The sequence below is a fragment of the Mangifera indica genome, chromosome 17, assembly GCF_011075055.1.
Source record: "Mangifera indica cultivar Alphonso chromosome 17, CATAS_Mindica_2.1, whole genome shotgun sequence".
In the NCBI taxonomy this organism is placed as follows: Eukaryota; Viridiplantae; Streptophyta; class Magnoliopsida; order Sapindales; family Anacardiaceae; genus Mangifera; species Mangifera indica.
This window is the reverse complement of record NC_058153.1, coordinates 12,803,527-12,925,422: the sequence shown is the minus strand read 5'-3', so window position 1 is coordinate 12,925,422 and position 121,896 is coordinate 12,803,527. Positions and strand designations below refer to the sequence as shown.

Here is a 121,896-nt window from a genome sequence, read left to right as displayed (position 1 = left end):
GTTATAAAATTTAAATGTAAAAAAAGATACAAAATGGATACATACGTGTTTAATATTGTATATCTTTAATAATACGTTTTTAAAAATACGATAATATTAATAATAATTTTAATATTTTTTATAGACTTTCTGATTAACAATTCAAATGTAAAATCTCAAATTGACTATTAAATCTAACATAATATAATATATAATTAAGTTTCAGTTATTACAAAAAATTATTGAGAGAGGTTAAAAATTTAGATAACAAAAAATTGACTTTTTATTTTATATAGTTATGGTATTATAGTAATTAATTGAAAATGTTAGAGACATTTTCGTACTTTAAAAATTAAAAAAAACGACAAAAATACACATTTAATATATGAAACATATAAAATATGCGTTTAACATATTATAGATTAAAAAATTTAGAACGATGTGTTTAAAATGTGAATTAAAGATCCCGTTTTACTGACTAGGTTTAGAACATTGATTTACTACTTCTGCAAGTTATTACAGATCTGGGACTGTCAAGACTCAACACAAACTTCTAGCAACATTGATTTTTTGTTCGTCTTAAATCTGCGTAGTACTCATCTATCCACTTCTGAATGATCTCAAATTCTTGTCTTCTAAGGTTTATAAGCCAATCTGGATCATCTTTTGTCTCGAATCGAAAATCAACATGGTGAGCTCCTGATCAGGAAGACACATCCAGAATTTAGGGCACAAGCTAGATTAATGGAGTATTGTATTGAATTGATGATGCACATACCTTTCTTTGTGACAAGAGCTATAATACTAGAAGATATACTCTTCAGCACACTGTGAAAAATTCATACAAACAAATTATATGATTATGACCTTACAATGTAAAACCCCAAAGCAAATCTCAAATAAATAAAACATAAGAGATATCAGATATATACTGACATCCTTCATTATTTAAGGATGATAAGACAAAACTAGTTAAATTGTTCTCCTAAAATGTCGAGCTGCGTTTTAGGTTATAAAACCCAAAAATAAAATTGTGATAAATTGCATATCCAACACAAATAGTATTAGAGTCACTTCATGTTTACTCTCGAGCAATGGTGGGTAAACCTTAATGAGCATGCTAAATTCCGCAAGCTTGTAAGCTCTTAAACTAGCAAAATGTGTTTTGGCTAGCAAAACTCAAAAGCAAAATTATAATGAATTGTAAGTCTAAAGTGAACTCTATTTTGACTAGCAAGATGCAATTTGATTTGCAAAACCTAGAAGTAAAACTATGATGGAATATGTATTCAAAGAGAAACTAATAAATATATTTTGGGTTGCAAAATCTAAAATCAAAACTGTTATGGAATAATATCTTGACAGTGAATTGGATTATTGAATCAATATGTCACAAACAAATGAAATAATCAAAGAAGTATTGAAAAAAGATCAACTAACCCTCCTCCACTCCATGGATCCTGCATCCCATTGGAAAATATTATGTTGATTCCGAATCTCTTCAACACAAGCTCAATCCTCTGCACAGGAAACAAAGCCAGTGAGAAACAACACAAATAAACATGTCCATGATAACACTCTATCTTTCACATTCATTGAATAGTTAGACATGAGAAATATGCGCTCACATTGCCACCAAATTCTGTAGTGATCCAATGCGGTCGAGGCATAACTCCAAAATTTTTCCTGCAGTCTTCTTCAAAATCTCTATAATTGAAGCCGAACGGAGGAAACATACTCTTGTTAGAGCTAGTCATCGGCATTATCATCTCTGTACACGCCTGCAACATCGTCACACAAATTGTTCAATCGAGCAGCATTCCCCTTAATGTTAGATGCATTTTAATAAAAATTGTATTCCAGTTTTTACCTGCCAGTTCCAACCATCAAAGCTATGAGCATCAGCTCCATGTTCTATGTCAAAACATTTTTCAGTCTGTGAATAGTTGTAAAACAAGCTTGCAGCTGCAATTGCACTGCGAAGCTTGGTAGACTCTGGTGCCATTCCATCAATGATTTTGCACATCTACATTGAAAACAAGGATTAAAATAAAGTTGATGTCTAATTTTTTTGTCACGTGTAATCTTTTACTACTACCATATGTGAAAGTGTCACCTGCTGCACAGGATAGGCAGGTAAAGGCATCAGGAAATTGGCTTCTGTTGGATAATTCACCATTGTCGTGCAAACAAAAGCATCCCACAACCAATTTTTAGCAGAATCTGCAGAATGCAGGTCCCTGGACTTAAAAGAAAAAACTGAATCAATCTTTTAGAACCAAAATGCAATTCAAGTCACATTCCTAGCACTGTCAAAATTGCAGACTAAAAATATTAACTCCTACTCATGAATGTCAGGATTGGTAAATTTAAGTACATTTCTACGCTAGTGCATTGATGAAATTGATTTTGATTTTGACAATTTGAAACAAGGCATGATAAAAAGAGAAAGTTGGCTCTTCATGACCATATTTTGGTCCCAAACCAACAATGATTCAATTACATAAAGAACTTTTTATACTGGATACTGGGCCTCCCTTCTCAATTTTTCTTGTCCTGGCAATGTCACAACCCAGAAAAATAGTCTCCAGAGACCCTCATGAAAAGGCTTTATCATGTGGGAACATACATGCGCGTGCACACACACACATGTACTTTTCCTCATCAGAGAATTAATGGCAAAATCTCAATATTCATTTCAACCAAAATGGTCCAGAAATTATTCATAATATTTCCCACTGAAGTTGCATACAGAAAGAAGACTTACTTGCAAGTCCTGAATATTTTGCTTAGTTCAGCCAGGCCTTCATTCTGGGCTGACAGTGCATCCAATTCTGCCCAGCTTCCCTTTATTGCCTCATAGCAATTCATGCTTGCATCCTACTCACATCAATCATGTATAAATATATATATTTTTCTCTAGAGCAGACATTCTGTTATGTTTAATCTGCAATATACATTGATTTTTATTTATCAACTGAGAGGGATACAGACCTTGAAATCCTGGGAAACAGTATCATAAAAGCTTGACCAAGGAGTAATCTTATCAAACTGCAAAATGGGGGCTGAAGAGGCCAGAGCACCAATGGCTATGTGGGGATATTTCAGTCTAAACCAGCTGGCCAGCACTGAAATAGGAAAAGTAATTTTATTTTGGCATGGAAAAACAAGCAAACATACATATAAAAGTAACAACTAAGGAATTGATAGATAACATTTAGTCTACTGCAACTATTAGTCACTGAAAGTGCAGTCAAAGCTGCTCCATTTATGTCTCTATAACATTCCTTCACATTTATTAAAAAAAATCCAATCTTATAAATTGAAAAGATACATGAACTTACTTCCCCCATAAGAACCACCAAAGACCACAACTGGGGATGATTCAGAGGATAGGTTTTGCTTCAAACTTCTTATCAAAACTGCATAGTCAGCCAAAGCTTGCTGTGAATTCAAGTACCCTAATGTCTCTGCAGACTTGTATGAGTCCTTCCCAAATGGCATTGACTCCCCATAAAACCTATGCTGCAAATCATAACAACCACAAAATGATTCTCCATTAAAAAACAACCCAGTGCTATTTTGTAACAGTTAAATGTACAAGAGGTTGCTCGGAGTGTGACTTACCTCGATGAAAACGAGGAGAGCCTTGAACTTGGGAGCAATGTCAAGAAGGAAGCCAGTGTTTGCAGCAAACCATTCAATGTCACCTTCATTACCAGTGTAGACAAAGATGGGAGCTCCTTTGTGCCAGTAATGGCTGTTGATGAGGTACTTCTGGTGGAATGTTTTTGAGCTCTTTGGCTGAAAAGTGAAGTGGTCTAACACTTGAGGGAAGTAATGAGCAGTGTATGGAATCTTTGGCTTTGGAGCCTTGACTTTCTTGACTGAAGACTGGGCATAAAAAGCTCCGGGAAGCTGAAATGTTGGCTTGGACTCTAATAATGCTGCTAATGTTGCAAGAATGGTGAAAAGTAAAAGAACATGAAGAGATAATGAAGAAGAAGAAGCCATCAATTCAAGCAAATGAACTACAAAGTAGTTCTAGGCTGTCAACTTCCCTCTACTATGTTTCTCATAGCAATAAACTGACAATACACTGTTACAGTGCAGATATTTTATTATGATTTCCTTAATGATTAAGACGTATTAAGGAAAGAAGAAAGTTCAGTTTAGGAGGAGATATTAAAGAAGTCGGGAGAGTTCTGCAAAAGTCAGAGTGAAAAGTCCTATTTGTAATTTTACCGGGTCATGTTTATAAGAAATAAAGCATGTAGCGTCATTGGGTTATTCTCTAAAAATTGTGACCGGAACATTTAAGTCACACTTTACTTTCTGGGTTTTCATTAGCTCCTGTTGCATATGAAAGTGCCAAAATATCTTGTAATTCATTTGTAGCCACAGGATTATTTCCCACTCAAGTTTTAGTTTAATCTTAAAAGCATACATGCAGTAAATAAAAAACTTAAATACCCACTCATGGGTTAATTGCTATCAAAATTTTTAGTTAGAGGTTGAGGTAAAATTTACCCCTAAATCCTAAAACTTTATAAATTTTTATCATTTTTTCTTTCAAATTTTAAAAACTAACACTTTACCCCTATTCTCAAAGTTTGAAAAATCACATGGCTTGTTTTCCCTTCTCCGACCACCACCAATCTAGCCAACAATAGACGCTTTCCACCTATCTTCTAGATCCGCCCAAGAAGGATGACGAAAGACGACCACCCACTACCATGAAGGACAACAAAGCGTTGTCTTTCATCATTTATTCCCAATCTAGACAACGAAGGGTCGTCCTTTGTTAAAAAAAATCTTTGGTCGAATTTTAGAAGATCATCGACTGAAGATGAAACCTAGAAGGTGGGAAAGTGAATTTTTCAAAGTGTAATTGTGAGAAAAATTGTTAGTTTTTTAAACTAAGAAAAAGGAATGATATAAATTTTTTAAGTTTTAGGATTTATGAATAAAATAATGATTTTACCCATGTCTCTAACTAAAAATTTTAATAGTAGTTAGCCCATGGACAGGTATTTAGATTTTTCATCTATTGTGGGTGTGCTTTTGAGATTGAGCTAAAACTTGGATAGGAAATTATCCTTTGGCCTTCATTTATTATTTAAATGAAATCTCTCTTTCTTGATTTATCCAAAAGCTCTCTCTCTTCTTCTCTTTCTTTTCATTTTGTAAATTTAGGGTTTTCTGTTAATGAAGCTTTTTTTAGATTCAAAGATTTTGGTGTTTTAGATCTGAGTCTTACTATATAGAAATATCATTCTCTCAATCCATTTTCTCTATATTTTTGTAATACTATATTAGAGACTCTTATGAAAGTTTGTAACATAGTATTAGAGACCTCTATGTAGGTTTAGTTATTCTTTCAATCTATTTTCTTTCTTCTCGTTTTGTAGATTTAGGGTTTCTCTTAATAAAACCCTTCTTAGATTCAAAGATTTTGGTGTTTTAAATCAAGTCTTACCATATAGAAATATCATTCGCTTAATCCATTTTCTCTATATATTTGTAACATAGTATTAGAGTCTACTATAAAGGTTTAGTGATTTTTTTTTCAATAACATTTTGTTGCTACCCAAGTATTATGTGTCTTCTTTAATATCATATTGCATTATTGCACATAGTCGTTCTCATTCTCTATTGTCAGAAGTAATGTCACACCAGATCAAACATTATCTCTCATTATGATGAGGTCAATGTTAGTGATTATGCCCTCACACACCATTAGAAGAAATTATGTTTCCTTCAATGTGTCACTTAGACCTTCCTCTTCGATCAATGCATTGTTACACTTTTGCACCAGATCAACACTCTACCAACCAGTGTGTGCCACACTTTGATTGCACCATAGATGAGTCACTTTCAATTCTCTCCCACTTCTAATCATTGACCAACTAGTTTTTTCTTTGGTCGACTGGTTCATGGGGTTTTTGATATGTTTTCTACTTTGCTTGACTAGTTCATCAAGTTTTTTACTATAACATCTTTAGACAAATCTCACATCGACAAAACATGAGAGAATTGTTAGGTTTGTTTGTACATCTCACATTGTTTGGGAATGAGAAGATTAAACTAAGTAAATAGCCTATGAGTTGCTTAAGTTGCAAAACCTATAAGTAAAACCATAATAAACTGTATGTCTAAAGTGAAAAATATCCAAAGTGAAAAATATCTTGACATCAACAAAACATGAGAGAGATGTTAGGTTTGTTTGTACATCTCACATTGTTTAGGAATGAGAAGATTAAACTGGCTAAATAGTCTATGAGTTGCTTAAGTTGCAAAACCTATAAGTAAAACCATGATGAACTGTATATCCAAAGTGAAAAATATCTTGACATTGGGTTGGACTATTGGGTTAGAGATGTTACAAATGGTTTCAGAACCACTTTGTGTGTCCTCTTGAGTGATGGTAGGGCAAACCTTAGTAAGGATGTTAAGTCTTATAAGGTGGGTGGATGTGACATCCTTAGGCAAATGGCAAACCTAACCAAGAATGTTGAGTCCTGTAAGAGTGGATATATATGACATCCTTAGACAAATCTCATATCCTTAAATGTGGGTGTATGTGACATCCTTAGGCAAATATCACATCCCCAGATGTTGGGTTTGTCAGGATAAGAAGATTAAGCCGATTAAATATTCTGTGAGCTCATTAAGTTATCAACGACAATAACTTAATAGTTGGCTCGGCTATTGGACCAAAGATGCTATATTGACCCTTTCAAATCCATTTTTGAGTTCAGAATTTTTCAATTTTTCCTCTAAAAGTCAGTTTGAAGGTTCATTATCTTATTCTGTTACTCAAGATGTCTATCATCCTGTCATCTTCGACGGTTCAAACTATAATTCATGGTCTCAAAATATGCATAGTTTTCTCAAAGGATGCCTTTTTTGATTACATGTGACTCGTGAAATAAAAAAATTTGCTAAGAAGATGAATCTGACAATAAATATGAAATATGGGAATAGAAAAGCATCAAATCTTGACCTGGTTTTGCAACACTTTGCATATATAAAACTGGAATTTTGTGTTAAATAAAACATGTTTACAAGCTTGTGGTATTTATAGTAGAAATAAGAAAATGCAATTTTGGAAGGAAAATCAATTAAGAATATAATCAGTAAAATTAGGGATACAATTAATATTCAATAAAATTAGAAAGTAAATAATTAAGCAAATTATCTAGGAGATCATAATAAGATATTTGCTACAATGGTGAGATATTCCGCTATAATTATGAGATTTGGTTAGACATTCTGCTATCAGACTACTTTGTTTGCCTGTAATTTGCTTACTTTCTTATCCTGAAACTTTTAAAATAACATTTTCTTACGTATCTTATAATTTAGCAGATATGAAATTTTTTAACCGAATGTAAGGTTTGATTCAAACTGAGTTTGTTTAAATTCGAATTTCACTCAAATGAGCTCAAAATGAGGTCAGCTCACACAAGCTCAAGCTTAAACACAAGTCTATGAGTTCAATATTTTCGAACTTAAACTTTAGAGATGTTTAACTCAAAAGTTCATGAACATAAAAAATTTGATATGACTTGACACAAATGATATCGATTTGACTAATAGTACAAAAATAATCTTATTCATAGTTCAAAGCTCAAAACTTGAACTCGAACCAAACTTAAACACTTTTAAAACAAACTCGGTGAGCTCGAGCTTGACTCTTTTAAAGTGAGTCAAACTCAAGCTTAGACAAGTTTGAGTTCAGTTCGGTTCGAATCTAACCTTAATCGAATGGACAAAACAAAAGGTGAAATTTTTTTTGTTTTTAAAGTTTGAGGGTGAAAAATATCACTTACAAAAAGCAGAGGGAAGAGATCAAAATAGAGTGTTTAGAGCATTTGTGTAGATTTGTAGCCCTTAACCGAGAAGTGAGAACATTGATTGTGTGAGAGAATCTTTTTCATTTCAGTTGTACATGAAGTGCTGGGTGCCAAATTGCCAACTGAGCTGTTAGCAGCAGATGATGATGGCAAAATTCTCAGAATTTAACATGTATTCTGAGTCCTCTGATTGCATTGTTTCAATCTATGAAATGGAACTCTGGCGCCAAAGTCCTAGTATTAAACTTCTATACAGGAAGCCATGAAAGCATCTAGTGTTTACCTCTTTGTTCCTACTCTAATTAACAGCATTAGATAATTGATTTCCAAGCTATCTAAGACACTTGAAGGCAGTTTAAGAAGATTAATCTATCACATAAATAATAAAACATGTTGGGTTATACGTATCTCAATTAGGGTTGGATTCAAACAAGCCAATTTCCAACCAAGGATTGAGCCAATTTTTGTAAATGAGTTAAGTTCAAATCGATAAAAATATTTGAATTCAAATCAATCTTTAGTTCACAATTTTGGATTTAAGTCAATCTTAAATTAATTATTATTCAAACTTAACTTAGATTGAATCTAACATTAATCATGTGTGGCGATTTTTAAGTTGTAGACTTTTTTCCCCTCTTGATAAAGCAATTGACATGATAGAAAAGGTCCTAGTGCTCAAGTTGAGGGGCATGAAACTTTGATTTTTCATTGTTGTTGCTTGTAATGTGCATTATGGAGGTGAAGAAATTATTGAGAGGATGAAGACAAAGAAAAGGGTTAGAGAAATTATTGGATGAACAATTTCAGCACATTTTTGTCAATTATGACATCAATTTCAAAATCATCATTTTGCAAATCCTTTGCATTCATCAAAATCCTGTGTGCTTGAGATTTTTTTTAGTTCAATATAATCTTATTACTAATGATGATCTAATAGATAATATAGATGGTAATCTAATTATCACATTCACCTTAAGTATTAAAAGATTATCAAGATAATCTTGATTTTATTATAATTATATTTTTATTTATTATTTTTTTTGGATAAAAATAACCTTATTTTCAATTAATATAACAAGTAATATAAAAATATTTTATAATAATTATACTTAAAGGTATTTAAGTAAAATAATTTACTAGTATTCTTTTATTATCTCTAACCAAATATAATAATTATTTATATCTATCAAATGTTATCAAACAAAGTAATCATTTAAGCTCGATAATCTTTTAAGTAATTTATCTTCAAAAAAATCTTTCAATTTTAATAATAAAATATTCTTTAGACTAAATACACCTTTGTACATTTTTCTTCCCAATCTTTCTCTCTCCCTCTCTCTCTCTCTTTTTAATTACAAATTATATAAAACAAAAAGGCATAGTACAAAGATACAAAAACATACCCCAAGTAATGCCATAAAAGATTTGAAGTTGAGACAAGATAAAAGTATGCACACTCTAAATAAACTAACAAAAATATGGTAGGCATACCCCCAAACTAATGTCATAAAAATTTTGAAATAAAGAAAAATAGAAACAAATAAGCTCTAACAAAACTAACTAGGTAGTTGATAGATAACACAAAGTTACAATGAAATCTTAAACCTTGGCTCTAAGTTTACAACCGTGGACTCGAACTAGATCAAAGATTCTTCCCCATCTCATTCACGCTGTAGATTAGGATTGACACATTTGCTATCTTGTGATTAACTTTCTTTCCTCCATCGCCAAGTTTTACTACATTTTCAATCAAAATCCCTTTTCATTACTCACAAATTCACATGCAACATGCCTCTGGTTTGTCTTGGCTCCATCCAACAAAATAAGCCTAGAAACTCCCTAATCCATCTTTCATACTTCACACATGTAAGGCTCTAAGCCCTCCACGTCTGCCAACAGAACCTTTTTTTCAACCAAGCACTTCTCATGTACCGGACCCACCTTATCAATAACAAGCATTATCAAAATCTCTCTTAAACCCATCTTCAATCCTCAAAAAAGTTAATATCTTTGAGCAAAAGCTTGAATTATTCACCCCAAAATATGGCCAAGAAGGAAATGGAAGTGGTGAAAGGCCTTGATTTAAAGCGGTACATGGGGAGATGGTATGAGATTGCTTCATTCCCTTCAAGGTTTCAGCCCAAGAATGGAGTGGATACAAGAGCCACTTACACTTTGAATGACGATGGGACTGTGCATGTCTTGAATGAGACATGGGTAGATGGCAAAAGAAGCTCCATAGAAGGCAGTGCATACAAGGCTAATGCTAATAGTGATGAGGCCAAACTTAAAGTTAAGTTTTATGTGCCTCCTTTCTTGCCTATCATCCCTGTTGTTGGAGACTACTGGGTTCTGTTCATTGATGATGAGTATCAATTTGCTCTGATTGGTGAGCCTAGCAGGAGGAATCTCTGGGTATGTATATCCGACAGTGAGTTGTTTCTCTTCTCATTCATGGTTTATCTCTCTTTGTTTTCCTAAAATTCTACCATATTGATATCACAACGACACTCACTGAGTCACGAAACTCCATAAAAAGGTTATACATGGAACTTATCTCCACTAGTACAAATTGTTAAAAGTGAGAAGGTTAGAGAGAGACACTTCAAGCACTCAATTAGCATTTCACCTCTGTAATATAACTTCATGTTTACATTATCATAGTTATACCACTATCCTGAAGACCAACTACCCATTTTCCCTCGTGTCTTTCAAATTTTTGCACTGAATTTCACAACTATTCGGTGTACATTGCATTAGTGCAAATAATCACACAAACAATCGACATAGATATTACAAGTGTATACACGTACATATATTGAAGAATATTACAAGTTAACCGACTCTTACTAATGAGATTGTCAGTTGTCTAACTTCCGTTCATCAGCTTCAAATTTCTATTTATGATCAATTCATGGTACCAACATATGGTGTTGTTATGATTGCAGATACTATGCAGAAGGACTCATCTAGATGAAGAGATCTACAACCACCTGGTGGAAAAGGCCAAGAGTGAAGGGTATGATGTGAGCAAACTGCACAAGACACCACAGAGTGATCCACCCCCAGAGGGCGATGATGGAGGCCCCAAGGACACCAAAGGCATATGGTGGATCAAATCCATCTTCGGAAAATGAAAATGAAGAAAACATAAAATTGGGTAATCTCAAGTCATAAATAAAGGGTCAAAAACCCTGTTTGCGTTTGTACAAATGTATTTATACAATTTGGCTTTGTGGTTTTGTATGTAAAAAGCGTCTTTGTGTGTGTGAATTATGAGTGTCTTGTTCATGGTGTTTGTTTGTCACGTGTCCTTTGATGTGAAATGGTGATGGATAAACTTCACCGGTACTGATCATGATAGGCTTGGAATCTTAAGGATGACTATGGAGAAAAAGGGTCCCTTTTGGACCTTATCTTAGTTGTGAACTTTGTTCATTGTATATTTTGATTTTAAATTTATTCACCAGCTATGAATAAAAACAAGGCCAAAGGACTTATTCTCATCCAAACATTAGTGTTTTTCAATATTCTTATTTATTAATTTCAAAAATTTTAAACATTCATCCTTCTGTTAATTTTTATAATAAATGTTGAGGTAAAATTATTATTTAGTAAAAATATTTTAAAAAATTAAAAATTTATTGTATTTTCCTTTAAGTTTAAAAATCTAATAATTCTCCTCCCCCCCACCCCCTTCATCCAAGGTTTGAAAAATCATCATTTCATTTCCCCTCTAGGGTTTCGATCTCTTCTCTCTAACGACAATCTCTTCTCCTACTGTCAGTTTTTTCTCTCCCTTCTAGCTTATCTTTCTCTCCCGATCTCTTCCGACAGTCTCCTTGCCATCTTCATTGAAGATGAAGACAAAATCATCTTTGTCAGAAATGAAAATGAAATCATCTTCGTTTCAGACAAAGATGTTTCATCTTCCTTGATTTTCTCTGCATCAGAGATGAAGGTGTCCAAGGGAGGGCAATAAAGAGACCAAGAGGGAGAGATTAGTAGACCGAGAAAGAGAGATAAGCCGACCCGAAGAGAGAACACCGATGGTTGAAGAAGAGATTATCGTTAGATAGAGATCGAAACCCTAAGGGAAATATAGTGATTTTTCAAACCTTGGATTGTAGAGGATTATTAAATTTTTAAACTTGGGGAGAAATATAATAACTTTTTAGTTTTTTAAATTTTTTATTAAATGATAATTTTACACCTAACATAACTACATAAATTAATAGATGAATAGGTATTTAAGATTTTCAAATTAATAGATAAAAATTTGAAAAAGTACTAATCTTTGGGCAGAAATAAGTCCTTCGGCCTAAAAACAATAGTATATGACGATAATTTTTTTAACCAGTTATCATGTTGTGATTATCAATACAATTCATGGCCACCCGCATCGAATCCAATCTAGTTTAACACTAAAATCCGTTTTAATTATTAAACAAAATAAACTTGAGGTTAAATCATGTAAATAAGGTTAAATTGTGCTTCAAATATCCTATTAGACCGGTCTAATTGTCATACTAATATTATATAACTAAGTTCCCTTTAAAATTTTAATTTTGCGCCTGAGTTTGAAGCTATTGACTTCTTTTGTAACTAAAAAGATGTGACAAAAATTAATACATGGTATCTCTCTGAAATAGGTAAGATGTTGATCCCAAGTTGATTATTATTTAAGATAATAAATAAATTTGGTATGAGCAATACTAATATACAATTTGGGTATATAAATAATGTGTTATTATATGATTGAATATTACTTTATCTTTAATTCAAACTCATTCAATCACATAATGATATATCATTTATATATTTCAATTGTATACAAAAACTATGTACATAAAATTTTATTGATTTGATATGCATGAATGTTTTTAGATCCAAACCAAACCTTGGTTGGTCGGTCAATTTATCCTACCAGCTAGATAGACTGATAACACAAACATAAACATAACTAAAATTTTAAGTGAGACTTATTGAATATATTTATTAAAAAATATCGAACAATAAAAATATGTTTCTTACCGTTATTTTCTAATTAAAACCAGGACACTCCAATTCTCAACACAAAATCCAACAACTAATATGAAATATTTTTTTAGAGATCTCCCATGAAAATATTTATAACTTTTAAAATCAAATCTCATGCACAACAAAATTATAAAAAAAAAAAATTATTTTTGTAGTTTCAATGAAAAAAATATATAGAAATAAAAAATTAGATACAAATACATAGTACAGAAAATGTAGACGTATCCTGTATAATCAGAGCGAGAGAAACACATAAACAAGCTATGCTTGTGAATTGGAAGAGCATTAAGTACCAGGATACTAGATTTTTGCCAACAACGTTTCTTTACTTCTGATTATCAAGAACACAAAGACCACCCAGAAGATGAAAACCACAAAACTTCCAATCAAACAATTGATAAATGATATAAACATATTATAATCACCTTTATATCATCCATCAGCTTCAACACTGTAATAAGTGAATGATGCCATTACAGGATATATGCGCCTTGCCATGGGATGCTTACAGTATGGTACAACATTGATTAGTTTTCTTCGCCTGCTTGTAGAACATCTATTTCAAAAATCATAAAGTTCTTGCATTAGCCACAAGTTAAATTTGTTCTCAAAGCAACGTAAATGACTTCTCATCCCAACAATCTCCTACTGAGATATTGACATGGATGTGATGTAATAAACTAATAAACTCAAAAATTTCATAAGGCCTTTGAATTATACTGGTCTAGAGGCAACTAAGCAACCAAACAGCAAAAACCAATAGGGTAGAATAAGTACATGTAAACAGGTAGCATGAAAGACTATGCACATATGAGTTACAAATGTTCAGTTGTTACTAACAAAAGAGTGAAAAAAAAATACAAACTTCTGGTTGGATTACCTGTGATGCTGCGCTGAGATCTGAACTCTTTTCAACTAAACTGTCCAGCTTCTCACCTCGTGCAAGCACACTATCAATAGTTTTATGCTGAAATAGATAATTAAACATTAGAAAACTTGAAAGAAAGAGAAGCCAATATTATAAACAGATAAGATAACGATTACAAAGCATAAATTATTAATCATCAAAAGCCCAGCCCCAAAACTTAAAATAAAAAAAATTCACATACAGCATATGCCATGAGAACAACCTGGGAATAAAAGAAATTCACATATAGCAAATTTAGTATCCCAATTGTAATTTTTTTAATTCAGAAATTCCATAACTTGCCGCTTGCATTTAGAATGAACAAAACTATCCAAATCATTTATATCCCATACAGCTTTGAGGCTGAGGCTGAGGCTGTATCAGAAGAGCAAGACTTTGGTTGAATTGGGGCACTTCAATAACTATGTTCAACTAAAAAAGACTCATATGCATCTAATTAAAGACCCGATGTCTGATGTAGCTCATACCAAAACATTTTGAATAAGAATTACCTATCAATTAGAAAATGAAAACTAAAGGTTGTGTGACAGTAATTGAGGATTGAGAAAGCAAAATACTCACAAGAATAATCTTGGTTTCATCCAATTCCCTTTGAATTTTCAACAATTTATCAGCCTCTGCAGGGTCCTGAAATGTTGTCAATTGGAAACAATGAAAGCACAAGATGATGAGATCTAAATCGTCAATTGTGAATTTGAACAAGTTGAAAAAGAAATTTAAGGTACCTGAAATTTAATCAAAGCTTCATTCAGATAAGGCCACAGTTGAGAGCTGTCTGCCTGAGAAGTTTTCCATGAATCACCAAAACTTTTCTGATACTCATCTATCACCTGCCAGACACCCTTAATTTATCAACTATCCAAGAAAAAAACAGACAGCATCAAGCATCCACACAAGGTTTCATCATCACAAAAAAATTCCAAAATGAAGAAAACTCAACCCATATAAAATTATATTTTCAAAGAAACTTTTCATTCTCACACTTCAAACTTTTGAGTGAGATAATTTCACCAGCTGTTAACTCGCTGAACGTACAAGAGATTTAAGATCTAACCGAGAAACACAATAGTGGGAATTCTCCAAAAGAAAAAGTAAAATAGATCAATAAATAACCATGGGGACAAAACTATTCCAAATTTCCAACTAAATTTTCTTCTTTTGTTACTATCAACCAACTTTGAAATTTTCATTTCCTTTATGTTTTATAAGATATTAAATCTAAAATGCAAGAAGTTTTACAATATATAATAAACTTTAATGTTTTGACAGTTAAAGATTAAAATGTTTTTAGAAAAAGTAAAACATACAGAGAGCATCTTATCTGCCCATCAATTTTGGGAAAAGCACTCTCATAGAAAAAACTTCCTAAGAACCATTAAGCATAACCAAATTAAAATTAAAATTGATATGGGTCGAGTATAATATACCTGGTTCAGAAGTGAAAATGCGCTTCGAACTGGATAGTGATCATCCATAAATCCTACTGCGCATAGTCCATTTCTATTATAAGCATGCACCTTGTACTCTACACAATCAATTAAAACCCAACAAAATTAAAAACAATTAACACAATCAACTCGTTCATTTACTTCTTCTCAGACTATCAGCTTTACACTCAAAACTCGACAAACTTGAGAAATCATGAATACCAAACGAATCAAGCTCACAATGATCACAAATTTACTCAATTCTTAAAAATTAAGAAAAAAAAAACGCTGATACACTCCTAAATACAAAGCAGGGGAATTTTATTTTATTTATTCAAAGCACCATAAAGCATAATACATCATAAGGAATTAAAGATAACTGAGAAATCATAAGCCTGAAACAATTTGAGATCACAAAAATTACAAATTTGTACCCAAAAACAAAGAAAACCGCTACACAAAGAAAACATAATATGTTGTTCCAATGTATCTCAAAAGTACAATTAATACATCACTAAATAGTTTGATATAGTTGAGAATCATAAATCTTAAACCCTTCGAGCTCACAAAAATTACAAATTTACTTCAAAAACAAAGAAAAACTTTAACCTCACTCCTAACTCCATACAATAACAAAAAACATCTGTTGAATGTAATTCAGTAAAGCATAATTCTAAAGGATCATTATTTTACTAGTTTCAATATATCTTAAAGTGTAATTTTCAACACAATAGATTAAAAAAGAATTCCAGATAACTTGAAGCTCACAACAATTACATGGTCACTTATTCTAAAATGGCCTCCAATTGCAGAACAAAATACAACTCGATAAAGCGTTAAAAAAAACCACAAAATATAATTTTTCTATTATACACAGAATAAATAGATCACATGATAATAATTATAAAAGCTACAAAATAAACTCAAAACGACAAGATTCTAGCTGAAACGTAAACCGACAGAAAGCGATGTAATTATCAGTTAAAAGGAAAAGATGAAATCGGACCTTCCTGTTGAACCGACTGACGCTGCGACGGAGGAGTGCGCTTGGCGACGGTGCGACCGACGAAGACGATGAACTCTTTGATGCTGGAGCGTTGAAAGTAACCGAAATGGCTAACATCAGATGCGTTGGCCAAGATCACCGGATCGGCTCCCTCGGGGACGCATTTCAACACCAGCAACGCCGTGATTTTCATTTCTATCTCTCTCCTGTGGCGAATTTTACAGTGTCCTACGGTGCCTCCGCTTTGAATTTGTCTTTGTATCTGCTTTCGATTAACGGGATTCGAGCAAGGTGATGAAGAAGAGAAAGCAGATTCGTTTTTAATAGGGAGAGAAGAATTCAGTGTTGTTACGTGTAGAGTAATATTTTTCAAACGGCTTAGCTGGCAACAGTGGGCCATGTGGTGCTCTACTGAGTATTTTGTGCACGGTAAGAATCGTTTGGTTTAAAGAATAGTTTGATTACTCTAATAATTTATTTTTTATTATTTGTATTATTTTATTTATTTAATAGATAATAAAAATATTTAAATATTTTTTTATTATTAATAATAATAATATAAGAGATAATCTTTTTATTTTATTATAATTATTTATTATTTATTAATTATTTAGGATAAAAATAATCTTATTTTCAATTAATATAATAAATAACATAAAAAATATTTTAGAATAATTAAATACAAAGACTTTTAAATAAAATAATATATTAGTATTTTTTTATTACCTTTAACTAAATATAATAATTATTTATATCTATTTATTTTTATAGAATTTTATGGAATATAATAATAAATTATATCTTATAATGTTGGAGAAAATCTTTTAATTTTTATAATAAAATATTTTTTAAATCAAATGTCTCGTTAACATGCTAAGCCAAACCGAGCCAAACACAAATGTCAGTTGGCTCATGTTTGGCTCTAATGGGTAAAGAGATGGCTCAGGTTCATTAAGCTTAGATCCAAGCTATAAATGAGATATTACTTTTGATAAGCTAAAACTCTAACCTTGTGACAACACTTTCGAGCCAAGGTATAATCATTTAAATTCAAGGCTTAAATTTGTTGATAATTATTAAAATTACATCATTTTAGTAAATAGAAAAATAACTTAACAATTAACTAAAATTATATCATTTTAATATTAACAAAAATAATGTTAATCTTTCAATCATTCAGTTCAATTTGACTTAAGACAAGACCAAACTCAAATTAAATTAAATTGAACAGTTTACCCATGAATTGAATCGAAGTTTACCCATGAATTGAATCGAACAGAACTCCATTTAAATCAAATTCGCTTTGATTTCTAGTCAAGCAAAGAACCCTAACTCGAGATTGATAAATATGAACTCAAATAGGGTTACTTTTTAAAACTAAACCAGCTCAAAGTCCAACCCTAATTTGAGGATCAAGGACATTCTAATTGCAAATAATTTTGATTTGGATACTTACATTTCCCTCTCAATTAGAGCATACATGATTCAGTTTGAACAAATAATCAAAACAGTTTCATCAGGTGAAAAAAATTGACAATCCAATCAAACAGAAGAAGATATTTACATGACTAATTTCAGGATTAATCACATGTATTCAATGGAGAATTTCGAATATCCACGGTTGAAGGAAAGTAAAACCCTCAGGTGTTTTCTCTATCCTTTCCTGTTTAACCTCTTCTATCAGACAAATTTCTTTCTCTTCTGCTAATTGCTCTCAGTATGACACATTCTTTTCTGGACAACACAATCTTCAGAAGTCTACTGGAATTGGGGGCATAAAATACTTATAATCCCCTGAGATTGTTTCTCTGAAAGCCATTGGAGAGGAGGTGAACAAGGCAGGAACAAAGCTTGTTTTAGTGTTCCTCAACCCAAAAACCCGAATGAAGTTGAACCAACAATCAATCAAGCATACAGTGAATCTTCCTGCAATCAAAATCTTTTGCTCCTAGCATAGATATCCTGAAAAATCTCATATTGCCCGTTCACAATAAAACAGGATATTTGTACCCTTCAACTACTCTTGTGACTGATGCTCATAAAGGACTACAAGTATATGCTTATGGTTTTGCAAACAATGTTTAATTAAGCTGTAATCACAGCTATGATCCATCAAATGAGACCTTGAAATTTCTTGATAATTTGCAGTTCGATGTTGACAAATTTATCACAGATTTTCCTCCTACAGCTTCAGAAACCATACGTTTGCAATTTCATGAGAGAAATTTGGCTGCAATTCTCTTGCTGCTGGCAGCATGAACAGTATTGCCCATGAACAATACAGTTCACCTGATGAATAACAAATTGATCTCGATTTGAACTGTCGAACTGAAATTCCAACTCAAGATCCACTCGATCTACCAGTGGATCCAATCAAAGCTACTCATTACATTTGACTTAATTTTTAGGTCTAATCTAACAACATTTCACATTTCACATTTCAAGTGCCTGTACATATGTAGTAACAACGCCCACAACCACAATGCAATTAAAGATAAAATACAGAATCCAGAAAACAAACGCCCTGGGCTCAGGTTCAAGTTTTCAAAATATTTCCTCAATATGTTGGAAAGATTGGATTTTGATCTAGAAAACTTGATAAGTTTATTCCTTTCCAACTTAAGTTTTAGAATTTAATTTCCCAAACAAATTAAAAACAAATCAAAATTTAAAGAATAAAAACATAAAAACGAGGTAGTGGAAGCAGAAATGGAGACTCAGATTCAGCTTTGAGTGGACACAACTTGAAAGTTAAAGTTCAATGGCTGCAACATGGACATACATCCGGGTTGCCACGCCAAGAAACGGGTCTCCAAGAAAGAGTCCAACTCAGAGCCTGAAAGCTTCATCACAGCCCCATTGCATTCACCATTGAAGAAAGAGAGAAAGAGAGAGAGAGAAAGAAAGATAAGTCTTTTGGCCATATTTCAACAGCCTCAATGTGGAAAGTGTTTTTATTTTGCCAAACCTTGGATGAAGAAGAGGCTCAGATTCGCCTTTTATCAGACAAAGATCGAAACTTCACCACCATGGCTGCAACAACAAGGAGTTTTAAACAATACCCAGAAGCCGCCTCGCCATGATGTGCAAAGATCCCCACCGTCTGATCATTTCACTTAGATAAAACCATCATCATCACAGCCTCCTCAAAGAGACAGAGAGAGAGAGAAAGAGAAAGATTAGAGTGAGTAAATTACATTTTCCCAAGGTTTGAACTTGAAACATTGCGTCGCCATGATCTACAAAGAACCCCGCCATCTGATCACAGAGACACAGCCTGCTCTGTTTGTTTTTATTGGAAGCTGAGAATAGTAACGTTGCTGTTAATGAAAGTGATGTGGGTAACCTTACCGGTGAAATCACCGGCTTCACTGACAATCAAAGGGAAGGAACAGCGACCCATCTTTGAGAGCAAAGCCTCATTCTTAAACTAATGAGATTGGAAACCCTAACGCTTGAAAATGAATGGTTTGATGTATTTATATACACTAAACTTGGTTCTTGTTTGTTATAAGCAATGTATCCTTGTGTCGATTCTTTTTTACCAATTTACCCCTTTGCAATTCTGCATATCTGCACAACTAGAATTAGATTCGAACACAGCTGCAATTCGAATATGCGTAAAACAAGTTTTATTTAAATGATTTTGAACTCAAATTCAAACATAAAAGTTAAATATTTTTTAACTTACGATAGAGAGATATTTAATTCATTAAGTTTGTAAATTTAAAAAAATTTGATATATATAAACTAAAACAATATTATTTTAATCAAAACTATATCATTTTATTTATTTTTTGTTTAGTTATAACACCAAATCAAAATTAAGCTTGACTTCTCTAAAACAAGTTAAACTCGAACAATACCAAGTTAAACACAAACTTGGACGAACTCAAATTCAACCCTACAGTAAGCTTGTTATCTGATTTTTTTTTCTTTTTGGTTCCCCATACTCATGGGTTCCTAAAGCATCGACTAGCTGTTTCATTCATGGATTGCAAAGTTCACACTGGCCAAAATATTTATGGTAGCTTCTCACAAAAAAATATATATATATATTTCTAATGAGATAAAATAAATATTATTACCGATGAGATACGATAAATAATATCTTTAAAAAGAGATTCAAACCAAATTATCAAACTGAAATTTTAATTCGAATTCATTTCAAATCAAGTCAAACACCGTACCAAGCCAAAATGCCCCATTCACATTGCAATAATGAAAACAGTATCTCAAAAGTAAAATTGTCAAAAGTTCGAGAGGTCAACGGTGGTACTTTGTTCTATTCCTTTCATCTTGTCACTATAACTCAAATTAACTTGATATCATGAATACAAAAACAAATACTAACATTACCATTCTTGTGTTTTTGCCTTCTCAAAAAAGAACATGTGGTAACATGGTAATTTCTAGTCAAGCTAAAGAATACAGATAGTGGCAGAATCATTCATCATCTAAATCTATTTTGATGATGCTTCATCTCTATGCATTACCTGACAAAGTTTCCTCTTCTTCAAATCTCACAATTTTAAGTCGCCGGGCGCCTTCGAATTCATGCTAGTACCTCGGCTCTGTACTGTTAGCAGAATTTTGCAGGTTCGGACACAGTTCATGACTGAGCCTCCAAAAACCCAGACTGAATCTGAGCAATACAATTCATATAGACTCCAAAATGTGACACCTTTAGTGACCAGCTCAGTGTTACATTCACTAGTGTATATACACATAATATAAAAATGTATAGGGTGACCGGCATCCTTACAAGAATATAAATCTATGGCTGAGGTACATGGAAATGGGTCCCAAATACCCTACAGAACCCATTTTATGATATTAAGGTCTGATTGGACCTTCAGGGTTAAATAACATGAAATCAGGAAAGCAACAAAGCCAGTTAACATACATTACTTGCTTTCACATTTAGTTACTGATCCACCTTCGTTTTCGAGCTGGGCGCTCTGCTTTAATTTCTAAATCAGCAGGAGTCTGAGTCTCAGTTTTCGCAGATGGTAGTGGCTCACTCTCCATCTTCTTTATTGCCACAGCATCCTTCTCACTTGGCATTGGGAGTTTGAATCGCTCACTTCGCTTCTTCAGCTTCTCAACTGTATCAAGGTGCCGATCATCCAATGGTTTTGAGTTGACACCCTTGGTCTCTGGATCAGCAACATCTTTTTTATCAGCCAAGGAATGTTGCTGATTGACAGGCTCAATCACTGTAGCAGAATCCTCCATGCGTTTGCTGGCTTCTAAAGATACACCATTTTTATTCCCATCTATGTCATTAAACTTCAAAGAAGTTGCCGACTTGTTGTTGATACTGAAATCCCTCTCCTTATGGCTGGTCCATCGTTCCAATTTTGAGCGCCCTCTCCTTGAATCTTGCTGTTCATCGTCCGAGGAAGCATCTTCCTTCTGTTTTCTGGAAGAGTTACGATGACCTGTTTTCTCATTCTCAGCATTTCCTTGCTTAAAGCCGCCCTTCAAACCCTAAACAGAAATACAACCAATCACGAACAGACAAGAATTCTAAAAGGGAAATTCCCAGCATTAATTAAGGGTTCAATCAAGGAACCACCTACATTAAGCAGCAATTCGCAGAGAAGCAACTTACCAGTGGTTTTCCAAAACTGTCAAAGAAGATTATTGAAAAACATTATTTTCCTAAAAGAAAAGTGGAAACCCCTAATCTTCGGCTACATGCATTGTCAAAACCCAAGGGGAAAAAGTGCATGGATAAGTCAAATTCCATACCACAAAATAACTGTACATACACTAAATCATCTGAAAATAGAATTTGATATATTATCTGAGATCAACCTGGCAACTGGTATAGCTAATGCATGAGGCATATCTTTATTCAAATTAAAAAAAAAAAAAAAGAGCCCATAAATTTGCCTTCCAAGCCAGCAGGCATCAAAGAGGTGCTCTATTACCATCATTTATGAGGTATCATAAAAGGATTACATGAGACATTCAACCACTTTACACAAACCAAATATGTTTTTATAGAGATAAGAGGTATCTCACATCAAACAAAATCAGTAAATGATAAATGTGACATCAAAAACAAATTTTTAAACTTGTGGACCAAAGGCTAACGACTAATTGTTGACTTCTTAAGTTTTGTATTTTGTGAAGCCAACAACTTTGATCCTCACATTAAAGCTTCAAGATGTCCAGAACAAAAACTACCATGCAATCATACATACAAATCTCTCTCTCTCTCTCTCTCTCTCTCTCTCTCTCTCTATCTATATATATATATATATATATATATATATATATATATATAGATATTCTCGAGTCTGAACATCCTGATAAAAATTTGGTCAAGACCATACATATTTGCCTTTGGATAAATTAAATAGGACTAAAATGATAGTTATGATCTTGATACAATGGCGTATGTGTATGGTCCTAATAAATTATATCATGACGTACTAACTAGACAATTATTACATTTATATATAAAACAGCCAAGCCATACTACAAAGGAACCCTAATAATTCCGCCACAAACAACAACAATGATAACAAAAATCAATAGACAGATATATATTGCCTAAGAAATCGGCACACTCCTTACAGAGTAAGAAGTCCTTAAAGAACTTTCTCTGCATATCACTTCTTATCTTTCTTCTTTATAACTGATTTAAAATACCAATATTAGTATTCATTTTTTTCCATTCATCTATTACATTGCTACTTATCTTTCTTTTTTTTTTTTCTCCCCTACTCGAGCTCAAGTGTTAAGCCATGAGTTCAAGCGCTAAACCAAAGCTTAGCTCAAACCAACCTATTTGACAGACCAAAATAACCGGCCTAGTGGGCTCAGCAGAGATTTCATAGTATTTAGTATTGCACAATAATAGAGTAACCAAAGGGTCATATTCAATATAACCTAAGCAGTTACCAAGTATAAAATTTGAAGGCATGAAACTACTAAAACACGGTCTGTCAACTTAGCCTTGATGAATCATAGAAATTGACTCAAAAAGTTCTCAATTTCTAACAATATTATGTAGACACAAAGCTACATGTTAGGGTTTCAAACTTATCCCGGTCCTTCCATCTGTGAATGCTGGCTGCCTCACTGAAAATTGCTTCATCCCAACAAAACATTGACAGACAAAAAATACGAACATTTCTTGGTTTCAACAATTTTTCAAAGGCATCAAAATTTCAGTTTGAAAATTCTTTCTTATTTTATTCATTTATTTATATTAGCCCATTTTTCTAATTCAACTTCTATGAGTAGATTTCTCATTTCTAACTTTATACTCTAGTGTCTATGGAACATACCATCTCACTACTATGACCACTTTGATTTTCTTGATTTCTCCTGGAAGCAACAGAACTGTTGTGATCCCCGCCATCAGATTCCTTACTTTTCCTAGTGTTTTCTTTATGTTTTTTCTCAGTCACCCTTGAGTTATCAGAAGCATTAACAGCACGATCACTACGAGAAGCTGATCTTTCCTGCCTTGATTTTTTCTCCTCATTGTTAAATTGATTTCCTCGCACATAATTATCGTCACGTCCTCGATGGTTTGAAAAACTTTCATCCCCTATTCGCTCCTTTCTCTTCAGTTCACTCTGACGGGTGGAGTCTTTGAGTTGGTACTCTTTATCAGAGCCCTTATAGTCATCCTTCATTCTAACATGACCAGCCCGTGCTTTGTCTTCTGAACTACGCCCAGTCCTTACAGTACCTCGTCCATCTTCTCTTTTGCTCTTTGGTAGAACTTCTTCATGAGGTTTTACCCTATGCCATTCCTCCCTTTCTTTCTCCCTCTGCCTCTCCCCCCTTTCTCTCTGCAACCACACCTCATCTTTGAGTCTAACAGGATGGTGGTCATCGAAATTTTCTCTAATTCGTTGTTGGTCATCTCTCTTCCGCATCTCCAAAACATCATCTCTTTCTCGCTTTCGACGACTAGTGGAATCTCGTGGACCATGCAAGATTTCATCTCTGTCAGTATAGTCCCTCCTTAAATAGTCATCATCTTTTCTTCTCTTGCTACTATAATCTTCCAACATTTCATTCCTACCCTTCAAATTATCATCTCTTTCCCTGTGTCGTGAACTAGGATCCTTGTCGTGATGAACCCTATAGCTTTCATTATCTAATTGTTTTCTTGAATACAGATCATCTCTATTGCTTCTCTCACTTTCCCAAGCCTTACCCCTATGCCTTGGTCCCATGTCATCACCATGTTCACGCTCCCTCTTCCTTGAGTCTTCAGTTCTATTTTTTCTGCTGCAAGGATCATCATCTCTCCTTTGCCAAACTGCATCAGGATTTTCCCGCTCCTTTCGCCGATCAAAACCCTCAGTTTTCATATGCACATGATGAACCATGCTGGGATCCAAGTCTCTATTAGGATAAGAACCCTCCCTCCCCTTTGCAGCCATGTGATTTCTTTCAAAGTCTTTTCTCCCCTCACGATCTTTTCTTCGGAAACTCTGTTCATTTTCCTCAAGGTGCTTTTTCACACTACCCATGCGTGTAGAACGACTATCTTGCATAACTTCCTCCTCAACACCATCACGACCCTTCTTATAATCTCGGCTGCTGCCAGATCTTGCTTTACTGTTTTCACTACTTCTTGCAGCCCTCGAATCCTCCTCATCAAATTCTAGATCTGGTTTCCCGACTTGGGAGCCTACTTTTTGTTTCTTCATTGTACGAAGTGAATTCCCATCTTTACGGGTATCACTTTTGGTTATCGTATTTGTGTCCTCTTTATCCATCACAGAGCTTCCATCACCTGGCCGAAGCTCATCATGCACATGATCTTTATTCTCAACACTCAATTCCACAGCACCACTAGCCGAAACAGGAGAAGATGATGGACTATGTTTACCCTGCAAGCTTGCAAATGAGTCTTCATCTTGATTATCATGGAAATTCTTACTCTGTGGGCTTCGACTGGGACTCAGATGAGATCTGTCACTTCCCTGTATCCGCCTGTACTCAACAAAAGCAAGTTAAAAAGTGTTAATTAAGTACAGAGCAAGCTTACAAGTTTAAGTCAACAGCATATTTAGATAAATATATAATAAAAAAATATAGAAATCAAACAACAAAAAAAGAATCAATTATTTCACAATGTTCATCACATATCTTCAACCAAGTTTACCCCTTAACTTTTGAAGACCAGAAAAAAATATTTCATAGACAAACTGTCCTGTAGACTAAAATACAAGATGGTGCAAGTGAAATAGAAAATTGAATGTAGACGAATATCAACCCAGTAATGTTTACTGACACAGACTGCTACTATGACACTTATTGCTAGAGCACCTGTAGCATAAACAAGTTCCGTACAAATCAAACTAATAAATAGGACACGAACATTACATCCATCAAAGATTATTGTATACCTGTCTTCATGAGAAGTCCCAACGTTTTCACCAGGGTACTTTGAAGTCTGGCCCCTGGAACCAGGATGAAAATGATGTGATACTTCAGGAGGGAAGGGCACTGTCCCATCTCCTTCAGGCATATTATCTTGAACAGAATTCATAAAAGGTGCCCTATGTCCAACTGGCTCCCTCTTTCTATTATCAAAAGCCTCTGGAGGACCATCAAAGAATTCATTGTCTACTGGTCCAATCTCATCTTCAGCTGTATGGCTTCCTCCTCTAAGATCCTCTCTTGGAAGATCATTGTCTCGGTCGCCATTACCTACAGATGACTCATCATCCAGAGAGTCCTGGCAAATAATCTGTTTATCCAAGCACTTTCAGTTAATTTAAAATTGCATATGCAGCATATATACATTCACTCGAAGTGATCAAGATCAGTGCAATTTAACAGGAGATAGATAACTAACCTCAATGATTGCATCTGAATCACGGATTCGAGGAGGACGAGTGTCAATAGAGGGGAGGCGTTCACCATAACCACCTTCCACCTGTATTGCTCTCCCAGTTGGCTGGAAGAAAATAGATAAAACCACTGAGTCTGGTTACTGATGTAGAATATAAACACTACCATCTATGGCATAAAACATGTTTGTAACTCTCCAATAATAATACACATGTAAAAATCTCCATTAACAGAATTAATTTAAATATTTTTAAGCAAAAACAAAATCAAGAAATTCATTCAGAAACAAAATATAAATTCAATAAGCAGATATATCACAAAAAAAAAAAAAGGAACATGTAAATAAAAAATAGAACCAGAAGCTGAGGCATACTAGTGGAGGTCGCACACGAGAATGTCCTTTTGCTAAATCACTTTGTCCAACATCTGATTTTCCAACATTTGCACTGTCAGCTGCAACATCTAACACACCCGTTGCTGCTGCTAATTCTGGGGGCAAATCTGGATCATACTCCTAAAATGAAAACCATAATAGAATTAATAATATTCCTTTTCCTTCAAGTATAAACTCAGAAGTCACATCATCTATCTGTCTCTTTCTGTATATATCGTACACATGCAGGGGAAAGAGAGGCATACACAACAACTGCAAATCTGCCAGAGACACATATGCTATGCACCTCATTACCTGATCTGTTCTTCCACTTTCATAAACACGAATTTTGCTCTGCATGGTAGTCTCTAGGCGGTGTTGTTCCTGACAATTATTGAAACAGGGCCTTCTTAGTCTTGTTTTACCAAGTAAAAGATATCATTAAAGGTCAGTAGTTACCAGCTGTTTGCAATAATCCTTCCAGCTCTCCTCGGTCAAACCAAAATTGAAGAAGTCTGATACATCAACACCAGGGTATTTCCATGGTTTCTCTTCAAAACCATCAATGTCAACATCAAATATAGTCCTAAAAATAACAAAGAAGACATAACACCTTAATGAGACAACGCAAACATTGAATTGGATAATTTTACCAATGATACTCGTGTATTGAACCATGTTTGGCATAAGCACTAAAAATAAGACATTAAACATCCTGCAAGAAGCAATTTGCTCCTTTTTTCAGACTGCAGCAGCAAAATCAGACTGAATTCATGTAACATTCAAATGACACCACTATCGATACTAGACTTCATAGATAGTTAATTAGAGGAGAAACTATAAATATGATCAGTCATAAAACTGAGTAACAATCACTAGGATAACAACTAAGTAAAAGATGAAAAGTGTGCCGCAGAGTGAAAATCAATTTCTTGATGAAACAAGAAACTATTTAGGGTTTTTTCAATAAAAAAGAACCATACAAAATGAACAAGCAGTCTACTGAACTTGAACAACATGCCTGATGAAACAAGAAAAAGCTAACATAATGTAATATCAAAATCAAGGATTCAGCAAAAATTTATAGCTAATAAAAATATACTTGTGAGAAGGAAGTGTGAATTCCAGTCCAACTCCGAAACCACGTCCTGCCATATTGTTACCAGGACCAGGCATTCCAGGAAAACCTCTCTGCATGGGAATAGCATTTTTCAATCCAGTTGGTCGCCAGTCCCCTCTACCACGACCAGGAGTTGGACCCATGTTGACAAGAGGACGAACTTGACCTGGGGCTCCAACAGGACCAACAGCAGTTGATCCAGGTATTGGGGCAGCACCTGGTCTAACATACTGCATGCAGCACAAATCAATCACATGGTTAGCAAGAAAAACAAGAGAACAAGAAGAGGCATAAAGCCAAATATAATAATTTGATTAAATTTATCTTTTCACTAGTAAACACTTAAACGAAAACACTCATAAACCCAAAGATCGAAGGGAAGAAAGAATTTTCTTTCAAGAAAAAAAAATTTGAACATTGCATGATACTACATAACACTATAAAGAACATAAAGAGCACTAAAGATAAGCATGCCAACATATAGAGAAAACTATGAATTGGAAGACAAACTGCTGAAGGTTGCTGCAAACTAACAACAAGCTGAAAATTATCTATGCGTGGTTAAGATTCTGTAATAAGGTGCTCAGGTTGAAAAGCTCGAAGGTTCAATCACTTAAGGTGACAGGCACCAAAAAGGCATAAAGTAGAATATTTGGGTCATAGTTATCTCATCATAATGTGACACATGGTTAAGCAGACAGGGCTAAGGAATGATCTATGAATTCAAAACAATTTTGTCAGAGAAAATTTGGCCCAAGGTGACTGCCAAAGTTATTATACATCTACAACAGAGAGATTGATGTGCTTCACTGCAAAAAAGTATGTGAATGATTTTATTATACTGTTCAAAAATAAAGCAAGATATACCATAAGTAACAGATTGTTGTTTATGCTTGTATAAAGCGTACAATATACTTTGATATTACAGTGTGCACTAAATAAAGTTCTTTAGAACTTAAATAAATACCGTGCCACTAAAGGTTATTCATCTACAGTCTTGTGTGAGTATTGTGTGTACTGTAGAGTACAATAGGCTGAAAAAGCTTTAATTCTAAAAGTACAAAATCTGAATTTGTCCTTGGTCAAAAACCAAATGAAGCAAACATCCACAAAAGCTTCTCTGACTTCAGATGTCCCTTCTAAAGCACAACACCAAAAATCACTACTGTAAATATACACAACAGACAATGATTAACTCACATGAATGTTATAATGGCGTGAACAAAACCCTAAGAATTTTTCATGAGATATTAGTGGCACAAAAATGATGCTCTAAGTAGCATTTCTGCACATCATCAACTTTATTATACTCGTTATTTTCCCTATGATCTGCTGCATCTCTCAAAGTTTGTTTAATACAAAACATTAAAGTACCTAAAGGGCAAAATTATTGACTGTAACACACGGTATGTGAAAAAAACTACCACACTGTAAAAATGGCTCACATCGAAGATGAGACAAATTGCTTGGGATGGCCATTACAAAGTAAACATTTAAAATTTTTTTATTACCGAACACATTTGAGGTGATCTAAATACCATCACATATCCACTCATCTATTGCAAATCTCCTTGCATTTGTGAAACCATCATCAAACAGCTAGGCAAATCTGCTATCTAAGTGCAAGTTTATAACTTGGTTACACTTATCACACACCTAAACTATTTTCCTTCTTTTAGATCGGCAGCCCCAAAGCATTTTAAAAAAGCTGATGCAACATCATCAAAAAGTTAATAAGGACAATCAGTTAACACGCATCGGAAAGGTGAGACTAGTTAGCTTCGAGAAGCTCCGATTAGAAGATACTACACCTACATTTTTATCCATTTTGCATCCGCCACAGATTAGACATCCCTATCTCAGTCCACATCAGTCATAAATATGAAACAAAAGATGTTCAACTCAAATCAACAGATACACAAGAAAGAGTAACACTTTTATTTCATTAACATATAAAAAGTTTTACAAAAACTCTACAATCCAATTCATTCTTATTATTGTCTTCAAACCAAGGGTTAAAACACATAACCCCCTTAACAATAAATACAAACACATTCACATATATATATACACAAAAAAAGCACTAACTAACTAACAAACTAACCTTAAACTGAGAATGATATGGATTATGATACCCATAATGATTGCTATACCCAATCTTCACCGTAGCTGCCGCCACAGTCCCTGCCGCACCACCGTTCACTCTATCCCCAGCCTCCTTCTTCTCCACTCCTCCCTCCGCAACGCCCACCCCCACAGCCGCTTCATCTCCTCCTGCTCCCCCTCCTCCCCAATCCTGCTCCTCCATCAACAAACCCTGATTATTCGTGTCCATGTCAGCAACTATCACCAGTGGGTCTCCATCCTCGTCCTCATCGTCATCATCATCACCAGCACCTTCATCGATCAGCATCGGCCGGTGATTCTCATCATTCAAAACTATCTGCAAATCGTCTTCACTGTCACTATCCCAATCTTCTTCCTCTCCTGCCGCCACGTCACCGTTTCTCTTCCCACTCTCGTTCTTCTCCGCTCTCACACCCACCTCGCTCCCAAGCCCGGGGATCACCTCCACGTCATCATTCAAAACCCCAACCCCGTTAGTCCCCTCCTCGATATCGAATTTCACATCGTTCTCCGCCAACTCATCACCTCCACCAGCAACGTTCACATCCCCAGCGCGTGCCGGCGCGTGAACTTCCTTGAGCTGCGCCCTGGCCACGGATGAATCGTTAGGAGCGGAATTAGGGTAAGATGAATATGGGTTAAGATCAGATTTGAGGTTAAGGTCGATCGGAGCGGGGAGAGAGGAGGAAGGCGCGGGCACAGGGGAATTACCGCGGGTCTGCGGAACGGAGAACTTCTGGAGGACGTCGGTGTAGAGATCTCCGAACTCGTCGTCGTCTTCCATTATTAAAGATGAAAGAAAGAAAGAGGAGAGATGAGTTGGAGTACAATAGGAGAGTAGAAGGGTTTTGAGCCTTTTTGCGAAATGAAATGGTGTTGTATTTATAATTTGTTTTAGTTTTTCAAGTTTTCGAGTTTTATGAGGTTTTATAACGAGACGGGTGTGACATGGATTTTTCAAACTTATAGGGTGGAAAGTGTTCAAAGTTTGGGTGGGTATTTAATTTACAACTAGGTCTAGGTAAGGGTTCTCTACGTTGGAACTCCTTAAGTTTTGGTCATCTACAATAGCCCTCATATGTTTTGAAATGAGGATTGTATACCATATTTGATTAAAATAATATTATACTGTATACTTTTAAATACACAAATTAGTATACAGATGATACGTTATTATAAGATTGAGTGTTATCATATTCTTATTTTAAAATTACTTAATCATATAATAACATATCATCTATATATTTATTTATAAATTAATATATATATATATAATTTTATTAATTTGATTAAAATAAAGATCATCTCCCACATTCGATCATTTCACTTGTCAAGAAACACTCTCAGATAATTGTAAAACACAAAAATGAACTATTTATACTCAAATAAGAACCTAAATTCATTCATCCTTTATGTCTTTTTGAACAAAAATAAAATACAACGAAATGGTATTATTTTCTCTTCACATCTATTTTATTGAACAAAACACAATATGAAAATCGAAATTAATAATAAACAAGCTATAGTAATATTTGATAACTATAATTTCCTTGTACAAGTTATTGCTCAAATTGACACTCTAGTACCTAACTAGAAACTTTTACTGCTTAATAATTTTGTGTCTAACTCAATGCGATTAAACTTAAGACCCTCACATGGTTGCAATAGGAGCAAAAATCAAGTTGAGTTCACCTCAGTTACTATTCAGTCAAATTCAAACTCGCTATTTGAATAAAATATCAATACATTTTTAAAAGTTTTTAATTTTACACCTAATATCTTAAAATTTTATTTTTCAACCTTGATTATGAGAGATAATTGATAAATATATAAAATTGTATGGTTTAAAAAGTTATCTAAAAATTAAGAAGTTTAAATTATTTTTCGAGCTAAGCTTGAGTAAGTTAATCCTTTCTTAAACTCAAGTTTAATTATATTTTTATATAATCGAGTAATTATCAAATCAGTTATAGAATGAGTTATTATATAAGGCTTTAAAGCCCTTAAATAACATATGGAGGTTTCAAAATCAAAGGTTTTACATTTGATTTGGGTTTCCAAATTTTATTTTTATTGTTTTTATGCTCATAATTGAAAAAGACAATAATACCCTTTTGAACATTAATTCTAACAAATGGGGTTAACATTTTATTTTATAAAACACTTGGGGTCCCTAAATTTCCAAAATATTGGGGTTATAGAGGTAATCGGCTGGACCGGGTTCTGTAGTGGTGCATTGCAAACAAAACCCGACCCGACGCAGTTCTACAAAAGTTTATCTCTTCGGTTCGATTCGTATACTCAGAGAAAGTGAGCGAGAAAGTGGGAGAAAACGAAAGAAAATCACAGAGGAAAACATGATCGGAGTAGGTAAGATCAAGCAGTATTCTAACATTCTCGACAAACCTCTCAGCAAAGGCAAGCAAGAGGTACTCTTTCTCGCTCAGGATTTTGATTCCTCTTTTACTTTATTTGTAATTCAGATCTTAACCGCATTTCACATGGTTTTATGGAACTATTTACTTTGATCTTCTGGTACTTAGATATTTGATTTTGCCATATTTGAATTGATGATTAGGCAAATTGAGGGGTAACATGTGCTAAACATTTAAATTTTGGGGTTAAATTTCGATTTTTTTTTTAATTTGTTCAAAATTCTGATGGTCGCTAGGTAAGTTTGAGTGCATATGCATTTTTGTTCTCGGAGCTTGTTCAGTACAATCAAACCCAAGTCGACAATATTGCAGAGTTAGAGCGAAGGTAAGTTTTGATCTTACTCGGAAATTATAGATTCCTTGGTTCGACTTGGAGTCAATATGTGCAAGTTGATTCATCAGTCGTTGTTTGTGGTTTTACTGTTTCAGTTATCAGATTTATCCAATGTTGCAGGTTGGAGGATGCAGGTTATGCTGTTGGAGCTCGAGTTCTAGAACTTCTCTGCCACAGGGAGAAGGTGTGAATATGTGTGACATTACATTTCTGTTTTCAATGTCCACATAATTCCAAGCATCATAAAAATGTTGTTGAAAGTTTTCCATTCTTTGTTGCATATTGCCGTTGCTTTGATGTTGATTTGCTAAATGAGCCAATGATGAAATTAGCTTATGATGGACCTTTTAATTTCTTTCTTTACCTGTAAGGTTGTAATGGTTCCATTGATTGTGTAATGAACATTGAGGACTAATTTTTATCACATACTATGATTGGAAAGTTTATTTATGAGTGAAGCTTAGATTTAGTGGCATTATATGAAAAAGGCATTTATGCTATTCACAACCATTGTAACTTCAATGCGATATATGTTTAAACTTGTAGAATCTTTTTGCTGGTGAGGTTTTTAAATATTTATTTTATTTGTGGTTGACTGCCACTCTGAAGATTCTTTCTGAGGTTAAAGTTACCTTGATTTGTTGTCTTGTGTTCTAGTTGTATTCTTTTGGGTTCCATTCTCTGGTGCCTGAATATATCTTGTGATTCTTGAATTTCACATAAATGGATGGGGTCTCTGGGTTTCTTGTAAGAAATTGGCAAGGAATTTTAATATCCTCATGATATATTCCATGGAAATATCAGTCTGTTATGCTATAACTTGTGACTTGCATTGGTTGCTAGCTTTCTATGTTTTGAGAGTTTTTTCAATGTACAATTATTATGATAATGTGTAGAACATCTGAAACCTTGCACTAATACATTTTCTCAAATTATAAGCCTAGTGTTTTTAAATCATAGAAGTTTATTTTTGTTTGTTTTTTGCCAATGTATCTATGCATGTGAGTTTTTTTCGGTGAATTTAACAATTCATGGCATTAACCAAAGTGCTATAGTTATTGCTGTTTGTTTATTTATATTTTTATGCCACAGGGAAACAGAAGGGAGACTCGGTTGTTGGGTATTTTGTCTTTTGTACACAGCACTGTGTGGAAGGTCTTATTTGGAAAGGTAAGCAATTTTACAAGCCATCAGTGTTTGTGGGACGTAATAGCTGACAGTTCAGTAAGTTCTGTAAATACTTGGAATTGCTTATCCTATGAAAGATAATTAAAATCTGGGGTGTTTTTCTTACTAATTCTTACCTTAATAGGTGGCTGACTCACTTGAGAAAGGTACTGAACATGAAGACGAATATATGATCAGTGAGAAGGAACTTCTTGTGAACAGGTCTTCATATGCTTATTTCTTTTGATCATTATACTAATTTTACAACTTACTGTATCTTTTTGCCTTTAAAGTCTGATGGATGATCTATTATTGTTCTTCGATTGTTGTAGGTTTATTTCAATCCCAAAAGATATGGGTACATTTAATTGTGGAGCATTTGTTGCTGGAATAGTAAGGGTAAGCAGGCATATTGATCATATATATTGTCCAGTCAACCGGTAGATGAAAGCTCTTATGGGTATTTTTTTATTTTATTATTATTGAAGGGTGTTTTGGATGGTGCTGGCTTTCCTGCTGTAGTAACAGCACACTTTGTACCTGTGGAGGGACAACAACGGCCGCGGACAACCATCTTGATAAAGTTTGCTGAAGAGGTACTTCCTACTTTTTCCCCTTTCATTTTGCAATTTGCATTTGATCTTAGGTTCATCTCTGCCCAAGGCATCATGCATTCCCTATGATACATGAGCTATATGTTTGTTGTTTTATATCAAGATTTCATGTATGGTCCAAAAATTGTAACATTGCAGAAGCCTGGATTTAACCTCTGGTTTCTATGAGCCCAAGTTGAGACTCTGCCTAAATAATTCTTGTATCTATTGGGATTCATTTATTTTTTTCCTTGGAGGAGCCAAGCAGGTGCTTATAATCATTGAGAGTGTCAGTAAATTAAGTAAATATCTCATGAGACATGCTTAAGCATGCATGAGCACATACTCAAAAACGTTGTCTATCCATCTTCATAGCTAATGAACAATAATTAGTTAACAAATCACGACTACGGATGCTTAATTTTAAATGAGAGACATGAAATACATTCATCCAACTTTCTGTCAGAGGCTTTGTGTACTAGCCTTCGAAATGCTTGTTGTCTCCCTACATATGATGTTTTTTATATTTGTCTTCCTCGAATCAGGTACTACGTAGAGAAGCAAGGTTGGGTTGATGTTGGCATCAAGACTATCCAATCCAATTCTTTTGATGTTTAACCATGGCATGCCAAGGAATGCTTAATATTGTCTTTCTAGTTTTTCATACAAATCAGTAGTTGTATCTGGCAATATGAAGAACTTGTCTTTGATTAACTGAATTTTGTGCCATACTTGGATTGGCATGGTGGCTATAATGGTGTGTTAGCAGCGATTCTTGCCCCTTGGATTGATGCAATGTAAATGTTATTGTTAAAATTAATTTTGATGTTTGTATTAACTTGAACCGATTGTTTAATTCGAGATATGTTAATCTATGAATTTGCAGTCAATAAAGGCTTTATTTGTGTGCTTATTCATCAAAATGCTGCATCCAGGTAGCTAAAAGGAAGATGAAAGCTCTGTAAAACAACAGCTGTTGCTCAATATGCCTATAATTCTATTAAGTTTCATGTAAGGGCAGTGTTTTAAAACTTGAACGAGTCTGATTGAAAACTGCTGATAAATCCAGTTTGGTAATGGTTAAAACCTCATTTAGCCCACCTAAAGTTCAATTGGGTGAATGTGAATCAAGACAGATTAGGATTCATATGTCAGGTTAGACTGATCCAACAATTATGTTAACATTATCATGGTTAACAACTCATTTTAATTATATCATGTTGACAACATGCTGATATCACCAATCCATCAGGCCGATTAGATCAGTTAACTCGTCGACCAACCTTTGGCTAGGTCAAGACCCAATTAAGGTATAAAAACATTGTATAAAAGATGGCAAACGGATTTAGTACCGATCAGACAGAATATAGGCATGCAGAGGGAGATAAATTAAGATACAGGAAAAAATTATAGAAAATCAGGTTGAAGGTGTTAAAGGCTTATCCTGATTGCACAAATGCAGCAACAAAGTTTAGGAAACAACTAGATTTCACCCCATATCTTATGGCAGATACTTTCTTTGCCACATTCAAAAGATCTAAACATAAGTTACATAACTATAAAAAGGAGTTCTGCAGTAAATCATAATCGGATGGCATAACATACATCATTTGAACCAAACCAAATAATTTTCCGACATAGTTGAATAGTACTGAATTATGATTTTGATGAGCCATTTGCAATATATTCTTAATCGAATCTTAAAACTTAGTAGCAAATCATGGAAATGAGTAAAACAGCATCAAAGAATTTTGTTGAGAATGCAATGTTATGAAGTCTTGCAAATTATCAAGACAAATTGACAAAATGAATAGCAAACCAATGTGCCACAAGGAAAGAACCATGTACAAGCAATGAAGTTGGGAATAGAGATGGATTTGATCCAAGCTGCTAGAGCTCAAATCGATGTTCAGCTTAGCTCAAACCCTCTCGCCGCACCAAAGCTTGCCTCTCTGACGATTCTTGTTTTTTACTAGTGATTCAAACGAGCCCAGTTTTATCTCAAGCATGCCCTTATTCGGATTTGGCTCAATTCTAATCCACCCCTAGTTGAGAACTGTTTGAAAGGTAGGAGGAGAAACTTGGAGATTCCACAATACAGTTAAGGAACAATCTATAGACCAGATTAAGTTGAGCTAGACAGCTAATCCAGACTAAAACATGTTTGCCTAAACTACTTGACACAAAAAATATAATAGCAAAAGGAAAACTACTAACAAGGAGATCAATCTGATCATGCCTATAACTTCCCCATAGGAAAAATAGAATCTCATCAGCACAATCAAGGAAATTTAAAACAACAATCTACAAGAAAATGAAAAACAAAGCTAATGACATCTGCATAAAATCAGATGAAAGCCATTGCATACCTTTTAAGCCTTTGTCAGAACCTACTGCAGCCAGCTTTCGGCTTTCTGTAGCACCTTAGTTCTTCAACTAAATAGCAAACTGTTAAATATAACTACTATAAGAGCAGCCCAACAAGACAAAATTGGCAATGTATAGAAACCAAAGATTTGTCATGTCCAGTTCTCAGACAAATAATTATACTCTGGTCTGCAATAAAACACTAACTGGTCATATCTTCAATAAAATGAAAAGCATGTCAAGAGAAATGATATTAAAGCTTAGAGATAGGGTAAATTGACAAGCAAGTAGTCTACAAATGCTTCTATAATTTTCATTTTATTTCTTTTCCTTTCTTTCAATGAGTAATCTGTGCATTCTCAACTCCAAGACCATACAAAACACCAGCATATTTCTCAGGTGAACCTTTAAAGAAATTGTCTTTCAGTTTCATAAATGTACAACAAGTAAGCAAACTATCTGAACCGGCTTGGTGACAAATCCCAATTCTCTCCACTTCCAACAGCTCCGCAAGCTTGTTCAACCCACCGTAAAGGCTATTGCAAAACTTCATCAGATGCTTGATATCATAAAGAATAGGGAAATACATCTTGATCAACTCAAAAAACCCTGCCTGTGTGTCCGGCAAATCCTTGCGAGTCAATAGCTTAAGCAAGTACCCAAAATCATATCCACTATGAAATGTAACCCAATGCACACAATCGTTCAAAACAATCCCAGACGACATCAAGAGTTCACTAAATCTATATGCATCAACACCCTTTTCACAGTTCATCTTCAGATCAATGCCACTTTGGCACAACAATTGAATAGAATCATAAGCATACACATCTTCATCAGGGTTGAACTCACGAAAATTGAATTGCCACACACAGTACTTATCAGTCCCACACTTTGGTAAATTCCCTTTCTCATCAGCAAACGTGAGACCTAATTGGATTAACTTCAAGAGATCAACATTAGCTTTCAAGTTTTGGTAATTATAATCAGAACTGTTCTTGAAATTCCCTATTACACGTAGAACGATTCCCGGAAACTCTGTATCCATTGCAATGTAAGGAAAATCATCAATGATATCCCGGATTAAAGTAAACTCATGCTCAAGATTATCGTTCCATACATCACGAATGTGAATTGATTCGCTTGTAGGCAAAACTGACATTTTCTCCTCTGCTCTCGCCAAAACACAAGCAATACATAAAGAACCTAATGAATACCAATATCTGCAACCAAGGAAAAAAAAAAACAATAAACAAACTTTACACTAAACTAAATGCCAGCAGAAACCCACATGTTAAATAACTCTACAATTCATTATCAAATTAAAAAAAAGACTACAAAAGAAAGCTGTTAAACCCTAAAGGATTAGACAAATAAAACATATGAACACTAGCATTATATCAACAGAACCCTACAAAACGAGTACGCCCATATCAAGAAAACCCCACAAAAACCCAAGAATCCATTAAACAATAGAAATGAACACCAAAAACAAATCAATATAACAAGAACTCAAATCTTAAAAACCCCAATAAAAAACCCTAAAAATCTAATTAATAAACAACAAATTGGAAGGGAAAAAAAAAGACAGGCAATGCAATCTAACCTCGGTCTGTAGCAACGGTTGAAGAAGAGAGTAGTTTTTTAATTTTTTATTTTTTCAACATAGGGTGGTATCTCACAGAAGTTTTAGAAAAAAATTTAAAAAATTGGGATTTTGACAAGAGACAAATGAGGTTTAAGGGGAAATGAGATTAAAAAGATGAAATTTTTAAAAGGAGGTTTTGGACAAGAAAGAACAGGTGATAAGGCTCGAGCCTTGATATGCTTTCATTGTAAAATTCAAGAGAGAGAGAGAGATGAAACAGAGGTACAGTCGCTTATTGTTGTTTATATAGGTGTGGCTATTATTTTATTTTATTTTTTATTTTACCTTATAAATGACTCGTTAAAGATTTTATCATAATTAAGAGGCCAAAGGACCATTTCCCACCCAAGGTATGCCTCCCCTGCAAATTCTCATATGTTAACTTTGAAAAGCTTATTTACCTACCCATAGGCTGTTAAAAAAAAGTCAGGTTGACGGATTTAAGGATAAAGTCATTATTTTATTTATACTATTAAAAATAAACTTAAATTTAATTTCTTTTTTACCCCCAAACCCTAACAACTAATAGTTTTCCCCCAACCCAAGTTTTTAAAAACAATATTTTCCCCTCTAGGGTTTCCAAACTTTTGAATTAAATTTTCCAACAACGACCGACGATCTCCAAGCAACATTTGTTCCTCCTCGGCATCTCCTTTTTTCGATCGTGCGACGTCTTCCCCTCCTAGATGTCATTTTTGTCAACGACGATGTCATACAGCGTCGAAAGTATGCGACTGGAAGAAGGGGTCATCAAAGAGAGAGAGTAGGTGCTTGAAGATCGTCGATCGTTATCGAAAAAATTGGATCTGAAGTTTGAAAACCCTAGTAGAAAAATACAATTTTTGAAAATTTAGGTTGAGGGGAAAGTGTTAGTTTTTAGGGTTTAGAAAAAAAATAATATGACCAACAGACTCAGTTAAGTTTAACGCTCTATGAATGGGTAAATGAGATTTTCAAAATTAACAGAAGAAACTTTGAAAATTTAGCATAGTTTGGGTGGGAAATAGTGCTTTGGCCTAGTTAAGAACAAAAACTTCCCTTTCCCTAAGATGTTAAATTATAAGGAAATTTTAGCGGAGTGATAACATGAGATTATATTGATTAAGTTATCCTGTTAAAAAATAAAAAATAAAAGGATTGACACTTTGAGAAGGTTAAGAAAACAAATCAAAACTATCAAAATCACACTTTATTATTCATATTTACTCAAATTTAAATTTATTTATTTTTGAATCAAATTGAATTTAACTCAATTCAATTTCACCTTGCTTATTTTTGTTAAAAAGTCTAAAAATTCATAATAATAAAGCAATGATTAAGATGTGAAATGAAGACATTTTGAAGCAATAAAGAAATGTCTCTCGATCCAAAGTCCCCCAATAATGTCTAAATTGAAAAATTCAAACAAAGAAACCAATCATCTAAACGATGAAGATGTCGTCCCAAATAATGACAATGTTTATCGTCCAGATAAAGGGCTCATTCGTTTGAATTTTTTGATCTAGATAAAGGGCTTCTTTGTTTAGATTTTTTGATCCAGATAAAAGACTTCTTTGTCTTGATTTTTTGATCTAAACAAAGAACGTCTAAATTTCGTCTAGGAGAAGAGAGCTTTAAATTGAGAGGCATTATCAGAGGAAGAGACATCACCAGGGGGAAGAAAAACTGATAGTCATTTATCAAAGATGGTAGTTGGAGTGAAGAGGAAGAAAACCCTAAGTTTAAAGGGGGGGGGGGGGGGGGGGGGGGGCCAGAGACAAGAGATACTACTTTTTAAAGTTTGAAAACTTTAAATAGAAGTGAAATTGTTAGTTTTTAAAATTTATGTGGAAAAATATAATAAATTTTATGTTTGTTGAATTTTTTATTAAATAATGATTTTATTATTAACTTTAATTGAATTTTTAATAAAATTTTGTTTATAAATAATAATTTGAGCTTTTAATAAAATTTTGTTTATAAGTAATTGATTGAGGGTTTGAAAATGAGAAGAAATCATTTTAGATTTTCACTATATAAGTTTGGTGGGAATAAGACATTTTGATGACCCCCACATGGTGGCTTAGAATTGTGTGAATTTTCTTTCCCATGATTTAATAGTGTCTGTCAATAGCATGGTTTCAAAGTTTTATCTTATAAGTTGCTTCATCCTCATATCTACATTTTTCTCCATAATCTCCATAATATTATGGAGAAATAAGTTGGCAATTCAGTTATATAAAATTTGCATTATATTTGATTGTATTGTGGAGAGACTATCATCATGGGGTTAAACTGGTGAATCGGGTTAAATGGTAATTCAATTATTGAGCCAAATTATTTGATAGGGAAATTATAAAAAATAGGCAAAAGTAAGGGGGTTTAAGCGAAATTGCCCAAAAAATTCAGATTAAAGCAAAAATGTCCAACTTTTATGAAATGTCGAAACTGCTCATATATAAACCCAACAAATTTCCACTGTCCCCACTATGAAATCACTGTTTAAAAACAGGGGAAAATTCGAAATTTTCCTCTGTCCCACTGTCATCGCATTGTTGGCCAGATTTTTGACGATTTTTGTGGTTTCCGGCAACTGAAAACAGCACAACACGTTAGAATATCTTCCGTCATCTCATTTGAATCAAGTTATTGTTCATATTATTGAAATTTGAGTGAGATTTTATGGTTTAGAGTTTCGATTTTAAACAATGCTTGAAATGTTTTGATTCTTGGTTGATTTCGTTGAATTGGTTGAGGGGTTTTGTGTTATAGCCTATGTAGATTTGATTTGTGTTGAAATTGTAGGCCGAAATGACGAATTTTGGACGGAAATCCCTTCCGAAATGTTCAGCAGTCTGACAGTGGGAACAGTGTTTCCCACTGTCGAACGATTACTTAGTGTTTCAAAATATTAGGGAGCTGTGTGAGAGTCCTCATTTCACTGTAGACTTTTTTTTAAATTTGCCACGTGACAATAGGCTGTTGGGTGGAAATTAACTTTTTTAAAACTATAGGGTTTATATGAGACAGACTTTGAACAACCATAACTTTTGATCCAGGAGGAGTTACAGGGCCTATAATATATCAACGCGAAGCTCATTTCGAGATCTATAATGGCAACCTGATTTGCCAGTTGCACTGAATTTGGAGGCCAAAATAAAACTGTTTCAATATGTATTATACAGTTTTATTATTTTATCAAATTTAGGATTTTCGGTTTTTATGATTTTGAGTTTGTTTGTGATCGGACTAGACTTTTTTCATATATAATTTTTAATTTTGATATTTATAATTATGATGTGCTTTTTTAGACACATTTTATGATGTAATTATGAAATTTTTGATCGATTTTTTGGTTTTCTCGTTCATAAGTTATTTGAACATGTAGTTTTATAAATTTAGATCTGTTTTTTAGATTTTTAAGTAATTTTTTTATTATTGAAATTCTAGGGTATTTCAATATATCTATTTATTCATAACATGTTATTCGAGTCTATATATCCTAAAACGGTAAAATTCGAAAAACAAAACTGAAATTCGAATTCTAAAAATTGAAATACCCTAGAATGGCAACAATCGAAAAATTCTTTGGAAATTTAGAAAATACGAATCAATATATCATAAAACAATAAAATTCGAAAAAACGGAACTGAAATTCGAATTCTAAAAGTTGAAATACCCTAGAATGGTAACAATCGAAAAATTCTTTAGAAATTTGGAAAATACGAATCGATATATCATGAAACGGTAAAATTTGAAAAAACGGAACTGAAATTCGAATTCTAAAAGTTGAAATACCCTAGAATGGCAACAATAGAAAAATTATTCGAAAATCTGAAAAATACGAGTCGATATATCGTACAATGATGAAATTCGAAAAAACGGATTTGAAATTTGAATTCTAAAAGTTGAAATACCCTATAATGCTCTTATAATGTTTAATATCAAAATACCCCCTAATTTTAATGAAATTTCATTTAACCCCTCATAATGAATGAGGAGGGTTTATATAAATGAGGGGAAGGGTAATTTTGATATTTTAGAAAAAGTCATGGCCATTTTTGCTTAGAAATAGTGAATTTGGACATTTTTGCTTGAAAATAGTGATTTTGGGCATTTTTGTTTAGTAGAAGGGTATTTTGGTCATTTTTTATAATTTCCCTATTTGATAATCATGATGATATCATATTAATATTGTATGATTAAAATTTTAATTGTTATTAATATTAAAGGTATGTATAATTTAGTTCAAATCATAAAATCAGATTGAATCACTTAAAAATTATGGTTTAATTTGATTTATTTTGTGTTGATAATTTTTTTTAAAAACAATTTTCAGTTTTAGTTATACTTTACACGATTTTCAAACCAAACAAAATTTAATAGTAAATTATATTTTAAAATATATATATATAAAGACTATATTTGATAAGATTTTTTAATAAACAATTAGGTGTATAATTTGTTTTTACTTCCATATTTATCTTGTCATTTTTTATTTATTATTTTACATATTTATATTATTAGCTAAAAAATTATAATTCAATTAACTTTATTAAATAATATATATTTAGAAGTAAATGATTTCAATAAGTTAAAAATATAATTTAAACTAGAGAAAACAATATTTTTTCAGTTTTTTTGTTTGAAATTTAAAATGGTATAATTTAGTTAAAAAAAAATTTTAACTAATTTTTTAATTTAGGTTAACTATTTTTCTAATTTAGGTTAAAAGAGCTCTTAAATTACAACAAACTGGATTGTACACCCACTGGTTAATATCAGCAGTTCAACCAATTGACTCAACCAATCTTTTAATTAGGTCAATGCCCAATATGGGTCCGGTCAGACCCAATCCGGTTTAAAAACAACGATGGTTTATGCAAACTGCTTGACTTGGATGATAATTATGTAATATAATAAATAATCAAACAAAATTACCACATTAACAGAGGGCTTTCGTAGCTCAGTTGGTTAGAGCACCCGTTTAGTAAGCGGGAGGTCTTGAGTTCGACTCTCAACGAAAGCAGTGTTCTTTTTGCCATTCCCATTTTTATGTTAACAGAGTGTCCTTGGACTGTTAAGCCTTGCTAGCAAGGAGAATAGCATGCCTCATCGTGTTCTTGCATCAAAGTTACGATAGCCAGGGTGGATTTCAAGCCCATCCAAAGTCAAGTTTGAACTGAACCAAAATTAGCAATAAGATTGCCGAAAACACTTGCAAAGAAAAAGACGGTTGGCTTGAGTTTTGATCGAATACAAAAATCAAATTCAAAGTTATTTTTCTTGAAAAAGAAAAATGATTATTGAAGAAAATGAAAGGAAGAATTACTGCAGAAAAAAAAAATTAGAGAACAAGAACAGTAATAAAAAAGGAAAAAAACCATAAAAAAAAGATAAATATACCAATGATTCATTAGATTCGCATTGGTTCAATTCAAATTCAAGTTGGAATAGTTTAGCTTGTTTTGAGCCCAACATTAAGTTAAGAGCAAGCTCGCGTCTAACTGTATATATAGGTCAACTAAAATTCTGAAATATGTAAATTAAAACAAAGAATCAAAGTTTTCCAGAGGAACAAAGAGGTTGACATTAAATATGAATGAATGATAGTTCAAGACATTTATAATAAGTTTAGAAGCCCTCAATTACCAAGCGGAAGAAGAGATTCATACAACCACAAGAGGAAACTTCAGCAGTGATTCATACAAGTTACAACTACCAGAATAAAAACTTTAGGCCTTAGCCTCCTGTATCTAATTGTAAATGAAAAGTTTAGACCCTATGTCCCATGGTAATAGTTTTCTTTCTAATATCATCCTACATTTCAACAACAATTATCTTTGGGAGATAATTTTACCAGGCAACCATATGAAGCCTTAGTAATTTGACTATATCAAAAGAAGAAAATCTCTTGCCAACAGGTAGGCTGGATCCGAGCTGATCTGACTTGGTGTTTGGTTTAAAACAAGTTGAATTAAAGTTGAGATAGTCCCAATTCAAGTTCGAATTGAGTCAAGCTGGCACAAATCCCATGAGTCTCCAGAAAGTCCTTGGTAAAACCATCTTCTCTAACGACTTTTCTAACGATTCTTCTTTTTTTAAATCATTTCTAACGATCCACCAACTTCATTGCTAGTTCAAGTTGCACTTTATGGATTCAAACCATGCTCAAACTGACCCCTATTATGACTCAACTTGGCTCAAAAACCACCCCTAACGACAAGAACATGTGACTAAGGATATTGGAAAATAAAAATTGAGGTCTTATTACTTGGGCGGGTGGTCTATAGATACAAGAAGAGACTCGGAAAAATAAGAAGTTGCCTATGAAATAGTAACAAATTCACATATCTTAGGATGTTTAACGGGAGCAACAGATGAGACAAGCATTGATATTCATCCCTATAAACCTCCAAGCTCCATTAATATATTTAAACAATATGAGAATGCCAGAAAGAGTGTTGCCATATGACGGGTAGTGGCTGCCAAATTCTTGAACAATCCCCCTTGCAAAGCTATTATAAGAAAGAACAATCAGGCTAAAGCAACATCAAATAAATTAACAAATATCATAAGCTGTCAATTATAAACATAAACATACCTTTCTCATAAGAGAACATAAACATACACAAAAAATAAACTGGATATTCAAATATCCAACTCCAAAGAATGACTTCACAAAAGGTCTGTCAACTAGGAACAAATTATACAAATTATGTTATTCAAGTTAATATAATGTTGGACATTGATAACATTCCCACCCCAAAACACCAATATTCTGTATTCATAATAAATTGAAATTACAATAGATATAGGCAAAACATTGACTTACAATAAATGCCCTTTGCCATTTTAAACCATCAACAATCAGTTCCTACCAAGTGGAAGAGATCTGCATGAATAAGTCTCCTTAAAATCTGACTTCCTCGATGAAGTAAATATTGAGGCATACACTTCTTTATTAGCATGTGCTGGCGCCATATCAACTGCCTTAAATTTCTTGACTGCACCATTACCAGTCACACCCTTCTCATTCTGGACCAGGCCATTACCCTCCACTCTACTGGAAGCCTTCTCCAAACCCTTACTTTCAACAACTCCTCGCTTCTTCCCACTAACTTTTACTGAATCCAAACCCTCCTCTTTATCTGCAGCGACTTCGCCATTCCTCACTTTTTTTGCTTTCTTTTCCTTCACTTTCAAATTCTCTATCTCCATCCTCTCTCTCAACACTGCAACTTCCTCTTCATTGCCATTAAGCACAATCTTATCCAACTCACTAGACTCCTCATGGCAAACCAAACATGAAGACGATTTTACCTCCTTCAATGCTTTGAGACTCAACACATGCCCACAACTCCTCAATGCTAAAAACCTATACTTCCCATTGAATTCAAGCCCTGTAATCGGACACTGAAACCTCGCATTGTCACCCAACTCCTCTACTCCCGGAACCCTAGAAAGCTTCACATTAATGATATCCTTCAAACCCCTTATATAACTAAACTCTTTAGGCAAATTTTTGCTCAACAAAGCATGAACAATCGCTTCTTTATTAAAAATATTACCCAATTTATCGATGACACAAGGCTCCTTCAACGGCTCAAACGATAACGCGCAATTCAACCACTTGGAGAGTCTCTGTTCATTTGGATCGATTTTATCCGGCTTCTTCTCGGCATACATGTTGAGATAACAGTCGCGTGACTCGGCTCCGGTTGCGCCACCATCACCACCGCCACCAAGAACGCGTTGCTGCAGATAAAGAGTCGAAAGAGGGGCAATTTGGGGGAGTTGAAAAAGTGGGATTGACTCGTCGAGAGTTTTGCCATTGAGAGTGAAGTAAAACGAGGAGAAAAATTGATCGTTCGACAGGAGAGAGCCTTTGAGCTGGGTTAGGGTTAGGGTTTCAGATTGGTTGTGATCTAGAGTTAGGGTTTTGTCGGAATTTGTTGGAGTTTTGATGAAGATTTGGGTTTTGGAATGCATATTTTTCTTTTGGGTTCTTAAAATTTGGGAAATTTGAGATAATGGTGTCGAAATATCGCTAATTTGGTTATGAAGTTAGGGTTTCAGAGAGACCAATGGAAATTTAGGGTCGATGACAAACAATTGTCATCGATGACGGATCGAAGGGAAATTAGCGGAACTAAACCGAATTAAAAGGTCTTGCCGGTTTAAGTACACAGAAGACGGCTCAGAGTGGATGAATTTGTCAGTTTCTTTTACCTTTGGGTCTATTGTAATAATCACGAGATTAAGTGATTATTAAATTAACGCTATTCGAATTAAGAGAGGCTAGTTATGATTAAGCTAATCTACATTTAAAAATCATTGTTGTAAAACTCTTATCAAACTAAAGACTCCATTATCAATCTTATTTGAACTGATATTTAAACACAATTTAATTATGCAACCAAATCGATAGAAATTAAATAAAATAAATTATATCTAATTAATTTGATTAAATTTATATATGATTGAATAATTTAAAAATAATAAAAATATAAATAATAATACCACTTAATCATGTACCCAGGAAGCATACAGGAGGAAAACCTTAAGGGAGATTTATGGTTGCCCATGGCTATGAGCATATGCTAAAACTCTTGGTCCACAAAAGCCAACAGAAACTCTATAAGACCCACCAAACAAAATCTAAATTGAAATTGTCTCAAATTCAAGTTAAGGCAGCTCAAGAATGACTTGAAACAGACAGGAAATAAACTTAAATTTTAATTTAAGTTCAACTCGTTCAATTCAAACTTGTGCATCTCGGATTGAATCTCACCCTAAGTGAAGCTAATACTTTGGATGTGACCAAATAAAGGGTAAAAGGTTTGTCATCTTGGCACAATATTTAATGTGAAGGATAAGAAATTTTGGACTCTAAGCTCTAACTGGGATGCGCCCATAGCCATGAAAAAGGAAGGATAAAGGATAAAGCTTTAAAGTTTAAATAGATTTCAGGAATGTCATGGAGCTTGCTACAATTTGTTTTATCTTTATTGATTTTGCATAAGTTTTCACTTCACAGGGAGACACAAAGAATTTTTATTGTTTTATAATAAAATTATGCAAAGTTTCCATTTTTGGGAAGATGCTATTGTAACATAAATATATGACTAAATAAGTATAAATGTTTTTAGACTTAAATAGATCTTTAATCTAGTCAAAAAGAAAGTCAATGAGTTAATCTGACAGACCACTAGTGTCACATGTCATAATTAAAAAATTAAAATGAGTTTTTATCATGTTAAGGTTAACATGACGGTTAAAATGGTTTAACTAATAGTTAAACTGAGATCTAACACAATTCACTTAATTTAACCTTGAATTAATTCAGTCTAATATGGGTTTTAATATATTGATAAGTACATTGAGTCTACGACATTGTGATCTCTAACATTCATGTTTGGTATCATTTTAAATGGATTAACATTTTTCAATATTCAATCGGAAATACCAACCTTTTAGGTGGAGTGTTCTCTTTATAGAATTAGAAAAAAAAAGTATTCTCAAGAATGCTTAGATTCAAGTTTCTATCTTTGGAATGACTTAAAAAGAAAATATAATCTTGTTCATGCCTAAACAATTATGGCAGCAACTTAGACATGGCTTTGTTTGTAATTTTCCTCCCTCTCAATAAAAATTAAAAACTTCATGGTTTATTCATATGCAACACTAACTATACATGTTTGAATTTATTATTATTGATCTTTCAAATCTTGTTACTCATTTCCATGTTATATTTATTACAGGTTTATATATATTATATATCCAAAGAAATACTTGGGAAGATCTCAATGAATAAAGCAAAGGTTGTAAGAATTTCATACTTCTAAAAAATCCAATGACAAATTGATTGATTAATAGTAAGATGCTTGTAGCATCTCAACAAATTGATACTTTCAAGAATATATGTGTGTGTTATATGGTACTACTTAGCCAGTAAAATTTCTATTTGAGAAGAGTTTCTTTAAAGAATTCTATTTAAGTAACTATGATTAACAATCACACATTAAACTAGCTTCTTTTTATCTACTAGCCAACAAAGGATGTGGGTAGACTTTTGAGCTCTAAGCAAAGAGAAGACATCCTTTTAGCAAAATATTTGTTCATAATATATTATAAGGATTTTCTTATTTTTCATATGTGATTTTCAAGGGAACTATCTTCCACTTCGCAATTAGGGTATTTATGATATTATAAATATTTTTTTTAGGTCAATTAGAATATAAATAAATCCCTAAAATCATAATTGAATTAATACCCAAAAGAAATTAAGTGTTATCTATAAAAACACTAGAATATATATTCATTGCATTCATTCTCTATACAATACATTTATGCTTATACTTACACTGTAGATATAGACATTCCGACTATCAGATTAAACTACATTAAAAACCCTATGTCTGATATTTTGTTATTTTATATTCTCTTATTTTGTATTTTTACTATATAGTAGTAGATGTTAAAATCTTATTAGATTATAATCACTACTACTAATGTCTAACTTGTATAAATTTATTGATTGTGTACATCAATTGGTAGTGACAAAAAATCGCATCTACAATAATATAATATACCTATAAAATGTTAAAAAGATTATTTAAAAAAAAAAAAAAAAGGTTGCTCGCTTCGGACTGCTTTGAACCGCCTAACAACTACCTTTGTCAGCTGGACCACACTATAGCATATAGCTCAAAATCTTTCTGTAATCAGCATTTCAAGACCAAACTCAAACCATACACTTCCTTTCACTTCACTTCTTACAAGAAGAAGAAGAAGGTCAAAAACATCAAGAGGGCGTTTGAGATTTGATTTGTTTGTTGTGTTGGTGTGGTTTTTGTTTAAGGATCAATGGCTGGAAGTGGAGCTTTTGGTGAGAAATTTGATGGAGAAGTGTTCAAATACTATGCTGATGGAGAGTGAAAGAAGTCCTCTTCTGGGAAAAGTGTTGCCATTATCAATCCCACCACAAGAGAAACTCAGTACAAAGTTCAAGGTCTGCTAAATTCTAAATTTTCCTCTTCTTTTAGTAGTTGATATGTTCTGTTATGGCTTTGCAACAGCTTGTACACAGGAGGAGGTGAACAAAGTAATGGAGGCTGTGAAAACTGCACAGAAATCGGGGTGAAAACACCACTTTGGAAGAGAGCTAAGCTGCTTCACAAGACTGCTGCAATTCTCAAGCAGCTCAAAGCTCCAATTGCTGAGTGCCTGGTGAATGAAATTGCAAAACTAGCCAAGGATGCTGTCACTGAGGTACTTATGTATCAGGCTTAGTGATTTTTATCGGTCATATAGCCAAAATTTTGATGTAAATTTGTTGATCCTGTGAAGGTTGTGAGGTCTGGAGATTTGGTTTCTTACCGTGCTGAAGAAGGCGTCAGGATTTTGGGAGAAGGGAACTTCTTGGTTTCGGATAGTTTTCCAGGGAATGACAGGACTATGTAGTGCCTCACTTCTAAGGTAATATTTGAAGCTCCCCAAAGATCATTTTTATGAGGGTATAACAATATCTGGAACATACTGAACTTTTTAATTTTTTTATAAAAGAGATTATGCTTCTAGTCTTTTCTATTGAAGCTATCGGACAGGTGACCTCAATTCCAAAACACCAAGACAAAATCTGGAAGTTTAGTAATCATCTTTCAGTATTTTCCTATAGTATTGTTTGTATTATTTTGTTTTTGAAGCAATGTGATTAGTTTTGAAACTCCATAAAAAAAAAATGAATGTTTAGTTATTTCAATAAAAAAATTTTAAAATTTAATTTCTTTAATAAAAAAAATTTGAAAGTTTGATCCCTTCTATATAAAAGAACCAAGTTCATCCCTTCCAATAAGAAAATTAATAAAACTATATATACTCAGAGTTTAATATCCAATTGGGTATTTAATAATTGATTGATTTTGAATTACAAATAAAGTAAACTTGAAGAAATAAGAGGGTTGGTTTGAGTTTTGAATTCAAGTCCAAAAATCAAGTTTGAAGTTATTTAAATTACTAATGAGATTGTTGAAAAAAAAAAAAATTATTAGAGACAACAAAAAGAAGAATCAACAGAGGAAAAAAAATATTAAAAAACAAAAGTAGTCACAAAAAAAAGATAAAAAGTCATCCAAGAAAATGAATATACTAATGACTTGCTAGATTCCAATTGGTTTAATTCAAACTCAAGTTGAGATAGTTCGGCTCAAAACAATTCAGCTTGTTTTGAGCCGAACGCTGAGCTGAGAGCGAGCCAGAATCCAACTGTACATATAGCTCAACAAAAATTCTTAGATACATAAATTAAGACAAAGAAACCAAGATTTTTAGAGGTACAAAGAGGTTGCTATTAAATATGAATGAATGAATGAATGAAAGTTCAAGACATTTATAATAAGTTTATAAGCAGTCAAGTACCAAGCGGAAGAAGAGATTCATACAACCATGAGAAGAAACTTCAACAGTGATTCATAAAAGTTACAACTATCAGAATAAAACTTTAGGCCTCTCCCTCCTGTATCTCATTGTAAATGAGAAGTTTAGATCCTAAGTCCCATAGCAATAGTTTTCTTTCTAATATCATCCTACATTTCAACAACAATTATCTTTTGGGAGATAATTTTGCCAGGCAACCATATGAAGTCTTGGTAATTTGACTATATCAAAAGAAGAAACTCTTGCCAACAGGTAGAATGTATACGAGCTGATCTGGCTTGATGTTTAGTTTGAAACAAGTCACATTCGAACGGGAGATAGTTCCACCTCAAGTTCAAATTAAGTCAAGCTGGCTCAAATCTAGTGAGTCACAAGAACATCTTTCACAAAATCATCTTCTCTAATGACCTCTCTAACGATTCTTATTTTTCTTCATCACCTCAATCGACACTATTTCTTTTTCTCCTACAACTTCATTGCTAATTCAAGTTGGACTTCATGGATTCAAACCATGCTAAAATAGATCCCTATTCTAATGCAACTTGACTCAAATCTACCCCTACCAACAAGAAAATGAGACTAAGGATATCAGAAAAAAAATTGAAGTCTTATTACTTGCGAGGGTGGTCTATAGATACAAGAAGAGATTTGGGAAAATAAGAGGTTGCCTAGGAAATGGTAACAAATTCATGTATCTTACAATGTTTAACAGGGACGACAGATGGGGCAGGCATTAATATTCATCCCAATATACCTCAAAGTTCCATTAATATATTTAAACAATATGAGAATGCCAAAAAGAGTGTTGCAATATGAAGGGTAGTGGCTGCCAAATCCTTGAACAATCCCCCTTGCAAAGCTATTATAAGAAAGAACAATCAGGCTAAAGCAATATCAAATAAATTAACAAATATCCTAAGCTGTCAATTATGAACATAAACATACACAAAAAATGAACTGGATATTCCGATATCCAACTCCAAAGAATGACTTCACAAAAGATCTTTCAACTAGGAACAAATTACACATACTATGTTATTCAAGTTAACATAATGTTTGACAATGATAACATTCCCACCCCAAAACACCAATATTCTGTATTCATAATAAACTGAAATTACAATAGAAATAGGCAAAACATTGACTTACAATAAATGCCCTTTGCCATTTAAAACCTTAAACAGTCAGTTCCTACCAAGTGGAAGAGATCTGCATGAATAAGTCTCCTTAAAATCTGACTTCCTCGATGAAGTAAATATTGAGGCATACACTTCTTTATTAGCATGTGCTGGCGCCATATCAATTGCCTTAAATTTCTTGACTGCACCATTAGCATTCACACCCTTCCCATTCTGGACCAAGCCATTGCCATCCACTCTACCGGAAGCCTTCTCCAAACCCTTACTCTCAACAATTCCTCGCTTCTTCCCACTAACTTTTACTGAATCTAAACCCTCTTTATCTGCAGCCACTTCACCATTCTTCCCTTTCTTTGCCTTATTTTCCTTAACTTTCATCTTCTCTACCTCCATCCTCTCTCTCAACACTGCAACCTCCTCTTCATTGCCATTAAGCACAATCTTATCCAACTCGCTAAACTCCTCATGACAAACCAAACATGAAGACGATTTTACCTCCTTCAATGCTTTGAGACTCAACACGTGTCCACAACTCCTCAATGCTAAAAACCTATACTTTCCATTGAATTCAAGCCCTGTTATCGGACACTGAAACCTCACATTATCACCCAACTCCTCCGCTCCAGGAACCCTAGAAAGCTTCACATTAATAATATCCTTCAAACCCCTTATATGGCTAAACTCTTTAGGCAAATTTTTACTCAACAGAGCATGAACAAGCGCTTCTTTATTAAAAATATTACCCAATTTATCGATGACACAAGGCTCCTTCAACGGCTCAAACGATAACGCGCAATTCAACCACTTGGAGAGCCTCTGTTCATTTGGATCGATTTTATCCGGCTTCTTCTCAGCATACATGTTGAGATAACAGTCGCGCGACTCGGCTCCGGTTGCGCCACCATCGCCACCGCCACCAAGAACGCGTTGTTGCAGATAGAGAGTTGAAAGAGGAGCAATTTGGGGGTTTTGAAAAAGTGGGATAGACTCGTCGAGCGTTTTGCCATTGAGAGTGAAGTAAAACGAGGAGAGAAATTGATCGTTCGACAGGAGAGAGCTTTTGAGCTGGGTTAGGGTTAGGGTTTCAGATTGGTTGGGATCTAGGGTTAGGGTTTTGTCGCAATTTATTGGAGTTTTAATGAAGATTTGGATTTTGGAATGCATATTTCTTTTGGGTTCTTGAAATTTGGCGAAAATTGAGAAAAGGGTATCGAAAATACCGTCGATTTGGCTAGCAAATTTGGGTTTCGGAGAGACAGATGAACATTTTGGGAGATGAACTGAATCACGGTTTAAGTACGAAGAAAACGGATCCGAGTGGATGAATTTGTTATTTTCTTTTACTTTTGGGTCTATTTGAATGATCAAGATCAAGTTGTCTTGATTCTATTTAATTAAGCTAATCAGCTTTAGAAATAAGAATTAAAAAAAAAAATGTCTCATGTACTAACTTTTTAATACATAATTTATATATACAGATAATATTTTATGATATAATTTGATATTATTTTATTTTTAATTTAAAATTATCTAATCACACAATAATATATTATTTATTATATAAATTATATATAAAAAATATGTATACATAATTTTATTAATTTTAAAACTAGGTAAAGATTAATTAGTCAAATGCGTTTGACCAAGACTTGATAATCAATCTAATCTAAGTCAATATTTAAACATATTTTAGCCATAAGATAGATATGATATTGAATTGGGTAAATCATTTCGAGTCAATTTAGTCAAACTATAACACCGATGTTTGCATGTTATTTCACAATAGATGAAACTTGTTGAGTCTCAACACTTGGGAGGATTCACAACATACCACCCAACCATAATTCAATAAGAAAAAAAATTCTTGTTGACAGAATTCAAACCGAATCCATTGAATAACATGCCACAAGGATACAAATATAAAAGTAATTAATAGTTGAAATTGAAGGTTTAATTTATAGAGCTCTTATTAAACATAGAGTTAAGTTTTATCTAAATATAACTGATTTGAACTCAAACCGAATGATTTTCAATTTAATTTGACTTAATTGTAACCCTACCGAAGACCTTATTAAGAAAACAATTAGTTAATTCAAACTTTTTCAACCATTTATTGAACTAATACAAGCCTTTGGTTTTGAATACATTTTTCTTTGGATTTTACATTTCATTCTTGTTATATTGTCAAAGGTCTTATTGACCTTCTTTTATATCAATTCAAAACTATTATCAAACTGTTATAATTCTTAGATTTTAAGCTGCAACAATTAGATTTTTCTACAAAAAAGAAAACTAGAATCTCTCAAAGAGCTTGATAAGGGATCAAATTTGTATGTTCACTAATACAATCCCTAATAAAACTGCATGAACCCAAAAAAAAAAAATTAATGACGTGATAATAGATAATAAAATGAATTTAAAATGAAAAAAATTATAGTTAAATTGTGTATCATATCATATATTAAAAACTTAGTTTTTCGTATTGTGTATCGAGTATCGTATGATATAGATTCTAAAACATAAAATAATAAAAAATTTAATTAATACATCATCGTTTTGAAAAATATAATGATACCTTAAAAATTAAAAAAATTTTATATATACTTCTATTATATAATTATTTTTTTTTTAAAGTATATCAATTTGTATTAGTAATATATATCATATCGTAGGATACGTATCATATCATATGACATATTTATTGTATCGTATTAATTTGATATACCTTATAATATTTATTATTTTTACACTTATATTATATCATATCATAAAATATATTTTATACCATCTAATACTAATAATTATAAATTATATCATTCAATCACGTATTTACAGTGCACATTGAAGGAATGAAATGCATAACAATTTATGGGTCTCAAGAAGATTAGTGGTTGCCCATGGCCATATTGAAACTCTTGGTTGAACTTAAACCACAAAAGCCCAGATAAATTCTATCAAACCCACGAAACTTCTAAGAGCTCTACCTTTTTGTGACTTAGGCCCAAGACTACTCCACTTTGACTTGAAGTTCTGGGTAAATCTTATGTTGGACAACTTTGATCTCTCTTTATATTCCTTTTTTTCTGCTCTCAGAAATTAATGGACTATTTGGCTATGATCCGTGAGATCTAATCAAGACTCTTTAGTAAGATTAAGATTATATTCAATTCAAATTGAGTTCAAATAAACCAAAATCAAGATCGTTTTAAATTCAAATAAATCAATTTAAAAACGATTTAAAATTGACAAGTTAAGAAAATGAACTTAATTCTTTTGATTTAAACTTATGTCTTGCTGATCAAGCGAAGCTAATATGTGGATGTGACCAAATAAAGGATTAAAGCTTTATCATCTTGGCACAATTTTTGATGTAAAGGATGAGAAATTTTGGGCTCCAGCTCTCAATGGGATGCTCATACTATAACTAGAGTTAGATTTGAATTGAATCTATTCGAGTTTAAGTTCAAACTTGATTCAAACGAGTCAGTCTTAAGTAAGCTCGAGTTTGCTCATCAAAGTTTGTGAGTTAAAAATTTTAATATAAAACGATATCGTATTGATTAATATGTACTAAAACGATGTTATTTTAATAACGAATTAATTAAAAACTTAAACTCGAAATGAGCCAAGTCGAACTAGAGCCAAGTTTGAGCTCAAGCGTAATGAGCTCGAGCTCGGTTTGACTCAAATCCAACTCTAACCATAGCCATAAATAAGGATAAATTGTTTATAATAAAATTATGCAAAAGTTCCCTTCTTTAGGAAGATGCTATGGAAATGCAAAGATATAAAAATTATTAAATTTAAAAAAAAAACTCTTCAAAACAATAATTTTAAGCTGGATCTCATAAGAGATATCGATATGTATTATGCACTAATGTTTTCAGACCCAAATAGGACTTGAGTCAAATAAAAGTTTGTAGATTGATCGGTCCGACTAATCTAACATAACAATAGTTTAAACATGAAATAATTAAAATTTCAAACATGTTTTTGTCGTAATGATTTGACCTAATGGTTAAAGTGTAGTCTAACACAATTTATTCAATTAAATTTGGGGTTAATTCAGTTTGACAACTAAAACCAATTAATCCATTTCAGGTTTTAAAACAACGGTAAGTACATAGAGATTACCACCTTGTGTTTGTCTAACATTTAGGTTTGGTATCACTGTAAATGGATTAAACTTTCTGATATCCAATCGGAAAAACCAACCCTTCAGGTGGGGTGACCAATTCTCTTCATAGAATTCGGGAAAAATTATCCTCAAGAATGCTGTTGCTTGGATTCAAGTCTCCATACTTGGAATGACTTAAAAAGAAAATATGACTGTGCTCATGCCTAAACAATTATGGCACCAACTTAGACTTGGCTTTGTTTGTAATTTTACTTCCTCCCCATTAAAATTAAAAACTTCATGGTTGATTCATATGCAACTCCAAACTACACATGTTTTAAGCAGCGAAAAAACCTATTTCTTCAGCAAAAAATCTATTTAGAATGTCTCATAATGATTTTTCTAATTCTCATCTGTGGTTGCCAAGGGACACTACCTTCAACTTCGCAATTGGGAGATTTATGATATTTATAAATATTTTCTTTTAATTCAATTAGAGTATAAATAAATCTCTAGAATTATAATTGAACTAACAATTTTCTTATTATCCTAATTTGAATATAACTTTTCATTACTAATCTAATGAATATATGATTGCCCAGAAGAGACTAACTGTTATCTAAAAACATACTAGAATACATATTCATTGTATTCATTATCTCCATAATATACTTATGTCTATAGTTATACCATAGACCTATGCATTGCAACTATTAGGCTGAACCACATTAAAAACTTTGTCCTTTTTTTTTTGGTTTTATGTTATATTATTCTGCATCCCTTATTGGATTATAATTGTTATTATTGTAGTCTAACTTTCATGAGGTTATGAATTGCGTACTTAAGCGGGTGGTGACGAAAAATACCAAGAAAATGTTAAAAAGAAAAAAAAGTTGCTCACTGGGAATGCTTTGAACCACCAAACAACTACCTTTGTCAGCTGGACCATACAAGAGTATACGGCTCAAAATCTTTCTATATTAATCACCATTTCAAGAACAAACTCAAACCATACACTTCCTTTCACTTCAATTCCTACAAGAACAAGAAGAAGAAGAAGAAGAACGTCAAAACATCAAAAGGGTGTTTGAGATTTGATTTGTTTGTTGTGTTGGTGTGGTTTTTGTTTAAGGATCAATGGCTGGAAGTGGAGCTTTTGGTGAGATATTTGATGGAGAACTGTTCAAATACTACGCTGATGGAGAATGGAAGAAGTCTTCTTCTGGGAAAAGTGTTGCCATTATCAATCCCACCACCAGGAAAACTCAGTACAAAGTTCAAGGTCTGCTAAATTCTTAATTTTTCTCTTCTTTTAGTAGTTGATAAGTTTTGTTATGGCTTTGCAACAGCTTGTACGCAGGAGGAGGTGAACAAAGTTATGGAAGTTGCGAAAACTGTGCAGAAATCGTGGGCGAAAACGCCGCTTTGGAAGAGAGCTGAGCTGCTTCACAAGGCTGCTGCCATTCTCAAGAAGCACAAAGCTCCAATTGCTGAGTGCCTGGTGAATGAAATTGCAAAACCAGCCAAGGATGCTGTTGCTGAGGTAAATTTATATATCTAAATGTTTGTGATTTTATTTGTCATGTACTCAATTTTGATGTAAATTTGTTGATCCTGTGAAGGTTGTGAGGTCTGGAGATTTGGTTTCTTACTGTGCTGAAGAGGGTGTCAGGATTTTAGGAGAAGGGAAGTTCTTGGTTTCAGATAGTTTCCCAGGGAATGACAGGACTAAGTACTGCCTCACTTCCAAGGTAATATTTGAAGCTCCTTGAAGATACATATCGAACTTTCAAATTTTTCTGACTAAACTTTTAGTATTTAGTATTAAAAGTACCAAATTAATAACCTTAATCCAAAACACAAAACAAAGTCTGAAAGTTTAATAATCATCTTTCAATGTTTTTCTATAAGATTGTTTGTTTTATTTTGTTTTGGAAACAAAGTGATAAGTTTGGAGATTTCAATCAGAAACAGTAAAAGTTTAGTTCTTTCAATTAAAAAAAATGAAAGTTTGGTTATTTTAATAGTAAAATTCGAAAGTTCAACTCTTCAATGTAAAAAACAAAGTTTGATTCTTATAATGGAAAAAAAGTGATAATTCAATACTTCCATATGTTCTTACGAAACTTGAGAGCTTTTATAATTAATGAATTAAACTGCAGATTCCACTAGGGGTGATTTTGGCCATCCCACCATTCAATTATCCTGTCAACCTGGCCGTCTCGAAAATTGCTCCAGCACTGATAGCTGGGAACTCCCTGGTGCTCAAGCCTCCAAGTCAGGTAAATTTTCTGCTATGTTTGTGGTTAATCTGAGTTGAACAGCTCTGATCTCAACCTTAAACTGGTTCCAGGGTGCTGTTGCTTGCCTTCACATGGTACACTGCTTTCACTTGGCTGGCTTCCCCAAAGGCCTTATTAGTTGTGTCACGGGTAAAGGCTCCGAGATTGGTGACTTCCTCACTATGCATCCTGCAGTCAATTGCATAAGGTAATCTCCAAACTACCATAATTTTTTCAGCTTCTTGTTTTGTCTCAATTGGTTTTTATCCTTTCACACCTGATTTGTGTTTGTTTTCTGCTCAGCTTCACTGGTGGAGACACCGGAATTTCAATCTCGAAGAAGGCAGGAATGATCCCTCTTCAGATGGAGTTGGGAGGAAAAGATGCCTGCATTGTGCTTGAAGATGCCGATCTTGATTTGGTCGCCGCAAACATAATCAAAGGAGGATTTTCCTACAGGTGACTTTGATGTTTCATGCATTACGTTTCTACGTTTGACCATATTGTATAGTAGTAACCTGAATTTTTTAAATGGTTACGTGTATTCAAGAAGTGCCTAATTTAATAGGTGAACTTACTAAATTTGAATACAATTAAGTAGATACATAAGTTAGGATCTTGTCTGCGTGCTAGTTTAATTGAACAAATCAAATATAATTTGAGATGCATACGAATAAGTCAGACATTGTTTGGTTTGGGCTTCACTGTTAGGGCTGGATTTGAGCCGAGCAGAGTTTGAGCTCGAGCTCGGCTTGGTTCACATATAGTTGAGCTCGAGCTCGTGAAAGTCAAGCTCAAACTTAGCTTGAATTTGGTTTAGTTCGTTTTTTATTATCAAAACGACGTCGTTTTAATACATATTAGTTAAAACGACATCGTTTTATATCAAAATTTTTAATTAAAAAATTTGACGAGTAGCTCGAGCTCGACTGAGGCCAACTCATTTCGGGTTTGTCTGAGCTGAGTTTGAGCTGGCTCGATTCGAATCTAGCCCTAGTTTCACTCATATACATATACAGAGCTTGAGCTTACTGGATTGGTAAAATCCCAGATCAAGATCAAGATAAAAATTATTAGCTTGAGCTCGATTCAAAAAAGTATATTTTAAATTATAATTTCTTGAATAGTTATATTTTAACCTTTATAATTTATATATTTACCATTACTACATTCAAAGTTAAAAATGAGATTTAAAAGTGCAAGTTAAGATTTAAAATTTTTAAGAGTTTATTAATATTTTACTTAAACTAATCCCTAAGCTCGTGAACTTATCGAGCCAATCGAACTCAAGTCAAAGAGTGGCTTGACTGATTTGCAGCCCCACATCACCTGTGGTCAAGAGCCACCTGCTATAAGATGGGTACCATTTGTTGTGGAAATATGACATGTACATTGTGTAAAGTTTCTGTCAGCTAGGATTTGTTTATAGGACTAAAGTGTATGTGATGTAAAGATGAGAATGTTGGTGTGCTCGTGGTTTCCCATACTGAGTTTTCTATGTAAATACTTGTGCTCATATAATTACCATTTGTGCATTTTTGTTGTTTGTTTTCTTTGGGTTTCATGACAATCATCGACCTGTTGTGCAGTGGGCAAAGATGCACAGCAATTAAGGTAGTGTTGGTGATGGAATCAGTAGCGGATGCACTGGTTGAGAAGGTGAAGGCTAAAGTGGCAAAACTAACAGTCGGAACTCCAGAAAACAACTCTGAGATCACTCCAGTGGTGTCAGAATCGTCTGCGAATTACATCGAAGGCCTTGTTTTGGATGCTAAACAAAAGGGAGCAACATTTTGCCAGGAGTACAAGAGGGAAGGCAACCTCATTTGGCCCTTGCTGCTGGACAATGTTAGGCCTGATATGAGGATTGCCTGGGAGGAACCTTTTGGTCCGATCGTACCAGTTATCAGAATCGGTTCTGTTGAAGAAGGCATCAACCATTGCAATGCTAGCAATTTCGGACTCCAGGTATGCACTTATCGCATAGAGTTTATAAGGTATACTTGATTGAATCATATCATTTGTATTCGTAAGTTTTTGAAATTTCCCTAAATTCGATGACTAATCTTTCTTCTTTGAAAGCTTCTTGAATGATGAACTTCAATAGGCAAAACGTTTTGTAATGTTTCAGAGAGAGGACTTAGTCGTTCTCTGTACCCACATTGAACATCCACCTTGACAATTAAGAAATTTTTTGACATTTCGTGCAAATGCAGGGTTGTGTGTTCACAAATGACATCAACAAGGCAATGTTGATCAGTGATGCCATGGAGACAGGAACAGTTCAAATAAACTCAGCGCCGGCGCGTGGACCAGATCATTTTCCTTTCCAGGTGAACCAAAGCGGCCATTAAAAACACAAATATGAACTTCAAAAGCCACAAAATCTCTAACAAATTGGAAAATTTGACAGGGTTTCAAGGACAGTGGAATTGGATCACAGGGGGTCACCAACAGCATTAACATGATGACTAAGGTCAAGTCCACAGTGATCAATTTGCCAAGCCCCTCATACACCATGGGCTAATTTGCTACAATATAAAGTATTAGTGAAATTTTAGACCTCAAATTTTCCTCAAGACGTTATTAGCCACATTGTGTAATCAGAGACGGACCTGCCTAACTAACTAGAACCAATTTATCAAGGGTCTTTAGATTTGGGCCATCTAAAGCCCTGTAAGCTAAAATTGCAAATCTACAAAGAACTCCTAAATTGTGATAAATAATTAAACCTTGAACCATAATCTAAGAATTTAATTAATTATTAATATAATTAATCACCCCAATTGTGCAATCAAATATTTTCTTTTAAAATATAAAAAAAATTATTATATGAAATTTCAAGCATATAATTAGGGGTGGATCAACATTTCTAGATTTTTTGAAAACAGTCCCTTTTTTAATATATCTCACCACTAAAATATTATATCTACCAACTTATTTTACAATCAATTAGAATATTTAATTAAATATTAAGATAATATTATCTATTTACATTATAACTTTTAAATATATTATATTATTTATATTAATTATTTAAATCTATTTATAAATTATCATTACACCAATTCAATCACCTAATTTCGTTAAACCGAATTTATAATTAATATTAACTCAAATGAAACGAAAAAAGGTTGTCACAGAATGATGAGGATAATGAGAACAGAAGACAAGAGAAGGATGGTGATGATGATGATGATAACGACCATGAGAAATTTGCCAAGGAGGCGCTAAGCCTTATTACAGTTCATGCTGCCCTTCCTTGATTTGCGCCTTAGACATATCTAATTTTACCTTTATTTTGTCCTTCCTCTTCTTCTTCTTCTTCTTCTTTATTCTCTCTAACATATGAGCTGTTTTGCACTGGAGAATTTGTGTTATGCGTGTCACAATTTGAGAGATATACCCCATGACTTTTCCTCCTCCTATTTTATGCTTTACTATTGTTTAATTATTTTGAATAATTATTTTACATTTTATTTTATTTGTAATTCAATAATTAAAAGCATAAAAAAATAATTAATTTTATTATCTTGGTCGTGGTTTGAGCTAGCAAAATATGCATAAGAAATTCTGTGGGAATAAAAATAACTATAAATTAAGCATGGCACCATTCCCTGAATCTTAATACAGAGATTTAGAAGATTTTGTCTTTTATTCCATGATTTTTATTGATTTCTGCACATGTCATGTACATCTTCCAAATTCTTTTTTTTTTTTTTAACATAAACAAAAATATAAATATTTTTCTGTCGCTGGGAAGTTTTTAATCAGAATTCACAAAATCAAAATTATGAGGACCTATTACAGATCCAAATCTATATGAATCGAGTTAACTGAGATTCAAATCTATATTTTACATGAACAATTTAAATTTATATTAAAATTGAAATTTTAATTTAATAATTCGATTTAAGTTCAACAACTAATTCTTTATTAGCTCTACATAAACACTACACAAGCATAATCGAGAGAGTATTACCACGTTTTGTCATCTACACTACACAAATATCATACCCTTATCATAACCGTAAACATAAACTCTTACTTTGGATGTTATTTATCATAATTTTCTATTTGTAGAACCTATTTTATCAAATAACTTGAATTTGTAAAAGAGAAATTTCATTAACTAACAAAATATAATATCTAAAAAATTTAAATTTAAACAAATTAGATAAAAATTTGAACCACGTATTGGACAAAAAAGTAAAGCAACGCGCCTACTCCGCAAATCCTCTCAACCCAAAGCCGAAAACATTTTCTATTTAACCCCCCATTCAAACCCTATAAACTCAAAACCACCACAAAAAACAGAAACAGAAACACCAAAAACACTTTCTCTGTTTTGCTTTGTATGTAAAACTAGGACCTTCGGCTTCTTGTTTTACTTAAGAAGATGCAGCAGCCTTGCTGTGAAGAAATGCATCGAATGAATTCACACTTCGGTCCATCATCAAAACCCCCCCTTCGATCCTTCTTCTTAAGATTTATTGAACTGGGCTTGGGCTTTTGTACCTAACTAGAACCAATTCATCAAATGTATTGAGATTTGGGCCTTCTAGCCCTGTATGCAAAAAGTTGAAATAAAAAGTTGGCATAGGGCAGATTTATGGTTATAAATTTATTATTGTATTACTTGTTCATTTGTAGTCATTTTGAATGCATTAAAAAGAGTAGGGTAAGCTTATTAAGATCATATTATAAGAAAAGTAGAGTAAGGTTTCAATAGAAATATGAAATATGGTAGGGTTATGGGTGAAATTGAGGTGTAAAGAGAAGCCTATCATCTTAAACAATGTGGAATATAATTGGTACAAGACAAAGACATATACCTACAAGCTAGCTTTTAATTCTTAATGAACCATTCAAAAAAAAATCTCCCATGAAAAATTTAATTGATCATCAGGACACTTAAAGTGGTGAGGTATTGTTCGCTTTTACTTTTATTAGTCTCACGGTTTTATTTTTAAAATTACTTTATGAGAGAGAGATAATAAATTTATATTAACCAAAATCCCTCTAATTGTATTTAATATGAAACTTTTGACATCAACACAACTCCACAATCAAAAGATTTGGGGAGAGCTAGATGACATCATTATTAATATTATTTTCATTTACATATAGTGTGCCACTTAAAGAGGTGAGATATTGTCATATTTGAACTTCATTAAACTTGTAATTTACTCTAAAGGACATTTCGAGAGGGAGAGAGATAATGAATTTATGTTCACGCAAAACACTTAATTTTCATTAGTATATAAATGCATATAACACTCTTGGCAACATTATTGACCCTAAATTAATGCATATAATCTTTCTTTAATGCACCCGAAAATCAAATAAGAATGAGATCGAAATCAAATAACAAAATAACATATGATTTTACAAAAAAACCCAATTTGATAAAAACCAAGGTCTAACAGATGGAAAATATTTACTACAACTAGGAGAAGGTTACAAACTGAAAGAGAGAGACAAATCGAAAATTCTCACCAAAGTAAAAATTGTAAAACCCTAAACCTACTTCCAAAAGAGCCTTTTATATATATATATATATATATATATATATATATATATATATATATATATATATATATATATATAAAATCAACCCAATTGTGCGATCAACGAAATATATTCTTTTAAAATATAAAAAAAAAAATTATTATATGAAATTCAAGCAAGCAACGATCAACAACGTCTCAATTACTTTGTCAAAAGTTGACTGATTTTGCACAGAAAATGGTTGAAATTTTGGGCAGATATTTATGTTTCCATTGACTTAAGGTTCATAAAGAGAGAAAAAAATTTTGCTGGTTAGAGGAACCAGGTTCACACATAACCAGTTCAATATAAATTTTAATTAAAGATTTTTTAAATAAATACATTTGATAGAAATGAGTCCAAAATGTTTAAACACTTTTTAGGTTATAAGTAGAGTTGGATTTGAGCCGAACCGAGCTCAAGCTCGGTTCGGTTTATATATAACTGAACTCGAGTTCGTCGAGTTCGTGAAAGCTAAGCTCGAACTCAATTCAAATTCTACTCGGTTCGTTTTTCGTTATTAAAACAATGTCGTTTTAATGCATATTGGTTAAAACGACGTCGTTTTGTATCAAAATTTTTAATTGAAAAATTTGACGAGTAGCTCGAGCTCGAGCTCAAGCTCGACTAGGGCTGACTCGTTTCGGGCTTATTTGAGCTAAGTTCAAGCTTAAACGGATTCGGTTCATATCTAACCCTAGTTATAAGTAGGGGTGGATTCGTGTTTGACTCTAATAAGTCTGACTTCAAGTTGGGATAACCTCAACTCAAGTTTAATTTAAGCTAGTTTGAATTAGGGCTGGACTCGAGCTCGAGCTCGGCTTGGCTCGGTTCAAGCCCAAAACGAGTCGGGCTCTGCTTGGCTCGATTGAGCTCAAGCTGGCTCGATAGATTTTTTTGTAAAATTTTTTATACAAAACGACGTCGTTTTGATCCATATATATTAAAAATGATGTCATTTTGATAATGAAAAATGAGCCGAGCCGAAAACGAGCTAAGCTGAGTCGAGCTCGAGCCGAATTCGAACCGTCCATAAATAAACCAAGTCGAGCCCAAGATGGCTGTGAGCCGAGCTCGGCTCGACTCGAATCCAGCCCTAGTTTGAATAAATTGATTCATCGATAGATCCATCATTTTCGACGTTCTTCTATCTTCTCTTACGACTTTTCATTGTCAATAATAGTAAATCCATCTTTTTTGACTTCATCTTCAATAATTTATCTTCATTTTCATCTTTGAATATATTTTTTCTCTTTAACAACTTTTTAATGGCTCGTTTGACAACTCATCACGAGCTCACACTCAAGCTTAAGCTAGGTTTTTTAGATTCAAATTATATTCCAAAATCTCAAAAATTAATAGGATGTTTAGTTGCATGTGTGTGAATCTAAAATTTGCTAATTTTGTCATTATTTTTATTCCCACAAGAATAACAATGAACCACAGTGGAAGGTATTCATGATGCGTTGAAAGGCTAATCTTTGTAAGTTTTATCGATTTGGTGATCAAATTTTATAATATAATGACATATTATTTATATATCTAAATTATATATCAAAAGTATATATACAAAATTTTATTATTTTGAATATAATGATATGTCAGTTTGTTTGTATTTATTAATATACATATATAGTATCTAATAAGACTATATATACAAATAAATATTACCAATTCATCTATCTAAACTGACGTGATAATATACGATTAGGTGATGTAATTATATATTATCAAATTAGTTTGTATTAATAAATCAGATATGTTTATTTGTACATATAATATTATTAGTATATATAATTTAGCACTATATTATATTATAAACATTTATTTTTAAAATATAAGTATAGCTTTCCGCAACAACCAAATAAAATTAAACTATATAATAAAAGATTTCAATAAGTTAACCAATTCATCAAATCATAACAACGTTATAAATTGATTTCATGAGTCTTTAAGATATTAAGCAATCTTTGATAGGTCAAATATAAATTTTTTATTCATTTATGTAGAGAGCGAATAGGATGTCCCATTCCATGTGCTTAGTTGATATTGGCATTGGTCATAAATTTTTTGAATTCCAAAAATAAAATTAAAAGAGTGCATTGATTAGTGTTTAATAAATTATTTTTTTAACAAATTCAAAACAATTAATAAATAAAATATCATTACACCTAGTGTAGGCTCTGAATCGACTTGACTTGAGCTCAAAAGTCAGTTCGAGTCTATTTAATTCGATTCAAATTCGTTTACTTTGAATATAAATTTAGTTTGAGTTAAAAGACTCAGCTTGTTTTAAAACTAAACCGAACTCAAGCTAGAAAGAGTTTAACTCAGTTTGATTTATGATTTATGATTTAGATAAATAAGTTGAATTAGTTTGAACTTGACTTCTGACTCGATTCGAATTATGTTAAATAATTATTAAATGATATCATTTTTTTAATAAGTCAAGAATTCAAATTATGAATCTGAGTTACATATCCAAATCATGAATTTTAACCATAAATTTAAGTTAAACTAGAATCGAACTATTTTTTATTTGAACCGAATTTAAACCAAAAAAATGTTTAAACTCGACTTAATTCATATCTACCCTTATTAGATACTTCTCCTATCATTATTATTTTATTTAATTAATTTTATATATATATATATATATATATATATATTATACCTTTTAAATATGAGTGGATCGTAACTAAGATCCTCAAACTCATATCATTATTTAGCTCAAACTATCCATGATCCGATCCGAAAGACTTATGAGTTAAACCCTACATGTTACAATATCTGGTTCGGTCATTTTCTCGGACTTTGAGTTTAGCCCAATTGATACCTCTCGATACAATGAACATTGCTACAAGATTTGGAAAGAATTTCATATTTGTAACTTCTTAGATCTCATATACATTATATTTATATTCAATAATTGAAAACAGAAAGATTATTATAAATAATTAATTGTATTATCTTCGTCGTGGCTTGGGCTAGCAAAATATGCGTAAGAAATTCGATGAGAATAAAAATAACTAAAAATTAAGCATAGCACAATTCCCTAAATCTTAATTCGTAGGGATTTAGAAGATTATGTCTTATATTCCATGATTTTTATTGATTCGTGCATATGTCATGTACATCTTCATATATATATATATATATATATATATATATATTTTTTACTTAAACAAAAATATAAAGATTTTTCTATCACTTATATTATATAGACTATTTCTTAAATAGGCATTTTGAAGATTTTAATGCGCATATCAAAAGCCAGGGATCTATCATTGAATTCACAATATTAAAACTCAAAACTAGCCACCAACTAGGGTTAGATTCGAATTGAATCAAATTTTCGATTTAGTTTACATATAGTTGAACTCGAGTTTATGAAAGTCAAACTCAGCTAGAATTTAATTCAACTAGTTTTTTGTTATTAAAACGATGTCGTTTTGATACATATAGATTGAAACGATATCATTTTGTATCAAAATTTTTAATTAAAAAACTTGACGAATAGCTCGAGCTCGATTGAACTCGTATAAGGTTGAATCGTTTTAGGTTCGTTCGAACCGAGCTTGAGCTTAAACTCAAACGGACTCAGTTTGAGTCCAACCCAACCTCTAACAATTGGCATTGGATTAAGGGTGGGTTCAAATTGAACTGATTGAAAATTGAATCTATATTTAGTTCAACCAATCTAAACTTTAGTTGAAATTCTAACTATATTGTTTGATTTGAGTTTAAGGACCCGAGTTCAATGACTAATTTTCTGTTAACCCTAAGCAAACACTATACAATTACAATTAAGAAACGTATACCACCACGTTTTGCTATCTACATTAACTAATTATGTAATAACTCCTTGTTTGCTAGCCCAACCAAATATAACAAAATTACAATTGTAAGATATTATTATAGTTCTGATATCAGATTATGCAAATATTAAGAAAATTACACTTTAAAAGCTAATTACATAAATTAGAATTCGAAATCATAAAAACCCGCAGGTAGATGTGGGTACCATAAAAGTAGTATTGTAACAATCTCCAACTATGGTTTGACTTAATGTTACATTAATATTAAATTTTCATGAGGTGTTTATTGTAATTAATTAGGGCTCTAAATTCTAAATTACAAAAGAAACTCATTAGGAAAGCTGCCCTTTTTTTTTTTTTAATTGGGATTAAGAAATTGGAAAGCTAAACAAGAGCATATGGTGGTCCCAGGGAACCATAGTCACAATACACATAGAAAATAATGCAATTAATTCTCTTGATAATCTCCAAATAAAAATGCTTCATACCTAATGTTCAAACCTCATTTGTTGGGTAGTAAAATTGGGATCACTTTATCTATTAGGTGCGACACATAAGAAATCACATTGTTTGGTTAGGGTTCCAGGTGAGTAGATAAAAAGGCTAGAATAAGATTTTTTGTCGAGTTTGTTTTAAAGATAAAAATCCTTTTTTATAAACATATTTTTTCATACAGATGACATAACAATGTTTTGATAAATAAATTTATTACAACGAGAGATGCAAAAAAAATTAAAATAATATTAACTTTATTAGATGAAATCTTGTTTTTGATAAAATAAGATAAAACGTGTGTGTCTTTTTCTTTATTATTTATATTTCTGTAAGTGTGATTGTTTGCTTTATTAATTCACACTCTTTTATTGTGAATAATTTCATGAATAAATTATATATCCGGGAAATGTCACACCATTTATAGGTTGATAATACAATGAAGATATGATACAATTTTAGGATCATTAGCAAAAACGATAACCCATGTCTCGATTAAATGACAAATATCGTTCAACCAGAACACTTTGCTAGTTCACATCTTCTCCATGTCATTTGCCTACAATAGAAAACAACATCTTCTTTCCATATCAACTCTATTTGTAATCTTATTTATGAAGTAACTTTTCAATTAGGGTTAGCTTTGAACCAAGCTGGCTTGGACCCGAAAGTGGGCTCGGTTAGACTCAAATTTGAGTTGTGTTTGAGTCAAGGGGTTTGATTCGTTTTTAAAATCAAACTGAATTTGAGTTAGAGATAGTTTGACTTGCGAGTTGGGTGGATAGTTTGAATTAATTTAAATTTAACCGGTGGCTTGATTCAACTTATGTTAACTAACTGTTGAAATGATGTTATTTTGTTAATGAATCATAAATTTGAATTATGAATCTAAATAATAAATCAGAGTTATAGATTTGAACTATAAACTCGAATTGAATTATTTTTATTCAATTCAAACTCAAATCAATCCTAATTTTGACTCAATAAATTCAAATTGAATTAATTTTATTCAACCCAAAATCAAGTTAAGATATGTTTGAGCACATTGTGGTTTGTATCCACCCCTACTTTAAATTAATTAATGCTTGTTTTTTTGTAACACACAAACGAAAAATGCATATCTCACCCACGCTTGGATTACACTTATTTTATCTTACGATTATGTGACAAAATCTAAAACCCAACAATTATCTTGAAATTTTCTATTTAAAATCAAGCCTTTAATATCATAACTATAGACGCAAACTCTTTTTTTTGGTTGTTATTTATCCAAACTTTCTCTTTATATTACTATCTTACCAAATAACCTGAATTTGTAGGAGAGAAATTTTATTAACAAACAAAATATAATATCTAAAAAATTTAAATTTAAAAAATTAGATAAAATTTTAAACCACGTATCGGAGAAAAAAGTAAAACAACGCGCTTACTCTGCAAATCCTGTCAACCCGTAGCGGAATACACTTTCTATTTAACCCCCATTCAAACCCTGTAAACTCAAAACCACCACAAAAAACAGAAACACCAAAAGCACTTTCTCTGTTTTGCCTTTTGTATGTAAAACTAGGACCTTCCGCTTGTTGTATTACTTATGAAGATGCAGCAGCCTTGCAGTGGAGAAATGCAAGGAATGAATTCACACTTCGATCATCAACAAAACCACCACCAACAGATCCATCATCAAAACCCTCCCTTTGATCCTTCTTCTCAAGATGATTTCCTCGAACAAATGTTATCTTCTATTAATCCTTCCTGTTCGTGGAGTTCCGAGCTGAAGTCCCCCTGGGTTGACCTTGGCGCTTCTGCTTCTGGGAAACTCAACATTGACTCCAATTCGGCCTCCGACGAAACGGCGCCGTCGACCCACGAGAATGTTGGCTTCCAGTTCGATGACTCTCTGCTTTTAGCTTCCAAGATGAGGCAACACCAGATCAGTGGTGGTTCCGCCGGAGTTAACGTTTCACCGGCTGCTGCCGCGGCCGCCGCTAAGTTGATGTTGCAGCAACAGATGATGATGGGCGCTAGAACCGGCATGGGGATGCCGTTATCCCTTGGAAATGGTGGCGAAAACGACATCGTTGATGCGTCTTCCTTTAAGTCTCCTACCAGTCATCAGGTTCACAATTTAGCCCACGTTAACTATGAACTCTTCTTTCAGGTTTAGGGTTTTAATTTTAAGTCTGAAACATTCTTGTTTTTGATCTTTTCCAGGGAGGGGAGGGTTCAGTGCAGGCAATGTTTAATGGGTTTTCCGGATCTTTGCATGGAGGGGGTCAGGGTTCGAACCAGCAAGCTCAACATTTTCATCATCCTCAGGCACGTTTTGTTTTTTGTTTTTGAGTTTCTGTTTTCAGAAACTGGATTATTTTGCTGACGAATTGGAGATGACGATGCAGGCACAAAGTTATGGGGCAACAACGCAGGTGATGAACCAGGCTCAGGCTCAGACTCAGACTCAGCCTCAGGTTCAGGCCACTGGGTCAACCGGAGGAAACACGCCGGTCCAGCCAAGACAAAGGGTCAGGGCTCGGAGAGGTCAAGCCACTGACCCTCATAGTATAGCTGAAAGGGTACACAAGTTATAATTTCTCATATTATAGTCCCTTCAGCTTTTTCACCCGTCTGGGTTAAACTGTTTAATCTTCAATGTTGCAGTTACGCAGAGAAAGGATTGCAGAGAGAATGAAGGCTCTACAAGAACTCGTACCAAATGCCAACAAGGTAATTAATCATTAATTAATCAATTACTGTGAATTAATTATAATTACATGCTGAGTTGAATCGGGTAATAATTGTGACTGACAGACAGACAAGGCTTCAATGCTAGATGAGATCATTGACTATGTGAAGTTCCTACAGCTGCAAGTGAAGGTTCTTAATTTCTTCTTAATTTTTTTTTTTTTGGGAACTCCTCTGGTTCTGGGTATCTTTTTTATTCTGTGACAGACTTATTTATATTTAATTGATTCCATTTTGGTTGACATTGTCATGGAGATAGGATTTTTTAATCTTTCTATAACTAAAAATATCTCTTCTTTATTGTGCAACAAACAGGTTCTGAGCATGAGCCGATTGGGCGGTGCTGCTGCTGTAGCTCCCCTTGTTGCTGATATTTCCTCTGAGGTAAGGAATCAAAATCACTCCACAGAATTACCCATTTGTCAGTTACATAGCGTTTATGATTCGAATCTCCCCATAGATTATGGAATTCAGTGGCTTATAAGTTCTAGCTATAACTAATGAAGCAACTTCGAGAGATTCATAGACAATATTGACTGAAATTTGATATGGGTAGTATTATTTTTTCAAGTAAATAGGTAATCTCTAAGGGTTGTGAGGTGGGTGAGTTTTATTCTCGAGTAAATGGCTGTTCTCATAGACTTACCACAAAAGAAACCATGGTACTAAGAAAAAAGGATTCTATCTGAGCTGTTCGAGTTTAGGTCGAAGTTAAATTATAACAAACTAAGTCAAATTTAGTTCAATTTGATGGAGTCAAATTCGATTTTAAACTAATTATACTGAAGTTAAGCTAAGTTTAAACTGACATTAGAGAAATACAATAAAACATTCAATAAACTTGAGTTTGAGAACTTAGCGACGAATTTTATTAAAACCTTTTTTTAATAATTTTTTTTTCTTATTTTGTAGTAATTTATGGTTTTATCTAATATTATTGTTTATCATTTGAGTTAATTTAAACTTTTATCATTCTAAATTCAACTCAAATTTGAGTTCAACGCTTGTTTTGATTCGGTTTAAACCCACTCATCCACGGAAATGAATGAAATACATATGCAAAACGTAAGCATTGAATCAAAGTTTCACTTTTTTCTCCAAATGACTTAACCAAACCCAACCCAACCCTCCACCCACTCCCACTCACCCACTCACCAAACCGCAATGAAATCAAAACTCAAGCACAATCACCACAAAACGACAACTCCCCAAAGTAGCACGCGTGCTTACTTTTCCAGATTCCTCCCTTTCTCTCTCACCCTTTTTCTCTTACTACTCACTTTTTGTTTTTATTGTTTTTTGGTACATTACCACTCAACCCTAGATTTCATCAAAGTCCAATTGATTCTATCTACTTCTTCCAACACGGTCTTTAATATTATTTTTCAACCCCTAGCGACTCTCAGAAAACTGTTTTACGTAAATGCTTATTTTATAGGTTATTATTAGGTTTGAATTCTATCCAAGCTACTTTCAAACAACTAACTATGTGGAGTTTGAGCTAATCGAAATATTTAAATAGAAAACTTTGTATGGGTAAATTTTAAGATATAGAAACATAATCATCAAACATATATGTATGATAAAGATTCGATTTTATAAATTTTTTTAAAAATATTTTATTAGTTTTATTAATTTTTAGATAAATAATTATTTAATTTTATTATAAAGTAATCATGTGATAGAATTTGACAATGTTATATTTATTATAGAATGTTATGTGGTGTGATATAATCAAATTTTTTGTTCATTTGGAAATGATGTTTTGTGAAATGTCTTTTTAATAGTGTGAAGGATTCTTGTGGAAAATTATTAATGTAGAAGGATTAAAATGATATTTTACACTTATTTTACTTTCAGGGAGGAGGAGCAGGAGGTGGTGACTGTATCCAAGCGAATGCCAACGGTACAGGTGGCTCCCACAGTACACGTAATCCTAATGGTAACCAAACAGCGTCATCTAACGACAGTTTAACGGTGACGGAACACCAGGTGGCCAAGCTGATGGAAGAGGATATGGGCTCCGCCATGCAGTACTTACAAGGCAAAGGCCTTTGCCTCATGCCTATCTCACTTGCCACTGCGATCTCAACGGCCACGTGTCACAACAGGAGCCCTATGATCAACAATCTGGGTCCCAACAATAATCCCTTACTCCAGTCCAACGGTGAAGGACCTTCCTCTCCTAGCATGTCTGTTTTAACCGTCCAGTCTGCTACCGTGGCTAATGGTGCAGCCGACGCCTCCGTGAAAGACGCTGCCTCCGTTTCCAAACCATGATAACGGCGAAACTGACTTTCGATTGAGGCTTCCCAAAGTCTACGAAAATAAGACGACCTTTAATTAACGTTATCACGACGTCGTATTTGTGTAGACTTTGTGGCTAAAAGCTAACAAATCCAAGAACGAGTATTATCTTTTTTAATTTTTAATTTCTAAATTGGGACCTGTCTTTTTTCTTTATATATTTTATTTTCTCTTGTGATGATGATAATATTAAATTATTATGATAATTAATAATTATTAGAGTTAATAATTATAACATAATTATGAAAAGTACTTCGTGCTTTGTCTACATTATTTTCTGTCAGTGGATTAGATTCAAGTCAACGACGTGTCGTTTTATTACTTTCTACCTTTTTTTAAATTAAAATAAAATATTATTTAAAAATTATTCTGGATAACAATTGAACAACTTATTTTTAAGTCAAAATTAGTGTTTTTGGAATTGATATTTTTTTGTCTTGTTTGTGATAGTCACTAATCCCTATATATTTTCAATATTATAATTTTACGTAAAATTTTATAATTTTTTAATATTAAAAATAAGTTTTTTATATATCAAATTTAAATAAAGTTAAACTCGATCCAAAATGTTTGAGCTTGGACCAAACAATAAAGTTCGATTGAGCTGATTTTTCATAAAAACGGGTTGAATTTGAATTGATTTAAATAAAATCAAAATTAAATTATTTTTTAATTAAATTTAAACTTTAATTTACTGATTTTAAGTTAGCTTTTTTAAATTTTAATTGATCTTAAATTAAATCTTATACAAGTTTGATGTGAATCGAATTCGTCTCTATTTACCAGTTCGAATATTATTAATACACTTGAAATTAATAAGTTAATTTAATATTTAATTTTTAAGTTAGTGTGATGTGATGTCAATAAATTGACCATTTGGGCAATGTTGAAATGCAACTAGGTAGTTGGGAGTCAAATCACTCCTCTTCATATTGAACACCAATTTGAACACATTTCCATCATAGCCTTAAATAATTATAAAATCATATGTTATATTTTTTATATTGTTATATACCCATAAAATTAAAATCTTATCTTACAAGAAAATTAAGCTTCAAGATTATATTTTATAAACAAACAAGGATCCTAGGTCACCATTTTCCAAGCAAGAAAACTATATTAAATTATAATAAATATCAATTTAGATATCAATTATAATACCATAATCTCATATGCATAGCACACATATTAATGTGACAGTGATGTGACAAATATCATGTGTCAAAATAATCACATCAGCATCATTAAATGAGATTATAGATTATCTCTAGCTATCCAATTAATCAATATATAATTAGATGAATTTTCATTAAAAATAAATTAATATCTAATTATATAATAACACATAAATATTAATATTTAAATTAATATTCATTATAAGTATATATAATATTACTCTTTACAAATATTCTAAATGTATGTTTAACTATTTTTGGACTAAAGCTATGCTTTTAACATAGTGAAAAAGCTATTTTATTGTCTGAATAAACCGATCACATTGACATAATATAATTAAAATTTAAAAATTAATTTATTAATATATTTATTAGATTAAATATTTTTAGATTAAGTCATTTCATCCTTCAATTTAAATAAGGCCAAACGACTATTTCCCACCCAAGCTTTGATGTTTTCTCAAAAGTCCCTTCTTTAATTATGGAAACATCAAATACCCACCCATAGCCGGTTAGATTTAACAAAACCCTAACGCCTAAAATTTTTATCTCTTTTTACCCTATAAACTTTAAAAACTAAAAATTTTTCCTCAGCGTATGTTTTAAAAAATGGCAGTTTCACCCTAGGGTTTGGTTTTGAAATCTCCGACGACTGTTCCGGCTCCATTGCCGATGACCTCTCCCTCCCGAAGCAGCCTCTCCTTCCGACGAATGCTTTTCTCCCATTTGGAGGCTCGATCGGCGTTGGAGATATCTTAGGAGACGAAGAACTTCGTCGGGGAAGACGAAGTTCTTCGTCTCCCCAGACGAAGACGAAGTTCTTCGTCTCCCCAGACGAAGACGAAGCCGTCGTCTTCGTCTGAGAAGACGATCGTCTTCCCAGAAGAAGACCTTTGGGAAGACGATCGTCTTCCTAGACGAAGACGACGACTTCGTCTTCGTTTGGGGAGACGAAGAACTTCGTCTCCCAAAGCGAAGACGAAGCCGATCAAGCCTCCAAATGGGAGGAAAACATTCCCCTGAAGGAGAGGCTGCTTCGGGAAGGAGAGGCCGTCGGCAATGGAGCTGGAACAATTGCCGGAGATTTCAAAATCAAACTCTAGGGTGAAACTGCCATTTTTTAAAACTTAGGCTGGAGAAAAATTTTAGTTTTTAAAGTTTAAGGGGATAAAATTAGATTCTATTTTAGTTTATTTTTAATATTATAGTAAAAATGATGATTTTACCCTTATCACCGTTAGGATTTTGTTAAATCTAACCGGTCATGGATGGGTGTTTGGTGTTTCTATAGTTAAAGGGTGAAAACTTGAGAAAACATCAAACCTTGGGTGGGAAATAGTCGTTTGACCTTTAAATAAATAATATCGACTTCACCGATGACGATTGAATAGTAATTAATTAAGTGTTACTTGATTGATTGTTACTTTGTTGTCGGATGCAAAAGGGAATAATATAAAGTTTGTCATAGATAAATAATTAATGGTGTTGAGTAAGTTGTTGATGATATAATTGTTAGGTCAATTAACACTTTGATTCGGGAAGATATATTTGACTAAGAAAAATTGATGACAAAGTGGTAGCCAACAAGGAGATAGGACAATTAGATGAGCTTTATATCTTCTGACCAAAAAAGTAATAATTACAATGGAATTTTGTTTAAATGCATTATGTAAGGTAAGATTCAAATTCAAACTCAGATCGAATGAGTAAAATATTCAATTTCATAGATGAGTTAAATTCAAATTGATTTATATATTTAAATTTGAATCAATTCGAATCAAATTTAAAATAAAATTATTTTCAAATGAATTAAAGAGCAAACTTGTTAAATTTGAACTAACTGTTTTAGATTTAGAGTAATCTCAAATTAACTCTTGTTTAGCTCAATATGAATTAAATCAAACCCTCCGTACAATTATATTCCTTTGTTCCCATAAAGTTCATCTAGTCAATTCCCACCACATAAGTATGCATGTTCCACATATTTAATCTAATTGGATAGACAATAGGTATATATTAAATATCAATTTGAATTAAAGATAAAATAATATTTAATCATAGAATAACATATCATTATTAGTACCTAAATTGTTACTTATTATAAGTGTATATAATTTTATATATCGATCAGCTAGTGACAGTTATGATCGAACCACTATAGGTAAAAATGTCTATAATGCATACATACAGTGATTGGAGGGAAGCATATGAAGACTTTCAACAAGCTGGATTATCTTATTGAACCTTTAGGTTGTTGTTTCTTATCAAATTCAGGACAAGATGGGAGCACTAATAAGTCTTGTAAACTTAGATAGACAGATGCTTAATCTTTGAAGAAAGATCTTGCGGATGATAAGAAATATAATAAATATGTTCACACCTTCAAAGACATGCAGTCCACTACTTAATGTCAAGGCCACAGAACACAGCACAGCACAGCAGAGCAACCATCAAGGCTCACTCAGACTGTCAAATTCTCTGAACTGAAAATACAGTTTTTGCCCATACTTATTGACAGCCTAATGTATGAATATTCCAAAGTTTAATATCTAATGAATGTATATTCCATAGTTTAATGTTTTGTTCTTTCAACGTATTTTTTTAATGGGTGTGTGATGTGGATGATGGGATAAGGAGCAGGAGCAGGATGAATACCTGGAATAATGATGGAACATTTCAGGATTCTGAAAACACAGGGAATACTGAACAGTGGTGAATTCAAGCAGAATCCAACTTGAAAACAGGTTATTTTGAGTTTGGCTTGAATTAGAAATGATCGGTTCAAATTAAAGCTTAAGCCAACTCGAATGGTAAACAATGACATTAAAAAAGACGACAAGTCATTGGAGAAGAAAAATAAAAAATCACTGTAGAAGAAGAGCTTTGGTAAAGAATCATCGACAAACCCTCGAACTCGAGCTGAGCAATTGAGCTAGAGTTTCAGCTAGTTTAAGCCAAACATGGATTCGAGTCAACGCTTGTAAGATAAATTTACATGAACAAAATATAATTCAACCTAACCTCGATGATCAAAGAAAAGGGACTGAATTTTCTTCCAAGAATAGGAAATTTGATCAGAATGCACAAGAGATTATCACAATCTTATTCTAATCTAATAGCAACAGAATCAGATTATAAGATAAGTAATACAATCAACAAAAATAAGCACAAAAAATGATTTTGTGGTCTAATATAAATCCTGTCAGTAGGCCTATGAAAAATTCTCAGCAATGCATTGTGTAGTCTCTTCTACTATTCTCTGTTAATGCTGCAATAAAAAGGTTCCAATAAACTCTCCAATCAACTAATCAATGACACTTAAGAACTTCAGCATCCGGGAATGTCTTGGATTCCAAAGAAAACAAACAACATAAATGCACAAATACTCAACATCAAAACACAAGTATTTACATGAAAAATTAAATATGGTAAACGCCTCAGGTAGATGATGGAGAAAAATTCCACTATAAATGAAAAAGATTACAAGATGAAGAAGATATTTCTTCGTTCTCTCTGTTTGAGCTCTTATTCTTAGCCTCTAATTTGTGGCAGCACACTCTATTTTTTCACATACTTTTTATAACAACTTTTATATACAAACCCTAGCCAGCAGATACTTAACACATGTATTTGCTCATCATATTTCTACAACAAGTCGTAACTGCACTGCAGTGGATCACTCCAGTCCACAGGTTGTACCTGCTATGTTTGACCATACAAATAAGCGATCATCCATTTTTCAAATCCGCCACTTCTTGAATTTGGGTAACCTCTTACAAAATTCAGATTACCACTATACAGCAAGGTTAAATTTTCTATGCATTGGGGGCACCACATCATCCATGTGCCTAAGCCATTAAATACATGCCACATAAGAATTATTTTCTCTTTACACTATTCTAATTATTAACATCATTAGAGAATTTAAAACTATCTACAAGGTGGAATTTCATTGACTTGATGTAAATGACATGGTCCACCCGACACAAGGAAGACTCTGCCTCTTAATTAAGTCAAACAATCCCAAGCGAGCAAAAATTAATGAAAAAGCAATAAAAATCTAAACAAGTTTCTTTCCAAACACAGCATATGGGATGTTGGGCATGGAACTTAGCATTCAGTCAGCCTTCCTGTATTGACTAAGAATATGTTTATATAGTCCAGCCTCAAACTAAACAAACAATCACAAATCGACACTCACATATAAAACCTCGAAGAAATTGACAAAAGATATATTGAGAATATAAACGCACATAAATAGATGGAATGTACTACAACTGGGAAGATGTTGACAACATTCATGCAGTTTCGAAGTTACAAGCAAGCGGTCATCAATCTAAAGACCTTATGTCAGTCTCCAGAAACAATCTTAGGAAAGGAAATACAAAAGCATTAGAGCAAAGCAGGCTAATCATACCTGAATTTACATTCTTTATTAGTATAAAGAATGTAATCGTATTAGGTTCAAATACACCTTTTCAATCAGATTTAAACAGCAACCAGAAACAACTCGACAAGAAATAACCAAGCCCGTAAATTTGCTGAAAGTCTTAAACCCATTATAGGCCTCCTTGCATTCCCAATCCAGCTTTACACTCCTGCCAAAATGGATAAACTAAACATGAGGGCACTATCCACTTCAAACAGTCCCAACACAACTATTTCCTCCTTAACCGGAATAACTCATCACTGAAAAGTAAAGCTTTTTCCCTTTGAGACACTCCATATCGATCAAAATATAAAAAGCGAGAAACCACATATAATAAATGATAGTCTATTCCAATAAGCTCCATAAACGCAAATAATTTTTCCACTACTCATTTCTGAAAAGCATATATGCAAGAAGTATATGTTGTATCATATACCCAATGCTATAACTATACAATCTCTTAGACTTCAATTCAAAAAGATAGGGAAATTTTAGCATAAGAATTTTTTGACTACACAGACGGCCAAAAAGCTATAAGTTGAATGAAAAAAGAAAAATCTAACTAGATTCAGAAGGAGGCTTCAATGTGTAAGGTTGTGGAAGCAACATCTGACCTCTCCTTGTTGTTTGACCACCATCATCCAATAGCCTCTGTACCCTCTTGTTCTTGCAAAACAATCTATCGAAATGCTTCACCTGATAATCAAATACACGATCAATAAGCCGATCACAAGTAAAGAAAAATTACTAGTATGATACTACTCTGATAACATTACAATATCCGGTAAGGCGGTAACTGTTCCCCAAAAAAAAACCTATTTGATAACATGAAAACATTATGTAACAAGCAATCACTTACTAATATTCTTTCTACTTCCCATTCGAAAATGTGTAAATAATCATAAACAAAAAATATGAACAACAAATAATCAGTAACTTGTAAGCCTAGTAACCAAGATCATATCATGGAACTTAAAAATTTTTACAAACATCAAATTTAATAAACCAACAAGCTCAAACATATAGATTCTGATTAAACTATAATCAGTAATCTGTCGTTGCAGTAACGTTAACAAACCAATACGGTAGCATGAAGCTCAAAATTTTTCTCAAGCTTTAAACTTTCAACAATGGAAAATGCATATTGTGATAACACAACACAAAAAATCAAAACAATGAAATATAAACAGTACACAGAAGATCCAACAACATTATCGAACCAGTAAGGCATAATGGAGAGGCAAATCTTTAAGCCTAAACAATTTTCAAAAGCTTAGAACTTTCACATAAAAAAACATAAATCTGATTACCTAGGAAGCTAAAAAATTCTCAAGCCTAAAATTCTTGTCATTGGGATATACATGATTTATGATACAATGACACATATAATAACTAGCAGACATCCGCAGTAACGTACAGGAACAGCACGGTAACATGAAGCTAAAAAATTTAACTAAAGCTGAAAGCTTTCAATCCCAAAAACATCAAATTTAATTACCCAAGAAGTTCGGCAACTCTTGAGAAAATCCTCCCTCGATTTCTTGCATTCAACTGGGTACAAGAGGCCCACAGAGGCGATTTCAGTTGGTTTCTCGTTGGCTTCTTTCTCCAAGCACGAATAAAAAGCGTCACGAGTCTTGTAACAACCTTCTCTTGCTTTGAAGAGCACGTCCGTATGAACTTTATCTGGGTTACTTGATGCGTAAACATTTAGTGCCGCCATGGATGGCTCTTACAAAGAACCAGCTTTCAGAATTATCAGTTATGTGCCCCTTCCGTCTTCGGGCGCAAGGAGAAAACAAAATGGGCCAAACCGAATTAGGCCGATCTTGGCCATACTTGGGCTGGGCCTCATATTGAACTTCTATAATTTAAAAAAAAAAAAAAAAACCCCAAAAGAATGGATGCATTTTCAACCAATCCAGATTATTCATGTTATGCCCGCCAAATGATTTAAGAGGATTTATCTCAAGCCGGATTTACGCATGGACATGGGGTGGATTCAAGCTTTTCCAAAAAGTCCTAGTTTTTAGCATTTTTATGCGTAGCACACGACCCTCAAGGATCAAGGTAGATAACATCTTTGAAAATCCTTGAAGCATGTGTCCAAAACTATCAGAAATCTACAATTTTTTGAAAACCCCAATTTTGGCCCCTTTTTTCGGATTATAACATACGACTCCAATAGTGGGGAATGATCGAGAAATTTTAAGGGATTCTTCATACCATCTAAATTAATATAGATAACTTTACTAAAAATTTCCAAAACATGTGCCCAGACTATTTTGAATTTATATTTTTCTAAAAATATCAAAATTTGGCTTATTTTATGAGTTATAACACACTACTCACCAAGTTAAGGGAACGATACCACTCACAAGTCAAAATAGATAACTTAAATTAAAAATCCAAGTAACCTAACACAAAACAATCCAAAATTTGCGTTTTTCAAAGTACTCCCAATTTTGACCATTTTGTGGGCTATAATAAACAACCCACAAAAGCGAGGAAACAACTAACAATTTTTGGGGTGTTTTTCACTTCATCTAATTCTCACGAATCAAAATAGATAACCTCATTGAGAGTTCTCAAACATATGCCTAAAAGCTTTAAAAAAAATAAAAACCCTAGTTATGGCTATTTTGTAAGGTATAACACATAATACAAAAGGGTAGATTTTGACCATTGGTTTTTGGAGACCTTTTTTGCACCATTCATCTCTTATGAGTCAAAGTAGATAAACTCATTGAAACTCCTTCAAACTTGGGCCCTAAACCACATGAAATATATTATTTTTCAAAAAATTATAGTTTTAGCCAATTTTGTGGATTATGATACGACTACCAAGGGTGGGGAAATGACCAAGATTTTCGGGGGCGTATTTTGTGCCATCTACCCCTTTATGAGTTAAGGTAAATAATCTCAATAAAAATTCTTAGAATCTGTGCCCTAAATTGTCTGAAATTCATGGTTTTTTTTTTTTCAAAAATTTTAGTTTTGTCCATTTTTGTGGACTATATTGTACATGACCCTCAATGGTGGGTAAATGACTAACAGTTTTTTAGATATTTATCTCACCATTCACCTTCTCACGAGTCAATACAGATAAACATGTATGCAAAACCATTTCAAATCTATGTTTTTCTTAAAAACCCTAATTTTGACTATTTTTGTAAGTTATAAAGCACAACCCTTGATTGTAGGGGAATGACCAACAATAAAGGTAAATAATCTTGCTGAGAGTTTTGATACTATTTACCCACTCACAAGTTGAAATATAATATCATTGAGAATCCTAAAATCTATGCCCAAAATCATTTAAAATTTAGGTTTTTCTAAAACTCTTTAATTTTGACCATATTTATGGGTTATAATACATGAACCCCAAAGGTGGGGCAATGACCTCAAATTTTTATGCATTTTTTGAACAATCCATCCTCTTATAAAACAAATTAGATAACTTACTAAGAATATCTAAAACCTATATCCGAAATCGCTTGAAATGTATTTTTTTTAATCCCAAGTTTTTGTTATTATTGTAGGCTATAGCACAAAACCCTTAGGATGGGGGAATGACAAATGATTTTTGGGGCGTTTTTCCGCACCATCTCGTCTTACAAGTAAAGATAAGTAGCCTCATTGAAAAAATTTTTGCACTGACGTTTTCTAAAAATTATACACGTTTTTCAAAGCATTTTTTTATACCAACTATTTTCTCTTGAATAAACATTTTCTTAAAATGTTGAAATCCAAAAAACCTAATCGTTTTGTTTTTTTATTCTATAACACACAAGTCTTGATCATAGGAAAACTATGCACAATTTTTGAAGTGTTTTTTTTTCTTTTGCATTAATTGTTCTCCCTTACCAAAACTAGACAATGTGATTGATAGTCTACATAATGTTAGGTAAAATCGGTTTTCAAGGTGTTTATTGCACCGTCTTTCTTATCTTTACCATAGATTGACAACATGATTGATAGATTGTAAAATCTAAGGCTAAATTGATTAAGAAACTTAGAAATCATAACAACCATATCCTGTTGTGTTTATTGGGTTACAGCATACAAAGTCTTGATTGTTGAAAAACTATGCAAATTTTTCAAGACATTTCGCGCATCTTTTATCTTCTCTATATTAAAATTGCACATCCAATAGAAATATATATATATATATATATATATATATATATATATATATATATATATATATATATATATATATATGTTATTGTATGATTATATATTATTTTATTATTAATTTAAAATCACTCAATCATATGATAATATATATAAATATATATCTAAAATAAATATACATAATTTTATTGATTAAATTATAATATTTTAATGAATATTGATCAAATATATATTTGATCATCTTCACTCCAACTCTTAGTTGAATCAATTAGAACTTGGATCCATCCTTAATTAGACCAAATTCTTGTTCTAGATTTAAAAATGTTGGTTTTAAACTTTTAGTTAATGCCTTAAAAAATGAACATTTAAAATGTTTTTTTTTGGATGGATATAAATAATTGAATCCATAATAAGGTGATAGTTTTTTAATCAAATATTATTTTAATATTTATTTAATCTATCGACAATCTAATTGATAATGAATCAGTTAAAACTTGGATTGACTCTTTAATTGGATTAATTCCCAATTTGGGTTTGAAAATATTGGTTTTAAATTTATGGTTAATGTCTTTAAAAAATGAACATTTAAAATGGTTCTTTTAATGAAAATTACTCACTGAATCCACGAGTTGGGATTAAGCTTTGGATCCATAAGTTTTAATGTCTAAAGGGGAATCATTTTCGTGATGATAATCAAGCCAAGATTAGTGATTGAAAGACTTCAATTTTATCCTAAAAAAAAAAAAGGACAAAATGGAATGATTAGATGATTATAATTAAGAGGAAATTTTCATTATTGTTTTCACTCTAATCCGTTTGAGATTTCCTAAAATTCGTTTGTACTGTACTTGAAAGTTATCAAGAGAAAAGCCCTAGAGCTAGAATGTACACTTTCTCTTGCTCAAGTTATCAAACTTCTAATGACGGTAAGATTTGGATGAGATGTTTTCATAAAAAAGAATTACCAAGGGATTCATTCATAGTTAAGTTGCAATATGTTCCAACTTTACCCATTCACATTTTTCTGAAAGCACTATTCCTATTAAAGTTTGGGAAGAAGTCAAGAGTTGAACTTGGGTAAGAGTTATTTTGAATTCAGTTTAAATCTAAAATAGTTAAATTTATTTGAATTGATAATAAGTTTGTTGGAGAAGTCAAAAAAAAAAAAAAAAAGATTGGATACAGAAGAAACTAGAGGAAATGAAAAGTCATGTAATATGTATAAACATTTAGGGTTGGATTCTCATCAAAACAAGTTTGCATGTTAAGACTTAAATTTAGCTTGAAAATAATTTATTTTAGATTTATTTTGATCTAACTCAAACTTAAATGTTCAAATCTTCTTAAATTTAACTTGTTTTATGAATCAATCAATTCTTGGTAAGAGTAGAGAGACAAGCCCTATATGCAAACTTTTTATATATAATCATCTAACAAGTGTCATATGTCAATATATGTAATATATATACACATTTAAGGTTGGATTGCATTCAGGTTTAAACAAGACCTAATTTATAATCAGTAAGTTGAGATTTGAATTTATTTAAATTTGATTCATTTTATGAAACTTATATCCAATTTTTAATTCATACTTGTTTAATTTGAATTCAAATTTAAATTTATAGAGCTAAGATTAAATCCATCTCTACACGTTTTCATATAGTTTATTATATATGACATACAGTATTTCTCGATTATTGAATGGTTGGAGCAAAGTGGTTGGGGATGAATATAGAAAATAGTGCCCCACAAAGCTTCTTATTTCTTCATTGTGAAAACTATGTTCCTCCTGTCCTGTTATTTTCTTCTTTGATAATAACCATTAACTTCATTACAATCACAGCATTAATTCGAATCAACATGGTAACATTACTTGTCTTTCAATATGATTAATTAGGTCTAGGGTTGGAAATTTGCAACCTAGGTAAAGATTTTTCTCATGAATTCTTTAATCTCAACAATATGATTTGTCTTTGATCGGATGGGAAGAAGGTACTAGCGGATTCCAGCTAACCCACCTTAAGCTTATATCTATATTTGGTTTAAATGAATTGAACATGAGTTACAATTTCAATTTAGCTCAAATTTGAATATTCGTTAGCCATTCTATACCAAAATTGTTTTTTACAATTTTTTTTTTAAAAAGAGTTAATTTTATATGTATGAAAAAACATAAAGTATAAGGGTATATCTCAGATGATAATGGTCGAAAGACCAAACACAATGGCTCAAAACCTTTATTTTTACAAAGGTAGTGTCAAATACAAGAGCGAAGGAAAAATAAAGGTGGAAGTCCACCTAATACAATAATCCAATGATAAAAATAATCATAAATTTCCCCTTTTTAACTAAAACCCCAACCAAAGGACAAGATTGAAGTCAAAAGTGCGAGTTCAACTAAACAACATTTCAAAATAAAATAATAAAATACAACAAACAAACAAAATCAAATTACATACCAAAAGACTCTAATTTATAGTGGAATCTCAAACCTGAAGGTTATGTAATGCTGCTAGCAACTCTTGCTCTTCTCATTTTCTGATAACTAGTTATCTTCTTTGACATCGGTGTTAATTATTCGAACTAACTTGAGTTTGATTTCAAACTCGTTACTTTAAATTCAAGTTGATTGAACTTATCCTTATATAAGCTTAATTTGATTCAAATTTACCAATTAAAAAAATACTTAACTTGAGGGTATTAATTTCATTCAAGATGGCTATCTGCTTAAAACAATTGCAACCAAAATGCTGGTCATCTCAACTCATAAGAAATATACAGAACTATTAAAATTAAACTATACTCACATGCGCACCTACAAATGCAAAGTGATGGGCAATAAAACTTTTTATTTATTATTCAAACTATTGTAGTACCCACCCATGAACAGTGGCATTGTACTACTAATGTACGAGTAAACATTGGATTAGATTAGCGGCATAGTTTTAGCAGCATTGGTGGAAGTGCCAAATGCTATGTTTGAGTAATTAACACTTTTCAATCAAGGTACACATGACAGTGGATTATATCAGATCAAGAATGGCTTTGGCATGGCTCCCCTATCTGCAGATCGTATCTGATCCAAGGTTTGTGCAGTTATGGGATTTCGCATTGGGTTAGCCCACATAAATACGTAAGTTCACGATAAGATTTGTATTGCAGTAGAGTATGCTGTGTCAAGGTTTTAATCGGTTGACCTGCAGATTTTGACTAGTTGACGTGTTAATTATATATTTTTAATTTTTAATTTTTTTTTATGCTTTTCAAATTTTTATACTAATTTTTTAATAAAAATAATGATAAATAATTAATAAATTTAGAGTGCTTACATTATCTTTTGATTTTCTCATAAAAATAATAATAAATTTATTATTAATTTTTAATTTTCATAACAGTAATAAATATTTTTTATTCTCCATATAAATTCTTTGGATTCTTTATGTAATAATAAATAAATAATAATATTTTAAAAATAATTAATAAATTTTTTAAAAATTTGTGCATAGTATCATATTGAGCCAAGCCGACCTCTTTGACATGTCTAAACCAAGGTGTGACCTAAAAATACTTTTTTTTTAAAACCTTTAATTGATATAAATAATATTTTTATATTTAAACTCAAATTGATATGTAAAAAAAATTAACGTTATAAGAGTAAAATAATAAATTTACTATCAATTAATTTTAAAAAATAAAATTACAATATATTCTATTAGAATGAAACATTTTAAATATGATAATTTAATTTTTAAAAAACTTTGTTGCATTTTGTTCAATTTATGGGATGTAGTTGTCATTTTTGAAACTATAAGAGAGAAAATGCTATATCAAAAATTTCTAAAAGCCCAATTTTTTTTCAAATTTTCAATAACCCCTTGAAAATTTTTATAAAGACCTCAGTATTTTTAAAAATTATAGTTTATTTCCTAATGTGCAATTATACAACAAAAACACTTGTATCTATAGGAAGAGAGGGAAAAAAAAAACATGAGAGTAGAAGAAAAAGAAAATAAGACGATATTTTTATATATAATTTTGATATTTAAAATATTATTTTTAATTTTTGTTATTTTAAGGTTAAATGATATTTTTGAAAAATAAAATAATAGAGATAAAATAGTAATTTCACTCTTTAGTTAGGTTATTTCATTAACAAATTCTAATTTTAGTGAAAAAGTATTATTATACTTAATTTTAAATGAGAAAATTTATTTATGCTAATTAGGGGTTGAAAAATGTTTTAAAATTAAACCTTATGGGCAAATGTAATTCGCTCGCAATGTTTTAAACATTGGCCATAGGCCAAAAGCTCGATTTGGGTTTTTTCTAGTATGATTGATTAAATTTGCAATCAAACAAAAAATTAAAACTTTTATAAAAATAGCGATAATAATAATACTTCCATTAAGTGCTCATTTAGATTAGACTAGACTAACTTACAAGTGTCGATGATATCAATTTGACCACTTGGTCTAATTAGGTTTTTATAACAATGATTATATGTACTAAATATGAATACGAATACAAATATTAACTTGTCTTTATACGATTATTTTATTTTTAATTTAAAATTACTCAATTATATAATAATATATTAACATTTATTATCGTATTTAAATTATTTATTAATACATAAAATATTATTAATTAATGAATATTGATGGTATCCGTTAGACTTGTATACTACACGTGTCTATTAGTAAGAGAAAAGTTATTAAGAAAATGAAAAAAAAATTATGAATGTGTATTATTGATTAATGATATTAATGGTTTACTTTATAATTATGCCAAAAGACTTATTCTCACTCAAGGTTTAGTTTTATGTGTAATATTTTTGGTATATAATATAAGTACATAAATAATATGTCATCATATGAATAGATATTATTTTATCTACAATTTAAAATTTTTTAATTACACGATGACATATTATTTATGTATCTAAATTATGTATAAAAAATGTGTACGCATAGTTTTATTGTTAATTTATTGTCATATTTCTATTTGCTAAGTTTTCAAAATGTAAATACCCACTCATTAACTATTAAAATTATAAAATTCATTAGCATTTGACCAGTAATACTAAAAGAATAACATATTATCTTTTTTTCTGACCTATGTTTTAAAAAATAACAAATTTTCTTTATTTTAGTTTTAAAAACTTATCTTTTTTCCTTTAGGGTTTCATTTTCCTATGATCGGACTAAAAAACCTATAATGACAAATTAATCATAGAGGGGGATGAATAGGATTATTAAAAATTAAACACCGAATTTATCAAATTGAATTTTTACTCGATCTGTTACAAATAAAAATCAAATGAATAGTCAAAATAGAAAGTAAGGGAGAAGAGTTTAGAAAATGCTTAGGAATTTAAAGTGGTTTGAAGTTTTTCGTTTCAAGTCTCTTACATCCATTTCTTTAAACAATTGACTTGAATTTTTCACTCAAATCACTTTCAAATTATACTAGTTGTCTCAGGAATGCATCATTTTACAGTAACGATAAACGATTTCACCAAGTGTAATTAAAAAGAAGATTTACAAGTAGAATATGTTTCTAATAGACTAATTTTACTAATGTGTACAGATGTTTCTGTTAAATATATGAATTTTGATTTCTAGAGAGAGATTAAGAGCTTGAGATTGAGATAAAAATTCTTGAATGCTTTTAGATATGTTCTCTAAGCCTTTTGACTTTAATCCAATTTGCTTATATAGCCTTGAGATTTGAAAGATCTGTTGGAATGATTTTACTAGCCGTTGACTTGTAAAAAAGATGTTTTAACCTTGAAAAACATGAAAGAAAGGGCATCCTCTTATGAGAGATAAGTGTCTTAGAAGCTTCGAAATAGTTGTCCAATGATCAAATTCTTGAAATGTGTCACTTGAGGGATAGGCGTCTTGCCTTGCTTCTTAAAATTCTAGAAAGCATCTATCATGAGAGGACGGGCAAGGGATAGGCATAAGGACCGACCTCCTAATATGTTGACTTTCTTGACCATCCCAATTATATTTGTTGATGCATTGGAAAGGGAATAGACACTCTATAGTTGTCATCTAGTAGGGGATGAACATTTTTAGCTTTAAGACGGGCATCCCTGTTTATTTAGAAAACATTCTCAAGAGCTCCACACTCTTAAGGATGGAATGAGACTAGTAAATGGACTGATGTCTTTTTTGGGATATACATCTCACATATAAGGACTAGAGTCCCCAACCTGAAACATAAAATATCTATATTTTGCCCATCTTTCAATCATTGAAATTTTATGCCATAAACTTTATTTGCCAAATAATTATTAATAATCAAGTTTAAACTTATTTTTGAAATAATCAAAACACTTACGGGTCTAACATGAACTCTAACTGAGACCATTTTCAACCTATCTTCTTTCTTTGTTATGGACAATGATGGCCAGAGACAAATGGATGAGTCCTTTTTGGCAACAACAAAACTTGGGTTTGGGGTCTTCATTGAACATGCCTCTCACTCCATTGATGCTCTTCATCTTCATTTTCGGATGCCCAAATCAGTTGAAAACTTGATCTCCACTCTTCATATTGGTTTTTAGACACTCGAATCGATTGTCTTTTGCCTTTTTTTGTTCATTCGACGAATTGACGAAACTTGAGCAAAAATCTAGACGAATTGATGAACAAAATGTTTTCCACGTTTGTCTATTTTCAGCGTTTGTCATCCACGACAAAGAAAGAAGATAGGACATAGAAGGTCTTGATTGAAGTCTAGTTACTAGATAAGGAAGAAAAAAATGAAACCCTAAAAAGGGGAAGGTAAGTTTTCAGAATTAAGTTGGAAAAAATTATTAGTTTTTAAAATATAATTGAAAAAAAAAGATATAAATTTATTTTATATTAATATTATTGATTAAATGATAATTACATCTTTAATACTAACATATTTTTTTAACTTAAATAGTTAATAGATGAGTATTTATATTTTTAAAATTTAGTGGGTGAGAGTTGACGTTTAATTAAACTTTGGGTGGGCATAGGTCTTTTAACCTTATTATAATAATGATAGAATGAAAAATAATTACCTGAATCTAGAGGGATAATTTTGTCATTTAAAACAAACCGTGGATGATTATATGGATATTTTTATTATGGGTACTTTTCTTTGTCTCCCTTATATGACGGAGTTCAATCCATTAAGCACAAATTCAAAATCAGTCCACACATCATCGATGGCCATAGTGGGACCCCGATTATGACGATCTGACGGCCATTACTTCTCCTTATGTGTGAACCACCCAACCACTCATATGCCCTCTGAGCCAATAACCAGTCGAGACGTATGAAACTCAGAAAGAACTCTTCAAACCCTTCCTCTTAATTGTCCTTCCAGTCTTGGACAAGCAAACATCTTCATTTTGCACCTTAATTCTTCCAACTACTGAACCAAATATAATAAATTACACAACGTCATGAGCATTCGCACCAAAAAACTCTTCATTTAACCCTCCTTCCACTGTATAGTAGATGTCAACGGCGGACAAAGGCGAGTCCTTCCCTCAAAAAGGGCCGCAGAAGGGCTGAAACGAGACAAAGTTTGAGTCTTGCAGGGAAGCTGTAGAGAGAAGAGTAAGAGAGAGACTTTAGAAGAAAAATGAGTGAATTAAGAGAAGGGTTTTTGTGGGGTGTAAAAAAAAATTCCTAATTTTCAGTTCCAGTTAATAAAAGTTTTAGAAATGATCGTAATATTTTGAGCGTTTTAGATCCGATTGAGTCAGAGTTTTGATGTTCTAACCATAAAAACACTTTAATCCGATTTTGAAATTCTAATCTTTCTATTTTTCGCAATATATAGACATACTATAGCTTTATATATATATATATATATATATATATATATAGGTATAGAGAGCTAAAAATAATTAAGAGGAAGAGAGACTGACAGAAGAGAGTGAGCACACGCAGGCAATTGTATGAGAAAATACCTTTGCGGGTGCGTGCTCACTTCTCTTTCTGTCAGCTCAAAACTCTTCACTTCTCTCTCGCCTTTACAACTCAGACTACTGAAACTTTTTCCTCAGCTTATATCTCTTCACGTCCACTTTTCTTTCTCTATATGTATCTATAGAACTCTTGACTTATCTCAATATTGAGGGTTGAGCTCTTCATCATGATGACTGATGAGAGAAGTTCAAATTGACTATGTTCTTTCTTTTGTTTGGTTTACTGCATTTGGATAAGATCGTATTTAAATTTTTTGATGGATGTGTATGTATGTATATTAATCTCGTATTATAATAATAAGAGGAGCTTGAAATTGGGAAGCGTGACTTTTCATGGTCCTGTATTTGTCTTTGATGAGGACGAACCACCTGAAGGTACGCTTGGTTACTGTTATACTTTAACGGAAAACCATAATTTTCTTTTGGAATTTTTATGTTTTTTTCTCGTTTTCGCCTTCTTCTTTGCTTATCAAATTCAAAACCCTCTTCTTCCTCCTCCTCCGTCTCTTTATTTTGACCTCCGATTTTGGGTATGTTCTCCTCTTTTTAGCTTGTCCCAGGTGGGGTTTTTCTCTTAAGTTTGTAAGTTTTTTGTTTTTTGTGAATCTTGCTGATATCTGTTTGATTTTGTTCCTTTTATATGTTGCAGCTTTGCTACCTAATGTTTTTACTTCCTCTTTGTTATCTGGATTTGGTTGACATGAAAACTTTTGTGCCGTTGACTCGATAATTTTTTTTTCCCTAAAATGAGAAAAATGGTATGTTTTCACTTCTGGGAAAATATAATCGACTTTGTAGCAATGAAAAAAGTTCCCAACAAGGCAATCTCCTTGTACAGGTTGGGAATCCCTTCTCTGAGCATGCTGATTTTGCTCGATTCTTATTTTGATTCCATTTTAGGGCAGGAGAAAATCTTTTATTCTCTGCGAATTAGGTCTATGTTTGTTTCCAATTTATTTAAGTGTATTATTGTTTTCAGCACCATTTGTTGTTTGGTTTTGGGGGGCAACAACAAATAACTTCTATCTCCTGGAGCTTAATCACTCAGGTGATTTTACTTGCTAATATCTTTTCATGTTAGCTTTGTTTCCTCATGTATTTTGCTGCAATATTATTCTGATTTTATGTGATTTATCTGGTGGATTTGTTCTAAATTTAGATGCTATTAATCTGTTCCCACTTGATGGGGTAGTTTAAATATTTTGGGTTCTTTCAATATGAATAAGTTGTTATTATGGAAGATTAGCCATTAAAGAAGGATTTAAGAAACTTGTTGAGCGTAAAATTTAATGGGCACACATAGGGGGACTTGTTAATCAATTTGCAACGGAATTGTATTTGTTCAGCCTTGATTTTAGACTTTTGCTTCTGATTTTGGGTTCTCTCCCCTCTTCAATTAAGTGCTTTTTTAACTTTAATCTTCAATCATGATAAATTTCATGAGATTAATTTACATATTCGCCTTTTGAAGGTGTGATCTTATGCAATTTCCATGTGTTGGCCCACTTAGAATCTGACTTTCTTATTAATTGTTTGTTTTTGACTTGCTATAATAATGTTCCCTCTTTCCACTGGATAACAGGTTGACTCATACTTGTGATCGTTTTTAAGTAATTTTTGAACACCACTAGTTTTGGTTCAAATGGATTCACTGAACAAGTTTGAGTTGGTTGGCGTGTTGGTGTCATTTTTTTAAAGTTCTGATGCCATTACTAGTTTATTTAATAATGTTAGGAATTCCAGATGACATATTGATTCATATCACGGGTCTCATAATATACAAACCAGTTAATAAAAAAGTCTTGATGAAGTTTTATAGTGTTCTTGTGGCTTATTGTCCTCAGAACCTTCTCTTTTTTCTATGATTATTTGCTCAAATTTGATTTGGTAAATGTGTCATACATCTTAAAAATTGCTACATAACTGCTTAATCGGTGAAATAATTAAGTATTTGCATAGCTTCGTTAGGGATGTGGCTGGGACCAGTGTTATTTAGCTAATAGCTTTGAATATAGCAATAAGTTTCTTGTCTCATAGTTTCATAATAACTCTGTGCCTGCTTTCTGGTTGATCAAGTCAAAACAGTTTTCCTCGACTCTATGCAAAAGCATTAGCATGAGCTTTCATGGCATTTTAATTTATGAAAGCCATATAATGTAGTTTCTTGCATGCTATGAAATTTTATTTTTGTCATAGAGTGTATGATTTCCTTAAATTGCACTTATATGAGCAATTCGATTTGTCATTCTTCCATAATATCTCTTAGCTCATATTCTTTCCATGAATCCTGAGTAAATGCTTTATTATGACTTGTGCTTTGTGACTTAAAACCAGCATATTGAAGTACAGAAATGTATGGAAATGATGAAACAAACAATCATCCAAGGATGACATTGCCTGGATTTAACTACAATCACACTTAGGATTAAGATGCTTATATGTCAAGTGCATTGGGTCATTTTATAGACAATGAGCTGCAAGTTTTGTAATAAACTGATGATTCAACTAGATTGAGATTTTGACGAAATGAAAAATTAGATTCTCACATATGTAGTCATGCCTATTTTTTTAAGTAATTATTGATGAATTCCTCTTAAGAGAAAGACCTTTCATCTTTAGGTGAACATTTTTGGTCCCATGAATAGATAGAAACACAATTATTTTCTTCAGTTAAAAATGAGAGTAGATGTTAGCTTTCATTCTAAAGATCATTACCCATTAAATAGTAATCGAAGGACAATTTCCTTTTAATATAGATCCTACAACAAATTTCATAAAAGATGGATGAAATTAAAAAAAATTTCATAAAAAGGACAAAATGAAAATTGCATTCTCAAAATGGATCATTAAGGGATAAAACAGAAAGTGTTTCTAAATTGAAATATTGTAATGACAAATATCTTTCAATTTGTCATTTCGTAAGCTTTACATGCCTCAACCCACATTAGCACTTGTCATTTCTATTTCATTTTGAGTAAGGTGTGTTTATGTTGATTAAATAGTGAGACATACCATTTTGGTGACATTTATGTTGTGGAAATACATAGAAATGTCTCTAATTAGCAAAGTCGATTTAGAACTTATCTTAGATAATAATTTAGAATTACTTGTCCTAAACCAGTTCTAAACTTTCTTAATTTATTGGGATATTTCAAGAAAAACTAGTCTAAAAATTCATTTTAAATCAAGTGTTTTATTATACTGTTCACCATATACATGGTTTATGTGTTAAACTAAAACCATCTATTAGGTAGATTTTGGATGAGCTACTATGTCAACAATCGTTACCAAAGTTTGTTGTGTTTGTCTTGAGGTCTTGTTAGAAGTTTTTTAACTGACTTCAGCTTGATCATTAAAGATATTAGTATAAATATTTTATTTATTAGTTGTAAGAGGATGCTTATTCACTTTTTGAAAAGAGTAAGGCTCTGTACACTAACAATATATACTAATATATGCATTAATGATGATATATCATTATATGATTTAATGTTATTTTATTTATAAATTGAAATCAGTGAATTATATGATGACACATCATAGTTAGTACACAAACTATAACTCATTGTTAAGACACAAAGTTTTATTGCTCCGAACGTTGCATTTGTATGACAAAAAGTTGGCCATTGGTGTTTATGCCTAAATACTAATTAGGAAGTAAAAACTTCTCTGAAAGCAATTCTTCATCAATGCAAAATTGAAGGAAAATCATTTTACATGTTATGTAAATCTGGTATGAAGCCTGAAAGGGTTCCTTAAGACATTTGGCAGTGATATATATTCACTTCCACAAACACACAGAGACTTGTATTCACATTGAAGGTAGGTTTAAATAATAATGTTAAACCTCTATCTACTAGCTTGAACTTTAGGATTAAATGGTAACATGGTATCATAACCAAAGCTTTTTAGATTAGATGTGAGCCTAACTGAAAGAATTAGACAAGATTATAAATTCTTGGAGGTTTATCTTATTGAGCTTATTTTAAGTCAAGTATTAACTTAATATAAGCAATCCTATAGCTTTTTAAACCTAAGATGCTGATTTTTTTAGCTATCTACTAGCCTAAGTTTTTAGGTCAAGTGATAACTTATGTTGATATTGCTAGGAACTTGCGACATTCAACACCTAAGTCACAACTCTTTAACAAAATAACACACAAACAATCTATTTCCAAGAAATTAGAGCAAACCAAGGCACTAGAAATTGAATAAAAGAACTTGCACTATTGTTTTATATATGAACAAGAACTATAACACATTTAGATGATTGGTACCTTGTTGTAGGTAACCACAAAAAAAAAAAAGAAAAAAAGAAAAAAAAAAAAGGAAACAAACAAAGCCCAAAATGATAACCAACAATTCAAGGAGTCAAGAATCCCAAATCAGTCAAAGACAGCCTAAACAAAACCCAAATTCTTCTCTTGCTTTTCTGTTGTTACAATCAACTTAAATAAATATTTCAATTCAATTTAGACTCAACTAAATGATATTACATAACGCTTCAAAACATTACATTCACTTGTTTCAATTTACCTACAACCTGTGTATTACATCTACCTGCTACCCGCATCTTCACTAATATTTGCATAATTCTATCAATTTACCCACTTCTTGCATTTCACTCTAATACACATACTTCTATCAGCAACAGTCCTAACAAATATCAAAGCCAAAGCTTTCAAATTTGACTTCCCGAATTTCAACTTAATAAAAATAAAACCAAAGCCTATACCTACAATTTAATAATCTATTAGATCAGTGATTAACTGATTAGAAGGAATTGTGCAACTTTGTAAAACCTAAGAGGCTAATCTTTTTATATGAAGCATAGGGAAAACTAATAGATAAATTGGTTATAATTTCCTACTAGTGGTTGGTGACAAAAACATAAAACATTTAACTCAGTGAGATCTCTTACCTTTTCCAGTACTATGAGCTTTCTTTAGTGAGAAATATTTGAATGTGGTATGTTGACTAAAAGATTGTTTTTCTTGAATTAATATGGATATTTATCCTTTTATTCAATGTTTGAAATTAGATTTTGGTGTCGTGTGAGAGCTGAAATGTATAAATGCAACCGAAAACTATGAAAGTCAATTGGCTTATTTTTCTAGTAGGGTGCGTGAAAAACATTTTATATTGAATGATAATGACAATTCATTTGTGACCTTCTGGGGTTTGATTCAAGTTAACGTTAGCTTGAGCTTAGCTCAAATTCAAAATATCTATTTCAAACTTGACTTTATTCAAACTAGTGTATAATATCACTAAGGGGTTGATGATCAGATAAATTATCCTATTGGTAGGGTGAACAATATCTTTGGATGGGGAAATACTATCATTAGAGAGAGTTCAATTTCAATCCACCCCTAGTGGCCTTAATTACACACTAAAATAAGTGGGTTTTGGATTCTCTCATTTGGTAATAGTGTTTGGTGGATTAGTGATAATAATATTTTAGTTATCAGAAACTGTTCTATCCACTGGGGCAAAAAAATTTGAATTGCATATGTTGTTTTCACTTAGTATTTTTGTTGCTAATGGTCAATTCACTTGTAAGTATCAAGATAATCATCATCAATAGTTGTAAATATTTGGGATTCCTAGTTTACTCACAAGTTAAGATATGTTGGTAGTGCCGTAGATACCCACTGTTTACACTAGAATGGCTATTGTTCTGAAGATGGAACTGGAATGTACTATTTTATAGATGTGTGTGTATGTCAATATGGTTTGAAGTCGGTGTAGGTTTTTGCTGAGGTCAAGAGATGGAGTATGGTTTGTGCAAGTTTTCATCCTCCAATGTCTTTTTTTTTCCTTTTAGAGTTGTGTATAAGGTGATGCTAGTGAATCATTCATGGTTATATAATATTCCTTTAAACAGACTTTGTTAGTGTAACATGTGCATGGCACACTGAACAAGTCCATCATTGTAGGGTCATAGGGCTATATAAACCCACCATTTCCCTCTCTCTTACGAGACAACTTTTAAGGATAAAACTGTGAGGTCAACGATAACTAAAGTAGATGTTACCTTATAACTTTAGGTGGTTTGTTATGCGTGGATTTAAACAATAACAACACTGTATGTTAAATTGAAGTTGAGTGGACTTTAGTCACTGATATACTAAGTGCACCGAATAATGTGAAACATTTTGGAGATCTATGCTGTGTTTTGACATAAATCATGGCATTGGAGACACAAAAAGTATGTCAGATGGAAAATGAATGAGAATTGCTCATAATGTTGTCTTAGGACCAGCTTAAAATTGAAACTAACATCGCTGGAGCTGATGCCACATGTTTATGGCATGATTAATGTATGAGACATGAGTTTCTTGTGTTAGGTTGCACACAAGCAAAAGAAACAAAAAAAAAAAAAAAAAGGATTTTAGAGAAAAATGACTTTCTTTCTCCTTCTGGGTCACATTCTTCTCTGTAGAAGCATATGTAGTTAGAATTGTTTCTGAAATTGGCCTTGAGAGGTCTTATCAGTCAAGCATGTAGTGTTAACATATGAAACTAATACTTCATCTTGACTTTGATAGACGATTTCTTCCCAAAATTTCAACTTATTTCCAATTTTCGGTTTGTAAGATTGTAAAGGTTGATGTTCATGTGAGATTTTTTTTTTTTTTAAACCTTTAATCCATGCGAACAGTTAATGAGTCCGTTTGAGGCTTGTGTTATGCATGGAATGATTTTATTGTCATTGTTTGTAGACATTTGAGGCTTATTATTTGAAACTTTGGAACTGTTGAGACTAGAATTTTGAGAAAATGCCAAGTTAATATCATTTTCAAGCATTGTCAATTTGGTTTTTATTTTCAAGCATTATTAATTTGGTTTTCAGCAATCTTATACTATTGTATATTATTAACCCTCTGCAACATGTTTGTGCCTCAGAATAACAATGGAAGAAGAAATGTTAAGTGTGATTTCAAATGGAATAACTAATGTGATTGCAGAGTTATCGGATAAAACTAGCATCAGTATTGATCCCGCTTCCCGCGAGCAAGTGTGCAAGGCAAGTGAGTGTCACCTCCCATAAAATTCAAAGGTGTTCTACCACAGCAAAATGGGCATTGGGGTGCCCAATTATATGTCAACAACCAGCGTATATGGCTCGGTGCCTTCAAAACCTAGAAGGAAGCTGCTATGGCTTATGATAGTGCATCGATCAGGTTTCATAGTGCAGGCTCCCACAGAAAGTTTCCTTGGACAGAAATCACTGCTGAAGAATCCAATTTTCAAAGCCATTTCAGTACAGAAGCGGTGCTAAACATGATTAGAGATGGCTCCTATGAATCAATATTTGCATATTTTTTGATAAATTGTTCCAAATATATGCCAAGAAATGTTAGTCTGAGTCCAATGAAGGCTTATGTGTCAGCAACTATTGTGACGAATAAGGAAGATGTGCAACTAGTTTTCCACGATAGGTTGATGAGGCTTTGGAAATTTCAGTATTGCTATTGGAAGAGCAGCTAGAGCTTTGTCTTCACAAGAGGTTGGAATCAGTTTGTGAAGGAAAACCAATTGAAGACCAATGATACTAGCTTTCTATTCATGCGAACGCATAGACAAGGCTCAAGCAACTAAGACATTCTAAATAATTGATGTAAATAAGGTCGATTGTCATGAAACCTCCATGCAGATGTCTAACCATCATGTTGACGGAGAAGTCGATCCGATGTTTGAATTAAGCAGTCATGTTGTTGAAGAGAATTAAGTCGAGGCGCCTGAAAGCATTCCCAAGGCTATTAAACTTTTTGGTGTATAAATTGTATGGGTAGACATTCTTCATCGGTAAATGGCTCTATATTTTCATTTGAGCTATGCCATGAAATTCTCTTTTATCTCTTTTATCTTATTTCCAAGCCACGGCTATAGATTCTTTATCAATATGATCATATTTTGTAACCTCAACAAAAGAATGACAATAAAATTTTGCTTTTACTTGTCATTTCATGTGCCAATCCAAAGACTACTATCTCAAGTTTCTTCAATTTTCTTGAATATGTTTTTGCTAGGGTAAGAACAATCCAAGCTATCTCAAATTGAGATTGTTGTTTTTTCGAATAAGTTAAATTTGAATAGAAGTTTCAGCTTGTTAAATTTGGTTCAAGATCGATGTTACATTAACATCATTACATAAGATGCAAGATATTTGACAACTTATTTTCTTATCTAGTGAAGATTCTTCTTCCATTACGTCATTGAATGACTAGTTTAAGTGAGCTTAACACAATTTTAAGTTGATTGATTTTTATTTAAGTTGAATTCAAATTGGCCTTTAGTTTGTGATTAGTTTAGCTTAAATCCATCCTTAGTTTTTGCTACCATTTAGTACTTAGTAGGGGCTAGAAAAGTAAATTACATGTTTCAGGCCAAAGTTAGTTCAAATTTTGTGGGGGGCATTGGGAATTCTAAATTCTTATGGACATAACGTGTAAAATTTTTGCAATTTATAGGATTTGATATTCAGTACCAGTAATTGCAAGAAAAATTTGTACTTTTTTAATTTTGTTAAACATAAAATGGTCATGTGTGCTCCCAAAGTAAATTCGATTTTACTTTAATATATTTTGAAATTCAAAATTGAATATTAAATATGTAAAAATATTTTATATATAATTCTAATATTTATTTGAAAGTTTGTTGATTCGACTATTCAAATCAGAATTGATTCTGACTGACTCCTTGTCTAGGTTCAAAGACATTGGTATAGCGAAAATTGGTTATAAGATAATTGAGAAGATTTTTGACAAAATTAAAAAAGGAAAAAAGCAATTTCCACTTTGATTTTTATTCGCCTGATTTCGTGTTTTCCCTGACCCAATAAGCAACTTAGCCTTCCGTTGCCATGATTCATGGCCAAAATAAAATTATTAATTAATTAGTAATTTGATAATTATTGTTATTCATTATTTAGTAGGTAGGATTCTCTTTACCATATGAAAAATTAAAAAAAAAAAATTAAAAAATTATATTTACAAATTTCTCATACCTATTGATTTTTTATACCTAAATTAGATCATCAATCCTTATAACATTGTTGAAATTGTTAATCATCATTATATAGTTGGTAAAATTTCTTTTATGAATATGAATCATCCTACCATTAAAAGTGGATTCGAACTAAATTAGTTTAGGATTAAATGCATGTTTAGCTTGAGTTTGACTTCAACAAATTTTCATTATAGTTCTTCTTTTTCAATAATTTTTTTCTTTCTTTTTTGATAATTCTTCTTCTCATTTCTTAGCATAACTTTTTTTTTTATGTTATAGTTTATTATTCAAATTGATTTGAGCTTATCATTTCATATTCAAGACAAATTCAATTTGTCTTTTGTTTGACTAAACTTGACTCAAACTACTCATTATTAGAACCTAACACAATAATCATAATTATGCTTTAAATTACAATTAAAAATGATGTGATTAGAGTATAAAAAATAATAACCCAATTGAACTCATATTTTATATTACAATATGGTTTTATATATTTCCTTAGCATCATTAATGTTTTGTACAAGACCAAATTATGTAATTTTCTCTATGGCTAATATATTAATAAAGTGTGACTAAAATTTGAACAATATTATATGTATCTAGTTTTAAGTATTTAATTGAGTATTTAGATAATATATTATTATGTGATTGCATATTATTTTATTCTTAATTTAAAAATTATTTAATCATATGATAGTATATTAATTGAGTATCCAATTAGATACTTAAAATTAGTGTATTTTAAATGATATATATAATGTATGAGTCCTTTTATAGGTTGAATTCATATAATATTATCCTATAATTTAAATTTTGGCAATATTCCAATCTTAAGAATTAGATAAGGATTCCAATTTATAGTAATACTTCTAAATTTGCAATAATATTCTTTATATTTAGAGCCTGAAATTTCAATAGTTCGATGAAAGTTAGCCATGGTCAACATCAAAATAATTCTTTTGAAAAACAATTGATTATATGAAATATCTAATACTCATAAGCAATTTTTTTATATTCAAATCGAACATTAAATAGATCAAAGGACTAATCTAAAGTTTGACCAATCAATTGGATGTTCATTAGATCAGTAATGTGAAAAACATAAATAAAATTATATATATTAAATATTTTATTAGATAACCTTAAACTTAAATATTTCTAATCAACAGGGGTTTTTTTTTGGTTGACATCACCAATATAAATAAATTTTTGTTGTAAATAGATTGTTTTTTTTTTTTTAATTAAGAACTCTCACAAAATGATAAAACTGAAAGAAGATGATGCCAAGCTTTCCATATGTCATGAAGATCAATTTGAATTGAACATGACGAAATCAGCTCAATGACAGGTGCCTTTTCACATAAACCAATTTTTTTTTGTTTGCCTAAGCAATGTCTTATTCCAACTTAACCAGTGTAGAATTATATTAGACCTACAAATGTAAAGATTGAAACTTACATTAGATAAAACTAATTAACTTGTGTTAAGGTTCAATCTACCACTCATTTATATTGTTTTTATCTGATGTGAACTCTTGAGTCTCTAACACTCTCCTTCAAGTACAACTACCACAAGCTATTAGACTTATCATTTGGCTAGGTGCGTTGCCATTTGGTATCCATAATCACTTTGGACCACCTATTTGGTTTTGGGCTTTAATACCATGCATGAGTGCTAACAACAATGAAGAATTAAGAACACTCAAGCAAAAATCAAAGAGAAAGGCTCCTCTAATTTTTCAATTAGGTTTTATAATGCTGTCTCCTAAAGAAATTTTCTTTAGACAAATATCACTATTGAAGAATCCAATTTTCAAAGCTATTTCAGTACTAAAGTGGTGTTGAACATGATCAGGGACGGTTCCTATGAATCAAAATTTGCATATTTCTTGAGAAATTGTTCCAAATATATGCCAAAAAATATTGGTTTTAGTCCAATAAGGCTTATGTCAAAGGATGACTTATGTGTTAACAGTTATTCCAAAAGGAGCTAACACCAAGTGATATGGGTAAGCTTATAATAGGTACTTGGAGGTAAACTGGATTTGATCTAAAACACAATAACCAAACTGTCTGCTACTGCCAAAGACTCACTCCCTTAAATGTTTGTTGGGAAATTGTATTATGGTTGGAAATGTGAATAAACACTATAATATATATGTACTCTAATCCTTATGTAATCAACAACTCAGTTGGAATAGTAAAGAAAATTGTATTAATTATACTTTGAAATATTAATAAAATAGTTTTTACATCAAGCTCTTTTTCTCATTTTTTTTATTTACATAAGAAAACTAGGAAAATAACATAATAATCTAGAAAACTCATAAACAAAACCCATAAATTATAAAACAACACTCCTTCCAACTTTCGAGAGGTAAGAAATCTCTCTTAAATGGCCTAGCTTTCGAAAGGCTAGGGACCCTCCCAATTCAACCAAAGTTGTCCCAATTCTAGCTAGAAAGTTCTCTCCCTTTGCTTCTATTTTTGCTTTCTTTTTATAGTTGGGTAGCATTCTATCAATCTCCATTTTATGCTCTATGTGTATGACTCATTTTAGTTGAATGACCGGATTTTGTCACTTCATTTGAGTTAGAATTTTTCTACATAAACCCTTATATTTGTTCTTATATAGCTTAAATCTAATCATTACCCCAACTAATGAGAACCACTTTGTCTTCAAGGTGGGTTTGAGGAAACTACACATTAAATGCCTCAAACCTCTCCCAAGTGTTTTCAAAAGAGGGCAGGTCATGCAATTCGATGAGAACTTCTTGTAATTCATCAATAGTGGCTTATCTTATAAATTTTTGAAAATTGTTTGTTCCATTTCCACCAACTTCGCATCACATTGGACCTCTTTGTCTACTATATCTATACATGTAACTATGGCTCTTAATAAAAGCCCATAACTTTGCTAAACCACTTACTTGACTAGAAAAAAAACATTTGTTGTTGTGTTTTTATCCTTTGTCTTACACTTCTCAATAAAGGATAATAGTGCAACCAGCTTACCTAAGCACAGTAGAATGCAACCCAATGTACTCACTAAAAGAAATTTGTTCTTCTAAATTACTTGCATCTTAATGAAAATTTGGTTTGAATTGCATTGTCCATTCAGTATTTTGTTGACAAGAACTAACACTCATCATTTGAATAACCCTCAAATGATGAGTATATAAATTATTGTCAAGCTCAATAGACTTCCCAATTAATGCCACTTGTACAACTGCATCATCCTTGAGTCTTTCATGTCCTTTTTCCTCTTTATAAATGCCATTAAAGCTGATCCAAGACAATAACTCTACATTAGAGCGAAAAAATGCTCGGGATAGGGGTTGTTCTTAAAAGCAGTTTTGTTGGTCAATTTCTTCTAAAATTTGGACCTTGCTTGCTTTCACCTTTGACAAACTTGGTTTTGATTAGCCATTGGAATTAGATTTCATAAGAATTTTAAGGCTTTTAGTCTTTGCATTAGGAGATGTCTTAGAGTTTCTTGCTTGGACTTATCACCTGTTTGTGGGGAAGTGTCTAGTTTGGACTTGCCACCATTTTATAGGGAGGAATCTTGCTTAGAGTTTTTATCTAGATGAATTATGGCCATAAATGTTGGTAGATATTGAGTTGGATTGAAGAGAATCTAGAGTAGTTTAGTTGGGTAAATAAAATGGGTTTAGGTGTTAAAGTTGGTTTGAGTTTGGTTTATTAGGCCATAGGTTAGACTGTGCAAGTTAGAATGGCATAAGGGATATGCTGATGGGCTAAGTTGAGAATATGAAGTGTTTAAGTTGGTTGTATGTTAGTTGGCATGGGTTGGGCTTGAATGTGATTTTTGAATTGGATTGATGTGATATTTGGGTTTCGGGTTTGGTCTAGTTTTTGGGTTGATTAGTTTTGGATAATTTTAGTTGAAATCGAGTTAGGCTAATTTGATTTAGGGTGTTTGAATGGTAATTGAAAATTTGGGCCAGATTATTGGGCTGAGTTTCATTTATATGGGGTTAATTATAAAGAAATGGATTGGATGAAAAAGTTTGGGTTTGGTGTAAAAATTGGATGGTTTGAGATTAGAGTTTGAGTCCTATATTATAATTTGGCTAGTATGGTAATTAGTAGAAAAAGACGATTGGGCTTGATTTAGGGTAAGCTTTGGGTTTGTCTTTTGGAAATTTAGGTTGGGAGATATGATTTTCAGGTTGGGTTGGGTTGAGATTTTGGATCGGGTGAAAGTTGGATAAGGTTATTATTATTACCACCCTTTTCCTTTTCTTCTTTCTTTCTTAGCAGCTATTCGTCTTCTTCTTTCAAAAAATGCACAACCTTCATATCTATCCATTTCTTGTTGGATTTTATCTTTATTTTGTAATATTTTTCTATTTACTTGCCAGACATAACTGATTTCCTTTTTTTTTGGTTGAAATCTTTCATCCCTAGTAGTTTACCTTTTTTTTTCTTTGTTCCTCTATCAAACTCAATTAGAATCCCCTTCCTGTGCAAATCATCTTTCCTTTACCATAAGGACAACCTATGACTTGTGTTTACAATCAATGTTCTAGTCCTCCTTGCTTTCATAATGGATACAAATTCCTTTCTCCTATCATTCTCTGATCTTCCATTACATTAGTCATTGAACAATCCTTTATTCAACCTCTATTCATAGAATCAGATACTCTAACACCAAGTTGATAAGTACCTAGAGGTAAGCTGGATTTGATCTAAAATATAACAACCAAACTCCTTATTATTGTTTAAAGACTCATTCTCTTAAATTTTTGCTAGAAAAATTTGTTGTGGTTGAAAATGTGAATAAACATTGCAATGCATATTTATTCCTTATGTAATGAACAACTTAAATATAATAATAAAGGAAACTATATTGAGCAGACTTTGAAATATTAATGAAAGAGTTTTTACATCAAACTCTCTTTCTCACTTTTATATTTACATAAGAAAACCAGAAAAATGACATAATAATCTAGAAGACTCATAACCAAAACCTATAAATTCTGTAACAAGACTCTTTTTAGCTTTTGAGACTTTAAAGACTCTCCCAATTCAGTCAAAGTTACCCTAATTTTTGCTAGAAAGTTCTTTCTCTCTAACTTTACTCTTTTTTATATTTGGGTAGTATTCAATCCATCTACATTTCACGTTCCACGTGTATGGTTCCTTATAGCTGAAATACATGATTTTGCCACTTTATTTGAGTTATAACATTTCTACATGAACCCTTATGTTTGTTCTTATACATCTTAGGTATTATCAGCTTAATAGACTTGTCATTTAAAAAACGTGTGTTGTTCATTACTTCTGACACATTTATGAGATTAGAGAGGAGCATATTGTGACTAATATGAAAAATGTGTAGCTAGTTTTCCATGACAGGTTGATGAGGCTTTGGAAATTTTGGTATTGTTATTACAAGAGCAGCTAGAGCTTTGTCTTCACAAAGGGTTGGAATTAATTTGTGAAGGAAAACTAATTAAAGACCAATGATACCAATGCTTTCTATTCATGCAAATAGATACATACATACATACATACATACATACATATATATATATATATATATATATATATATATAGATATATATATATATATATATATATATATATATATATACATATATATATATAGATACATATATATATATATATAGATACATATATATATATAGATACATATATATATATATATATATATATATATATATATATATATATATATATATATATAGATACATATATATATACATATACATATATATATATATATATATATAGATACATATATATATACATATACATATACATATATATATATATAGATACATATATATATACATATATATACATATATATATATATAGATACATATATATATACATATACATATACATATATATACATATATATATATATAGATACATATATATATACATATACATATATATATATATATATATATATATATATATATATATACATATATATATACATATACATATATATATATATATATATATATACATATATATATATATATACATATATATATATATATATATATACATATATATATATATATATATATATATATATATATATATATACATATATATATATATAGATACATATATATATATATATATATATATATATATATATATATATATAGATACATATATATATACACATACATATATAGATACATATATATATACATACATACACATATATATACATATAGATACATATATATATACATACATACACATATATATACATACATACACACACACACACACACACACACACACACACACACACACACACACACACATATATATATATCATGTTGTTGATAAAGATGAAAATGAAGCCCTTGGGTTGTAATACCCCTTATAGAAGTATTGTTATAAAAAAAGCATCACTAAATTGACTATTTGAGCATACTTGACTTTTTAAAACATTTAAAACTTCATAAATAAACTGTTATAAGAACTTAAATAAACATAATTTATTAGTAATCAAAATAACAAAAATACCTTTGTCACAAAAATAACTAGAAGCATTCAATAAATATCTAGTCTCATAAACATAAATTAAAACCATAATATGTATGGTCAAATACAATCATAAAAGTCATAATGAACTAAGATTAATAAAATTGAAATGACTGGAACACCTTGTAGCTCTATGCCCACTGACCGCCATTCGTTCTGCAACCATCAAGATCACCTATACCTGCATACATAAAAGTAAGATAGTGAGTGATAAAACACTCAACAAATTAGAGACTCTACTGATAATTTTTATTAAAACCTCCAAAATACCCTTGGTCTTAACCCTTAGTATCTTTGTTATTTGCAGTCTACATCAAATTCCCCTATAGATGGTAATAGATTTTATATACTGTCTCTGTGCTCATACTGTACTTTAGGAAATATCTAGACTACATGTTATAACTCTCAAGTCAAACTATATTCTGCTCGATTACTAAAAAACCAATTCCCGAATTTCTATCTAGTGTGAGCATACTAAACTCAATGAAAGCATATAAATTGGGAAATTGTAACTATAACTATTTGCTAGGTCGATCGGTCTAGATTAAATACATGGATTTAACACCTTGACCATGTGAGCTATCTCTTTATTATATTATACCAAATTGTATCTCAATCTAGGCTCTACTATGAGCAATCACCTTACTATAGGTCTAATGTCCTATTGTAGACGTGCCCTACTATGGACGGTGTAAGAAATGTGTATTTACGGTGCCCCTTATAAGGATCTTCTAATGTTTACCATGCATGCATCTTAAGCCTTAACTCACTTGACTCGCTTTTACTTCCACTTAACAATATATCTCGTGCCATACTAAGACTTAACTTTTAGGCACACGAGGTACTATTGCATACCTGCGATCTCTGTATTATCTTTTGGGATGACAGATATATTTTTAGCCTAATTCCATTTCTTTTTTCTTTAATCTACTCCACACATATGGGTGTGTGTCCAGGGACACATGAGGGTGTGTCGCTCATTACTTATACACAACTATCTATCATTATGGTCTTTTTTCATGTGTTAAATTTCTACACACATGGGTGTGTGCCCTCTCAAATAATTATTCATTTCTTTTTCTATTCTTCTCTCGATTCTACTACTTCTCAAGGGTATTTTATTTATTTAACCTTACACACAATTGTGCCAAAGCTATACATGGAAAGTCCACGTGTCTTAATTAACCGTTAACTAGTTAATGACATCAAATAATTATTGAATCACCAAAAAAACCTAACCTAAAATCTGGTGTTTGCACATGTGTCTTATATCGTATGACCGTGTGGCAAACTTAAACAACAGGCCAAAAGATCTAATTTCACACTTTGATCTAGTTTCTTTGCCTTCTCTAAGTTTAATACTTTAACCAAAATGTCTCTAACAATCTTCCAACTAATATAAAACATTAGAAATCTCGAGGAAGTATCCTATATTAAATTCGAATGCATCGATCTAACAAACTACAATCATACTCAACAAGGCTAAAACACAACCTTAAACCTTTCATTCAAACTTTCAAAATCATAGCAACAAATTGACAAATAAGCAAATCATCCTTCATCAGACCATATATACACCTCTTGATTCTCACCTAAATGTATTCATGCTCTTATAAAAAAACTAGAATATATATATATATATATATATATATATATATATATATATATATATATATATATATATATATATATATATATATATATATATATATATATATATATATATATGCAATCACCATCAACAACTCATCATCTCAATTGTTCTTGCTCATGGCAACATACTTGAACCACAATGAAATCCTTAATCAACACACATCTATATACCAAAATCATAACATACTTTTACATTTAGCATGATATCATACACCAAAGAGAGATAGAAAAATCTCTATTTACCTCGATTTTTCGCATATTGAGCACACAAGAGGGTCTTTTTCTCTCTAGTCTTCCATTCTCCATGTCATTGGAAAGTAGTCGCTAAAACTGTAATCATAGAGGTTGGTTGATCAACTCTTTCTCTTTTTCTCTCTTTCTATAAAAAATCACGTGTTTAGGGATTAGGGATAATAATCCCTAAAAAACAATAACATGCCATATATAAACTGAAAATGCATTCAACACACACAGACATGTATCATTTAAATTTGAAATTTAAATGAAATCATCTTATTCGGTTGATATGGCAATGACATAAGGGCATGACCTCACCATGCTCAATCGTGTGTCACTAAAAACTCACACTTTAATTTTCAAATTACATTTTATCTTTCACAGTATAATTAAACTCATGCATAAAGAGTGTTTTGTCCTCAAGACGTACCGTGGGTGTTACAATTCCTTCATTTTTATTGGAATTCCAACTTATAATTCACTAACAATAGCTCGAGATGCTTATCTCTCATGGCCTGCTCTATCTCTTAGGTAGCCTCCTCAATCTTATAGTTCTTCTAGAACACTTTGACCGGAGAGATCTATTAGTTTCTTAGCTGCTTGATTCTTTTATTTAGGATCTGGACTAGTCTCTCATCATAACTCAACTGCTCTAATATTTGAATCTCCTTGGCCCTTAACACATGAGAACGATTACCAATGTACTTGCGTAATAACGAAACATAAAACACATCATGAATACGGTCCATGCTTATTGGCAGCATAAATTTATAAGCTACCTTACTGATCCACTCAACTATCTCATATGATTGATGTACCTCGGAGCCAATTTACCCTTGCTTTTTAATCTCATCATATGCTTAAAAAAGGTTACTTCGATAAAAACATATCACCCACATAGAACTGTAGATCTCAATGTCTTTGATCTTGGGCTTTTTTAATTCTCTATTTAATCAATTGGACATTTTCAATCATTTTCTGAGTCATCTTCGATCTTATAGATTAAAGAAAGGCTTTTCTATTATAGAGTGCCTTATAGGGTGTCATCTAAATTGTCGCTTAATAATTGTACCTTACTCGCCTTATGGTCCAAACAGTAAGCTCTCTATATATCCTCTAACACTTGATTGGTCTTTTCAGTCTAACTATCTGTTTGTGGATGATAAGTTGTATTGAAGACCAAATCAATACCCAATAATCTATGTAAACTTGTTCAAAAGTTGACACAAACCTCATGTCTTTATCTGATACTATCGTCTTAGACATACTATACAATCTGATAATCTCTTGAAGATATAATTTTTCCAACTGATTTGTAAGGGTGGTGTCCTTAATAGGCAAAAAATATGTAATCTTGGTCAATTTATTAACTATTACCCATAACACATAAAGACCATTCTAAACTTTTTAGAGCCCAATAATAAAGTCTATGGAAATATACTCTTACTTCCACTTAGGTATATTTAGAGGCTGAAACAATCTTGATAGTCTTTGTTACTCAGCCTTAAGCTATTGATAGGTGAGACACTTAGCCACATACTCACCTACCTCTTTTTTCATGCTAGACCACTAGAAACTTCTCTTTAGATCCTAATATATCTTTACACCCCTATGATAGGGTTGTGTAAAGAGAATTGTGAGCCTTTGCAAAAATCTTTTATCTTAATTCTATCACTGATAGGACACAAAATCTGTCTTTGAACTTAAGGACACCATCTATCAACTGAAAATCTATCTTGAGAACATCCTAAATCTTTTAAATTCTCTACTTACACCAATCATCTTGTAGTTAAGTTGTCTCGATCTCCTCCACCAAAGTGGATTTGATCTCCAATCTGGCTAGAGGCTTAATCAATTACTCAATCTACTCTCGATCTAAATCTGACTATATTTCCCTCTAAATTGTTAACTAAATAAAAATAGTTTTCATCTAAGGGCATCTGCGAATACATTAGCTTTTTTTGGGTGATATTTCATATCATAGTCGTAATCCTTCATCTAGAAATGGCTCTATATTTTCATTTGAGCTATGCTATAGAATTCTCTTTATCTTTTTCATTTATTTTCCAGGCAAATGCCATAGATTCATTATCAGTAAGATCGTATTTTGTAACCTCTACTAAAGAATGACTTCATTTTTAGTTCATTCACCAGTATTTCTCCTGCAAATAACTCCAAATATGACTGCCAAATTTTGCTTCTACCTATCATTTCATATGCTAATCCAAAGACTACTGAAGGTCACTTTAATTTTCTTGAATGTATTTTTTGCTAGCAGTGGACTCAATCCTAGCTTGCACAAGTTTAGATCGTTGTTCAACTCGAATGAATGGAATTCAAATAGAAGTTTTAGCTGGTTAAGTTTGGTCCAAGATCAATATTAGGTCGACATCATTGTATTGGATACAAGATCTCTGACAACTTTTCTTCTTATCTAGTGATGATTCTTCTTCCATGATGTCATTGAATGTTAGCTTGAGTGAGCTTATGTCAATCTTAAGCTGATTGTCTTTTATTTTAGTCGAACTCAGATTGACCTTTACTTTGAGATTAGTATAACTTAAATTTATTTTTAGTTTTTGTTACCATTTAGTAGGGAATAAAGAAGTAAGTTACATTTTTTTTATAGCCAAATTTAGTTCAATTTTTGAGGGGGTAGGAATTCTAAATTCTTGAGGACATTGGGAAAAGTTTTTTACAATTTTTAGGATTTAACATCGAGTACCTATATTTGTAAGGAAACATTGTTTTTTTTTTCTTTTTGGGTAAAAATTTGTAATTACAAGGACTCAAACTTGATATCCTACACATATGTCATGTGTGCTACCAAATTAAATTCGATTTTAATTAAACATAATTTGAAATTCATATTTGATGATTAAAGAGGTAAAATTATTTTAAATATTATTCTAATGTTTATTTAAAAGCTCACCTATTCAAGTATTGATGAGAATAAGATTGATTCGGAGTGACCACATGACTTGGTCCGAAAACATTGGTATGGGCATTCCCACTTTAATTTTTATTGGTTGTATGATAATTGAGAAGAATATTGGAATTAAAAAAAACAAAAAGCCATTCTCATTTTGATTTTTATTGGCCTGATTTCATATTTTTCTTGTCTCGATAAGAATCTTTAGGAGATGTCTGGGCTAGGGCTTATCCTGGCTCAACTCTTAGCCTTCCTTTGTCATGATTCATGGCCCAAAATTAAATTAAGGCACTAATCACCTTGGTCCCACTTCAATTAAATTGTAATTAGGTAATTATTGGTATGCGTTACTGGTTGGTACGATTCTCTTCGCCGTACCAAAAAAAAAACCAATACAATAAAAAAAGCAAAATTATATTTGCAAATTTCTCATATCTCATGATTTTTTATACCTAGATTAGATAATCAATGCCTATAACATTTTTGAAACTGATAATAGTTGATAAACTTTCTTTCATGAATATAAATCATCATATAAATAAAAATGAATTTAAATCAAATTAGTTTGGATTCCAATATATGTTTTACTTAAAGATTGGTTTCACCAATAACTTTTCACCACAACTTTTCTTTTTCAATAATTTTTCCCCTTCTCTGATGATTGTCTTGTTATGGATTTTAATTTAAAATTTTTTCCTCTGGTAGGATATAAAGAGGAAGGCTGATTCAGTAAAAAGGTGAATTCTTTGTGTTTTAAATATGCCGACATGAATTTTTAAATTTAAAACTTATTAAATGTTTATTTTATCAATTTCTCGTATTATATGTTTTTTTTTATATTTTTTTATGTTTTCTGTTTTTTATGAATTTTTAAAATACAAAAATATCTCTTATATTTTCAATTAATTATTATAATATTATAGCTTTATAAAACCAAAAAACTTAATTTTTTATCATCTAAATTTCTAACGTCTCTTGATAATTTTTGATAATGATTGAATCTTGAGTATATATTACGTTATATTAGATTTAATAGTCAATTAGATACTTTATATTTGAATTATCAATTAGAAGATGTATAAAAAGTATTAAAATTATGATTTATATTGTCTTATTTTTAGAAACATATTATTGATGATGTGTCAAATTAAATCTGTATGTATACGTTCTATATTTTTTCCATATCTGAATCTTATGATCATATTTTACAAACATATTTTTCACTATTGATCATTTTATATTCATATAATTTTTATAATAAAATTATGTGTATTTACTTTAGATATATAAGTGTGTATATATTTATATGTGTCATCGTATGATTAGATAATTTTGAATGAATGATAAAGTAATACCTACACAACATGCATAAATATATATACAATTATATTCTCAAAATAGATATTATAATATTACTCTAATTTTTATACCTTTTATTTTTCCATTTTGGTATTTACTAAATAGGCGGTAGGGTACTTCTTTGATGTACAACACAATCTTCCAGGGGAAAAATCTTTTATATATAGCTATAGAGAGCTCAAAATAATGCAGAGGAAGAGAGACTGACAGAAGAGAGTGAGCGCACGCAGGCAATTGTCTGAGAAAATACCTTTGCAGGTGCGTGCTCACTTATCTTTCCGTCAGCTCAAAACTCTTCACTTCTCTCTCGTATTTACAACTCAGATCTCTTCACGTCCACTTTTCTCTCTCTATATGTGTCTATAGAACTCTTTAGTTATATCGATATTGAGGGTTAAAAATGAGAAGAAAATGAAAAAGGAAAAGAATTGACACATTGAGGGTTGAGCTCTTCATTATGAAGAGAGAAGTTAAAATTGACTTATGTTCTTTGTATTGTTTGGATTTCTTGTATTATAATAATAAGAATAATATGTAATGGAGCTTGGAATTGGAAAGCGTGACTTTTCATGGTCCTCTATTTGTCTTTGATGAGGGCGAACTCCTTGAAGGTACGCTTGATTACTGTTCATGCCTTAACGGAAAACTATAATTTTCTTTTGGAATTTTTATGTTCTTTTCTCGTGTTCACCTTCTTCTTTGCTTATCAAATTCAAAACCCTCTTCTTCCTCCTCCTCATCTTTATTTTGACCTCCAATTTTGGGTGTTTTCTCCTCTTTTTAGCTTGTCCCAGGTGGGTTTTCTCTATAAAGTTTTCAAGTTTTTGTTTATTGTGAATCTTGCTGACATCTTTTTGATTTTGTTTGCTTTTATGTGTTGCAGCTTTTCTACTTTATGTTTTTGCTTCCTCTTTGTGATCTGGATTTGGTTGACATCAGAACTTTTGTGTCTTTGACTCGATAATTTTTTTTCCTAAAATTTGAAAAATGGTTTGTTTTCACTTCTGGGAAAATATGCTCGACTTTGTAGCCATGAATGAAGTTTCCCAAGAAGGCAATCTTCTTGTACAGGTTGGGAATCCCTTCTCTGAGCATGCTGATTTTTCTCGATTCTTATTTTGTTTTCTTTTTAGGGCAGGAGCAAATTAGGTCTGTCTTTGTTTCCACTTTATTTAAGTGTATTATTGTTTTCAGCACCATTTGTTGTATGGTTCTGGGGGGCAACGTCCAACAACTTCTATTTCCTGAAGCTTAATCACTCAGGTAATTTTGCTTGCTATTATCTTTTCATCTTAGCTTTGTTTCCTCATGTATTTTGCAGCAATATTCTTCTGATTTTATGTGATTTATTTGGTGGATTTGCCCTAAATTTAGATGCAATTAATCTGTTTCCACTTGATGGGGTAGTTTCAATATGAATAAGATGTTATTGTGGAAGATTAGCCATTAAAAAAGGATTTAAGAAACTTGTTGAGCATAAAATTTAATAGGAACACATAGCGTGACTAGTTAATCAATTTGTAATGGAATTGTATTTGTTCAGCCTGGATTTTAGACTTTTGCTTCTGATTTTGGGCTCTATTCCCTCTTCAATTAAGTGCTTTTCTAACTTGAATCTTCACTGATTGATAAATTTCATGGGATTGATTTTGATATTTGCCTTTTGAAGATACAATCTGAAGCAATTTCCATGTTTTGGCCCTCTTAGAAGCTGACTTTCTTATTGATACTTTTTTTTTGACTAGCCGTAATAATGATCCCTATTTCCATTGCATAACAAGTTAACTCATTCTTGTGATCTTTTTGAACCCAATTTTGGGCTCCGCTAGTTTTAATTTAAATGAATTCACTGAAAAACTTTGAGTTGATTGGCAGGTTGGTGTCATTCTTTTCATGTTCTGATGCCATTACTAGTTCATTTAATAATATGGGGAAGTCTTGGTGACATATTGATTCATATCACAGGTATCATAATATACAAAATTCAGCTAATGAGGTTGAGTTCTTGGGTGGGTGGGTTGGATATTTTTCTTGCATACCAGTTAATGTCTTTGTGTCTGATATAATCAGTGATCAGCTTAATAAAAAAGTCCTGATGAAGTTCTATAGTGTTCTTGTGGCTTATTGTCCTTGGAACCTTCTTTTTTTCTTGATTTGTTGTCCTTGTTTGCTCAAATTTGATTAAGCATAGATAGCCCTTTATGGTTGTTGACCTCAAGTGGACGGCAGTGGAACTTTTTCTATTTATTTGTGATAATAATATATAGAATCCTGAATTTATATATCCTCCAATATTTTCATCCTTAATACTAGAATTTCATGTAAATGTTTAAGTACATACATTACCATTGAAATTTTTTGCGTTAAAAATGTCATACATCTTAAAAATTGCATGTACTGGCATGAGACGCTGAATCACAAACAACAATCTAAACCTTTTATATGTTGAGCTAGGACCTGTGTTGTTTAGTTAATAGCTTTGATTATAGCTATAAGTTTCTTGTCTCATAGCTTCATAATAATTCTGTGCCTGCTTTATGGTTTATCAAGTCAAAACTGTTTTCCTGAACTAAAGCATTAGCATGAGCTTTCGCGTCAGTTTCATTTATGAAGGCCATATAGTATAGTTTCTTACATGCTATGAAATTTTATATTTGTCTTAGAGTGCATTATATCCTTTAGATTGCAGTTATATTATCAATTCTATTTGTCATTCTTCTGTAATATCTCTAAGCTCATATTTAGGATTAAGTGTTTATATTTCAAGTGCATTGGGCCATTTTATACATAATGAGGTGCAACTTTTGTAATAAAGTGACGATTCAACTGGATTGAGATCGACAAAATGAAAAATTAGATTTTATTGTAATCATGCCATTTTCCATTAAGTAACTTCTAGTGAATTACTCTTGAGAGGAAGACCCTTCATTTTTTGTAGGCATCTTTAGTCTCATGAATAGATGAAACACAATTTCTCTTGTTTGAAACGAGGGTAGATGTTAACTTTCATTCTAAAGATCACTTAACATTAAATGATAATGAAAGGGCAGTCCTTTTAATGTACATACAACAACAAATTTCACAAAAAATGAAAAAAAAAATTAAAATGTTGTCCTCTAAAAATGATAATTATGAGGTAAAACTAAAATTTTTTTTAAATGTTTCATTTCTAAAATTAAGTGATATATTTTGGTGGACAAAATTAAAATTTTATCTCTTAAAATGATCAATATAGGGCGAAATTGAAATTGTCTCTAAATTGAAGATTTGTTGTAGTGACAAATATTATTCAATTTGTCATTTTGTGAACTTTACATGGCTCAAACCACATTACTACTTGTCATTTTTGTTTCAATCTAAATAAGGTGTGTTTCTGATGATTAAACAATGCCACATACTATTTTAATGATATTTATGTTGTGGAAATACATAAAGATGTCTCTAATTAGTAAAGTTGATATAGAACTTATATAATAACTTAAAATTATTTGTTGTAAACTAGTTCCAGGCTTTCTCAATTTAAGGTAAAACTAATCTAAATATTCATTTTAAATCAAGTATTTATTATACTTTACCATATACATGGTTCATGTGTCAAATTTTAACCATCTATTAGGTTGATTTTGGGTGAGCTACTATGTCAAAAAATCATTACCAAAGTAAGTTGTGTTTGTCTTGTGGTCTTATAAGATGTTTCTTAACTTGATTTCTATTTGATCTCCAAAGATTTTAGTGTAAATGTTTTACTCATTAATTGTACACAGATGTTTGTTTACTCTTTGAAAGAAGTAAGACTATGCAGACTAACATTGATTATTAATATGTGTACTAATAATTACGTGTTATTATATGATTAAGAGATATTTGAATTCTAATTTAAAATCATTCAATCTCATGATGATATATCATTGTTAGTAGATTTGTACTTATTGTTAAGATTTTTTTTTTTTGTTTTGAACGTTGCATCCTTATGACAAAGAGTTGGCCATTGGTGTTTGTGCTTAAATACTAATTAGGAAGTAAAAAATTTATAATGAAAACATTCTCTGTGAATGCAACATTGAAGGAAAATCATTTTTCATGTTATGTGAATCTAGTTTGAAGCTTGAAGGGTTCCATAAGACATTTAGCAGTGGTATGTATTCATTTCCACAAGCACACATAAAGACTTGTATTCACATTGGAGGTAGGGATTTAAATATTAATGTTAAGCCTCTATCTACTAGATTGAACTTTAGGGTTAAGTGGTCACATAATATCAAAGCCAAAACTTTTTAAAGTTGATGTGAGCCTAACTGAAGGAATTACGCAAGATCGTAAATCCTTGGAAGCTTATCTTTTAAGCTTATTTTAGGTCAAGTATTAACTTAATAGGGGCAATTTTGCAACATTGTAAACTTAAGAAGCTAATCTTTTTTCATATCTACTAGCTTAAGCTCATAGGTTAGGTGGTAATTTGTCATCATATTATTAGGAACTTGAAACCTTAAACACCTATATCACAACACTCTAGCAAAATAACACACAAACAATCTCTTTTTAGGGAATTAGAGTAGACCAATACATTAGAAATTGAATAAAAAAACCTTGACTATTGTTTTATATTTGAACAAGGAGAACTACAACACATTTACAAGGCTGGTCCCTAGGTTTTGAAATAAAAAAAGGAAAATTAATAGAACCCAAGATGATAACCAACAGTTCGGGGAGTTGAGATCTCCCAAATCAGTCAAGGGTTAGCCAATCAAAACCTAAACTCTTCTTATGCTTTATCATTGTTACAACGTAATATTCTTCTGATTTTATGTGATTTATTTGGTGGATTTGTTCTAAATTTAGGTGCAATTATCTGTTTCCACTTGATGGGGTAGTTTAAATATTTTGGGTTCTTTCAATATGAATAAGTTGTTATTATGGAAGATTAGCCATTAAAGGATTTAAGAAACTTGTTGAGCATAAAATTTAATGGGCACACATAGGGGACTTGTTAATCAATTTGCAACGGAATTTTATTTGTTCAGCCTAGATTTTAGACTTTTGCTTCTGATTTAGGGTTCTCTTCCCTCTGCAATTTAGTGCTTTTATAACTTGCATCTTCATTGAAGATAAATTTCATGGGATTACTTCACATATTTTCCGTTTGAAGATGTGATCTTATGCAATTTCCAAGTGTGGCCCACTTAGAAACTGACTTTCTTATTAATAGTTTGTTTTTGACTTGCTATAATAATGTTCCCTATTTCCATTGGATAAAAGGTTAACTCATACTTGTGATCTTTTTAAACTAAATTTTGAGCACCACTAGTTTTAGTTCAAATGAATTCACTAAACAAGTTTGAGTTGGTTGGCAGCTAGGTGTCAATTTTTTCAAGTTCTGATGCCATTACTAGTTTATTTAATAATGTCAGGAATTCCAGATGACATATTGATTCGTATTACAGGTCTCATAATATGCAAAATTCAGTTAATAAGGTTGAGTTTTTTGGTAGGTGGGTTTGGTTTTTTCATGCATACCAGTTAATAAAAAAGTCTTGATGAAGTTCCATAGTGTTCTTGTGGCTTATTGTCCTCAGAACCTTCTCTTTTTTATATGATTACTTGCTCAAGTTTGATTAGGCATAGATAACCGTTATGATTTTTTAAACATATTTCATTGTCAACTCAAATGGTCGACAGTGGAACTTTATTTTCTTTGTGATTATAATATATAGAACCCTGAATTTAAACATCCTCCAATATTTTCATCCTTGATAACTAAAATTTCATGTAAATGTTTAAGTACATAGATTACAATTGAATTTTTTGCTTTAAAAGTGACATAAATCTTAAAAATTGCTATATTAATTTCTTAATTGCTGCAAGAATCAAGAATGTGGCTGCAAGAATTAATTTCTTAATATGAAATCATGTGTACTTTGACATATTTTCATATTTTCATATTGAATTGGAATTTTATACATACATACATACATACATACATAAATATATATGTGTGTGTGTGTGTGTGAAATTTGCTGTGCATGATGCCTATGTATGAAATTGTATCTCTTTATGGAATTTATTTCTACATTTATTCTTCTTGGAGATAATTGCATTTGCTGGCATGAGATGCTAAATCAATCCTTATAACATTCTTGAAATTGTTAATCATCATTATATAGCCGGTAAACTTTCTCTCATGAATATGAATCATCCTACTAGGAGTGGATTCAAGCCAAGTCATTTTGGGCTCGAATGCATGTTTAGCTCATGTTCGGGTTCATCAATAATTTTTCATCATAACTCTTCTTTTCCAATAATTCTTCTTTTTTCTGTAATGATTCTTCTTCTTCTATTTTTTTAGCATAACTTTTTTCCTTGTGTCACCATTTACCATTCAAACTGGTTTGAACTTGAATTTGAGTTTATTGTTTCATTTTTAAGGCAAATCCAATATACCTCTTGTTCAGGTTCAACTTGACTCAAACCACCTATAGTGATCGATAGAATATTCAAAACCCATAAGTATTCTTTTAATTACAATTAAGAATGATGTGATTAGAGTATACAATAATAATAACCTATTTGAACTTGTAATTTATATTATAATATGGTTTCATGTATTTCCTTAGCATCGTTAATGTTTTGTTTAAGACCTAATTATTTAATTTTCTCTATGACTAATTTATTAATAAAGTGTGATCAAATTTCGAACAATGTTATTTGCATTTTGTTTTAGATATTTAATTGAGTATTCAGATAATACATCATTATGTAATTATATGTTATTTTATCTTTAATTCAAAATCATCAAATCACTTAACATATCAATTGAATATCCAATTAAATACTTAAAATTGGGTGTAGATGATTTTATTGTTAAAATCTTAATTGATATATGTAACTTATAAGTCATTTTATAGATTAAATTTCATATTTTAAATTTTCGCAATATTCCCAATCTCAAGAATTATATAAGGATTTCAATTTATTGCACTTCTAAATTTGCAATAATATTCTTGATATTTATAGCCCAAAATTTCAATAGCTCTATGAAAGTTAGCCATGCTCAACAACAAAATAACTTTTTTGAAGAAAAAATTTATTATATGAAATATCAAATACTCATGAGCAATGTTTTTATATTCAAATCGAATATTAACTAAATCAAACAACTTGTTTAGAGTTTGATTGATCGATTGATCGTTTAAATCAATAATGTTAAAGATATATATAAAATGATGTATATTAAATATTTTATTAGATAACTTTAAACATGAATATTTGTAATGAGTGGTAGGTTTTTTTTTTTTTTGACATTAACAATATAATTAATTTTTGTTGTAAATGGATTGATTTTTTTTTCCTAATTAAGAACTCTCATAAAAATTAAAGAGATGATGCCAAACTTTCCATGTGCCATGAATGCCAAAATTCTGTCCATCCAATGTCTTATTCTAACTTAACAAGAATTCCATTCTCTCTCTCTCTCTGCCCACTTGATTATGAGGTGTTTCTTCATTTTCAAACTTGGCAACACCAAAAACAGTTCCTAAAACACCTTCTTGGCTGCAACGCAGGCAATTGTATGAGAAAATACCTTTGCAGGTGCGTGCTCACGCTCTTTCTGTCAGCTCAAAACTCTTCACGTCTCTCTCGTCTTTACAACTCAGACTACTGAAACTTCTTCTCCCGCTTATATCTCTTCATGTCCGCTTTCCTCTCTCTATATGTATCTATAGAACTCTTGACTTATCTCAATATTGAGTGCTAAAAATGAGAAGAAAATGAAGAAGGAACAAAAGTGACACATTGAGGGTTGAGCTCTTCATCCTGAATAGAGAAGTTAAAATTGACTTAAGATCGTATTTAATTGATTTGATGAGTATGCATATATGTATTTTAATCTTATATTATAATAATAAGAATAATATGTGCTGGAGCTTGAAATTGGAAAGCGTGACTTTTCATGGTCCTCTATCTGTCTTTGAAGAGGGAGAGCTACTTGAAGGTACGCTTGGTGACTGTTTATACTTTAACGGAAAACTATAATTTTCTTTTGGAATTTTTATATTCTTTCTCGTTTTCACCTTCTTCGTTGCTAATAAAATTCAAAACCCTCTTCTTCCTCCTCTTTCTCTTTTTTTTTTTTTTGACAGCCAATTTTGGGTATTTTCTCCTCTTTTTAGCTTGGGTTTTCTCTCGAAAGTTCTTAAGTTTTTGCTTTTTGTGAATCTTGCTGATATCTGTTTGATTTTGTTTCCTTTTATGTGTTGCAGCTTCTCTACCTTATGTTTTTGCTTCGTCTTTCTGATCTGGATTTGGTTGACATGAAAACTTTTGTAACTTCTACTTGATAATTACTTTCCCTAAAATGAGAAAAATGGTTTGTTTTCACTTCTGGGAACATATGCTCGACTTTGTAACCATGAATGAAGTTTCCCAAGAAGCCAAACTTCTTGTACAGGTTGGGAATCCCTTCTCTGAGCATGCTGATTTTTCTCGATTCTTATTTTGTTTCCTTCTTAGGGCAGGAGCAAATTAGGTCTGTTTTTGTTTCCAATTTATTTAAGTGTATTATTGTTTTCAGCACCATTTGTTGTTTGGTTCTGGGGGGCAACAACAAACAACTTCTATTTCCTGGAGCTTAATCACTGAGGTAATTTTACTTGCTAATATCTTTTCATGTTAGCTTTGTTTCCACATGTATTTTGCAGCAATGTTCTTCTGATTTTAAGTGATTTATTTGGTGGATTTGTTCTAAGTTTAGATGCAATTAATCTTTTTCCACTTGATGGGGTAGTTTCAATATGAATAAGCTGTTATCATGGAAGATTAGCCATTAAAGAAGGATTTAAGAAATTTGTTCAGAATTTAATTGGGACACATAAGGGGACTTGTTAATCAATTTGTATTTTCAGGCTAGATTTTAGACTTTTGCTTCTGGTTTTGGGTTCTCTTCCCTCTTCAATTAAGTGCTCTTTTAACTTGCAATCCTCACTGATGATAAATTTCATGGGATTGATTTAGATATTTGCCTTTTGAAGATACGATCTTAAGCAATTTCCATGTATTGGCCCACTTAGAAACTGACTTTCTTAATGATAGTTTGTTTTTGACTTGTCGTAATAATGTCCCCTATTTCCATTGGATAACAGGTTGACTCATACTAGTGGTCTTCCTAAACTAAAATTTGAGTTCCAGTTGTTTTAATTTAAATGAATTCACTGAACAAGTTAGCGTTGCTTGACAGGTTGATGTCATTCTTTTCGTGTTCTGATGCCATTACTAGTTTTTTTAAGAATGTAAGGAAGTCTAAGTGGCATATTG

At 32.0% G+C, this 121,896-nt stretch overlaps 11 protein-coding genes, 2 long non-coding RNA genes, 1 other non-coding gene and 1 pseudogene across 18 annotated transcripts; 8 read left to right on the top strand and 7 right to left on the bottom strand.

Annotated features, from left to right (window-relative positions):
* Nucleotides 1-363: 363 nt before the first annotated feature.
* Nucleotides 364-4,935, bottom strand: LOC123200198 (lysosomal Pro-X carboxypeptidase). Of its 2 annotated transcripts, none has more exons than XM_044615346.1 (10): nt 3,607-4,935; nt 3,324-3,504; nt 2,974-3,107; nt 2,747-2,859; nt 2,078-2,219; nt 1,850-2,005; nt 1,608-1,760; nt 1,420-1,499; nt 758-807; nt 364-678 (listed from the first exon to the last, which is right to left on the bottom strand). In XM_044615346.1, exons 1-10 carry the CDS (start codon nt 3,991-3,993, stop codon nt 533-535), a joined length of 1,542 nt encoding a protein of 513 aa, XP_044471281.1. In that variant the 5' UTR covers nt 3,994-4,935; the 3' UTR covers nt 364-532. The 2 variants fall into 2 exon arrangements, with proteins under 2 accessions (XP_044471281.1, XP_044471282.1); XM_044615347.1 differs by having other exon boundaries at nt 2,096-2,219; nt 3,607-4,932.
* Nucleotides 4,936-9,813: 4,878 nt separating this feature from the next.
* On the top strand, nt 9,814-11,267 carry LOC123201098 (temperature-induced lipocalin-1-like). Its single transcript, XM_044616554.1, has 2 exons — nt 9,814-10,253; nt 10,787-11,267. The coding sequence occupies exons 1-2, from the start codon at nt 9,882-9,884 to the stop codon at nt 10,973-10,975; spliced, it is 561 nt and encodes a 186-aa protein (XP_044472489.1). The 5' UTR covers nt 9,814-9,881; the 3' UTR covers nt 10,976-11,267.
* Nucleotides 11,268-13,024: 1,757 nt separating this feature from the next.
* LOC123199976 (VAMP-like protein YKT61) lies at nt 13,025-16,566 on the bottom strand. The gene is made up of 6 exons (XM_044615036.1): nt 16,240-16,566; nt 15,234-15,331; nt 14,532-14,636; nt 14,368-14,433; nt 13,759-13,845; nt 13,025-13,434 (listed from the first exon to the last, which is right to left on the bottom strand). The coding sequence occupies exons 1-6, from the start codon at nt 16,430-16,432 to the stop codon at nt 13,384-13,386; spliced, it is 600 nt and encodes a 199-aa protein (XP_044470971.1). The 5' UTR covers nt 16,433-16,566; the 3' UTR covers nt 13,025-13,383.
* Nucleotides 16,567-20,426: 3,860 nt separating this feature from the next.
* Nucleotides 20,427-30,604, bottom strand: LOC123200046 (FIP1[V]-like protein). The gene is made up of 9 exons (XM_044615132.1): nt 29,677-30,604; nt 27,555-27,802; nt 26,912-27,038; nt 26,768-26,836; nt 26,453-26,593; nt 26,084-26,185; nt 25,632-25,975; nt 23,547-25,215; nt 20,427-21,732 (listed from the first exon to the last, which is right to left on the bottom strand). The coding sequence occupies exons 1-9, from the start codon at nt 30,481-30,483 to the stop codon at nt 21,163-21,165; spliced, it is 4,077 nt and encodes a 1,358-aa protein (XP_044471067.1). The 5' UTR covers nt 30,484-30,604; the 3' UTR covers nt 20,427-21,162.
* A 1,364-nt stretch (nt 30,605-31,968) lies between these two features.
* LOC123200070 (trafficking protein particle complex subunit 5-like) lies at nt 31,969-35,151 on the top strand. The gene is made up of 8 exons (XM_044615173.1): nt 31,969-32,128; nt 32,371-32,459; nt 32,589-32,652; nt 33,561-33,638; nt 33,781-33,857; nt 33,968-34,034; nt 34,124-34,231; nt 34,774-35,151. Exons 1-8 carry the CDS (start codon nt 32,057-32,059, stop codon nt 34,801-34,803), a joined length of 585 nt encoding a protein of 194 aa, XP_044471108.1. The 5' UTR covers nt 31,969-32,056; the 3' UTR covers nt 34,804-35,151.
* A 1,732-nt stretch (nt 35,152-36,883) lies between these two features.
* LOC123200086 (probable CCR4-associated factor 1 homolog 6) lies at nt 36,884-38,477 on the bottom strand. Its single transcript, XM_044615196.1, has 2 exons — nt 38,202-38,477; nt 36,884-37,818 (listed from the first exon to the last, which is right to left on the bottom strand). Exon 2 carries the CDS (start codon nt 37,755-37,757, stop codon nt 36,933-36,935), a length of 825 nt encoding a protein of 274 aa, XP_044471131.1. The 5' UTR covers nt 37,758-37,818; nt 38,202-38,477; the 3' UTR covers nt 36,884-36,932.
* Nucleotides 38,478-43,177: 4,700 nt separating this feature from the next.
* On the top strand, nt 43,178-43,251 carry TRNAT-AGU. The gene has a single exon. It is a non-coding gene; the product is annotated as a tRNA-Thr (tRNA).
* Nucleotides 43,252-44,850: 1,599 nt separating this feature from the next.
* Nucleotides 44,851-46,386, bottom strand: LOC123201036 (replication termination factor 2-like). The gene has a single exon (XM_044616481.1). The coding sequence runs from the start codon at nt 46,212-46,214 to the stop codon at nt 45,093-45,095; it is 1,122 nt and encodes a 373-aa protein (XP_044472416.1). The 5' UTR covers nt 46,215-46,386; the 3' UTR covers nt 44,851-45,092.
* Nucleotides 46,387-48,943: 2,557 nt separating this feature from the next.
* On the top strand, nt 48,944-49,819 carry LOC123201127. Its single transcript, XR_006498717.1, has 2 exons — nt 48,944-49,496; nt 49,575-49,819. It is a non-coding gene; the product is annotated as an uncharacterized LOC123201127 (long non-coding RNA).
* A 1,828-nt stretch (nt 49,820-51,647) lies between these two features.
* Nucleotides 51,648-53,159, bottom strand: LOC123201126 (replication termination factor 2-like). Its single transcript, XM_044616588.1, has one exon. The coding sequence runs from the start codon at nt 52,961-52,963 to the stop codon at nt 51,845-51,847; it is 1,119 nt and encodes a 372-aa protein (XP_044472523.1). The 5' UTR covers nt 52,964-53,159; the 3' UTR covers nt 51,648-51,844.
* Nucleotides 53,160-56,871: 3,712 nt separating this feature from the next.
* Nucleotides 56,872-60,843, top strand: LOC123200188 (NADP-dependent glyceraldehyde-3-phosphate dehydrogenase). Its single transcript, XM_044615334.1, has 9 exons — nt 56,872-57,198; nt 57,266-57,459; nt 57,539-57,667; nt 58,079-58,198; nt 58,270-58,406; nt 58,502-58,657; nt 59,788-60,166; nt 60,415-60,531; nt 60,612-60,843. The coding sequence occupies exons 1-9, from the start codon at nt 57,054-57,056 to the stop codon at nt 60,723-60,725; spliced, it is 1,491 nt and encodes a 496-aa protein (XP_044471269.1). The 5' UTR covers nt 56,872-57,053; the 3' UTR covers nt 60,726-60,843.
* An 8,703-nt stretch (nt 60,844-69,546) lies between these two features.
* On the top strand, nt 69,547-73,260 carry LOC123199904 (bHLH transcription factor RHL1-like). Of its 2 annotated transcripts, none has more exons than XM_044614945.1 (7): nt 69,547-70,174; nt 70,270-70,374; nt 70,455-70,628; nt 70,714-70,779; nt 70,864-70,929; nt 71,113-71,181; nt 72,661-73,260. In XM_044614945.1, exons 1-7 carry the CDS (start codon nt 69,650-69,652, stop codon nt 73,075-73,077), a joined length of 1,422 nt encoding a protein of 473 aa, XP_044470880.1. In that variant the 5' UTR covers nt 69,547-69,649; the 3' UTR covers nt 73,078-73,260. The 2 variants fall into 2 exon arrangements, with proteins under 2 accessions (XP_044470880.1, XP_044470879.1); XM_044614944.1 differs by having other exon boundaries at nt 72,658-73,260.
* A 4,045-nt stretch (nt 73,261-77,305) lies between these two features.
* On the bottom strand, nt 77,306-80,496 carry LOC123200145. 3 transcript variants are annotated; one of them, XR_006498506.1, is made up of 4 exons: nt 80,207-80,496; nt 79,323-79,404; nt 78,697-78,877; nt 77,306-77,547 (listed from the first exon to the last, which is right to left on the bottom strand). XR_006498506.1 is itself a non-coding variant. In XM_044615285.1 (3 exons), the coding sequence occupies exons 1-3, from the start codon at nt 80,429-80,431 to the stop codon at nt 78,870-78,872; spliced, it is 315 nt and encodes a 104-aa protein (XP_044471220.1). In that variant the 5' UTR covers nt 80,432-80,496; the 3' UTR covers nt 78,513-78,869. The 3 variants fall into 3 exon arrangements, 1 of the variants encoding a protein (XP_044471220.1); XR_006498505.1 differs by lacking the exon at nt 77,306-77,547 and adding an exon at nt 77,722-78,127; XM_044615285.1 differs by lacking the exon at nt 77,306-77,547 and having other exon boundaries at nt 78,513-78,877.
* A 10,281-nt stretch (nt 80,497-90,777) lies between these two features.
* On the top strand, nt 90,778-93,370 carry LOC123200376. The gene is made up of 4 exons (XR_006498533.1): nt 90,778-91,353; nt 91,473-91,661; nt 91,803-91,871; nt 93,158-93,370. It is a non-coding gene; the product is annotated as an uncharacterized LOC123200376 (long non-coding RNA).
* A 4,369-nt stretch (nt 93,371-97,739) lies between these two features.
* Nucleotides 97,740-98,658, top strand: LOC123200282 (annotated as a pseudogene).
* The last annotated feature ends 23,238 nt before the right edge of the window (nt 98,659-121,896 follow it).

Bases quoted from the DNA above. Each gene is read 5' to 3' on its own strand.
- LOC123200198 (XM_044615346.1), bottom strand. From the start codon at position 3,993: ATGGCTTCTTCTTCTTCATTATCTCTTCATGTTCTTTTACTTTTCACC. The intron at 808-1,419 runs GTTAGTTGATCT...AATTTTTCACAG, and splicing joins GATCCATGGAGTGGAGGAGG to TGTGCTGAAGAGTATATCTT. The intron at 679-757 runs GTATGTGCATCA...CTTCCTGATCAG, and splicing joins AGCTCTTGTCACAAAGAAAG to GAGCTCACCATGTTGATTTT.
- LOC123201098 (XM_044616554.1), top strand. From the start codon at position 9,882: ATGGCCAAGAAGGAAATGGAAGTGGTGAAAGGCCTTGATTTAAAGCGG. The intron at 10,254-10,786 runs GTATGTATATCC...TTATGATTGCAG, and splicing joins CTAGCAGGAGGAATCTCTGG to ATACTATGCAGAAGGACTCA.
- LOC123199976 (XM_044615036.1), bottom strand. From the start codon at position 16,432: ATGAAAATCACGGCGTTGCTGGTGTTGAAATGCGTCCCCGAGGGAGCC. The intron at 14,434-14,531 runs GTACCTTAAATT...ACAACATTTCAG, and splicing joins AAGCTTTGATTAAATTTCAG to GACCCTGCAGAGGCTGATAA. The intron at 13,435-13,758 runs GTAATCCAACCA...TTTTTGAAATAG, and splicing joins ATCTCAGCGCAGCATCACAG to ATGTTCTACAAGCAGGCGAA.
- LOC123200046 (XM_044615132.1), bottom strand. From the start codon at position 30,483: ATGGAAGACGACGACGAGTTCGGAGATCTCTACACCGACGTCCTCCAG. The intron at 25,976-26,083 runs GTTAGTTATCTA...TTGGATAAACAG, and splicing joins ATTCAGATGCAATCATTGAG to ATTATTTGCCAGGACTCTCT. The intron at 25,216-25,631 runs GTATACAATAAT...TGTTGAGTACAG, and splicing joins GGGACTTCTCATGAAGACAG to GCGGATACAGGGAAGTGACA.
- LOC123200070 (XM_044615173.1), top strand. From the start codon at position 32,057: ATGATCGGAGTAGGTAAGATCAAGCAGTATTCTAACATTCTCGACAAA. The intron at 32,653-33,560 runs GTGTGAATATGT...TTTATGCCACAG, and splicing joins TTCTCTGCCACAGGGAGAAG to GGAAACAGAAGGGAGACTCG. The intron at 33,858-33,967 runs GTCTTCATATGC...CGATTGTTGTAG, and splicing joins AAGGAACTTCTTGTGAACAG to GTTTATTTCAATCCCAAAAG.
- LOC123200086 (XM_044615196.1), bottom strand. From the start codon at position 37,757: ATGTCAGTTTTGCCTACAAGCGAATCAATTCACATTCGTGATGTATGG.
- LOC123201036 (XM_044616481.1), bottom strand. From the start codon at position 46,214: ATGCATTCCAAAACCCAAATCTTCATCAAAACTCCAACAAATTCCGAC.
- LOC123201126 (XM_044616588.1), bottom strand. From the start codon at position 52,963: ATGCATTCCAAAATCCAAATCTTCATTAAAACTCCAATAAATTGCGAC.
- LOC123200188 (XM_044615334.1), top strand. From the start codon at position 57,054: ATGGCTGGAAGTGGAGCTTTTGGTGAGATATTTGATGGAGAACTGTTC. The intron at 57,668-58,078 runs GTAATATTTGAA...ATTAAACTGCAG, and splicing joins AGTACTGCCTCACTTCCAAG to ATTCCACTAGGGGTGATTTT. The intron at 58,658-59,787 runs GTGACTTTGATG...CCTGTTGTGCAG, and splicing joins AAAGGAGGATTTTCCTACAG to TGGGCAAAGATGCACAGCAA.
- LOC123199904 (XM_044614944.1), top strand. From the start codon at position 69,650: ATGAAGATGCAGCAGCCTTGCAGTGGAGAAATGCAAGGAATGAATTCA. The intron at 70,175-70,269 runs GTTCACAATTTA...GATCTTTTCCAG, and splicing joins AGTCTCCTACCAGTCATCAG to GGAGGGGAGGGTTCAGTGCA. The intron at 71,182-72,657 runs GTAAGGAATCAA...TTTTACTTTCAG, and splicing joins TTGCTGATATTTCCTCTGAG to GGAGGAGGAGCAGGAGGTGG.
- LOC123200145 (XM_044615285.1), bottom strand. From the start codon at position 80,431: ATGGCGGCACTAAATGTTTACGCATCAAGTAACCCAGATAAAGTTCAT. The intron at 79,405-80,206 runs GTAATTAAATTT...TTTGATTATCAG, and splicing joins AGAGTTGCCGAACTTCTTGG to GTGAAGCATTTCGATAGATT.